We start from the raw sequence: 144179 nt of genomic DNA on the forward strand, positions 1-144179 counted from the left end.
AGAACACCAATTGCAAGTTCCGAAACAAACACATTTCCCTCACATACACCCAATGGGTGTCAGTGAATCTCAAAACACATATCATGAAATGCATGAAACCAATGAGATACCACACATTGAAGTTCACCAAAAATAATATGTATTAAAGGAAACATCAATAGAATTAAAAATGAAGAAACAGAAACGTGAATGTACAAAAATGAAAAGAAGCATGTCCGTCAAAAAAAGCAAAACCAAAAATAAAAATCCAAAGTAATGTCCAAAGTCAATGTCCACAAAACAAAATCCAATGTGAAATAAAAAAGAAAGCCATTGCTCCATGGTCAAAAATAGAAAAATAAATACAATCCAACTGTCAACTATGTACATGGGAACAATCCAGGGTCCATTATCCCAACAAAATAAAGGAAACCTATCTAACTACACTAACTAATAAAATAAACTATATACAAAAATGTGGCCAATGTCCGAAAGGTCCAAATAAAATAAAAACAAAAATGAAACTATGTACAAGGGCAGCGGGCTAGTTTCACGGCTCACTTGTGGATGTTCCGGGCCAGGGCATCATCGAACTCCTCCTCAATGTCCCGGAGGCGGTCCTCCTCCATGGCCCCGAGGGTCCGCAAGGCCGCCGACGTCTCCACCTCCAAACCCCTCCGGATTGCCACGAGGCACTCGGCCCGCCTCAGGGCCCTCCGCATGGAGTTCTCCGCCCTGACCATTGTGAGCCGTGCCTCTTCCGCCCGCTGCCGCTCCGCATCTATGGCGTGGCCCAACCGCTGCCACACGGAAGACACTCTCTGTCCTGGGTCCTCCTGCCCTCCGGCCGATGCCTGCCCCTCCGATGTCGAAGGCCCCGAGCCTTCATGGCTCCCACTACGTTGCTGCTGCTGCTGTCCCTCTGCCCGTGCACTGCCTCCTGCTGCCTGCACATCCTCCGCCGGCTGGGGTGCAGTTGTTGATGTGGCCACCCCTGCTGGACGTCCGACTCCCGACTGTGGCAGGGATGCCTCCTCCACCAGCCTGGCCGCACCGTCAGAGGCAGCTCCACAGGGCACCCAGGTGACTGATGGGTGGGAAGATGGCACAGAGGACGACTGGCGCGTAGGGGGTCCAGTTGAGGAGGGGGTCGGAGCAAGCCCCATCAGACGGAGGAATCCGGCCTGGGTGACCTGTCCCAGCAGGCTGACATGGTCAACGAGCCATTCAAGATGACTCGCAGTCTCTTCATGAAAAGACTGCAGGTCACCTCGCATGGCCCGTTGACGCAACGCCACACCAGCCAGGACAGGCTCAACCCGGACCTGGATAGCCACGTCCGCAGGCAGTGGAAGGCCAGTCTATGTGAGCTCATCCCCTGCCTGAAAACGGGTCTGGACGTAGGCATCCCTGCTGGTGCAAGATGATGCAGGGACAGGATCGGGGACAGGATTGCACACAGGCACCTCCGCGGCGGCCTGTGCTGCCTCCTGTCCCTGGTCCTGCACTGCACCACTAGCACCAGTGGGATCCCCATCTCCAGACCCCGTCTCTGGTGCTTGCACAGCCTCCTCCTCCACCAAACCCCCCACCAACCTGGATGACTCCGTGCCATCTTCCCCTGTTGGGCCCTGTGGGGTCCCAGCTGCCCCTTCTGCTGCCGAGGAGTCCAATTCCAACCTCCGCCTCTTGGACCTCCCCCCAGCAGCTGCGGCCTCGGACGCGGCACCGGACTCCTCACTCCCCGACGAGATGACAACCTGGGAGGGGAGCCGGGCCTTGCGTCTCCGGCTGGCGGTCGGATCCCCGCCGCTGTGCTCCACAGCACCTTCTCCGCCCTCTTCATCAGTTGACGCTGCAGACAGGGAGAAACAAAACACAGGCATCAGGGCACTGTACAATGGACACATACACACATGACAGTTGTACATGAGTGGCATTGGAAAACCTCAGACATGTCATCACAATCCCCAACACACATGTCATTACAACTCGCACACATGAGCCATACCACAGCCATATCGCAACTGCCACCACCATCCATACACATACAACAGCATGAGCAGCCAAAGGTGAGCCAGACATCACATGTAACACAGGAAGTGCACCACACATGTACACACACCACCACACTTGCATGCATGTGTACACCTCTGCCAAGTGTCGCACTGTTCAGACGGGCATCCATGTCACATCTGCCAATCAGGCTTCCACATACCGCTGTCACATGCATCCATGTTGCATCACTGTTGCACCCTTGTCAAATACACACACATGCACATGTACACAGTGCTGATACATGCAGCCGAAAACAACATACATGCGTGACATCACGGACATGTCTACTTACATACACATTCATCCAAACATGTGTGCCCACACAACTGCATTTGGCATGCAAGCCTACACACACAAGCACCATCCATGTCTCACACATTGCAGCCCTCGCATGTGTCAGCCCCACGGCCTTGTACACCCCCACCCATACTTGACCCCATACAAACAGATGTGCAACCTGCACACTACTGAATAATCACCACACGCACTGCTCACAATCAGGATGCATGTACACTCACCGCTCGACTCCAGACGGGTCTGCTTCTCAAGGACCTGGACGTGGAGCGCTGGGGATATGCGTTCCAGAACCCTCATCTGTTCTTCCGACAAGTGGCCCCGGCGCCCCTTGGCATCCGCTGCCTTCAAGAGGCGCCGGGCCTTGTTCAGGGTCCTGGACCTGAAGTCCTCCCAGCGCTTCTTGACATGTTGTAAATCGCGGACTGCCACCCCCTCCGCGTTGATGGCAGTCACGATGTCAGTCCAGATCTGAGTCCGTCCTTCCTTGTCGGCGTGGGAACTTCCGAAGAGGGCATCATACTGCCCCAGGACTTGCTCCAATAGGACACCAACTTCGGTGGCACTGAAGCTGGTGCCCCTCTGTCTCTCTGGCCGGGGGTTGTCAGTGGTCACAGATGGTGTTTGCCCCGACATGACAACCCCAGAGGCAGGAGTGGGTGGGCAACTGGGTCCTGGGGCTGGGCTGTGGAGTGATGGAATCCCAGTCGGGAGTCTTCGGTTCCAGCAGGGGTGGTCACAGCAACAGCACCCCTGGCTGATGTGCAGGCAGCAAATGGCAGGGCACGTGGGCAGCAGGCAGTCAGGCAGCAGCAGATGGCAGGTGGGAGCGTGCTCGGGGCTCTGGGGGGCAGTAGTTCGGCCTTCTGGGCAGGAGCGTGGTCTTCCGTGTGCTTACGCGTGGCCAGCTTGATACGGAGTGATTTGGCACGTGAAAAATCTGCACGTCAGCGTGTAATTCGAGGAAAGGCCCTTAGCGCGTAAGCGCGTCTGCACGCATACACATTTTCATTGGACAGAAGCCCCACAAGCGCAAGCGCCCCTGTGACGTGATGCGTACAGACGTGCATGCGCATTTCAGCGCGCGTGAAAAACTGCACGTCCGCGTGTAATACGAGGAAAGGGCCCATGCGCGTATGCACGGCAGCACGCATATGCGATTTCATTGGACCAAAGGCCCTTAGCGCGTGAGCACGTCTGTGACATGACGCGCGCAGGTGTTTCCCTCATTGCACGTGATGACAGAACACACATGGATTTCCACCAATCGCGTGTGAAAGTTCCCGGCACCCCGGAACACACGTATCCAGGCTAATCGCGTGTGGAACTTCCCGCGCACCCCGAAACACACGTACCCAGGCCAGTTGCGTGTACGCTCACTCCCCTCCGATCACACGTGATGAAACTCAGACCGTATCCGAATACGGGAAACCCGCGCACGGCAAAAGACGTGCACAGGCGTCAACGCGTCTGCCACACGAAGGCAGGCGGAAGCGTCCCCACGCACAGCATAAAAGTGCGCGCAAACAACAAACGCGTATATACAGCTACGATGAATGCCCCATTTGTCGCTGCACTGATCGTGGGACACCGCAGGAGGAGGAGATTAGCCAGGGCACGCATTTTCGCACCACGGACAAGCCTTTTTGGGATGCCTGACGACCAGGTCTATGGCAGGTATAGGTTTCCACCCCATATCATCCTAGACCTGGTCAGGGAGTGGGAAGATGACCTCACATCCCCCACCCTTTGCTCCCAAGCATTGAGCCCCTTGGAGTAGCTGCTCAATGTCCTGCATTTTTTGGCCACTGGGTCATTTCAGCGGACTACTGCCATAGTGGGGGGGGTCTCACAGGCCACGCAGTCACGCTGCCTACACCAGGTACTGGCAATCATGACAGCGCGCCCCTCAGTCCGCAGGCACATATACATGCCCAGAACACCCGCAGAAAGGCAGGCCGTTGTCCTGGATTTTTTCAGGGTGGCACACTTCCCCAAAGTGCTCGGTGCCATAGATTGCACCCATGTGGCCCTACGTCCACCTAGGGCCATTGAGCACATCTACCGAAACCGCAAGCACTGGCATTCCATCAATGTACAGGTGGTATGTGATGCAAAGGGAATCATCACCTCTGTCTATGCAAACTACCCTGGCTCCACACATGACAGTTTCATATACAGAATGTCCGCCCTGAGCCGGGCCCTGGAAGCTTTGCAGCATGGCGACACATGGCTCCTAGGTCAGTACAAATGCCCTTGCACATGCGTGCAAGTCACAGACAGACAAATATCCAAAACCTAATAATCTCAACTATTATCACCTCCCCAGGGGACAGTGCCTACCCTCTGAGCAACCACATGATGACGCCAATCCGGAACCCCACCACACCACCCCAGGTAAGATACAACGCCGCCCATATTGCAACCAGGGGCATAGTGGAGCGCACATTCGGAGTGCTCAAGTCACGTTTCCGCTCCCTTGACCGCTCTGGTGGGCAACTACTCTATGCACCACCAGTAGTGTGCAGGATCATTGTGGCAGCATGTGTCCTGCACAATGTTGCAACACGGTAGTGCGTCCCGGTGGACATGGTGGTGCCCCCACATCCCCAACCACAGGCACAGGCACTGCCCATGGGAGGGGACAGGGCACGTGGCAAGGAAGCCCGGCCCCAGCTTGTGGCCACATTTTACACCTAAACTCCCACCCCTGCGGAGTGCACACAGGCCTGGCACATACCAGGTGACAATCGATGATGACAAAGAGACAGTTAACTGTCACAACCCTACCACCCTGAGAAAGTTGCCATGGAAGTGCCACATCGTCTGCATCCCTAGCTACTTAAACACAAGCTATCCTGTGTGACCAAAAGGCACACATATGACATATGACATGATATGGGCCATACACAAGTATTCCAAGGCGCAATGAGGCAGTGAGGGGGGAACAAGGGAACACAGGGAACGGTACTACTAGGCCAGGTGTCATTGGGATCGTGCAAGTGCAGGGGTAGGGGGAATGGGAAAAGTGCAAGAGGAAGGGTGGGGGGGAGTCCAGTACAGGGGAAGTAGCCCAAAAAAATAATACATAGGTCGCCTGGTGGCAACTACAAAGGTAAGTGCAGACAAGTGCTGGGAAGGGAGGGCTGTAGGGATAGAGAGACAGTACTGCAGTGCAGGGGTTGCCAGCGAGGCAGTGCAAGTGGAGAGTGGCTGGGCCAGGGACCGAGCGCGGTGAGAGTGGGCCAGTTGCAGCTCCTGTGCAGTTCCAGTGGAGAATTCTGCAAGGGAGAGGCAGACAGTAAGCAGAAGCAAAGAGGAAGGTCTTGAGGTGCTTCCAGAACTGCAGATGATTCCCCTCAAGTTCAAGTCAGGCCGGAAGTCTGTTCCAGGGGGAGGACCCTGCTGTGGAGAGAAATCTACCCCCAGCTAGTTGCTCTGAGAAGCGGATGACACGGATATGCAAGGTGTGCATCACACACACCTGCAAAACAGGCCATGGCCATCACTGTCATGTCACTCAAACCCTCCCAAACATCAACATGACATGGCACGCAATACCCATACACCAATGCAGTAACGATAAGGTACACATTGCCATGTCCTAAATGCACAGTGGCATCGGACACTGCTGCCTGACCCGGAATCAGATGAAATGACAGACCAACAACCTCCCACCCAAAATAAGTCATTTCCAAATGCATTACAACAGTCGTAGACGTAACATCACAATGAATGCCTGTCTACATGCACATTATGCATTGCAAAATCAACACTGCAGCTCATGTGTGCAGTGTCCTACTCCTGCATCACACTGCTCAGCGCACAGCACAGTGAACAGCCATTGTGTGTGATGCACACCCTGAGCATCACATCTAAGTGACAGACCACGTCAAACAGCAAATTAGGCATGTACTGGATCCATGATTGGTCACAGAACATGTGCTGCCGGGACACAGTGGGCACCAGAAGGCAAACAGTGTACACGTGGATATGCAAGGGTGGGAGTACATGTAGTGCATCAGAGTGCAAGTGTGTGGTTCTGCAAGGACATGCACTCCACATATGCATGTGCACTCAAGTGACCATCAGTGTTCCCTACACATCACATGTGAACATCCACCATGTGTACACCCCAGCATGTCAAACCACAACTATCCCCTCGCACCTGAAAGGAAAACAGAACACATGAACAGGCATTGATCAGCAGAACACAACATGTACATAGGATACCACCATTACTATGTCAGAGTTCCCATCACACTGCAGGGCAAGGCAACTATCAACAACAACCCCCCCTCCCTCAAAAATGACCATGCCCCACTGAACAACTGCACCTGGGTCATGGAGCCACCAAACCTCAATTCCACCTGGCCACAGGATCACCTTTACCCTTCGTCACCATCTCCCACCTTGTGTGTAAAAAGATGCCTGAACCCTCAGAATCCACACTCATTTCCAAAATCACAAAATCCAAGGCATAAAAACGAACCCAAACACCCTCCAGTAGATGACTTGACGTAGCAGTACCTCACAAAGGCCAAGTACTACCACAATGATGCAACAACCAAGGTAGCACAGCAAAACAATGTCACGACAGGATGTGAGACATGTGTGGTACATGACATAGGACGATGCACCATGAATGGATGTCTACTGTCACAGGTCCCCTGTACAGGCGCGGGAGTGTCACGAAACAACCACCCCCACCATGTCCCGGGTGCCTGCAAGGTCAGACTCACACAGGCCCCTGAGACCCTGGTGGGGAAGGAGGTTCAGGGATATGCAGTCGGGACAGGTGTTGACACACTGGATGACTGGAATGAGCGGCAGGAGAGTGGAGGAGGAATGACACATGAAACTAGGGATTGCACGAAAATGTACAACCTGCATGAACACATACACGATCCAAACAGACTTGGACATCATTGTCATGGCCTTCTGTAGTCCAGGCTCAGGAGTGGTACGAACCAACCACCCCCTCTAGGGTTTTGGCGCCTGCAAGTTCGGGGCTTACACAGGCATCCGCAACCCCAGTGGGGAAAGAGGGTCAGGGAACGTTGCTTGGATAGGCACGGGAAGCAGGAACACCGGGTAGAGGGTACAGGTTTCAAAATTGCATAGGATCACGGGTGATTAGGGAGAAAAAAACATACCAAATTGAACCACACATACATCCATGCATCAGTACACTCCCCAGCAAGCCTATGCAGAGCAGTTCGTAAGAAAAACAACAAGACACTTAGCTCTGGTTTTGAGTGCTGGCCTCCTGCCTGCGCACTCTCAGGTCCGGTTACAGGAGCACTGCAATGCTGCAAAGAGAGACACAGTCAACAACCTGTACGTGCCAATTGCACAAAAACACAACACCAAACATGCCCCATAGCAACAGACTACTCTACAAACAGACAATCTGTGGTTGATGCTTCGTACCCATATATAACATCACCCCTGTGACGGGTCATACACAGTCAATGCAGTAAGGCAGCCGCTGCTGGGTGCGTGGCAAATGGAACACCAATGTGTCACAATTCACACAACATCCAATGTTCCCTGGCTAAGCAGACAGACCCATATAGCAAGCCATGACTACAGAGCAAGTTGCTTACCACCATGACCGAAACAAAGTTGGCAGTGCATTTATCATGAAGTACGTGGAAAAGACATGCACTGCACCCGAGTATGTCCCTTGCTGTATGTCCCTGTGAGCTGCCCCTTTCCATGTCTCGGAAGGCTACATGGTTGATACAAGTGCCTCAATGGACCTTGGTGTACCGGAGGGTATGTGCCACTGCCCCTGCATGTGTCCCAGACAACCCTACTATCAGCAGCCATCAGTCCACAAACACATCTGAGCTGCATTGTGTGCTTCAACACCAATATTCGTCTAAGCTCACCCTCAGTGCTGCGACTAAGCCTGTATGTGCAACTCGCCTGGTGTAAGCTTTGCTGTGTCGTGGCCCCCCTGTGATGCTCACCTTGCCTGGAGTTCCTTGGAACATGTCAGCAGTTCTAGGATGTGGGTCTGCAATCACTGTGCCTCTGCTTCTGCACACATGTGCATGTGGGCACCAACAAACGGGTCCAGAATTCCGTCGTCCAATGGGCCATGTCTGCTGGCAAAGGTGCTCTGGAGGCTCATCCCCCTGCAGAAAGGGCATGAAACACATGATTAATGCTTCAAAGTCATCTGTGTGTGTCTCATCAGGCATCTCATTACTTGACCATGTCAGAGAGTCACATCACAAATCACACCATCAGTCCGTCTTTCACCTCCAAAGTGTGGAACACTATCTACAGCATGAATTTCAACAGGCACATGTACAGGAAAGATATGAAACATACTACACAATGCATAGCAATCAATGTCCACATTAATCATGACACACCCCATCTAGCAAAAGCTGAACAGTGGACAATGACACCTAAATCATCCCCACTAGGGGTGTCAACACAAGTCACACAGCACCAGACATGCCACAGATATGACAGTCCAAGGCCCTTGTGTAAAATGCTGTAACACCGAACCATCCTTGCGAGCCCATGGATAAGGGAGGCAGGAGTGGCATATGTGAGTCAAGGAACCCAAGCAGCAAACACATACACAAGACAACCATGAAGGGCCCAGCTGGAACAGACAGTGGATGCCTTCAAAAGCCAAAAAGCACTGCACCGTCACATGAAAGCACAATAGACTAGCAATTTTAAACTAAATCAACTATTAACTAATTACACTAACTATGGAAAACCTACATTACCTATTTAAACTAACTATCAAACAGAAACTTAACTAACTAAACTAAAAGAAAAATCAAAAATGGCCACATACGACCCGGGGGGGAGGGGAGGCACCCAGGAGGGGGGAGGTACAGGGTGCTGCTCAACATCCACATGCGATGATGCTGAGCCAAAAAAAAATCCTCCATGGGCTCAACGCCTGCACAGCACGACCTATGTGGGAGATAGATGGTCGTCCGAGTCTGGCTCATCCTGGAAAGGAGGACGTGGCACAGTAGCCTGGCACGCCTAGCCGCAGCTTGCCCCTCGTCGGCAGCAAGTCTGCCGGACGGGTGAGCCTGGTTCTGTGTGGCGATGTGATGTAGGTCTGCATGCAGAACCTCCCGTGATACACGTGCTTCAAGCCTGTAGCTCAGCCGAGATGGTACGCTCAAGCTGTGCAAACCTCTCCTCTGCCTGCTGCCTCTGGGACATCATAAGGACACCCAGAGTGGATCTGAGGGAAGCATACTCCTCCCTCAGGGCATCCATGTGCGCCTCTGCATGAGCAGCAATTGCTTGACGCAGAGACGACATTTCAGCCTGGCGTGCCCTGTCTGAGGCCGCCATGCCCAGCCTGAGCGAGCGGGCCGTGGACCGTGCCGCCTGCTGCTGGAGAAGCACCTGCCTAGCAGGGGGGAGCACAGATCGGGCCACACGCTCCATGCTCTCAGCGATGTTCTCCATTGCTGCCCCCTGCCATTCGGAATTGGCAGTCATGTCTTGCTCCCACTCAGTATACAGCGGTTGCGCGCGGCGACCGCGTTGCCGGGCTTGACCCCTGCGGGACTCAAGGACCGGGGGTCCTCGCTGTGTTGGCACCGCCTGCGGCTGCACGACTACATGCCCCCGTCGACGTGATGTCCCAGGCACATCAGTGACTGGTGTGGAGGGTGACCCTGCGTCCCGATCCACCACGGGCGGAGGAACCAAGACTGTCTGATCCCTCAGTGCAGGTGTCGCAGACAGAGGAGTGTCCACATCAGAATCACTCACCCCTGACACATGGACTTGATGCTCATCCAACTCAACATGGACGTCAGAGTCGTCATCAAGGCTGGACTCATAGGCAGCCAGAGACAAGATGGACTGCAACACTTGGGGGTTTTCGTGGCCTACCACCCCACGACCCCCACTAGTGCCGGGTTGATGTGGCGTTACCAACCCTGTGTCTGGCATGACAACACCATCCTCTGCCTCCATTGCGTCATCACCTGAAAAATAGAGAGAAAAAGGTCAATACACATGTCAGAAGCACACGACACACACACACACCGACAGCAAAGGCATCCGGCAGACATGTGACACACACCATATGACCTGGCATGCATGCTGGGTCTACTTTGAATAGCTTCTGTGATCAGACCTGTTGAAAGGTGGCAGTTTCCATGGAAGTGGGTCTATGCAGTGCAGAAAATGTGTACGCCACTCACTACCTACATGTACAAGCACTACATGGTGTGTGCCAGGAAATGTGAAGGCAGTGCAATGTCAAATTCAGACATCACGTGCATTGTGCATTCAATGTGTACCATGTCTAGAAGCCAAGCACCCCTCCACCCACGTACCAAAGCAGGGATGCCTAGCATGGAATCAAAAGGCTGACCATACACCTGTGTATTGACAGGCAGTGTTGACTGGCATCAACAACTTGATGTGATTCAAATTACAACACTGCAAATGATGCTGGGACAGTGGGCAGGACACATGATGGAAACTCCGGAGGCCGCCCACGTGTGAAGAAGACACAACAAGAGTTGGACAGAGTCATTGGCCATTGAACAGGCTGAGGCCTGTGATCCACACAGATTGTCAGAGCCTAAACATGTGTGCAACGCAGGACTGAGCCACAGTTGACATGGGAAGGCTGATGAGATGGCAGGCAATGTATGTAACCAAGGACTTATATTACAGTGATCATCCAGTCAAGGACACATAGGGGCATGCGTGCAATGCACATGGAGCATGAATGGGCACTGACCCATGCACTGACCCATGCACAGTACAATTGAGATACCCTGCATCGCATACTAAGGCTGTACCACACGGCATATGTCTGGCAGATTCTACGCTGGAAGTTTGCATCTACACAGGACACATGAACAAGAAAGTACACATTGGCAAGATTGAAGCAGACCAGTGTAAAGGTGGAACTGGGGTGCAGAGTGGCGGAGGAGGGGCAAGGGTGCATGCCTACATGGAGTCCCGCATGCAGGCAGAGGAGACATGCATGTCGGTAGCATTGCATTACTTACACATCAGAACCATGTACACGTCACATGTAGCAGCAATCATGCACAACACATCCCACAAGTGAAACACACACGTCCTCAAAAAACACGCATCAACACTCACTGGACTGGGCATCAAAGTCCAGCTTCTCTCCCACTCCTTCGACCAATTCAGGTGGTATGAACTCCACAACGAGAGCCTCATGCGGAGTGAGTTCTTTCTCCTCTGGTGCAGGCCCACCGGCAGTCACCAGAGTCAAGTTGTAATTTGAGGCACGCTTGGCCTTAGTGCTGCGCTTGATGTCATTCCAACGCTTTTTGCACTCCTGCGCCGTGCGCACCTCATGGCCGAATGAACTGACATGTTCCGCAACATGCTTCCAGTGGGTGTCACGTTGGGCAGCCGTGGTCTGACTATTGGCACCCAAAAGCATGTCACGGCTGTGGCCCCGCACGTAGTCCACGAGGAAGTCCAGTTCCTGCTTACAGAAAGGCTTCTTCCTCGACGTGCAGGAGGTCGTGGCTGTGGGTGGGCTCCCAGCCTGTGCTGCAGGTGCAACCTTCCTCCTCTTGGACTGTGGCGCAGACCCTGGCTGGCTAATGCCGCCCTGACCAGTATGGCCAGTGGGTTCGGTGGATTGAGCCAAGGGAGTGGCAGGTGGAGGGATGACCAAAGGCCTGACTTGTGTCAGTGGCAGCTGGGTGCCCACTAATGGACCCTGCGCAGCAACATCAGCTGTGGCAGGGTCGTTGGCCGCAACGGTCCTGGTTGGCAGACTCACAACCGGGGTGCTGTTGGGTGCATCTGCCCCTGCACTTGCCAACACCCGGCTGTTCGGGGCAGCAGATGACATGACTGCCCCAGGGACACGTGTCTTGGTCTGAGCAGCCCGGCCTGCCCCTATGGTTTCCCCCCTGACCTGTTGGAGGTCTACCAAGGGCTCTTCAAGTGCCAACGCAGCCTGCGCTGGCAGACCCTGAGCCTGGGTGGCGGTGTCCACAGCTGCACCTACAGCTACCACTACCCTTGGGCCCGTGGCAGTCGATGGAACGGACTGCCGGGTCATATGGGTGCCAGTGCCAGATGCAGGAGCTGCATCCCCCGGAACCACAGGGGGTGGTGGCATGGCTGCACCGACACATGGCACAACATTGTGCTCAAGTGGCGCACCCCTGCCTCTTCCCCCTCTGTGGCTGCCCTGGACACCCTGGAGTCCCCCTACTCCCTGGTCACCACGGCCACGTCCCTGACCACGCCCGCCACGAGGAGTACGCCCAGCTGAGGCGCCCCTCACCTTTGGTGGCCTCCCAACCATGGCACAGATGTAGTAGTGCTGGCACAGATGGAGTGGTGCCAATGGGAGGTGTACACCACAATTGACCTGGGCAATTGGGGTGAAGGGGGTGGGAAGCAAGATGTTAACAGCCCCCCTGCACCTGCAAGGCTGTATGTGACCCCGGTGATGTGGTGACGGGTCACGCAACGCTCAGGCACCCCAAAACTGCAGTAAAACCGTGCACGCAACCCTGCAGCCTACGTGCGTGGATTCAACCTCCCGCAGTACGCGGTGGCACCCAGGAACACGAATAACGCGTACGCGTGGGACACGCAGGCTACTATGACATCGAAAATGGGTGCGATACACAGGGGCACCCGCAGTGGGAAAAAGAGCGTGTGCGACTCACCGTCTGACTAGCGCGATGCAGAAAAACACGCGTAGCCAATACCCCCGCCAAAAGAAGAGATACGTCCTTGATAGCTGTGAAGTTGTGATGGCGCGCAAAACAACAAGAAGCAGCAACACACGTCGGTCTCCACGAAAGGCACGTACAGCGAACTGCTGGGCCCGCTCACCTTTAACCCGTGCTGAGGGAAACGCACGCGCGCGTCACGTCACTTATTACACGCGGACGTGCAGTTTCCACTCGCGCTTACGCGCATGGCCCTTTCCTCATATTACACGCGGACGTGCAGTTTCCACGCGTGCTGAAATGCGCATGCACGTCTGTACGCGTCACGTCACAGGGGCGCTTGCGCTTGTGGGGCCTTCTGTCCAATGAAAATGCGTATGCGTGCAGACGCGCTTACGCGCTAAGGGCCTTTCCTCGAATTACACGCTGACGTGCAGATTTTTCACGTGCCAAATCACTCCGTATCAAGCTGGCCACGCATAAGCACACGGAAGACCACGATCCTGCCCAGAAGGCCGAACTACTGCCCCCCAGAGCCCCGAGCACGCTCCCACCTGCCATCTGCTGCTGCCTGACTGCCTGCTGCCCACGTGCCCTGCCATTTGCTGCCTGCACATCAGCCAGGGGTGCTGTTGCTGTGACCACCCCTGCTGGAACCGAAGACTCCCGACTGGGATTCCATCGCTCCACAGCCCAGCCCCAGGACCCAGTTGCCCACCCACTCCTGCCTCTAGGGTTGTCATGTCGGGGCAAACACCATCTGTGACTACTGACAACCCCCGGCCAGAGAGTCAGAGGGGCACCAGCTTCAGTGCCACCGAAGTTGGTGTCCTGGTGGAGCAAGTCCTGGGGCAGTATGATGCCCTCTTCGGAAGTTCCCGCGCTGACAAGGAAGGACGGACTCGGATCTGGACTGACATCGTGACTGCCATCAACGCGGAGGGGGTGGCAGTCCGCGACTTACAACATGTCAAGAAGCGCTGGGAGGACTTCAGGTCCAGGACCCTGAACAAGGCCCGGCGCCTCTTGAAGGCAGCGGATGCCAAGGGGCGCCGGGGCCACTTGTCGGAAGAACAGATGAGGGTCCTGGAACGCATATCCCCAGCGCTCCACGTCCAGGTCCTTGAGAAGCAGACCCGTCTGGAGTCGAGCGGTGAGTGTACATGCATCCTGATTGTGAGCAGTGCGTGTGGTGATTATTCAGTAGTGTGCAGGTTGCACATCTGTTTGTATGGGGTCGAGTATGGGTGGGGGTGTACAGGGCCGTGGGGCTCACACATGTGAGGGCTGTAATGTGTGAGACATGGATGGTGCTTGTGTGTGTAGGCTTGCATGCCAAATGCAGTTGTGTGGGCACACATGTTTGGATGAATGTGTATGTAAGTAGACATGTCCGTGATGTCACGCATGTATGTTGTTTTCGGCTGCATGTATCAGCACTGTGTACATGTGCATGGGTGTGTATTTGACAAGGGTGCAACTGTGATGCAACATGGATGCATGTGACAGCGGTATGTGGAAGCCTGATTGGCAGATGTGACATGGATGCCCGTCTGAACAGTGCGACACTTGGCAGAGGTGTACACATGCATGCAAGTGTGGTGGTGTGTGTACATGTGTGGTGCACTTCCTGTGTTGCATGTGATGTCTCGCTCACCTTTGGCTGGTCATGCTGTTGTATGTGTATGGATGGTGGTGGCAGTTGCGATATGGCTGTGGTATGGCTCATGTGTGCGAGTTGTAATGACATGTGTGTTGGGGATTGTGATGACATGTCTGAGGTTTGCCAATGCCACTCATGTACAACTGTCATGTGTGTATGTGTCCATTGTACAGTGCCCTGATGCCTGTGTTTTGTTTCTCCCTGTCTGCAGCGTCAACTGATGAAGAGGGCGGAGAAGGTGCTGTGGAGCACAGCGGCGGGGATCCGACCTCCAGCCGGAGACGCAAGGCCCGGCTCCCCTCCCAGGTTGTCATCTCGTCGGGGAGTGAGGAGTCTGGTGCCGCGTCCCAGGCCGCAGCTGCCGGGGGGAGGTCCAAGAGGCGGAGGTTGGAGTTGGACTCCTCGGCAGCAGAAGGGGCAGCTGGGACCCCACAGGGCCCAACAGGGGAAGATGGCACAGAGTCATCCAGGTTGGTGGGGGGTTTGGTGGAGGAGGAGGCCGTGCAAGCACCAGAGACGGGGTCTGGAGGTGGGGATCCCACTGGTGCTAGTGGTGCAGTGCAGGGCCAGGGACAGGAGGCAGCACAGGCCGCCGCGGAGGTGCCTGTCTGCAATCCTGTCCCCGATCCTGTCCCTGCATCATCTTGCACCAGCAGGGATGCCTACGTCCAGACCCGTTTTCAGGCAGGGGATGAGCTCACGTCAACTGGCCTTCCTCTGCCTGCGGACGTGGCTATCCAGGTCCGGGTTGAGCCTGTCCTGGCTGGTGTGGCGTTGCGTCAACGGGCCATGCGAGGTGACCTGCAGTCTTTTCATGAAGAGACTGCAAGTCATCTCGAATGGCTCGTTGACCACGTCAGCCTGCTGGGACAGGTCACCCAGGCCGGATTCCTCCGTCTGATGGGGCTTGCTCCGACCCCTTCCTCAACTGGACCCCCTACGCACCAGTCGTCCTCTGTGCCATCTTCCCACCCATCAGTCACCTGGGTGCCCTGTGGAGCTGCCTCTGATGGTGCGGCCAGGCTGGTGGAGGAGGCATCCCTGCCACAGTCGGGAGTTGGACGTCCAGCAGGGGTGGCCACATCAACAACTGCACCCCAGCCGGCGGAGGATGTGCAGGCAGCAGGAGACAGTGCACGGGCAGAGGCACAGCAGCAGCAGCAACGTGGTGGGAGCCATGAAGGCTCGGGGCCTTCGACATCGGAGGGGCAGGCATCGGCTGGAGGGCAGGAGGACCCAGGACAGACCCAGGACAGAGAGTGTCTTCCGTGTGGCAGCGGTTGGGCAACGCCATAGATGCGGAGCGGCAGCGGGCGGAAGAGGCACGGCTCACAATGGTCAGGGCGGAGAACTCCATGCGGAGGGCCCTGAGGCGGGCCGAGTGCCTCGAGGCAATCCGCAGGGGTTTGGAGGTGGAGACGTACATAGTTTCATTTTTGTTTTTATTTTATTTGGACCTTTCGGACATTGGCCACATTTTTGTATATAGTTTATTTTATTAGTTAGTGTAGTTAGATAGGTTTCCTTTATTTTGTTGGGATAATGGACCCTGGATTGTTCCCATGTACATAGTTGACAGTTGGATTGTATTTATTTTTCTATTTTTGACCATGGAGCAATGGCTTTCTTTTTTATTTCACATTGGATTTTGTTTTGTGGACATTGACTTTGGACATTACTTTGGATTTTTATTTTTGGTTTTGCTTTTTTTGACGGACATGCTTCTTTTCATTTTTGTACATTCACGTTTCTGTTTCTTCATTTTTAATTCTATTGATATTTCCTTTAATAGATATTATTTTTGGTGAACTTCAATGTGTGGTATCTCATTGGTTTCATGCATTTCATGATATGTGTTTTGAGAGTCACTGACACCCATTGGGTGTATGTGAGGGAAATGTGTTTGTTTCGGAACTTGCAATTGGTGTTCTGTGATGTAATTGCAAATTATGAGTGGGTGGATGCAATACTCGGGTGGGTGTTTTGCATTTGGAGGCTGACCATAGGGACCAGGGATCTAGATTGTGATGACATGTTGGCTGGGGAACATGAGTTGCACATGGGTGGGGGCCTGGTGGAGGCTGCCCCTGCACTGCTGGGGGTGGGGGTGATGGGAGACATGAGTTGGACATGAGTGGGGGCCTGGTGGAGGCTGCCCCTGGTGGCTGGGGGGTGGGGGTGGTGGTAGACATGGGTGGGGGCCTGGTGGAGGCTGCCCCTGCACTGCTGGGGGGTGGGGGTGGTGGTAGATATGGGTGGGGACCTGGTGGAGGCTGCCCCTGCACTGCTGGGGGTGGGGGTGATGGGAGACATGAGTTGGACATGAGTGGGGGCCTGGTGGAGGCTGCCCCTGGTGGCTGGGGGGTGGGGGTGGTGGGAGACATGGGTGGGGGCCTGGTGGAGGCTGCTCCTGCACTGCTCGGGGGCGGGGGTGGTGGTAGACATGGGTGGGGACCTGGTGGAGGCTGCCCCTGCACTCCTCGGGGGTGGCGGTGCAGGGAGACATGAGTGGGGGCCTGGTGGAGGCTGCCCCTGGTGGCTGGGGGGTGGGGGTGGTGGGAGACATGGGTGGGGACCTGGTGGAGGCTGCCCCTGCACTGCTGGGGGTGGGGGTGATGGGAGACATGAGTTGGACATGAGTGGGGGCCTGGTGGTGGCTGCCCCTGGTGGCTGGGGGATGGGGGTGCAGGGAGACATGAGTAGGGGGCCTGGTGGAGGCTGCCCCTGGTGGCTGGGGGGTGGGGGCGCAGGGAGACATGAGTGGGGGCCTGGTGGAGGCTGCCCCTGGTGGCTGGGGGGTTGGGGTGGTGGGAGACATGAGTGGGGGCCTGGTGGAGGCTGCCCCTGGTGGCTGGGGGGTGGGGGTGTAGGGAGACATGAGTGGGGGCCTGGTGGAGGCTGCCCCTGGTGGCTGGGGGGTGGGGGTGCAGGGAGACATGAGTGGGGGCCTGGTGGAGGCTGTCCCTGGTGGCTGGGGGGTGGGGGTGCAGGGAGACATGAGTGGGGGCCTGGTGGAGGCTGCCCCTGGTGGCTGGGGGGTGGGGGTGGTGGGAGACATGGGTGGGGGCCTGGTGGAGGCTACCCCTGCACTCCTCGGTGGTGGGGGTGCAGGGAGACATGAGTGGGGGCCTGGTGGAGGCTGCCCCTGGTGGCTGGGGGGTGGGGTTGGTGGGAGACTTGGGTGGGGAACTGGTGGAGGCTGCCCCTGCACTCCTCGGGGGTGGGGGTGCAGGGAGACATGAGTGGGGGCCTGGTGGAGGCTGCCCCTGGTGGCTGGGGGCTGGGGGTGGTGGGAGACATGGGTGGGGACCTGGTGGAGGCTGCCCCTGCACTGCGGGGAGGTGGTAGTGGTGGGAGACATGGGTGGGGGCCTGGTGGAGGCTGCCCCTGCACTGCTGGGGGGTGGGGGTGGTGGTAGACATGGGTGGGGACCTGGTGGAGGCTGCCCCTGCACTGCTGGGGGTGGAGGTGATGGGAGACATGGTTTGGACATTAGTGGGGGCCTGGTAGAGGCTGCCCCTGGTGGCTGGGGTGTGGGGGTGCAGGGAAACATGAGTGGGGGCCTGGTGGAGGCTGCCCCTGGTGTCTGGGGGGTGGGGGTGGTGGGAGACATGGGTGGGGGCCTTGTGGAGGCTGCCCCTGCACTGCTGGGGTGTGGGGGTGGTGGTAGACATGGGTGGGGGCCTGGTGGAGGCTGCCCCTGCACTGCTGGGGGGTGGGGGTGGTGGTGGACATGGGTGGGGACCTGGTGGAGGCTGCCCCTCCTGCACTGCTGGGGGTGGGGGTGCACGGAGACATGAGTTGGACATGAGTGGGGGCCTGGTGGAGGCTGCCCCTGCACTGCTGGGGGGTGGGGGTGCAGGGAGACATGAGTGGGGGCCTGGTGGAGGCTCCCCCTGGTGGCTGGGGGGTGGGGGTGGTGGTAGACATGGGTGGGGGCCTGGTGGAGGCTGCCCCTGGTGGCTGGGGGGTGGGGGTGGTGGGAGACATGGGAGGGGGCCTGGTGGAGGATGCCCCTGCACTCCTCGGTGGTGGGGGTGCAGGGAGACATGAGTGGGGGCCTGGTGGAGGCTGCCCCTGCACTGCTGGGTGGTGGGGGTGGTGGGAGACATGGGTGGGGGCCTGGTGGAGGCTGCCCCTGGTGGATGGGGGGTGGGGGTGGTGGGAGACATGGGTGGGGGCCTGGTGGTGGGTGCCCCTGCACTGCTGGGGGTTGGGGGTGGTGGGAGACATGGGTGGGGACCTGGTGGAGGCTGCCCCTGCACTGCTGGGGTGTGGGGGTGGTGGTAGACATGGGTGGGGGCCTGCTGGAGGCTGCCCCTGCACTGCTGGGGGGTGGGGGTGCAGGGAGACATGAGTGGGGGCCTGGTGGAGGCTGCCCCTGGTGGCTGGGGGGTGGGGTGGTGGGAGACATGGGTGGGGACCTGGTGGAGGCTGCCCCTGCACTGCTGGGGGTGGGGGTGATGGGAGACATGAGTTGGACATGAGTGGGGGCCTGGTGGAGGCTGCCCCTGTTGGCTGGGGGGTGGGGGTGGTGGGAGACATGAGTGGGGGCCTGGTGGAGGCTGCCCCTGGGGGATGGGGGTGCAGGGAGACATGAGTGAGGGCCTGGTGGAGGCTGCCCCTGGTGGCTGGGGGGTGGGGGTGGTGGGAGACATGAGTGGGGGCCTGGTGGAGGCTGCCCCTGGTGGCTGGGGGGTGGGGGTGCAGGGAGACATGAGTGGGGGCCTGGTGGAGGCTGCCCCTGGTGGCTGGGGGGTGGGGGTGCAGGGAGACATGAGTGGGGGCCTGGTGGAGGCTGCCCCTGGTGGCTGGGGGGTGGGGATGCAGGGAGACATGAGTGGGGGCCTGGTGGAGGCTGCCCCTGGTGGCTGGGGGGTGGGGGTGGTGGGAGACATGGGTGGGGGCCTGGTGGAGGCTGCCCCTGCACTCCTTGGGGGTGGGGGTGCAGGGAGACATGAGTGGGGGCCTGGTGGAGGCTGCCCCTGGTGGCTGGGGGGTGGGGGTGGTGGGAGACATGGGTGGGGACCTGGTGGAGGCTGCCCCTGCACTGCTGGGGTGTGGGGGTGATGGGAGACATGGGTGGGGGCCTGGTGGAGGCTGCCCCTGCACTCCTCGGGGGTAGGGGTGCAGGGAGACATGAGTGGGGACCTGGTGGAGGCTGCCCCTACACTGCTGGGGGGTGGGGGTGGTGGGAGACATGGGTGGGGACCTGGTGGAGGCTGCCCCTGCACTGCTGGGGTGTGGGGGTGGTGGTAGACATGGGTGGGGACCTGGTGGAGGCTGCCCCTGCACTGCTGGGGGTGGGGGTGATGGGAGACATGAGTTGTACATGAGTGGGGGCCTGGTGGAGGCTGCCCCTGCACTGCTGGGGGGTGGGGGTGCAGGGAGACATGAGTGGGGGCCTGGTGGAGGCTGCCCCTGGTGGCTGGGTGGTGGGGGTGGTGGGAGACATGGGTGGGGGCCTGGTGGAGGCTGCCCCTGCACTCCTTGGGGGTGGGGGTGCAGGGAGACATGAGTGGGGGCCTGGTGGAGGCTGCCCCTGCACTGCTGGGTGGTGGGGGTGGTGGGAGACATGGGTGGGGGCCTGGTGGAGGCTGCCCCTGGTGGCTGGGGCATGGGGGTGGTGGGAGACATGGGTGGGGGTCTGGTGGTGGGTGCGCCTGCACTGCTGGGGGGTGGGGGTGGTGGGAGACATGGGTGGGGACCTGGTGGAGGCTGCCCCTGCACTGCTGGGGTGTGGGGGTGGTGGTAGACATGGGTGGGGGCCTGCTGGAGGCTGCCCCTGCACTGCTGGGGGGTGGGGGTGCAGGGAGACATGAGTGGGGGCCTGGTGGAGGCTGCCCCTGGTGGCTGGGGGCGGGGGTGATGGGAGACATGGGTGGGGGCCTGGTGGAGGCTGCCCCTGCACTCCTCGGGGGTGGGGGTGCAGGGAGACATGAGTGGGGGCCTGGTGGAGGCTGCCCCTGCACTGCTGGGGGGTGGGGGTGATGGGAGACATGAGTGGGGACCTGGTGGAGGCTGCCCCTGGTGGCTGGGGGGTGGGAGTGCAGGGAGACATGAGTGGGGGCCTGGTGGAGGCTGCCCCTGGTGGCTGGGGGTGGGGGTGATGGGAGACATGAGTTGGACATGAGTGGGGGCCTGGTGGAGGCTGCCCCTGGTGGCTGGGGGGTGGGGGTGGTGGGAGACATGGGTGGGGGCCTGGTGGAGGGTGCCCCTGCACTGCTGGGGGGTGGTGGGAGACATGGGTGGGGGCCTGTGGAGGGTGCCCCAGGTGGCTGGGGGTGCAGGGGGACATGCGTTGGTGGGCAGTAGTGCAAGTTGACATGTGGGTTGGCTGGGGGGCATGGCCATGGTGGATGGGGTGCCTGCAGGACATGTGCAGGGTAGGCCCCTGTGGTGTGAGCCACCTGCAGGGGCCGTGGAGGGTGTAGAGGGAACACCTGGGAGGGCCAACACGTGCAATTCACTGGTGGTGCTCCCCGCGCACCCCTGAAATACACGTACCCTGCTGGAATCGCGTGTGTAACTTCCCCTGACCCTGAAATACACGTACCCTGCTGATATCGCGTGTGGAACTTCACGTGCACCCCTGAAATACACGTACCCTGCGGAAATCGCGTGTGTATCTTCCCCTGCACCCTGAAATACACGTACCCTGCTGATATCGCGTGTGGAACTTCACGCGCACCCCGAAATACACGTACCCTGATGGAATCGCGTTTGGAACGTCCCGCGCACCCCTGAGATACGCGTACCCTGCTCGCACGGGCCCAATCGCGTGTGGAAATTCCCGCGCACCCCTGAAATACACGTACCCTGCTGGAATCGCGTGTGTAACTTCCCCTGCACCCTGAAATACACGTACCCTGCTGATATCGCGTGTGGAACTTCACGTGCACCCCTGAAATACACGTACCCTTGGAAATCGCGTGTGTAACTTCCCCTGCACCCTGAAATACACGTACCCTGCTGATATCGCGTGTGGAACTTCACGCGCACCCCGAAATACACGTACCCTGATGGAATCGCGTGTGGAACTTCCCACGCACCCCTGAGATACGCGTACCCTGCTCGCACGGGCCCAATCGCGTGTGGAAATTCCCACGCACCCCTGAAATACACGTACCCTGATGGAATCGCGTGTGGAACTTCCCACGCACCCCTGAAATACGCGTAGCCTGCTCGCACGAGGCCAATCGCGTGAGGTACTTCCCGCGCACCCCAGTGATACACATAGCCCGCTTGCTGTGCTGGTACAGGGTTAGCGCAGCCCTTTGCACTGGATTGGGTATGTTGATGGCTTTTCCCTGCGCGAGAGGCGTTCTTGGGGGCGTAACTGGTGCTGCTGCAGGGTCGCTGCGCCACTGTGCGCCACGGCTGGTTTTGGTGGCTGGAATCCATGAATACGCTGTGCGCGGAAATGGATTTTGGCGCACGCGGCTGGGGCAGGGATTCGCACGCGCACACTGTGCGCCAGCCGCGTGCGCCACTTGTGCGCTGAATTCTATGAATTACCCCCTTAGTTACACAGTACAGACCAATTGTGTTTGCAAATGTTAGTCCTTCATAGAAACGCAACAAACAATCCTGACAACACGTATAGTGTTCATGAATTAAGACAAGAATTGGACTACTGTGCTGGAATGGTGAAATTCACTATAAACTCACAAGAAGATCCACAAGAATTTCTAATGTACTTACTACAAGTACTGGAAAACAAAAACATACCTATAAATGATATCTTCCAGATTTCATACGTGTGGAAACAAACATGCTCTCTCTGCAACAATGTGACACAGGAACAAATCCCTAATGAGCGCTTCATGTATGTATCCATACCTAATTGTGAATCTGTTCCATTTCAGCAACTTGTACAGAATGCAAACGTTGGTAGATTATGTACTCCCTGCAATTCAGATAATCGCTCCACCTTACTAATACAAACACATAGTAACTACGCAATACTAATGTTTCTATGTTACAATGCAGATGGTACCAAAAAAAACTGCAAGCTGACTGGATTCACACACGGTGAAGTATCACTGGGTAAGAAAACCTTCACAACAACAGGTACAATCTACCACGCAGGAGCCACAACCAATGCAGGTCACTACACTGCATATATAAAAAAGAAATGTGGATGGTTTGAATGTAATGATAGTACCATTACTCTAAAGCAGAGATTACCAGCAAATCTTACAAACGCGTATTTAATCTTCTTAAAATCAAAATGTAATAACTAATCTGTACTTAAATATTAACAAAAATTCAATTAAAAAACTATAAACTGTTAGTATATGCCAACATGTATCTAACTGCCCCAAGATTCTATAACAACCAAACAGATAAATGAATACCACTAAATAATAACAAAAAATAGACAGAATACGCCAACAGTTATCTAACTGCTCCAAAAATCTGCAACAAGCCAACAGATAGACATTAGCCAGAAACAATAAGTGAACACTGAAAACAAACAAACAAATAGACTGTAGCATAACAAAAAAGGGTTTTTTTAATCCGACATGGATTTTTTTTTCCAACAGACTCAATGATTTGAAAACAAACACAGAAATTGAGCAAATTGCACAGTACACTGTTTTGTAAACTAAATATGACGGTAAAAAAGGCTGAAATGTCTATTATGCAATGTAATACGTCTTTACAAACTATATACACTGACATGCTCTTTTCTTTTATCACAGAAATTGAAAAAGAATATGTACTCCAGTTACCAAATTCATGAAAAAAATATATCCAATCTCAACAAATCAAACAGTAAGTATATTCTAATAGAACACATAAATACTGCTGCATAACAGAACCTTTGAACAAACATCTAACCATACACCACAATACAAAATGTTCACTTCCAGGGATGTGTTATACTACAGTGCTTGTTACCAAACTCTACAATCTTAATAACATGACGTAGCCAAAACATCACATACAAACTATACAAATCAAACAGTACAGAGACTGTAGATTTCAAACATTTCATAGATATTCGATTCTACGGCCTACGGCCTTTGGCCATGCACCCAAGACTCTAGACCCTGCCCACAACCACCACAGCATATCACACCCATGATGCTTTATAACTTCACTACTTATAACCGAAGACTCTATGCCCTGGCCACAACCACCACAGCATATCACACCCATAGATCACACCCATAGAATCAAACATTTTAACTGTCTATATCGGCTCACCCATATCACACTTTCTGCAAAGTTTAGTGAGAATTCATCCAGGGAGAGGGAAGTTCTAAGCCACCCATGGTGACTTATAACTTCAGTGCATATAACTTCAGTCTTGAGTGCATGGCCTTTGCCCATGCCCCCAAGACTCTAGGCCCTGGTCACAACCACCGCAGCATATCACACCCACAACCACCACATCATATAACACCCATGCTGGCTTATAACTTCATTGCTTATAACTTCAGTCTTGGGTGCATGGCCTTTGGCCATGCACCAAGACACTAGGCCCTGCCCACAACCACCACAGCATATCACACCCATGGTGGCTTATAACTTCAAAACTTATAACTTAGGTCCTGGGTGCATGGCCGAAGGCCGAAGTTATAAGCTAGCATGGGTGTTATATGATGTGGTGGTTGTGGGTGTGATATGCTGCAGTGGTTGTGGCCATGCACCCAAGACTCTAGGCCCTGCCCACAACCACCTCATAGATATTCAATTCTATAGGTGTGATCTATGGGTGTGATATGCTGCGGTGGTCGTGGCCAGGGCCTAGAGTCTTGGGTGTATAGCCTGCGGCCTACGGCCTTTGCCCATGCACCCAAGACTCTAGGTCCTGCCACAACCACCGCAGCATATCACACCCATGATGCATTATAACTTCAGTACTTATAACCCAAGACTCTATGCCCTGGCCACAACCACTGCAGCATATCACACCCATAGATCACACCCATAGAATCAAACATTTTAACTGTCTATATGGGCCCAGCCATGTCACACTTTCTGCAAAGTTTAGTGAGAATTCATCCAGGGAGAGCGAAGTTCTAAGCCACCCATGGTGATTTATAACTTCTGTGCATATAACTTCAGTCTTGAGTGCATGGCCTTTGCCCATGCACCCCAGACTCTAGGCCCTGGCCACAACCAACGCAGCATATCACACCCACAACCACCACATCATATAACACCCATGCTGGTTTATAACTTCAATACTTACAACTCAGGTCTTGGGAGCATGGCCGAAGGCCGACGTTATAAGCACTGAAGTTATAAGCCAGCATGGGTGTTATATGATGTGGTGGTTGTGGGTGTGATATGCTGCAGTGGTTGTGGCCAGGGCCTAGAGTCTTGGGTGCATGGCCTTTGGCCATGCACCCAAGTCTCTAGGCCCTGCCCACAACCACCTCATAGATATTCAATTCTATGGGTGTGATCTATGGGTGTGATATGCTGCGGTGGTCGTGGCCAGGGCCTAGAGTCTTGGGTGTATAGCCTATGGCCTACGGCCTTTGCCCATGCACCCAAGACTCTAGGTCCTGCCACAACCACAACCACTGCACCATATCACACTCATGCTGCCTTATAACTTCAGTGCTTATAACTTCGGTTTTGGGCAAGACTCTAGGTCCTGGCCACGACCACCACAGCATATCACACACATGGTGGCTTATAACTTCAGTGCTTATAACTTCGGTTCTTGGCCAAGACTCTAGGTCATGGCCACAACCACCGCACCATATCACACCCATGCTGGTTTATAACTTCAGTGCTTATAACTTCGGTTCTTGGGCAAGACTCTAGGTCATGGCCACAACCACCGCACCATATCACACCCATGCTGGCTTATAACTTCAGTGCTTATAACTTCGGTCTTCGGTGCATGGCCTTTGGCCATGCACCCAAGACCCTAGGCCCTGCCCACAACTACCTGATAGATATTCGATTCTATGGGTGTGCTCTATGGGTGTGATATGCTGTGGTGGTTGTGGCCAGGGCCTATAGTCTTGGGTGTATAGCCTACGGCCTACAGCCTGCAGCCATGCACCCAAGACTCTAGGCCCTGGCCACAACCACTGCAGTATATCACCCCCATGGTGGTTTATAACTCAGTATCACACCCATAGAATCAAACATTTTAACTGTGGCATATACTCAATTTTAATGTCCGCTGACACCGCGCGTGTCCTTAGAACAGCTTCAACTTGCCTGCGCACAGCACGGATGGGAATACTATCCTTAGGACACCCCTCATTTTCACTAATTACGAACATCCCAGACAGCGCGGGCATGGTGAATACATCAGTAGCACCTGCCACCTAAACAAATACAGTATTTCACCCATCTCTTACTCCCTAAACCTCCCCAAGCACTCTTGCACACCAAAACAATCCCCAAAACTGCATTTCACCTCTGTTCACCGCCGCGCTGTTGGCAGATCCAAGATGGCGGTGCATCTGAACAATCTGACGCACATCACGCCTCACTCCAGCCAATCGGCGGACACGTTGCATGATGCGAGCCAATTAGCCAATCTGTGTCCTGCCCACGGAGCGAACAGGGAAGTGTCTCCACGGACATAGATATCACTAATTTTTTGAGACCTACTTTTCGAATCTTTTAAAGAAAACTACTGGATGGATTTTCACCAAATTTACAAAAACACGCCTTCGGGACCAAGCCTCTGCTGCAAATTTGGTGAAAATCCGTCTAGCGGTTTGGTCTGTAGGCGTACACAAAGTTTTTCCCCCATTCAGTCTATGGGACAAAAAGAAATGTTGGTACCCCCCTATATGTTTTCCCCCCCTGGACCAAACCTCATCAAACTTTGCAATAAAATTCAGAGTGGGCCATATGCTTATTTTGCAAAGTTTGGTGTGGATTCGTCCAGGAAGAGCGAAGTTGTAAACCCCCCAAAAAGTGCTCTTCCTATGGGAATAGCAACTTAACCATAACTACACGGCCACTACTTAGTAGTGGCCGTGTAGTTATGGTTAAGTTGCAAATTTTAGTGAGGTTTGGTTCAGGGGGGCAAAGTTATAGGGTTGTCCCAAAATTTATTTTTTCCCCATAGACATAATGGGAAAAAACTTTGCGCATGCCTACAGCTCAAACCGCTGGACGGATTTCCACCAAATTTGTGGTAGGAGCGGCGGCTTAGTCCCGAAAGCGTGCTTTTGTTAATTTGGTGTACATTTGTCCAGTGTTTTTTATAAACGGCCAAAATGTAAGGTAAAAGAATTACTGATATCTATGTCCACTCCGCGGACACACTTCCCTGTTCGCTCTGCGGACAGGACACCAATTGGCTAGTCGACTCGCGTCTTGTCCGTGGACAGGCAACGTGTTCTCTGATTGTCTGGGGTGAGGCGTGAGGTGCATCACATTGTATCGATACGCCTGCCACCTTGGATCCGCCACAGCATAGCGGTGAACAGAGGAAAAATGCAATTTTGGGGAGTGTGTTGGTGTGCAGAAGTGCTTGGGGAGGGTTGGGGAGTAAGAAATGGGTCAAATACTGTATTTCTTTAGGTGGCAGGTGCCCCTGATGTTTTCGCCATGTCCACGGTCGTAGTGGTTGTCCGCGGACATAATCAATGCACTACTGGCTATTTCACTTTAGCATGTTGTTGGTTTTGGGTGGTTACTAGAGGATTGATTGTAATTAATATCCCCTATAAGCAGCCCACATAGTACAGTCAAAATGTTTGGTATTATAGGTGTGTTATGCTGTGGTGGTTGTGGCCAGGGCCTAGAGTCTTGGGTGCATGGCCAAAGGCTCTCAAGACTGTACACCCTGGACACAACCACTACAGCATAACACACCCATAGAATCAAACAACCATCAAATATCCAGAACGCAAAAGTTTGTATACTGTTTCATTTGTAGAGTTTGTATGTGAAGTTTTGGCTAGGCGATGCAGTTAGGATTGTAGAGTTTGTAATAGGACTACGTTATAAGACACCTTTGGAAGTAAATATTTTGGATTGTGGTGTATGATTGTGTACATTTTCTTTGAGATTTAATGGTAAATAAACTACTTTGCCACAAATGCCTTTCACTAATTTAGAGGGAGGTAATTTTGCTGTTTTTGTTGAAGGCGTACTGACAGCGCAGCGGCGAACAGAGGAAAAGTGCAATTTTGAGGAGTGTGTTGGTGTGCAGAAGTGCTTGGGGAGGGTTGGGGAGTAAGAGATGGGTCAAATACTGTATTTGTTTAGGTGGCAGGTGCCACTGATGTGTTTGCCTTGTCCGCGGTCGTAGCAGTTGTCTGTGGATATAATCAATGCACTACTTGCTATTTCACTTTAGTATGATGTTGGTTTTGGGTTGTTAGTAGAGGATTGATTGTAGTTAATATCCCCTATAAAGAGCCCACATACCATAGTCAAAATCTTTGGTATTATAGGTGTGTTATGCAACACACACACATGGTTTGGTACTTCAGCGGAGGTACTTTTAAACCTTTCTTTTTTGTATGTGTTTAATAGAAGGTTGCTATTTGTACAGTAGTTGGTAGTTTGTGGTAAAGCTAATGCATTTTGTAAGTGGCTTTCACTTCCAAATGATTTTTCTGGCTATGTTCTATTTCTTCGAGTAGTTGTTTGACTGTACCATGTAGAAGATTGTTATGTAAATTGACTACTGCTAAAGCAAGACTTTTAGCATAGTATAGTTTATGGACCAGATGTGTATAGTTGCATGATGTGTTTATATCATTTCGATATGATGGAAGGTGGTTTTGCAAATAGGTCCTGAAATGCAGGCTAATGAATGTGCTTGTAGTCCTGTGTATTTGCGCACTGGACAGGTATCCATATTCTGTAGTGGTTTCATTTTGATTTCGTCTTTGCTTTTTACATACTGATTGAGGAAGTGGCATAAAGATTTGAAAGATTTTTTGGCAATGTTACACATTGATGTGCACGGCCATTTGTAGACTGGACGTTTTGGTTTATTAGAATGGAGAGGTGATACTGAGTTTTTGGGGATATTTTTGTGAGCAGTGTTTCTTGTTTCATAATGGTGTTATAATGTTTTTCATACCCTCGTCCACTGATATGTATGGAAATTGGGTTTGTTTGCTTTTGTTTATATGCTTCTTCATGAAAATATGGTTCTGTGGTCGTTGTGTGACTCCATTCACCTCCACTGATGTTTAAGGAGTTATTTTGTTGATATTCAGTTTATTGAGAAGTGTTTTTTGTAATTTAGTAGTTAGTTTTGTTAGTGGTTTCATTATGTTTAAAATAAAATAAATAATTTCCTTTTCAGAAGGATTGCACTGTTTATGAGAGCTTTTAGGATTACTTTTCTATGGTAGGTTTTAAGGGTTGTGCATGATTTCTCTCCTGTTTTTATAAGGATTTGAAGGAGTTTGTGGCGGAACATTTTTTGTAAAAAAAAACTTTGGTATGGTTAGTTGCTACTATATCAAGATTTACAGGTGCAGCGTTAGTAGTAGTGGTAAGTGAAGTCTTGTTAATCACTTTTTGTTTTGTTTTACATTTTGATAGAGGAGGGAACGTTTCTGTAGTGGAAGCTTGTTCTGTTTCACGTAATGACTGTATTAGCTGTTTTGTTTCAACTTTTTGTACAAAATCTGGTAGAGATGGATGATTATTTTGGACACTTTTATTTTGATTTGCTCTAATTCTGTGTTGCTTTCTACAGAGTTGCTTTTTGGTGGGCATTCTTTGGGGTTTGTTGCAGAATAAAAAAGTGTGGGTTGGGATGTTGTGCTGTGTATGCATGCTTTGTGCATGAGTGTCTGAGTGTGATGGTAAGGATGATTGTGGTGGTGTGTGATTTTGCAATGGGCAGCTTTATTACGTTGGGAAGGGTTTTTTGTGTTTTTGTGTTAATATACTGGGCTTGAGATGTATAAAGTATGCAACTGGTAAGGGGAAGCAGTAATAATACATCTAACGGGAAAGGGTCAATACACTTCTTTGTTCTACAACAGTAAAATGCTAGTTAGTTTGAGTAACAGTTAGAAAATTATGCAAGTATTGTATTTACCTTTTTGAATGGAAAGAGTAGGTTTCTTCAAAGTCGTTGTTCGTACTTTAGACACTGCTGCTTTTCAGGAGAGTGGTCTTCACTGCAATTCCAAAAGAAAGAAGTTCGTGAATATGTGTCTTTATAGCCCTTTTGTTAATGTAGACATTGTTTTTTTTGTTTTTGTAGGAGTAGTGTTTTCTTACAACTGAGCATAGTATGCATATGCACTTTCCTTTGTCTATGTGCATCTTGTATATTTTATTTAGAATCCGTTAGTTGAATTTGATTTAAAAATGAGTATAATAGTAAAAATATAGAGCACACTTGTTTTTTTAATGTTATGTTATTGGATGGTAAGAGGTGGAAGAAATAATGATATGCATTTTTTGCTATTTTTACAGGATAAATGGCAGAGATTGTACAGAGAAGCATGCAATGTATGCATTTGTTTAAAGATTGGTAAGGCAGGTGCTTTGTTACCAGTCATTAGCTTCTCCTCCAAACGCACGTTTTCATGACTCCATCAATCTTCAGGGAGGCTGAGTTTCTTTGTTCTTTCAGGCGGGTCTGCATTTCTTTTTCAGGTGTGGCAAGTTGATTAGCTCTGAGGATTCTGGTACTTGTATTTTTCGCACTTTAATTTACTGGCAGGTGACTGGAAACAACTCCCTCCATAGCACAAATCTTCCCCTTGATGGGGGGAGGGGGAAAGCCATGGTTGTGGCTCTCCAATGTAAGGCATGATGGCCCTGCTGCTGCTGCCTTTGCCAGGGACTACTGGAACAATGTTTAAAGATTGGTAAGGCAGGTGCTCCAGTCATTAGCTTCTCCTCCAAACGCACATTTTCATGACTCCATCAATCTTCAGGGAGGCTGAGTTTCTTTGTATTTTCAGGCGGATCGGCATTTCTTTTTCAGGTGTGGCAAGTTAATTAGCTCTGAGGATTCTGGTACTTGTATTTTTTGCACTTTGTGTTTCTGGCAGTTGACTGGAAACAACTCCCTCCATAGCACAAATCTTCCCCTTGATGGGGTGAGGGGGAAGCCATGGTTGTGGCTCTCCAATGTAAGGCATGATGGCCCTGCTGCTGCTGCCTTTGCCCGGGACTGTTGGAACAATGTTTAAAGATTGGTAAGGCAGGTGCTTTCCAAGGCTTTCCCCCTCCCCCATCAAGGGGAAGATTTGTGGTATGGAGGGAGTTGTTTCCAGTCACCTGCCAGTAAAATCAAGTGCGAAAAATACAAGTACCAGAATCCTCAGAGTTTATTAACTTGCCACACCTGAAAAAGAAATGCAGAACCGCCTGAAAAAACAAAGAAACTCAGCCTGCCTGAAGATTGATGGAGTCATGAAAACGCGCGTTTAGAGGAGAAGCTAATGACTGGTAACAGAGCGCCTGCCTTACGAATCTTTAAACAATGTATGCATTTGTGAAGGTGTGGGAAATAAAGGAGTAGGATTTCATACAGAGGCAGTGGTGTTGTTTGAGCTGGGAGTCTTTGTAATTATATTGTCTGTGTGTGTGCTTGAATGAACATACATGTACTCATCCTGGCTGCGAGTAATTTTATAACACACTGGACAGTCTTTTTCATAATTATACTGTTATTTCTCCCATCTTTTAATATGAAATACATTTTTTTAGATAGCTGGTTGAGTAAACAAACATTTGGAGAGGAGACAGGTTTGCAATTGATACTTCATCATACCAGATGGAATCAATGAAGTAAGGTCATTTTACAGTTTATACAGGGTAAGTGGAAGTTACTGTTTATATGTATTCTTAGAAGAGCTCTACATGCACTGTGTTGAAAATATTCATGTCTGTAGTCTGTGTTCATGCATGTGGATGTGTATGAATCTGCAAGTAGAACTATTGGCCAGTTTTATAGTAGTTGTTGCTGTAGGCCTGTTGCAGTGACAGGGGAATTGTACTGAGAGTGATCAATAGTACATCTAAAGTGCTGATGTGTGATGATAGAGTTAGATGAAGATTTCTTGGATGTGATTGGTGGATGATTGTGTGGCTGTTTAACAGTAGCCAATGAGGAAATGGTGCAGAGAATTAAGTGGAAAGGGTAAGAGGCCTGTCCCAGTGTAACGTGCTCCTCAAACATCATGGGTGTCTGCTGGCAGAGTGTGCTACATCTGAGGTTTCTCAGCAAATGCAGCATGTAAAGGGGACTGTAGGGATGAGCCAATCAGATGTTGAGGTTGTGGTTTGTGTTGAAAGAGGCTGTGTGTAGTGAAGATGCTAGAGATGGAGAAAATCAGGGTGTTGATGGTCAGAGATATGTTTGTGCATGGTTTGGAGTGGTATGCTAAATGTAGGAATGTGGCAAAAAATGTTGATGTTAAAAGAGTGGAGGTGATGTGGAGCACTATGCCTGGTTTTAATGTGCAGGGAATTGGTGAAGGTTGTGGAGATATGGGCAGGGTAAACATTGCACATGTATTTGTTTTGCACTGTGGTGCTTTGTATTTCGGGTACGTCAGTGCCCCTACTTTGTTGGCAGATTTTGAATATTTGGTTCAGACAGTAATGAAAATAATTCCAAATGTGAAGGTTATTTTTTCTGGTTTCGTACCTAAGGCAATATGGGACAATAGTTTTGTTTTTTGTGCTCAGCAGGTGGAAAGAAGAAAATGTAGGGTGCGGTTAATTGAGGTAGGTGGCAGAACTTCTCATTCTCTGTTTCACAGTAATGTTGGTATCATTATATTTGACCCATCCACAATTCTTTTCTATATATGCAGTGTAGTGACATGTTTTTGCTGTGGCTGGTCCATGGAAGAATATATCTAATGGTGTGAAGGTTTATTTTACAAAGTGATAGTTTACTGTTTGTAAATCTAGTTAGCTTGCAGTTGTTTTTAATACCATTTGCATTCTAACGTTAAAGCATTATTATTATTTATTTACTATGTGTCTGTATTTGTAAGGTGGTAAGACGCTGACACCATTCATTTTGCTAGTGACCGTAAGTGGGATAGAACAAACACACGTGTGCAAATTATAGGCCATTAATATATAAGTGCAGTCATTGGAGTCAGGGTCGTTGGCGTGACCAGAGGGGCTTGTAGCAGGGTTTGTTCAGACATTCTCATACAACCACTTTTTGTCAGGGCTCGAGACTTGCTCCTTTCAAAAATGTTTACGTGAATTGCCGTGTGAAGAGGAGATGCGATGAGGTGACAGGTGGTGTGGCCTAACTGTGGGAGTCGCTGGGAGAGTGCAAAGTTCTCCAGAGGAACAAAATAAATCTGTACAAATGTCCGCATTGGTGAATGGTAGCAAACAATTTATATGTTTTAAAAATATTCGTAATGCCACTGTGGTGTGAAGCGCTATCTGCTCCCATTCTGAGTGAAGGTCAGCGCTGTTGAATTATTGTTTCCTAGCTGAGCAAACCCACGCATGAGACACAGTATAAGGTTCAATCAATTTTTGACCTTGAAACAAAGGATTGCTAACGGAATGCATGATGGGAGGGATGTAAGACTTTCAAATATGATAATGTACACCATTCAAAAATTGGACAAAGGAACATGTAATTTCATTTTATGAAAATGTGTTGAAGTGAACGGAGTCTGTGTTTTACGCTGATAGAATGGAAATGCCGAATATTATGTAAGTTTTACTTTGGATGATTTTATACACAAACTAGTCAAAATATCATTCGGTGACATTATTGGTGGGGTAAATTGTATTTTTTGTTGTGTGTGGTATATTGCAATGACACACAATTACAGCTTGTGTGTGTTGTTTGTTTTGCCGAGGGAACATGGGCAGTGCAGCATCGTGATGGGTGTAGTTCAGTAGTGGGTTCCCCCAGGTTCACAAACGCGTAATTGAACGTTAATATTTAATTAAAATTCGGTGTATCTGTTCTTCTTGGTTTTATTTAGCTCTCTGATTGCAGCGTCAGCCTTAGCATCCCATTTCGGGCTGACCATACTCCGTAGCAGTATCTTGTACAGCAAAATGAAGAGTACTTTGCACGTTGTTTTGTTTGAGTTATCATTGTTTGACGTCTGTGTTTATCAATAGTTGTAACAGGGGCCCAAATTAATGGTTAAAATGGTAAACTGTAATAAGTTCAGTTACTGAGACACATTTCTGTTATCTTTTTTTAAACAGCTACATCTTGACTTTCTGTTATTGTAATGGATTCCAGATACCAACTGATGTTTTTTTTTACCTTCAGCTACAGATTAACGTGAGTGGGTGGATCACAGTGACGGTTTTTTGGGATGATCGACACAGGCCCATATGCCCGTACGCCATACCAGCTATAAGGAGCAACTTGATATTGTTTATGGTGGCAAAGTCTTGCATTTCACAGTGCGTCCAATGCGTTCTTATATCGAAAAGGAACACCGTGTGACTCACGATAAACATTTGTGGATCGAGAACGAAGAAAACAATTACCTATTTGCTTGCATATGTAAGTCTCCGGATGTTCTTGGAAGGTTTATTGTGAAATAAAAGTACTATACAAATTGTACAGTGGACGCGCTGTGTTGTGCGATGATTTATGTTGATATTCCGGGTTCTGCGTCAAGTAAAGTTATCACATAGATGATGATTGGGTGCATTTTATTATGCTCTATAGTAATGTTCTGGAGATAGGTGGAGCATATCACTAGGTTTGGTGATGTTAGCCTCAGGGCCGGGGCATATGAATTAGTGCCGCCAGGACAGTCCACCATGGGCGATGCGGGAACGGATACGATTATCACAAGATGGCCGCTCCCTGCTGCCTGATTTCGCATGTGGAAAAAAGAGGAAAATTACGATAAGGTGCATAGGAAATGTTTGTACGATCGATCAATGTATGCTTAGAAGTACATGCCCGAACACTTGGGAAAATAATATTTCTGAGTGCACTATTATTTCAATAGATCCATTTTTTGCTTCATTCATTGCAGATTATTTTCTAAGGTCTGTTTCTGTATTATTTTTAATGTCTGTATGGTGTGTTTTAAAAAAAAAAAAATGAAAGTACACATAAAGTAATGGATAATAATTTGTTTATATAGAGAAGTGTGGTGTCTTCCATTAGGAGGGCCGTTCTTACACCTGATTGTACCCCAGGCAGGAAGCATCATTGGCACCCCTCCCCGCAACAAAAAATGACAACAGCATAACTTGATGACCACAGACCCTCTTACTTTAGTATTTTGGGGGCGTGATTCAGGATGGGCTATGTTTAGAATTAATAAACTAATTACACCTGCATGAACTTCCCTGCAGAATATTCACACTATACAATGCATTATTCACCAACATAAATATGTTATCCATTCTCTTGAAAACTGGTTATAAAAAGAGCATGTTAGTATGACTTCAATTGTACAGTTCACTATACAAATGTGGTTCTTGCACTAACTAAATGTAGGGTTGGTAAGATGAAGAGAGGTAAAAGGTATGGGCAAATCATATTGCTTGGCATTACTGTGATACAAGCGTCATAGCAGGTGTTTAATGGGTCCAATGTCAACATACCTTTACAATGCGCAGGCATTTACAAAAGGAATGCCACGAGTTGTCGGTTGAGGGGTGCACACTGTGAGCCTGCTTAGCAGACTTCTGCTAAGAGGTTATATACAACTGAGTATCCTGGAATTTTCAAACACGATGAAGGAGGATTTCTGTGCTATAAAGGAAGTCGTTTCAATGCATAAATACACACATGCATCCAATTACTGTATCAGTAACTAGTCTGCTAAACATTGGTTTCAGTCCGATATGCTTCACGCTACATTTAATGGTCGTCTTCCTATACTGCTGTCCAGTCAGTGCTCTTTTGAGCCTTGCTTGCATTTCCAAACTCCCTGCCACTACTTGATGTCCAAGTGAATAGTTGCCATGTGAGCCACTAAGAGCCATTCCTGGCTTTTCTCGTTGCATGATTGGATTTGGTGTTTCATGTTTGCCTTGCTAAGTATGGGCCTACAAATTTCAGCATGTAAAGTCAAAAGCAAGAGCAGGCTCCTGTTATCGGGCATATTATGGAACCACTTGACAGCTATGCAAGTGCCCATCAAAAACTCATGCTCCCGGCAGGTTTTGCGACTGCTCTTCACACTCTGCTATGCCCAGCTGTGTGGTTTTAAATGCTCCTGTAGCAGATGTGTTACCACATGTCGGTTTTTAGGTAAACAAAAACATGTGTGCACCCTATATTTTTAAGAAGGATGTCCCTTATTTCTGAGAGCACCTCATGGTGCCCACAGTAGTGAGACGTTCAGCAAATGGTTATGTTCTTAAGTCCTACCAGTTTAATTTCAGGTTCTTAGGGTTTTCAATTCCAGTTATACATGTATGATAGTACATATTCTAGAAGGCACAGAGATCTAAGTTAAGTGCTACGAGACGAGTGACTAGGCAGGTTCAACCTGACGGGGACCGAGTCCTGCTCCCCAGACACACGGGTGGTCTGGTGCTACATCCCGTGTCTCCCCACAGCGTTTTAGTCCGAGTGTGTGTGTGTGTGTGTGTGTGTGTGTGTGTGAATGTGTGTTTGTGTGTGTGCATGTGCGTGTGCGTGTGCGTGTGTGTGCGTGTATGTGTGTGTGTGTGTGTTTGACTTGCTTCCCATTCACACCTGGTGGTGTCCCCTAGAGGCTGGCACATCAGGCAGCCGCCTGCATGGCCTGAAGTAAAGACCGGCCCTGTCCATTAGTATCAATGTTTTCACTTATTTCATCACAAGGAACATTTTCTTCCAGCCATTCTTAAGTAGTAGACATTTCTGTGTAAAAACATATATATATGCGAGGGTGGATAACGAGGTCTCTGGATCATTATCCCCCCCATTCCAGCCCCTGTGATGGGGGATGAGGCCATTAGCACCTTAGGTTCCCAAAGCGGGAACCCAAGGTTCTAAAAAGAGGGTTTTTCTCCGGCATCCCGGTGTAGGAAGGAAAATCCTTTTCCAAGATGGCCACCATGGAAAGGGAAGGAGGGGTTCCATACAGGGCCCCTCTTCGCTTTCCATGGCAGCCTGCAGAAGGCAAAAAGAGAACTCTATGACCATAGTACCACAAGCAAATTTTTCTTCCTTTTCAAATCTATCCCAATTTCGAATAACCTTATCACAAAGCCAGTCCCAGGTGGACAGCCACTTTAACCCCATTTTTTTGTCCCTCATGGTCATGGCCAGTAGCCAGATTGTCCGGATCATGACCTTATTCCATGACCCAGACAATCTAGCCACTGCCCATGGCCACAGGCTACACCTCAGTCATCAAAGGTATATCACTATGTTCTGTACCTACATTATGACACTTGTCAAAAAATAAAACACAGGCACATTTGCAAAACCATGCTTTCAGGTCCTTCTCAACGCTCCTTACACAAGTTTGCTGGAAATCCACCCATGTCTTATTTTTTCAAAAGTGTCAAATGATGCACATACAATCGTCATATAACCTAGCCCCCACTTGACAAAATCCATTCAGACTTTACAAAAACATATATATCTAGATCTATAATGTTTTTGCAAACCTTTGTGTAGATTTTTCAAATGGCACCTAATTTATAAGCCTTTACAATATTTGGGACCCCCCTCTAATTCTACCCCCTCTTGACAAAATCCCACCAAACTTTGCAAAAACATTTATATCTCTTTGCATTATCAGTTTGCCAAATTAAGTGCATATTTGTCAAATGGCACCACATTTATAAGCCTTTACATTATTTTCAGACCCCCCCTCTAATTTTGCCCCCTCCTGATAGAATCTCACCAAACCTTGCAAACTCATCGGGGATCGGGTCAGGAATATAATTGCAAAAGTGCATGCACTTCCATTAAGTGGCTCCAAAGTTATAAGCCATCAAATATCTGCTTTTCACCAAACCAGTAATGCAGAGGTGTCCGCGAACTTCCACAGGACTGTTCGCGAACATCCGGACTGTTTACAGACTTTTGCAGCGAAAAACACCCATTTATTTGCTTCTTGTAGCCATGTTCCATCCCATCCTCATCACCGCTCACCTCCCCAGAGATTATTTGATAAATTTGACAAGTGCAATGTTGTGTTTTTTAATATGTTTACCGCGATGTCCTGTGGTAGCGGCCATGTAGTTATGGTTAAGTTGCTAAATCCATAGGAAGAGCACTTCTTGGGCGGCTTATAACTTTGCTCTCCATGGACGAATCCACACAAAACTTTGCAAATATATTGCCCACTCTTAATTATTTTGCAAAGTTTTGGTTTGGTCAAGGGGGGGCAAAGTTATAGTGGGGTCCTAAAATTATTTTTTTTTTCCCATAGACTGAATGAAGAAAAAATGTTGCTCACGCCTACAGCTCAAACCACTGGACAGATTTCCAACAGATTTGTGGCAGGAGCTGCGGCTTGGTCCCGAATGCGTGCTTTTATAAATTTGGTGGAAATCGGTGCAGTAATTATTTTTAAAACACTGAAAAAGTAGATCTAAAAAAATTAGTGATATCTGTGTCGCGGACACACTTCCCTTTTCGCTCCACGGACAGGACACCGATTGGCTAATCGGCTTGTGTCATGTCTGCGGACATGCAACATGTTCTGTGATTGGTTGGGATGAGGCGTGAGGTTTGTCGCATTGTTTCGATGCACCCGCCATATTGGATCCTCAGACAGCGCAGTGTCAATTGTGCAAAAATGCAATTTTGGGGAGTGTGTTGGTGTGTAGGAGTGCTTGGGGGGGTGGGTGAGTAAGAGATAAGTCAAATGCTGTATTTGTTTAGGTGGCAGGAGCTTTTGATGTTTTTGCGGTGTCCGCCATCACCGCGGCTGTCCGTGGACATACCAAAAACTGGGCGCACTACTAGTTATTTTACTATAGTATGATGTTGATTTTGGGCTGTTAGTAGATCATTGATTGTAATTAATATCCCCTATAAGCAGTCCACATACCACAGTGAAAATGTTTGGTAGCATGGGTGTGTTATGCTGCGGTGGTTGTGGCCAGGGCCTAGACTCTTGGGTGCATGGCCAAATGCCGTAGGCCATGCACCCAAGACTCTAGGCCCTGGCCACAACCACTGCAGCATAAAACACTCATAGAATCAAACACCCATCAAATATCCGAAACCCAAAGGTTTGTGTACTGTTTCATTTATAGAAACTGTATGTAAAGTTTTGGCTATGCTATGCAGTTAAGATTGTAGAGTTTGGTAACAAGCACTGCAGCATAAGATACCCATGGAAATGAACATTTTGGATTGTGGTCCATGGTTAGATGCTTGCTTAAATGGGTGTATTATGCAGCAGTGTTTGTGAGTCTATTTATTCTATATTTATTGTTTGACTTTTTTTGGTTGTATGTAGGTTTTTCATGACATGGGTAATTGGAACAGACATTCTTTTTCAATCTCTGTGATAAAAGAAAAGATCATATGTTAGTGTAGGTAGTTCATAATGAGTTATTGCATTGCATAATAGACATTTCTGCATTTGTTTACCCTCATATTTAGTACTTTAGAAGTACTATAGTTCAAACCCGTGTACTGTGCAATTTGCTCAGTTTCTGTGTTTGTTTATTAAATCATTGGGTCCGTGGGAAAAAAAATCCATGCTGGATTAAACAAAAAAACCTTTTTATGTTGTGGTACAATATATCTCTATCATTGTTTTCAGTGTGTATTTCTTGTTTCTTGCTAGTCTTCTATCTGTTGGTTTGTTGCACATTTTTGGGGCAGTTAGATACCTGTTGGCGTATTCTAACTGTATATTTCTTGTTTGATTTTAGTGGTATTTATTTATCAGTTTGGTTGTTGCTGAATTTGGGGCAGTTAGATACCTGCTGGCGTATTCTAACCGTTTATTTCTTGTTACATTTTAGTGGTATTCATTTATCTGTTTGCTTGTTGCAGAATCTTGGGGCAGTTAGATCCCTTTTGTTGTATTGTAACTGTTTATAGTTTTGAAATTGAAGTTTTGTTAATGTTTATGCACAGATTAGCTATTAAATTTTGGTTTTAAGAATGTTAAATACACGTTAACAAGATTTGCTGGTATTCTTTGTTTTGGGGTAATGGTAGTACATTACATTTCTTTTTTATATATGCAGTGTAGTGACCTGCATTGGTTCTGGCTCCTGCATGGTAGAATATTCCTATTGTTTTAAAGATTTTCTTAGCCAGTGATACTTGACCATGTGTGAATCTAGTAAGCTTGCAGTTGTTTTTGGAACCATCTGCACTGTAACGTAAAAGCATTGATATTATGTATTTACTATGTGTCTGTATTTGTAAGGTGGAGTGATTATCTGAAATGCAGGTAGTGCATAATCTGCCATGGTTTGCATTTTGTACAAGTTTCTGAAATTGAATGGATTCACAGTAAGGTATTGATACATACACAAAACATTCATTAGGGACTTGTTCCTGTGCCACATGGCTGCAGAGAGTGCATGTATGTTTTCACAAGTATGAAATCTGGAAGATTTCATTCATAGATATGTTTCTGTTTTCCAGTACTTGTAATAAGTACATTAGAAATTCATGTGGATCTTCTTGTGAGTTTATCGTGAATTTGACCATTGCAGCACAGTAGTCCAATTCCTGCCTTATTCCAGAAACACTGTAAGTGTTGTCAGGATTGTTGGTTGCATTTCTATGAAGGACTCAAATTTGCAAACACAATTGGTCTGTACTGTGTAAGTAAATGTTGGCAATAATTGGTGGCAATATGTATTGCTACATTTGCGTAGGAATTTACACCAGTTGTATTTGAAAATTTGAATGGACCTGACAGTTCTGTGTTGAAGTCATTTGTTTGGAGTGTGTGTTGCTTCTTTGAAGAAGTAGTTGAGTTACTTTGAGCAGTAGATTGTTCTTTGGTTGTGGTACTTGAAGAAGTATTAGCTTCTTTTACTTTCTTTGGAGGAACTGCAGTGAGATCCTGTATCGTTTCAGTCTGAAGTGGCTTTCTTTTACAATGTTTTGCTTTTTGCGGAACTGGAAAGGTTTTTAGATGGGGGTTATAGAGTGAACGCAGTCTATTGTATTCCAGAATGCAAGGAATATCAGCATTTACTTTACTTGCATCAAAGTTGATTAGAAATAGTCAGTCAAGTGTACGTAAGCGTGATAGTGCTATATAGCTCATGCCTTCTTTAAAGACTGTGCTACCAATATCTATCAATGCTTTATCTAGGGTAAGACCTTGTGATTTGTGAATGGTGACTGCGTATGCTAAAGTTAGTGAAAATTGTTCTCTGCGTACATGCTTATCTTTGAAAAGACAGAAGCAGGCTGTTGAGCGTCCTATCTTTTTATTTCTGACAGTTTGTCAAAGAGAATATTGACAAACTGAATGTTGTTGTCACATGGGTATTTTTGAAAGCAAACAACTGTACCAAGTGCTCTATTAACTAGTCCTTGCTCCATGTCTAGGTTACGTTTAAGCATTACTTTACAGTTTAAAGATAATTTTAATATTTTCTCCAAACCAGCTGTGTTGGAGATAGAGTTTTCTAAGGTATTTAGTCTTGTTGTGGCTTGTTGCAAAATGGGTAGTGTCATACCATGTACGTCCAGTTTGTCTGTGGAGCAAATTTCAATTATTGGTTGCATTTCTTTTTTCAACATTTTTTTTAATAAAATTTTGAACAGCTTGCAAGAGTTGGCATCAAGGACACACGATTGACATGTTTGTGTGCTAATTGTTCCATGACATCAATGGCATATGGCCATAGAGTGCATGGATGTGCCTGGTTTTTAATATTGATTGTACATCTTTAGATAGTACACCAACTGTAATACTTTTTAAAATGTTGGCGTATGTGAGGTCTGCAGACTGGCGCATGTTTTCAGTTAATTCTCTGTATTGTAAATGTTGCCAAAGGTTGACATTTCCTATGCTGCCAAGAGTTTTATGGCACAGTTTGTTCCCTAAGGTTTTAGAAATAGGTTCCGCTTTCACTGGTGTTAATTGAAGAAGATCTCAGAGAATGTGTTTTCCTCCAAAGAGCTCTTCGTAGTCTGTTTTGAGGATCTCTTGTAATCTGAGGTGAATGAAAGCCAACATTAGGTTGGAGACCATGCTCACCTCATCTATTAATAGCATTTTCATTTGTTTGAAAACTCTGCGTAGTTCCATTGCATCTTTTAGAGAAAGTTTGTAATAGTATATAATTTGTTTTGGTGTTCTACTGGAAGGAGTAGTAATCGGTGTATAGTGACACCGCCTATGTTGTAGGCAGCTATACCTGTGGGGGCAGTTACAACAGCTGACAGTTTGTTGTTTGTCAATTGTTGGAGGAACTTTCTGATGCTTTTGATTAAGAATGTTTTGCCTGAACCATCTTGACCACTGACATATAGCAGTATAGGTTTGTAGTCTTGGCAGGTACCGTTTTTATTTTCATGTTGCACACTATGTTCAATTTATTTTGTTATTTCTTGGAAAATGCTACACTGCTCATTGTTCAGTTATGGTTTTAGTACAGTAATGTCTTCTGTAGATTGTTCATACTGACACATGGTGTTTACTATTTCTGTCATGGCCAATACACCTGATGAAATAGTTAAAGATGAAGCATGGTGTGCTAGTATCCATTCTGCCATTCTACACAAAATTGACCTCCTCCAAAAGAAAATTAAGGACCACTGCAAAGCCCTACCAACACAAACAGTGTCCAACTCTACAAATTCTACCCCCGCCTCAACCAACTCCATCAAACATGAGTTCTCCTTCAGGGACGTCACTGAACAAGAAGTTATTAATTTACTCAAAAACCTCAAACCCTCCCCCTGCAAAGGGGACATATGCCCACCCAAGCTCATAAAGGACTGCACAGACTGTCTTGCTCCGATTTTCACAGCATTCATCAATGCGTCTTTCAAAACAGGCATTATCCCAGCCAGCCTCAAAGAGGCCTGGGTCCAGCCACTCCTAAAAAAATGGACTCTCGACCCTTTACAACCAAACAACTACAGACCGATAACCACAGTGTCTTTCCTTCTGAAATTACTGGACAAAGGTGCTCATAGCCAAATCCAACACTTCCTAGAATCCCACTCCATCTTAGGGACCAGGCAATCAGGGTTCCGAAGTGTCACGGCACTGAAACAGCTCTGGTGGATCTAAAGAACCAGATCACCCAAATCATGGACAAAGGCAAGCCAGCCCTACTGCTTCTCCTAGATCTCTCAGTCGCTTTCGATCTGGTTGACCACAAGACTCTCACATCACATCTTACCCTCTTAGCTAACTTCTCAAAAGAAGCAGTGCGATGGATCACTTCCTTCCTCGAAGGAAGAGCAATGAAAGTTTTCTCAGACATAGCAAACGCTACACCCACGACAATCAACAGCGGAGTCCCTCAGGGATCCTGAACAGCTCCCACAATATACAACTTGTCCATGAAGCCTCTCTTCGACAAGCTGGACTCACTTGGTATTGCATTGACTAATTATGCTGACGACACACAAGTATTTATACCCCTCTCAGGCTCATACTACAAAGACGCCAAGGCACTCCATAAGATCTACTCCTCCACCCAGGCTTGGATGGTGGTAAATGGCCACTGTTTCAATGGAGACAAGACAGAAATCATGATACTAGGCCTAAAAAGAACACCCTAACCTAACTTGATAAATTATACGCCAACTTTACCATTGATGACTTTATTATCCCATTATTTACAGCCGTTAAAACTCTGTGAGTATACCTAGACTCCTCTTTAACCATGACCAGAAAAGTCAGTGCGAGCACGTCCTCCTCAGTGCATACCACCAAATTAATTAATGCCATAAAACCATACCTATCCAAGCCCAACTGCCTATCAATAGCTAGAGCAACCATTGGAGGCAAACTAGACTACTGCAATGCCCTCCTGGCAGGCACATCGGCAAAAAACCTAAACAGGCTACAAGTCACTCAGAACAATGCTCTCCGTGCCGCCCTAAGCATCCCTAGAAGAGAGCATATCTCCCAGGCAAGACAATCAGCTCCGTGGCTCCCGGTCAAGGAGCGTATCACCCTCAAAATACTTACCCTCACAGACAAATGCCTCACTCTCTCTCTGCACCTTCATATCTATCTGAAACTATCTCCAAATCCTCATCTTAACGCCCCACCAGGACACAATGCACAAACCAACTCCATATCCCACAGATCAACAGAGATAAAGATGGTGGCCTGGGCTTCCCTTACATTGCTGCCAAATCCTGGAAGCATTACCCTCAGACATCAGAGTGGAGATCTCACTCCCTACATTTTGTAGGAAACTAAAGATCTCATTTTGTGCACAGTAAAATGTAACTATACTCAAAACTGCTCTGTAAATATGTACTTTATCGCCTTACCTGTAACATTCCTGTATAACAATGTATATATAACTAAGATATATATGTAACAAGTGCCATGTTGCACTGTAAAATTCCTGTATAAAAATGTATATATAACTAAGATATTTATGTAACAAGCGCCACAATGCTCCTGGGTTGCTACGCGCTTTACAAATCCAAATAAATAAATAAATGGCTAATTCTGCCTCATTTGCTATTAGTGGCTGTCCAAGTGGTTCTTGGCTTCCTGTTACAGAAGATGGAATACTGTCAGGAGTGTCCACATCTAGTTGGGCCTGGAGCTCTTCTTCATGTTGCTGTTCATTGTGCAACATTGCTTTGTACCGTGTAAAGTTTACATCTGCTATAGTACTTTCATTTGCTTTGAAAGCATCTTCATAGGAGTCATAGGTATCTAGTAACTCTTCTTCTTTTCACCATGCTTTAAAACGTTGTAGCAGAGACATGTAATACAGTTCTTTATGTTGAGGAGTTTTTAATGACAATTTGATATGATTTATTAAGCTTTGTTTGGTAAGTTTCACTAAGCTGCCTTCACAATTTCCCACTCGGTGTATACCTTTATTCTCATCTTGTTTAATATTATTTTTGTATGTGAAGTTTTGGGCTGTGTGGTTTAGACACATGGTTTCCAAAGTGGTACTCCTGTTTGGGTAGCATGTGTTTAGTAAATTGTTTTTCAAAATGTCTTGCCTGTTGGGATAATTATTGGCTATTGTTTCTATATCTTCATATGATTTGAGAACTCTTTTTCTAGATTTAGCAGGACCAAGACTTAGCCATACTATGTTTTCAGATTTTCCATACAAGGCAGTACTGGTTAAACGGTCTGCATCTTCATATCAGCCACATTCTCTATGAGAGAGCATTCTATGCCTAAACTGTATAATTTCTGTGACAGTGTTTTGTCAGATGATATGTCATCCCAGAGGTTTTGAAGCTCTGTTTTCTTCTGCTTTGGTTATGTAGGCTGTGACATATCGTGCAGTTGCAGTGGAATTGTCTGCAATGTACTGCACTTCTATGTTTGCATTCCATAGGAGGGCAATGATTGCAGTGTAATCATTGCTATATTTTGATTCTTCTGTTCTTTTTATGTAATATGTGTTCTTAGGTGATTTACCTTTCACACTATGTCTAACTGAAGACATGAAGTCGTTTACTTGACCTGTTGTTGTAACTTGTCTAGGGAAACCAAAGCAACATTTGGTATAGTATTTTCCTTTGTTTTTATATTTGTGACAACAATATTTTACACATTTGTGTGTTTGAAATTGTAAAATTTGTGCATGAAGGTCACTATGTAGGAATTTCACAAGTGACATATTTTTAGATAAACTGCAAAACAGTGGTATCACTGTCCTGAGCAAATTTAGGAGCATCTTTAATCCCTAAAAGCATGTGGATGTGTGGTGCTCCTCTGGCTTGGTATTCTTTTCTCCAAAATAAGTGTTGTACTTCTCTGAGGAGATGAACAGTTCTATTACAAATAAAGTTTGGCATAGAAATGAAGCAATGATGGAAATATCTTGATACATTTACAGGATCTACAGAGCAATGTTCTCCTGGTGTTTTATATCTATGTTTGTTTTGTTTTTGTTTGCTATGCATAGGAAATCGTGTAAATCTTCCCATGAATATTCTGCACAAATTAATGTAACAAACAAAGTGGGTGGACCAAGGTTTCTTATCATACAGCGTACATCTCTGTGATTTCGGAACCAGTATTCTTTTGTACCACGCATGTTTGCTAAAAGATTTGTAATACTTGACTGTAAAACCTCATCTTTTTCTTGCACTTTTTGTAGTAATTGCGTAGCTGACATATTTTGAAAACGGGTACCTGATTTTAATGTGTGTGCAACTCTGTAGCATAGAGTTGCTAGTTCACTTTCAAAGAGAAGGTGGAATATTCATTCCACATTTTGTCTGAATCAAGGGTCATCAGAATATATTCGTAAAGAGCGATATTCGGATGCTGTTATTTGTGTGGGTCTATCATCGTACCTTCCCCCTTTTCCAGTAGGAAAGAGTAGAGGAAAGGCACGTGCTTCTATACTTTTTTCCCATATGTTGATTGGAGATCATTTGGCTTGTCGCATTTGGTGCAGTTCCAGTGCATCATCTATGGTGTCTTTAGAGTGTAATGGATGAATTGTATAATGGTCTAAATGCTGGATTCTGTAGCAGGATCTAGAAGTTTAAATTGACCAGTTTCTGGTGACTCTTGAATTATTTAAAAGGTTTCTCTCAGGTTTTCTTCAATATTCATTTCTTTGTACTATTCATTATTGTCTTTTAGGTATTGCAGTCTTGTCTAACTTTATGTAAGTCCACAAGTTGTTGCCAAATTGTTTTGTCTTTTGTAGGTACGCCATTTACTAAGATAACTAAAGATTGATCTATTGGACATTTCACTCCCAGAGTGTGTACATTTTCTTTGAGATCTAATCGTAAATAAACTACTTTGACACAAATGCCTTTCACTAATTCAGAGGGAGGTAAATTTGCTGTTTTTGGTTGAAGGCGTATTATTGCTTAAAATGGGTGCACTGTTTGAATTATGATGCTCTCGTATAAATTTAGTTGTTGCAGGGGTTTTGCTAGCGGGAATAATTACAAGTTATTTGTGATAGCATGTGAAGGTGTTTGGTTGTTGTCAAGTTTTGCAGTGCAGTAATTGCAAATTATTAAGGGGTCAGTAATTTCATATTTGTTTTCTGCTATATGGTAGAGAGCTAATTGGAACCATTTGGAATCTTCATTGTCTTCTATTTTGGATGTTATGTCTACAGTTTTGGTGCTACTTTTATAAAAAGTCCTGTGGAAAAAAACACACACACACATGCTTTGGTACTTCAGCGGATGTACTTTTAAACTTTAGTATTTCTTTTTTGTATGTGTGTAATAGAAGGTTGCTATTTGTACAGTAGTTGCTAGTTTGTTGTAAAGTTATTGTATTTTGTAAGTGGCTTTCACTTCCAAAAAATATTTTTTCTGGATATACGAGTTGTTGTTTGGCTGTACCATGTAGAAGATTGTTATTTAAATTGGCTAGTGCTAAAGCAGGACGTTTAGCATAGTAGAGTTTATGGACCAGATGACTTATAGTTGAATGATGTGTTGATATCATTTTGATGTGATCGAAGGTGCTTTTGCAAATAGGTCCTAATATGCAGGCTAATTAATTTTCTTGTCCTATTTATTTGTGTACTGGACAGGCATCCATATTTTGTAGTAGTTTCATTTTGAATTTGTCTTTGCTTTTTACATACTGATTGGTGAACTGGCATAAAGATTTGAAAGATTTTTTGGCAATGTTACACATTGATGTGCACTGCCATTTGTAGACTGGACATTTTGGTTCGGTCGAATGGAGACGTGATACTGAGTTTTCTGGGGATATTTTTGTGAGCAGAGTTTCTTGTTCCATAATGGTATTATAAACTTTTTCATACCCTCGTCCACTGCTATGTATGGCAATTCGGTTTGTTTGCTTTTGTTTGTATGCTTCTTCATTAAAATATGGTTCTGTGCTGGTGGTGTGACTCCATTTACCTACACAGATGTTTAAGAAGCTGTTTTTGTTGATATTCCGTTTATTGAGAAGTCTTTTTTGTAGTTTAGTAGATAGATTTGTTAGTGGCTTCATTCTGTTTAAAACTAAAATAAATAACTTCATTTTGAGAAGGATTGCACTGTTTATGAGAGCTTTTAGGATTAATTTTCTACGGTAGGTTTTAAGGGTTGTGTGCATGATTTCTCTCCTGTTTTTATAAGCTTCTGAAGGATCCTGTGGTGAAACATTTTTTGTAAAATAATTAGTTTTTTTGGTATGGTTACTTGCCACTATTTCAAGATTGATAGGTGCAGTGTTAACAGTAGTGGTAGCTGAAGGTTAATCACTTTCTGTTTCATTTTACATTTTGAAATAGGAGGCAACATTTCTGTACTGGAAGCTTGTTTTGTTTTACTTAATGACTGTATTAGCTGTTTTGTTTTAACTTTTTTGTAAACATTCTGCTGGAGATGATGCTTATTTTGGACACTTTTATTTTGATTTGCTCTACTTCTGCGTTGCTTTCTACAGAGTTGCTTTTTGGTAGGCATTCTTTGGGGTCTGTTGGAAAAAAAAGAACGTGTGGGTTGGGCTGTTGTGCAGGGTATGTGGGCTTTGTGCTTGAGTGTCTGAGTATGATGGTAAGGATGTATGTGGAGGTGTGTGATTGTGCAATGGGAAGCTACATCAAGTTGGGAAGGCCATTCTTGTATTTGTGTGCTACTATACTGGGGTTCAGATGACAATACAAAGTATGCAGCTGGTGAGGGGAAGCACTAATACTAAATCTAATGATACAGGGTGAATACACTTGTTTGTTCTACAATACTAGAAATCTAGTGTGTTTGTTTAACAGTTAAAACATTATGGTAGTATTGCACTTACTATTTTGTATGGAAAGAGTAGGTTTCTTCTAAATTCTTGTTCGTACTTCAGACGCTGCTGCTTTTCAGGAGAGTGTTCTTCACTGTAATTGTAAAAGAAAGAAGTTAGTAAATATGTGTGTTTATAGCACTGTTGTTAATGTAGACATTGGGCCTCATTCCGAGGTGGGCGCAAAGGGATACCGAGCACCGTTAAGGTCATCGGTGCCGGTAATTCCTTTGCGCCCTACTATGAGATCTCTTAGCGGATCACTTCCTTAACGTCTAAGGACGGGACCCGCTAAGGGAAATCAGAGCCAATAACGGTACCATAAATTGCGGTACCGTTATTACCTACTTCCCCCTTCCCATTGAGCCCTATGGGGGCTCAAATGGGAATGGGGAATGGCTTGGTGAATGGGGACCTACCGGTCCCACCAAGGTCGGACTGGACCGGTATGTCCCCATCTCACCAAACCGGAAACGGTACCGGTATGGGAGGTAGTCATGGCGCAAATAGCGCCATGACTACCTCCATACTCGGAATGAGGCCCCTTGATTTTTTTGTTGTTGCAGTATTAGTGTTTTCTGATAACTGAGCATTGTATGTACATGACCTTTCCTTTCCCTATGTGCATCCTGTATAGTTTACTTAGAATCTGTTAGTTGAACATGCTTTACAAACGAGTATAATAGTAAGTGTACAGAGCACACTTGGCTTCTTAAGGCTGTGTTATTGGATGTTAGGAGATAGAATAAATAATCATATGCTTTTTTGCTATTTTTACAGGGAAATGGCAGGAACTGTACAGAAAAGCATGCAATGCATGCATTTGTGAAGGTGTGGGCAGTAACGCAGAAGGATTTTATGTAGAGGAAGTGGTGTTGTTTCAGCTGGGAGCCTCTGTAATGATATTGTCTATCTGTGTGTTTGAGTAAAGAGGCATGCGTGTCATTTTATAATACACTACAGAGCCTTTTTCCACAATTATACTGTTATTTCTCTCATATTTTAACATGAAATGACACTTTTTTAAAAAGCTGTGTGTATAAACAAAAATTTGGAGAGCAGACAGGTTTGCAAGTGAAACTTGATCATAGCAGATGTGAGAAATGATAGTACGTTTATTTTACAGGTTATAAGGAGTATGTGGCAGTTACTATGCATTCATACAAGAGCTGTACATGTACTGTGCAGAAAATAGTCATACCTGTAGTTTGTGTTAATGCATGTGGATGTGCATGAATCTGCAAGCAGAAATCTTGGTTTTTTTTATAGTAGTTGGTGCTGTACGTCCATTGCAGTCACAGCTCAATTGTACTGAGAGTGATCAATAGTACATCTAAAGTGCTGATCTGTCATGATGGTGTTAGATGTAGAGTTCTTGCATGTGATTGGTGGATGGTTGTGTGACTGCTTAACAGTAGCCAATGAGGGAATGGTGCAGAGAGTGAAGTGGAAAGGGTAGAAGGGCAGTCGCATTGTCACGCACTCCGCGGACACTGCGGCTGTCCGCGGACAGGGCATGCCACATACAGGACTTCTCAAGATATCTGGCATGGAAATAGGACTGTAGGGATCAACCAATCAGGTGTTGAGGTTGTGGTTTATATTGAAAGAGGCTGAGTGTAGTGAAGATGGCACAGGTGGAAAAAGTCAGGGTGTTGATGCTTGGAGATATGTTTGTTGATAGTTTGGAGCAGTATTCTAATTGTAGGAATGTGGCAAAGAATTTTGATGCAAACGGAGTGGAGATGCCTGGTCTTAATTTGCAGGCAATTTTGGAAGTTTGTCAGGATATGGCTAGGTTCAATAGTCCAGATGTAGTTGTCGTGCACTGTGGTGCTGTGCATTTGGGCTATGTCAGTGCCCCTACTTTGTTGCAAGATCTGCAAAACTAGGGCAGTATGGGATAATAGTTCTGTTGTTTGTCCTCAGCAAAATGTTGCTAGGTGTTTCATTAACCAAGGCATGTTTGCTTTTATGATTAGAGTTGGGATGACCTTTTGCAATAATGACAACATTGAGCGGCCGATTCATGGAATTAATGTGCACCGAAAATCTCTGCGCTAGCTTGCGAAAGCATGCGAATCACAGCACAACTGCGAAAATCGCAGTGCAAGCATGCAAAAGCCGTGCACATCAATTCATGGAAGTCCGTGCGTGTGTAAATACTGGGATGTGCGCTAAAATTTTGCTTAGCGCACGTGGGCGCACACGTCATCAAACGGCGTGCGCTACGCGCAGAGTGAAAGCGCACATAGCGTGGTGCACACAACAAAAGTAGGCGTAACATGGAGCGTAACAAGCGGAATGGGCAACCACGCGTGAAAATGTGGGAGTTACGTGGGAAGTACAGGAGGCAAATGCACGGAACGCCCAAATGCGCGCCTACAACACATATTCTTGGAATCGAACAGGGGAAACGTGTGCACCAAAAAAGACGCACTAATCCAGAAACACGTATGCCAGCAGGAAGCAGGCGTACGCGGACCCACGCAGCATAAAAGTGCGCGCAAACAACAAACAAGCTCAGACGCTACGATGAATATACCGTTCCTCACAGCAGTTGTCGTGGGACACCGCAGGAGGAGGATAGTCAGGGGCAGAATTTTTACACCGAGGTCCAGCCTTTTTGGGATGCCTGATGACCAGGTGTATGGGAGGCACAGGTTTCCACCTCACATTATACTCGACCTGGTGAGTGAGTGGGAGAATGAACTCACATCACCCACCCTGTGCTCCCAAGCACTGAGCCCCTTGGAAAAGGTGCTCAATGTACTGCACTTCTTGGCCACTGGTTCATTTCAGCGGACAAGTGCCATAGTGGGGGGGGTGTCACAGGCCACGCAGTCACACTGCCTACACCAGGTGTTGGCCATCATGACTGCACGCCCATCAGTCCGCAGGCACATATACCTGCCCAGAACACCTGCAGAAAGGCAGGCTGCCGTCCAGGATTTTTACGAGGTGGCACACTTCCCCAAAGTGCTAGGTGCCATTGATTGCACCCATGTGGCTTTACGTCCTCCAGGGCAACTGAGCACATCTATAGAAACTGCAAGCACTGGCATTCCATCAACATGCAGGTAGTATGTGATGCCAAGGGAATCATCACCTCAGTATATGCCAACTATCCAGGGTCCACCCATGACAGTTTCATTTACAGAATGTCAAGCCTAAACCGGGACCTAGAAGCTGGGCGGCATGGCGATACATGGCTGCTTGGTGGTATAAATGCCTCTGCACATGCATGCATCTGAGCACCCACATGATGACACCAATTCGAAACCCCACCACACCACCCGAGGTAAGATACAACACAGCCCATAATCCAACCCGGGGCATAGTGGAGCGCACATTCGGAGTGCTCAAGTCACGTTTTTGCTCCCTTGACCACTCTGGTGGACAGCTGCTATACACGCCCCCAGAAGTGTGCAGGATCATAGTGGCAGCATGTGTCCTGCACAACATTGCAACCCGCCGGGGCCTGCCGGTGGACATGGTGGTGCCCCCACATCCCCAACCACATGCACGGCCGCTGCGCATGGGAGGGGAAAGGGCACGTGGTGAGGCAGCCCGTACGCTGCTGGTGGCTAATAACTTCACCTAAAATCACACCCCTGTGGAGTGCACACAGCCCTGGTACATACCAGCTGACAATCAATGATGATGACATAAGGGACAGTCAACTGTCACAACCATACCAGACTGAGATTGGCCACCTGGAAGTGTTACATTGTGTGCATCCCTACCTACCCAAAGACAACCAATGCTGTGTCAGAAGTCACAAAAAGATACACATTTATGCGGCATGAATGACTACCCCCTTGCAAAATATAACATGAAAACAGCGTCATGTCACCCAACCCCTCCCCATCTCCGCTACCCAACACACCATGGCATGTCATGCAATGGGAAAGCAAACAAAGGAATGCACAACACATGACACAAGTGTCAGAAATGGCACTGTCCCAAATGGAAACAGGCCACAGACAATATACTCCCAGTAATCAATAACAAACAGCACACATGATCAAACACTTACCAGCAACACAATACATCAACACAGGATGAAACATTGCCAAAATATGACAGTACCAAATGAAAGTAATGCAAGTTTTACAACCTGAATAAGCCAGCACATACACCCCTTCCAACTGCAGAGTGTTGACGTCAGGCAAATGTGTCAGTGTACTGCATACAACATGAACTGCATCCGCAAAGGAGACGGCCTTGTGAAGACATGAAGAACGTACCTGTGAATAAGCAGGAAGACATGGATGCACAAGCACATATCAATACACCATGCAGTGTTCAATACAACAACAATCCCGACTAGGGATGTACACATAGTTTTGACTACAGACTGTCCACACAGCTCATGGGAGCCCAATGTCACTGTGTAAGTCACTGTCACTTGGTCACACCCTTTGCAGGCCCATGGAAAGGGGAGCAGGAGAGGTGTGTGTGTCAGGAAGCCAAGCATCTAACCCAAACACAGGACAAGCCTGCACGTGCCCGGCTGGAATACACAGTGGATGCCCACGGCAGCCACACAAGGCAACACACTATAAAAACATTTATTTAAAAAAAAATGGCCATGTGGGGGTCAGGGGGGAGGCCACCCAGGAGGTTCAAGGACAGGGTGCACAACAACACCCACATGCGTGGATGTTGCGAAAAAAAATAATACCTCCATGGGCTCATGGCCTGCACGACTACGCTATTGTGGGAGAACTGCTGCTGTTGCTCTCTTCACCCTCTGCATCTGCATCAGGAGGTGGTGGTGCTATGGGAGGCAGCCCACGCAAAGCCCTGGTATGGTCCTCCATGGCAGCAAGCATGCGGGTGTTGAAGGTCTGATTCTGGAGGATGATAGTGCAGAGATCCCCATGCAGCACCTCACGGGTTGCCTGCATTTCTGCACGCATGGCCTCGCGTGATGCCCGGATCTCTTCCAGAAATGCCTGCAGCTCAGCTGAGAGCGAACGTGTGAGCTGCTCCAGCTGCTGTTCTGACCTTAAATTTCAGGAAGCCTCAAGTTCACTTAGAGTCTGCCTAAGGAACTGGAGTTCTAACCTCAGGGCTTCCCTGTGGCCCTGTGACTCCACAGAAATGGCTTCCTGCAGAGTCTCCAGTGCCACCCGTTGGTCCCTGTTGGACGCCAACATGTCTTCCCTCTGTGATTGGCAAATGGAGTATGTTGCCTGCTGTTGTTGCTCCATCTGCCTTTCAGGGCGGAGAATGGAAGTGGCCACCCATTCCATTGGCTGAGCCATCATTTCAACTGATGCTCCCTGTTGTGCTGCAATACAGTATTGCCTGGTGGCGCACGGCCACCGCGTCGGCGGGCACCACACCTGTTTGGGGCAAGGCGATCTGCACCTTGCTGTGCCGGCACTGCCTGAGGCTGCAGGACTGCATTCCCCCTCTGATCTGCTGGCCCAGGAACAGGGTCAGATGTTGTGGAGTGTGACCCTGCATCCGTAACTGCCAAAGGCGGAGTTACCAACACTGACATCCCCATAGAGGGTTCTACCCCTGGTGCAGGTGCGTTGGACAGAACAGAATCCCTGCCAGAAACACTCACCTGTGACAGCACATTAGTCTCATCATCCGATTCAGCAACTGCACCATAGACATCTGGGGAGGTGCAACCAGAGACACCCCTGGACAGTATGGTCTGCAATAAGATTGGGTTTTCACCCACCACCACACCACGTCCTCCACTGGTGCCCGGTCGTGCCTGAGATTCCTCCTGGGTCTGTACCATCTCCTCCACCTCTACAGCATCAAGTGCGTCATCACCTCAAAAACATGAAAGACAACAAATGGAAACAGGCATGAACACCATAGCACACACATAGGCCTTACAAGCCAGAGATCCAGTACATGATTTACACATGTCCCACATTGCAATAACCCTGGCATGCATGCACTGTCAATGAGTTGGAAGGGGAGGCAAAAAGCAGACACCGAGGACACCAAGATGGAAAAGCAACACATTTGCTAGCACTGGCACCACACATTAGCCTGTGAGTGGCATGTCCAATACACATACATGACACATGCCAGCACAAAGATGGCATTTAGCCTAGTCATGGTACATTTGACAAGTACAGCCATATGTCAGTGAATGACTAGTGTCACCCATCCATGTGAGATGGACATGATGAGATGAAAAATGCTAAATAGTGTGACAAAATATGCATGTGCCACACACTGCAACACATCCAGTGTACAATAATACAGTGATTGCAGGCAGATGTACACATCAATGGTTGGTCACTTCAACATGACAGGAAACAACTATCATGTTCCACATTCAAACAGGCCCCAAAAATTAATGTGAGCAGGCCAATACTCAATCCGCCTGAATGGTCTAATCATTCACATAACAAGGTAACAAATGTGGGCCAATGTGGGGTGTAATCAATGACAGAAGCATGTCACATATGTGGCATTAGGGCTGAAAAATGCGTTACAAAAATGGGAGAATTGAAACAATCAGCCTGAACGAACACTGAAAAATTCAGAACAATGTTGTTGCAAGATGACAGTTCAAGGGCAACTGCAGTAATGTGGCACCAATTGGCTACTGTGGGCAGAAGGGATACTGTCATACCCAAATCCAAGGCCGCTGAATGTTTTGGAGGAAGCACATGGGTGACCCATACCACTCAGGAGTACACATCCTCACCTGGCACTCAATCAGAACGTCACCCAAACAACATACACATGGATTACACACACATGCATGGGGACTCACCAGACAATGCATTGTAATCTGGTAGGTTTCCCTCGCCTTGGATCTGTTCCTCTGTGACGAAGGTTCCAGCAACAGACTCATGTTCAGTGAGTTGGTTGTCCTCTGTTGGAGACCCACCGCCAGTCATCAGAGTAGAGGCATGATTTGAGGCCAGCTTGTTCTTTGCTCTGTGTTTCAGGTCATTCCACCGCTGGTAGCAATCATCAGCTGTGCGCCTCACAAATCCAAGGGCACTAATGTGGTCCGTGATGGACTGCCAGTGTGCCCTACGTTGACCAGATGTGGTCTTGCACCCTGCAGTCACCACCATTTCCCGGCTATGTGCCGACACGTAGGCCACAAGTGCATCAAGTTCGGCATCATTAAAGCTAGGCTTCCTTGATGTGCCGGAGAGTGTAGCCCTGTCTGGGGTCTCAGCCTGTAGTGCCAGAGCACCCTTCTTCTTCTTCTTCTTCTTCTTTTTCAAAGTTGGTGCGGATCCTGAGTGGCTTACGCCGCTCACTTCAGTAGGGGCAGAAGCGCAGGTGGACTGGGTACTAGAAGTGTGCGCAGGCACAATGGCCATAGGTCTTGGTGCAGGCATTGGCTGCAGAGTGATGTTTGCAGGACCAACGTCGGTTTGATGGACTTGGACCGACATTGTCCCAGATGGGAGACTCAGAGCTGGGGTGGATAGAGCTGCAGCTGCCCCTGCAGCCTCCCCACCCTGCCTACTTGGGGCAGCAGATGACATTGCTGCCCCAGATCCACGTGGCCTGACACGATCCCAGCTCAGCCCTTGTTGGACCGGCCCATTTTGGCAACTTGCACCACCACACGTGGCTTAGACTTGCTGACCTGGAAGTCAGCCTGGGAGTCATCCTGTGCCAGTTCAGGTGCCAAAATGGGCCGGTCCAACAAGGACTGAGCTGGGATGGTGTCAGCTACGTTTCCCACAACCATGGGGGGGGGCATGGGTGTCCCTGATTGGTCCTCCACACACGGGGGTCTAGGGGCACCCTGCAGATCCTGGCCACGTCCCCTACCGCACCCACCACGCCCACCTTTTGGAGGTCGGCCACCTTTGCCTCCCTTATTGCTTGGTCACCTCCCAACCATGGCACTGATGTTGTTGTGCGTATGGTAGTTGCAGTAAACAATTGTCCTGGGCAATTGGGGTGAAAGGGGTAGGGTACTAGATGGAATTCGTACCCTAGTGCTCTGGCAAGGCTGTATGTGACCCCTGGGGGAAGATGACAGGTTACGCAAATGCACAGGCACCCCAAAAACAAAAGCACACGTGCACACAACCCCTGGTAGACCACGTGCATGGAAAAATAAATGCGCACTACGCTGTGGCACCCAGAAACACAAAAATAAGTGTACGCGTGTTACATGCAGCCTACAATGACCACTGAAGGGGTACGCGACACATGAGGGCAACCACAGTTGGGAAATAAGTGCGCGACTCACCATCTGCCTTGAAAAAGAATGTGAAAAAGACACGCATGTGCTTGTGGGCAACACCCCCACCAAAAGAAGAAAAGAACGCAGTCTGAGGAAACAGGGAGTACGAACTGGAAACGTTGGTAAGTAATCGCGTGTGAACCGACAAGAAGTACAAGATACACCAGCTCGCTCTCCACAAAAAGCACGTACAAGGAAATAGCGTGATACTCGTACCTTTCAAGCCAGCCCACACGTGAAACGTCACTTACGCGCTTATGCGCTAAGGCCCTTTCCTCCAATAGCACAGTGACATGCAGTTTTCTCACATGCTGATTCACTATGCACCCGTGTTGTGGACAACGCCTGCGTACGTAACGTCACTGACACTCTTACGCGCTAAGGGCCTTTCCTCGGATTACACGCTGACGTGAAATTTTTTCACATGCCAAATAACTCCGTATCAAGCTGGCCAAGCGAATACACATGGAAGGCCATGCTCCTGACCAAAAGGCCATTTTCCTGCCCCCAAGAGGCCCGAGCACGCTACCACCAGCCATCTGCTGCTATCTGCCTGCTGCCCACATGCCCTGCTATTTGGTGCCTGCATGTCAGCCATCTGCAGGGGTCCAGTTGCTGTGTCCACCCCTGCTGGAACAGAAGACTCCCGACTGGAATAACATCGCTCCACAGCCCAGCCCCAGGACCCAGTTGCCCACCCACACCTACCTCGGGGGTCGCCATGTCGGGGCAAACACCATCTGAGACCACTGGCGACCCCCAGTCAGAGAGGCAGAGGGCCACCAGCTTCAGTGAGTAGGAAGTTGGTGTCCTGGTGGGGCATGTCCTGGGGCATTATGATGCCCTCTTCGGAACATCACGCGCCAACAAGGAAGGACGGTTGAGGATCTGGGAGGGCGCAGTGGTTGCCATCAACGCAGAGGAGGTGGCAACCCGTGACATCAAGCACGTCAAGAAGCGCTGTGAGGATCTGAGGTCCAGGACCCTCTACAAGGCCTGGCACCTCGCGGAGGGGGGCCGGGCAGCATGAGTAACATCCAGATGAGGGTCCTGGAACACGTAGCCCCAGCGCTCCATGCCCAGATCCTTCAGAGGCAGACCCGTCTGGAGTTGAGCAGTAAGTGGGAAAGCATTGATGTGTGAGACAGGGCATGTTGCTGGTAGTCTGATACTATATATATATACTGTATGTGTGACATAGGCCATGTATGGATGTGTGTGTGCAGGGACATCATGGTCATGCATGTCAGACCAGTAATGTGTGAACCACATGGATGGTGCATGTGTTCAAATGCAACATGGGGAGCTGTATGCCGAATGCACACATGAATGCATGCCAGTCTCTGTTCTTGGACATGGATGGGGGGGTGAGGGATGGGTGCTGATGTCATGTACATGTATGGTGCACATGTGTGTGTGTCTGTGAAGTGTGTGTGTGTGACTTTGAAACGCCATGGTGGCAGGTCACACGAGTTGGTGGCAGATCACTCTCTTCAGCAGGGCCCTCTCTCTGAAACAGCCTTCCTGCCTCCCTGAAACTCTAGGAGAACCACCTCCAATTCCGCAAACACCTCAAAACCTTCCTCTTTGCTTCTGCTTTCTCTCCTCCCCTCCCTTGCTGAACTCCTGACTGAAATTGCACTGGTTACCTGGCCAACCCTCTGATCACTGGGCCAGGCCCTGTCACCTGCCCACCTGCACTGCCTTACTGGAACCCCTGCACTTGGGGACTGTTTCTGTATCCCTTCAGTCCCCTTCCCAGCACTTGTCCACACTTCCTGCACTTGCCTGTTTTATTTTATGTGTTTGATTTATCTTATTTTTTCCACTTCCCATGTACTGCACTCACCCCTCTCCCTTTCCCCCTCTTGCACTCTTCCTGTCCCCCACTTGCACTATCTGAATGACACCTGGCCTAGTAAGATCGTTATCTGTCCTTCCTTTGTTCCCCCCTTGCCTCGTCGCGCCTTGAAACACTTGTGTATAGGCATGTTATTAATGCCATATCATATCATATGATATCTTGACACATGTCCGTGATGATGTGTAGATTGACTCATGCAGTGCAGTCACCGTTGTATCCACTGTGTCCATCCACTGTGTCTGTGGTGTACAAGCCATGATCATCCAGGTTGGTGGTCTCCACAGAGGAGGAGTAGCCCGCTACTGAGCCGCACATGGGGCCTGGTGGGGGTAGTACCACTGGTGCAAGTGGTACAGTCCAGTGCCAGGATCAGGAGGCAGCACAGTTCACCGCAGAGGGGCCTGTGCATGTCGCTGTCCTTGACCCTCTGACTGCACCACCATGCACCAGTAGGGATGTCCCGTCCCAGGTCCGTCCGCAGGTAGGGGGAGTGCCACGTCATCTGCGGACGAGGGGTCCCATGACCGTATGGGCTCCGTCCTGGTTGGTGTCACGCTGCGCACGTGTGACATTCGTGATGACGTGCATGCTTCCTGGGTGGAGCACGAACGCCATCACGAACAGCAGCGTCACGACATGGCACTGTTGGGAGGGGCTCTGGTCGGTGAGTTCCTACATGTGTCACGCACTCTGGCGGACCTCTCCTCCTCTGTGGAGACTATGTGCCAGTCATTCTACCTGCCGTCTTCTGGCCCAGATTGCAACAGGGCCCCCTGTGGACCTGGCCTGACCAACACAGCCAGCTTGGTGGAGATCCCATCCCTGCCACAGTCGGGAGTCGGCGCTCCAGCAGGGGTGGACACCCCAACAACTGGAGTCCAGCAGATGGAGGATGTGCAGGCATCGGACAGGGTACATGGACAGCAGCAACAGCAGCAGTCTCTAGGTGGGAGCAATGATGGTTCGGGGCCATCGACATCAGAGGGGCAGGCATCGACCAGAGGGCAGGTGAACCCTGGAATGGGTGTGTCTTCCATGTGGATGCGGTTGGGCCAGCGCATAGATGCGGAGCGGCGGCGGGCGGAAAAGGCACAGCTCACCATTGTCAGGGTGGAGTTCTCCATGTGTCGGGCGTTGAAGCGTCCAGAGTGCCTCGAGGCAACTCGCAGGGTGTTGGAGCATGCCATGAGTGCATACCTGCGAGACCTTGGGGCCAAGGCAGAGGCCCGCCTCCGAGACATCGACATGGAGTTCGATGATGCCCTGGCCCGGGACATCACAGAGTGAGCCGCAGGACTTGCCCGCCGCCATTGTATATAGTTAGATAGTGTTAGGTTTCCTATTTTCTTCTTTTAATTTGGAGTTAATGGACATTGCTCCACTTCGTGTGTATATAGTTTTTTCTTCGAGGACTTTTTGTAGGTTTCCTTTTGTTTGTGGATCATGGACCATTTGGACTTACATTGTATATAGTTGCAGACTTGTACATACTTTCTTTTTCTATATTCCCATGGATGTTTTTTTTTAATTTGGATTATGTTTTTATTATGGACATTGGCAATGGACCACTTTTATATTCTACGTGATTTTTCTTTTTTTTAGCTTCATTAGATTTACAATAATTGTTTTCTACTTCGGTCATTGTGCATTGATTTTCATTTCACTATTCATCAAAGTCAGTTCTTTATGTTTTTAATACATTTTTTATTACATCAGAATTGGTGTTGTGTTCTGTAATTGGTTTTGTGCATGTCTCATTAAACATTTCCTCAGTCACGTGTTGCCACTGTGTGACTACGTTGTGCATTCCTGCATGGGCATGTTGGTTCATTTCATCTATCATGGCATGGGTAATTTGGGAGTGGGTTCTGTGGATGGTTGCATGCTTGGATTGGGGGCCAAGGGGGATTAGGGTTGGCTTTCGGGACATGGGTCTGTTTTGTTAGGACATGTGGTTTGTTGGGACATAAGTCTGGGCCTGAGGCTCACTGCTGGGGGTGGGGGTGCTGGGGGACATGAGTTGGGGCCTGCTGGCAGGTGCCCAACACTGCTGGGGGGTGGGTGTCCTGGGGGCCATGAGTCAGGGCCTGCTGGCAGGTGCCCATCACTGCTGGGGGATGGGGGTGCTGGGGGACATGAGTCGGGGCCTGCTGGCAGGTGCCCATCACTGCCGGGGGGTGGGGGTGCTGGGGGACATGAGTCGGGGCCTGCTGGCAGGTGCCCATCACTGCTGGGGGGTGGAGGTGCTGGGGGACATGAGTCGGGGCCTGCTCGCAGGTGCCCATCACTGCTGGGGGGTGGGGGTGCTGGGGGACATGAGTCGGGGCCTGCTGGCACTGCTGGTGGTGGGGGTGCTGGGGGAAATGAGTCGGGGCCTGCTGGCAGGTGCCCATCACTGCTGGGTGGTGGGGGTGCTGGGGGACATGAGTCGGGGCCTGCTGGCAGGTGCCCATCACTGCTGGAGGTGGGGGTGCTGGGGGACATGATTCGGGGCCTGCTGGCAGGTGCCCATCACTGCTGGGTGGGTGGGGGTGCTGGGGGACATGAGTCGGGGCCTGCTGGCAGGTGCCCATCACTTCTGGGGGGTGGGGGCGCTGGGGGACATGAGTTGGGGCCTGCTGGCAGGTGCCCATCACTGCTGGGGGGTGGGGGTTCTGGGGGACATGAGTCGGGGCCTGCTGGCAGGTGCCCATCACTGCTGGGGGGTGGGGGTTCTGGGGGACATGAGTCAGGGCTTGCTGGCAGGTGCCCATCACTGCTGGGGCGTGGGGGTGCTGGGGACATGGGTTGGTGATCACTAGTGGAAGGTGACATGTGGGCTGGCGGTGGGGCATGCCCATGGTGGATGAGCTGCGTGCGGGACATGACCAGGGGTTCAGGGTAGTCCCCTGTGGTGTGGGTTGCATGCAAGGGCTGTGGAGGGGGTAGAGGGCACACCTGGGAGGACCCACACTGCCAATTCACGTGTGGGACTCCCCACGCACCCCACTGGCTACACGTACCCAATCTGACAGCGAAATCGCGTGTGATACTTCCCGCGTACCCTGGAAATAGACGTACCCCGCTCGCACAGGGCCGATCGCGTGTGAAACTTCCCACACACCCCCGAAATGCACGTATCCCGCTCGCACAGCCTTATCGCGTGTGAAACTTCCCGCGCACCCCAGTAATACATGTACCCCGCTCGCACAGGGCCGATCACGTGTGAAACTTCCCGCGCACACCAGTAATACACGTACCCCGCTCGCACAGGGCCGATCGCATGTGAAACTTCCCGCACACCCCAGTAATACACGTACCCCGCTCGCACAGGCCCAACCGAGTGTGAAACTTCAAGCGAACACCCGTAATACAGGTACCCCGCACGCACAGGGCCAATCGCGTGGGAAACTTCAAGCGAACCCCCATAATACACGTACCCGCTCGCACAGGGCCAATCGCATGTGAAACTTTGCACGCACCCCAGTAATACACGTACCCCGCTCGCACAGGGTCAATCGTGTGTGAAACTTCCTGCGCACCCCCGAAATTCACGTACACTGCTCGCATAGGGCCAATCGCGTGTGAAACTTCACACGCAGTGGGGTACATGTATTCGGAGGGGTGCGCAGGGAGTTTTACAGGCATTTTCGTGGTTGGGGGCCTGTGCGCCATGTACAGAATTTGTGCGCTGTACATGGTGCACGGGGAGGGGTTTGGGGGCATAACTGGTGCTGCTGCAGGGTCGCTGCACCACTCTGCGCCACAGCTGGTAATGGATGTTGAAATCCATGAATACACTGTGCGCGGAAATGGATTTTGGTGCACGCGGCTGGCGCAGACTGTCGCACGCGCACACACTATGCGCCAGCCGCGTGCGCCACTTGTGCTCTGAATTCTATGAATTACCCCCTCAATCTGGTAATGTTGTTTACTTTAAAGCAGATGGTATTTCTTTATCTTTCATGGGAAGAGCCATGCTGTTTTGGAATATAAGGATTGCTTTGGAGAAGCTAATGTGAAGATATTTGGAGGAAAATAAGAACAAAAATAAATCAAAATAAAAGGTGTTTCTGAAGCATCTTCAAAAAAACTAAAAAAAGGTTCTTTTCAGAGCCAACCTCAAAGGGGAAATGGAGTACACTATTTAAATTTTCATTCCCCACTCTCAGATTTTTCGATTTGTCTGTGGACACTGCGGTTGTCCGCAGACAGTGTGTATTACAAAAAGGGATTTTGAGGTTGAGAGGTATGCAAATGAGACTTAGCAGAGCAAGGGATTGGTCAATAAAGTTTACTGGGTTTGATGTCAAGGGAGGGAGTTTGTCAGAAAGTCTTTTTCATGAGTGGAGAACACATAGCTATGGCTGTGTGTTTCAGAAAGCAGATTGTTTGGATTTTGGGAGATTCTTGGATACATTGGTTGGAGGTGCATACAGATCGCTGTGGAGTGGCTGCACATCTTGGATTCCCTCATGTGGAAGTGCACTGGAATAGAGTGCGTGGAATGAAGTGGCTGGATTTGATACCTCTCTGTGCTACTTTGGTGACACAGCATCATCCAGACATTATTATTATTATTCATTGTGGAGGGAACAGTTTAGGACATGTGTCTGGTATCTCTTTGCAATTTGCAAGGAAAGCAGGACTTGGCAAAGTCATGGATATGTATCTAAACTCCAGATTAATTTTTTCCTGTATTGCGCAGAGACCAATGTGGCTCCGTTCTTTTTCATTTGGTCCACAATGGAGAAAGTAAGGTGCAATGTTAACAAGGCTGTCTGTGCTTTTTTGAGAGATGTTGGTATGTCCCCTTTTCAGAATGAAAACCTTACGTTTCGTAGTCCACATATTTTTTGCAGAGATGGAGAACATTTTACTTATGCCGGTAATCTGATTTTTCTGCGAAATATGCAAAATGCATTGCAACCTTTTTTGGAATTACAGCAATCCATTTTGCTGTAGGTGTTGACCGTTTGAAGTTTTCGAAACACAAAAAACCCCACAAAAAGGCTCTTTTCAGAGCAACCACTTCCTCCTAGAGAAAAGTGCAATGGATCTGATAGGACAGCACCCCAAAAACGTTAAAAGTCTACGGACAGTCCGCTGACTTTTAAAAATGCACAGTGCTCTGCAGCATTTCATTGACAATTCTATTTTTAAACTGTGAAAGGCATCTCTAAAAAGAGCCTTTTTTTAGTTTTTTGTTGTTTTTTGTTGTTTTTTTTTTAAACATGACACACAAGGAAAGGAGGGAAAAGGAGGGTAAGGAAGGGGCACCAACCACGGGGATAGGAAAGGGCAGGTGGAGAGAGGAAAATGTAGGGTGGACCTTATTCAGGTAGGTAGCAGTCCTTTTCATGCCCTTGACTGCTGTCCCGAAAGCACTCTGCAGGTTCTCCCCCCTGCAGATTACTGTGTACATGCACAATACTTTGACCCTCGAAAGGTAAGGTTCAACAGCATCATGTATGGCCTGTGAGGCAGCTGGAGGAATGCACTGCCCCACACGAGGGCCTCTTGTGGTGGCAGGAGCGGTAAAATGAGGATGCTGAAGAGGAATTCAACCTACTAAATTTATCGCAAGGTAAAGCCTTATGAATTGCCCCACCGTTGAAAGACCTTAGGTGTCGCTTCATTGATGTAGTACCATAGCTATATGAACCAGGCTTGCCACGAATCAGCACCATCTTGCACTGAGTGTAGCGCACCTTGTTCGCACATGCTTTTGGTACTCCATCAATGGTAGCAAATAACCTCCACACCCAACATTGACGATGAGTGCTAGTAGTAAGGACTTCCACTACCTCATCCTCTTCATCCTCTTCATCACTCTCCTCTGCATCCTCAAGCCTGTTCTCCTCTGCAGGCTCTTGGGGAGGTGGTGGTGTTTGAGGGTGGGGGTGGTGCTGAGGCAGAAGCAACTGCAGCAGGAACAGCCATGGATGCCATCTTCAAATTTCTTAGGAACCAGCAAGAACTCAGGACTTGAGGAACACAAAAGAGCAATCCAGCAGTGTGGAGTAGTGTCTCTCCTGGAAATCCAAAAACAGGATGAGGAGCAGCTCTGGGGCGTGGCCTTTTATAGGGGTGCAGGTGCACGCTTCGCGCAAACCCACACTGTCCACGGACAGATTGAACACCTAGAAAGGGCTCAAAAAGTTCCAAAAAGTAGGTAGATCGCCAGGACCTTGTCTGGGACATGTGCAAGGGTGACCTTTTACCAGAAAATACCTTGTATTGCTCAAAAAAGCACTTTTTAAATGTTGAGGGGCCTGGACAGTGTTCACAAACCGGGGCCCACTCTCAGCGTGGGTGCAGTCACATGATGACATCACGGACATGTTGGCGAATGGGACGGCTGTCCGTAGGACACCAAATGCGTGGGGTCGGTTGAGCGCATGTGTGCGAGTGTTCTACGAACAGTGTTCCTGCCCCCGAACTAATTAAAAGTGTAATACACGTGCAGCGGAACGTTACGGACAGGCGCGATGCTCGTAGGACCCAAGAGTGTGACGCGCATGCGCATGGGTGTCCTACGGACAGTGTTCAGGTCCCCGAACAAAATAAAGTGCGTCACACATTTGCGGACAGGCGGACGTGCTACATGTTCTACAGACATATTCATTCTGGCTGCGGACAATGCGAACGGGAAGCATGTTCTTAGGACACCTTAATTTGCATAGTTACGGACATACAGATGGATTTAGTGTTCTGCGGACACCATCATTTTGCCCATGGACCGTGTGAATAGGTATAGTGTTCTTAGGACACCCCCATTTTAGTTAAAAGCGGATTGGCTGACCTCTTTTGTGTTCTAAGGACACCTCCATTTGGATTGCGAACAGTGAAAACAGGTGTAGTGTCTTTAAATGGATGGTTGATGTCTTACATATACAGTTCCCACTTCTTATTTATTATTGAATGTAATTTATTAATATGCTGCTCTTTGAACTTGTTCAGTGTTTCTATTGCATGATACAACAATGTAAGATACCCCCTGAGTTTTGGTTAGTGTTGATGTTGGCTGAGTCCATCACAGACATATGCATAGTCCGCGGACATCTAAAATCACTAGCGTGGGGCAGTTGGTTCAGTATCTTCTATGTTATATGTATATAAACTAAAGCAATCCTAATAAACATGTATTACATTTATATTATCTATATGTATATTCAATGAAAAACATGTGTTAATGGGGTGTTATGGTTAGGTTGCTCTACTAAAAACCTATGAAATTCAGAAAAAAAACATTGGGCCTCATTACACGTTGTGCGGTAACCATGGCGCTATTAGCTATTAGCGCCATGGTTGCCGACGGTATTTTAACGTGTCCGCCTTGGTGGATGGCGGAATTACCGGCCTACTCCAAGGTGAGCGGGCCGGTAATTCCCCATTCACCAAGGCCTTCCCCATTCCCATTTTTTCCCCCATATGGCATAATGGGAATGGGGAAGGTGGTAATTACAGTACCGCAAATTGCGGTATCGTAATTAGCACCGAGGTCCCTTTGCGGCACCCTACTTTAACGGCTGGTAAAACCAGCTGTTAAGGTCGGGTCCCGCAAAGGGAACTCGTAGTAAGGCGGTAAGGGTTTACCGGTACCGGTGCCCTTACCGGTACCGGTAAACCCTTATCGCCTACCGTGTATTGAGGCCCATTGTCGAATGGACATTATGGTTAATTTGCGCTACTAAAAACCTATGAAATTCAGTGAAAAAAACTTTGTTAAAGGGACATTATGGTTCCAAGTAAAACCGTGATGTAATCTTTGATGTCCTGGGTGTTAGTCCTAGCAGTGCACAGTGGTGGCGTAAGTTATAGTTGCTTAGCTTACGATAACTGGTGAATGTCAGGGGTTTTTCGGTTTTACTTGGAATCATAACGTCCCTTTAACAATGTTTTTTCACTGAATTTCATAGATTTTAGTAGCGCAACTTAACCATAAAGTCCCTTTAACATAGTTTTTTTTTACTGAATATATATGTATATATGCAGACAAAACAGTGCCAAGCTGATACAACTCAGATGGAAAATATATACAGCATGAGCCCCAATGATGACTCATGCACTTGAAGTGGGAGAATGGAAGAACAGGCTCCCGCCCTTCCCCTCTCGCGCTTGGCCTAGAGGATCACGGCCTAGACACCCGCCACGAGAGGAGTTTGCCTATCTACCAGACGACCAAATACCCTGGTACAGGAACATACGGATGCGCCCACCTACCTGCCCAGCAGCCCGCCCTGTCCATGCCGACACCTGCGGCATGGATCAACTCGACTAAACCTACACGTCGTTAGAGATGCCATGACGACCTAGCCAACGGTCAGCACACCTGTGCAAACATGCACACCGGACACTCCCACACCAATCCACACGAAGAACATACTCAGTGCTATGACGTAGGCGACAGACATACCCACGGACGTGCATCTTTATTATTTTCCACATAGGCTCTCAAAATGCAGAAACGCAAGACGCATAATGAACTTATCTAAAAAGGCTTGCTCACGCTTCTTCTAAGAACCATGTACCATAATGAAGAATATAACGGAGACACGATACTGAGGATAGAGCAATATGATACCGTAACCTAAAGCGCTCTGCATCAAACGGTTCCACCTATGCACCAGGCCCAAGTAGGCCGCAAGCAAAAGCTTCCATGAACATTGAATGAGCAAGAGCTCGGCTGCTGACCCTGCAGAATGAGCCCGGAGAAAGCACACCGCCAAGGACACGATGTTGCAATCTCGCACGCTGCAAGCCGACGCCAAGGTCGCACCTGCAAGATAAACCAGGCACACAGTGGGAAAAACAATATTAATTGTGCTGAATTTTGCCTCAAACACGGTCCCACCTCACGTGACAAAGCCAACCCTGACAGGATGCCAAGCCCAGGAGGAAGGAGACGCCTGAATCCCACGTTTCAAGACACAGGCAGATACAATTAAAAGACTCATTGGACATCTGAAGCAGTGGGAGTAGTCGACCTCCCAACATATGAATAAATCCTCACATTGTTTACACCTACCCATAGTAAAACATTGTTGCAAATGACAGGTGCACCGCGAGCTGGGAACAGCGATAGTCTCAGACTGGGAGGCTCGCGAGCGGACCAATCAGAACATGGGGCTCTTATCACTGACGCCATTAACATTGACCAATCCTTAGAGGTCTTCATGTAACAATTTTCATGTATCAAATTGAAGGGACAGCCCAAGTATACCACCTGACTAACCCTCAACCACTAACACCGTTCTCTATATGTATGCTATACTAACCCTACCACTCGAGTAACCAATCCAGAGTGGAAATAGGTTTTTTGCTAAACTTTCTAAGGTGACGCAAGTAGCGCGTCATACTAAGGTAAAAAGGGCCTGCGAGCCCCACGATTGTGTGTGTGTCAGGACGGACGCGTACGATCCTTGACCCATCCCTGCCGTTTTGTCTAATAAACAGCAGAGTCACCTTGCTTCTTGCGTGTGTCTCATACTCTATCTCTTTTGGGATGTATGGGAGGAGTTGGGGCCTCCCTGCCCGGAGGTCTACGGACGGCCCGGCCGACCCCGGCAGAATTTCCCCCCGACAAGTTGGAGGCACTGCTGAGATCTGTTTAAGATCTGCTTTTTTATTTTTATTTGTTTTTCCAGGTACTCCCGTTGCGAGGAGGCCCGGCGGCGCGGCCCCCTCTGCCGTTGCCCCCTTCTGAGGACTACAGGACCATCGCGGAACTGCGAGAAGACCGGACAGCGCAATCCGGATATTGGCCTTCGGGAGCCGGTTGAGAAGTATCCCGCCCGCGGTTGGCGAGTGTCCAGACGTGGTCCAGACGAGGGGAGGTGGCGAGCCGCTTGGAGGGGTGCACGCAGTCGAGCGGCCCCGCATCAAGAGAACTTGGTGAGCATGCCACGCACAACAAGCAATGTGAAATTGTGAGGGAGGGGGGAGGAATTAAATACGGGAGGTGGGAGGTGTTGCACAGGTGCGCGGCGAAGGTTTGACAATTTAGTGTAGGCAATGAAATGAATGCTAGCCGAACGAGTGCGAGAGCAGTCGGCTACGTTACGCGAGAGAGGGAGGTGGAGCACGAAAACATCACGTGCGGCCGCTCGTAGACACTGATTGGCCTAGGTCGCGACTACGTGTAAGGGTGTGTGTGTGTGGTTTCCTACGATTTGGCATTTATTGATCAATGAGTAGATGAGGATCCCTATTGTTCGAGCAAGAAACTCGATAGGTAGATGACGTTTCCCTGTAGGCGGTAGCTAGTTAGTTGCCCAATACGGAAGATAATTGGCTGGTTAAGCCCTCCTGTCGAGGGGCGTATCACACGCGAAGCGACGCAGCGTGCGCAGTCCGATTATATTATTGATTACCTTGTTCTAGGAGTGACAGGAAGACAGCTGTGAGGTTAACGGGGGTAGATTGCAAGTGTATTTTGGACTTAAAGAATATATGAAGAGCTTACCAGTAGTTCGAAGAGATCGGTGACGTCACCAGTAGGGCTTTCATAGGATATCCCGAGCACAAGGCATTTTTCTTTCTGAGAGTGGGCGGGAGAGAACTGTGGTAAGGGAGTGGAAACGGAGATAAACGGTAATGAGTTGATCGGGGAAAGGCGAAACGGGGGACGTGGCTGCGCACGGAGAACGCCGGCCACGGCAAGTGTAGAAAAAGGAGGAGGAGCAAATGAAAATAGGACGACTGTATAAGAACGTCACAAGGGGTACGCAGCCGCAGGGGGCTACGTGCGCCTCGGCCGCAGGGGGCCGTAAGGGTGTTGTGTAAAGGAAGAAAGACAGAAGAAAATATACAAATGTAAATACTATATTTTAATAATTTTCCTTAGCGGACTATCGCAAGTCCCCAAACTTACGGGGCCAGGTAAAGGTATAAGGCTGTGTATTGTAAGTGTTAGTAAGATAATAGCTACCAAATAGGGGAAGGATAACAAGTGAAGCGCTACTATGTTATACGGGACAGGATCGGGAGGGTGGGGGTACACCCTCACTACCCCACTACAACACATATGTACAACACTGTCACCCCATAGGGAGAAACCGATCAAGTATAGCATAGAATGGACACAGGGGACGGACAACAAAATGATAACACCATGGCCGCCTAATGGTAGCTTCGATCGATATACCCAACATTCACTATTAAACCATCTGCATAATACATACAAAAGGAAGAAGTTGACACACCACGTGGAGGTGTTTAACCTATGGAGGATGTTCCAAGGGTCCCGACCAGGACCAAATGGAATGTTCACTGTGGGGGAAATACCGGAAGAAAAAGAGATTAAGGAGGAAGGAGAGAATGGGAGAAAGGGGAGTGAAGACCCAAAGAACACGGGGAACAGACAAGAGGGAGGAGAAAAGAATAATAACTCAAAAGAAAATGAAATAAAAAAGGAACAGAGCAACGATATACCCTTAGCAAAGGTAGTGAAAACAGAGGGAGGGGGGTTGTACCCTTTAAGAGAATTAGGAGAAATAGAAAGAGGACAGTTAAGGGCAGCTGAGGGGTACTCGAACCCGGCATACAGCCCGCCACCATATGTGGCTCATAGGAAGATGCAAGCAGGGGAGGGGAGGACTGGAGAAGAACAAACTGTGGAAATAGGACATGATGAGTGGGTAGCTGCGCAGATACTATTAAAATTACGAGGTTCATTAACAGGAGAAGAGAAGGAGGTAGTAAGGAAAATAGACGAGGATAATACCAGGGAGAGTGGAATGAGAGGGGAAGAGCTGTTACGACAAAAGGAAGAGATTTTGGAGGAACGACTAGCAGAGTTAAGGGAGGAGCAGAATGAACTGATCAAACAGCTCGAGAGGGAGGAAAGAGAGAGAGCGAGGGAAAGGAAAGAAGGTAAGAACGAATTGGAAAAAATAAGGGAACGAACTGAGGAGCAAAGGAGAGAAGCTGAAATGGTAAAAGCAGCAGCAGAAAGGGTATCAAGAGCAGTGCTACGAGAGAGGAAAAGGGAAGAAGAAGAGAAAGAAAGAGAAATGGCAATGTGGAAGAAGAGATTACTATCAGAAACGACTAAGAAATACGAAGAAGGGAGGGTGATAGAGAGTATATTAGAAAGGGAGAGGGCGAGATGGGAAAGGAAGAAAGAGGATGAAAGGATATTGGAAAAGGTGAGTAGTGAAGTAATGGAGGAATTAAAAAGGAAAAGGGAGGAAATTGGTAGAGAGATGGAGGAGAGAAATGAAGGGGAAAGAGAAGATAGGAGAAGGGAGAGTGAAGTAAGGGGGTATGTATATAGAGACACAGAAGTAGCAACAACATCAGCGCAAAGGGGAGCGGTTGGTAAAGGAGAAAAGGGAGAACCGGACCTAATAGACTTAAAAACAGTAACAATCAAGGGAAAAAAGACAGAGTGGGGGCTGCCGTTTATGAATGACTTTTGTAGTGAGGAAGAAGAAGGAATGGAGAAGGAAGGAAGAAACAGTGAAAGGGAAAGCCTAGATAAACTATACACCACCCGGACCAATACAGACTCACCATGGATCTGTAGGAGAAAGGATGAACTGGAGAGAAGTGAGGAGGAAGAGCAAGGAATAGCGGAAAGACAGACACATGAAGCCACACCGTCACCATCACACCCTCTCCCATCCCACCCTACATGCTCAACCACCTCACGCTCATTACGTACCATCAAACATGCGCCCTTCACAAACGAACTGACACCCTATGCAGGTCGGCTTAGAGACCTCCCTAGACGCAGGCAGGAAGGACGAATACACATGCCCACATTAAATACAGGAAATGATGGAAGAAGGGGAAAAGATGGAGAAGAAAGAGTTACGAACGAAATTGACGATGTTGGAGAGAGGGAAGAAGAGGAGGGGTGTGAGGACTCGATTTTATGGAACCCAAGGGGTAAAACGAGACACAACTTAATGCCACTTCTGGAGAGGGGAGGGGTTAGACCACAGTACGTCCCTTGGAAGCATACAGACAAAGAAAATATAAAGTGCAGGCTCCCATCATTAAGTGGAGGTGCGGGTAAATGGATATATGAAATGGAAAAACACACCGCAGGACAGAAACTAGCAGTGGGAGATGTAAAGGGCCTTCTAATATCGATATTAGGGGATGCAGCGGATGACATTTGGAAGAGAGCGGGATTCCCTGGGGTAACAATAGCAAACACATCGCATGATGGGGCACCATTCGCAAACTGCAGACATGCAATATGGCAGGCACTGAGGGTACAGTACCCAGACACATCAGACATAGGAGCAATTACCTCACGCAAGATGCGTGAGAACGAAGATCCTGTTGATTATATCCAGGAAATCCAAGAGAAGTGGCACATGGAAACTAGAGAACAATGGGACAAAACACCAGCAATATTTTATTATATAATAGTACAAGGGCTCCCAGAAGGAGTTCAGAAACAACTGAAGAAAGTAGTGGGAATGGAAGCAAAAGCATGGCCAGAAATACAACTGACAATAGTGCATCATTGCAGGACATGGCAAGGAAAAATGAAACAAAAGGAAGAGGACAGGAAAACGGAAGAGGCTAAACTAGTACAGAAAAAACTTACTAAATACACAATGGAAGGGGCACTAATAACTACACCTACAACAATGACCCAAAGCCCCACACAAGTAGTGGCTGCACAAGATCCCTCCCAAATACCACCCTCACAGACTATAACACAACAGGTGCCGCCACTCCAACCATACACGACCAACATGGGAGGAGGATACTCAATGCCAGGAGCTGGGTATTATAATTACAACAGGGGAAGAGGAGGAATTATGAGAGGGAGAGGATACGGATATAACACACAACAGCAGGTGGGAGGACTTAGAAATTCCTACCCCACTGGGCAACCAGTATACCAGGACAACACAGGAAGCTTTCCATGGCAGAGTAGGGAACCACCGGTGTGTTGGAGTTGTGGATTGGTAGGGCACATGTCACGCACGTGTAGAGTAAGACCAGGAACACCATCATGGAGTGAACAGGGACAACCAAGGCCCACACAGGAACAGCAGGGCATACAACAACAGCAGACGTTGCAACAGGGAAATGAACAGCAACAACTAATAACACAACAACAGCCACAGACATATTCACTGCCACAACAACAGGTAGCAATAACACAGCAACCCCAAGCACAACAAACACGACTGGGTAGGGTGACGGTCCTGGGACACAACCCTTACACAGGAAATGGTCAATCGTTGTACCCTCAATAGGACAGCCCACAGACGGCCTTGGTGTGTCCCATCCTGTCGGTAACACCTAATAGTGCGGAGGAACCACGCATAGAGGTAACGATAGGTGACAAAAAATTATCATTCCTTGTTGACACCGGGGCGACCCGGTCTTGCATAAGGGAAGGTAAATTTAAGATGTCGGGCGAAGCCATGAACACCCAAGGATTCTCTGGGGCTAGAGGGTTGGTTCCTTTTACTGATAACATTCCCTTATCTATAGGAGATTATGACATGTCAGTCCCACTTTTATATTATAGTGCCTCACCAGTAAATATACTGGGGAGAGACATAATGAACAGGTTGAATATGACGATCTCCTTTATGGAGGACGGCATAATTTGCTCTACTCCAGGAATTAACATGCTCACAGCACGACAGATTATGCAAGCATACTTCGGACAGACAGCGATTAGGGCTGAGCCAGTAGATGGCGAACTCTTCCAGTACGGGACAGACATGGCATTTGCATGGATGCCAGGGATAGAGGGAAAGATCTGGAGGAGGCCAGCAGCCTATTTGTTCAGACCAGAAACACCAGTCAATGAACCAGAAGGAAAGGTGGTTCCAGTGGACATTGAGAGCATTATAGCAACAGCTGATTACATTGCTGTACATGCCCAAGACAGAGAAGGAAGAGCATGGAGGGCAGTGATAGCACTAGCAGAAGGATGTAGACTCACCCAGGTGTCAGATGAGGAGCTGTTCTCAGAAGAAAAGGAGGAAGGTGAAATGGTGTTTATGATGAGTGTGGAAATATGGCTAAGAGTGGCGAACAAACAAGTAGCACAGAAAATTGCAATGGCACTTGAGGCACCCACATCCACCCCAGTTCCCTTCTTTGAGGAGGATATGACAAAAGTACCCACATCATTATGGACTACTAGCCCCTATGACGTGGGGTGCATAAAAAGTATAGGGGGAGTAAGGATAAAATTGAAAAAAGGTGCAATACTCCCCAAAGTGAAACAGTACCCACTATCAAAAGAGGCAGATGAGGGCATATATGAAACCATAACGGCCCTTATAGATAATGGCATATTGGTCCCCTCAGAATCACCATGTAACACGGCTGTATACCCAGTGCGTAAGGCTAGAGGGGGGTCTTGGCGCTTCATACAGGATCTCAGGCCCTTGAACAACATAGTAGAAGCAGAATACCCCATAGCCGCAAACCCGGCCACAATATTGTGTGGCATTCCAGCAGAAGCATCACGATTTACAGTGATCGACCTTAAAAATGCTTTTTTCTCAATACCATTGCACCCAGACTCACAAGATCTGACAAGCTTCACTTACAGAAACACAAAGTGGAAACACACCAGATTGCCACAAGGGTACTGCGAATCACCCTCAATTTTCAACAGAGTAATACAGATGGATTTGGGTAACATTGAAGTGGAAAGCACAGTGTTACAGTATGTCGACGACATAATAATTTGCAGTACAAACGAAAGAACATGCAGGGAGGACTCATTAAAGATGCTGACAATATTGGCTGAAAAAGGTTACAAGGTAGACATGGAAAAGTTACAGTACTGTCAAGAACAGGTACTTTACATTGGTCAGCTCATATCCCAACATGGAAGAAAGATTGCACCACAAAGAGCACAGGCCATTTAAAAAACGCCAGTGCCACAAACATTGAGGGAACTGCAGCAGTTCCTGGGTCTGTGCAACTACTGTAGAGCATGGGTATTTGATTACAGCTCATACATAGGACCCCTGCTTGAGGCGTTAAAGGAAGCTAATAAAGGGGAGAAAAAGTTGGGGTGGACAATGGAAATAAAAGAGGCTTTTGATGAACTGAAAGATGCGATATCAACTGCTCGGGTACTGGCAACCCCAGACTATGAGCGACAATTCTTTATATTTTCACATTGCGACTCAGCAGTAATGAAAGCGGTGTTGGCTCAAAAAACAAGCATGGGCTACAAACCAGTAGCATTCTACAGCGGCCACTTAGATCCTGTGATGTTAGGTAACTTCCCTTGCAAACAAGGTCTCGCCGCAGCTGCTTTTGCGGTAGAGAAAGCATCAGCAATCACCATGGGGTGCCCAACTACACTGTTTGTGGAACATGCACTATTTGCAATATTGAATAAACCTAAGTCCACCCTAACCACGCAAAGGGCATCAGGTTATGAGATCATCTTATCCAGAGCTGAACTATCAATTGTTAGATGTAGCACGGTCAACCCTGCAAGGTTCCTAGCAGAAGTAATTGAGGAAGGAGATTATGCCCACGACTGTACGCAAATAACTGAAATGTACTCATGTACTAGAAAGATTGAAGAGAACGCACTAGAGGGAGGTAAGCTCCTGTTCATTGATGGGTCATCAACTATCGACCAAAGGGATGGTATAAGGAGGACTGGGGCAGCAGTGGTAAAAATGATGGAGGTACCGGTGTGTGTGGCAATGAAATGTGTACAACTACCACAGCATTATTCCGCTCAAGCAGCAGAATTAATTGCACTAATCTTGGCGTTGAAGGAAAGATTTGACAAACGAGTGACCATATATTCCGACAGCGCATATGTTACGTCCACTGTCCACTCAGGGCTGTCGAAATGGAGAAGAAGAGGGTTTAGGAGAGTTGATGGCACTCCAGTGCAACATGCCCTCCTATTGGCTGAACTAATTGAAGCAATAAATGACCCCCAAGAATTAGCTTTGGTCAAATTCACCGCACACACCAATGGTGAAGACCACATTTCAAAAGGGAATGCAGCAGCAGACGCACATGCAAAGTATGCTGCATATTTTGGTGAGATATGGAACCCCCAGAGTCAAAGAGAGGGAGAGGGAGGGGAATGGCTAAGGAGATGTTGATAAGAGAAGGGTACACCCATCTCCCAGCCACACAGATAATGGAGCTACAAGCGGCTGCACCAATGGCAGAAAAAGAAATATGGGTAAAAAGAGGATGCACAATGTCACCAACTGACGCACTATGGCGCCAGGGTGACACTGGGAAGATTGTAATACCACTGGCACTATTGAACACCGCCCTGAGCCAACTACACCACCCAGCCCACACAGGCAAGGAAGTAATTGCAGCACGAATTAGGGAAGACTGGTTCTGCCCCGAGTTAAATTCTCATGTGTCAAATTTTATCAGCAATTGTCTCACATGTCAACAGTTTACGGCCGGTCACACTCTGAAGGTGATAAGAGGTACTATACCCCGGCCAGAGGGACCCTTCCGACATCTCCATATTGACTATGTTGATATGATCAACGTATGTCAAGGAAATAGTTATATGATTGTAGTAGTATGCCCATTCTCGAGGTGGATTGAAGCAGGGCCCTGTTCACACCCAGATGCATTCAGAGCAGCTAAATTCCTTGTGAGGGGGGTCTTCCCCCGGTGGGGAGTGTGCGAGGTACTGCGGTCAGATAATGGCCCACATTTCGCAAACGAAATGTTCCAGCACATCACATCCTTACTGAACATCAAGCATAAATTTGCATGTGCATACCACCCACAGGCCAACGGTATATGTGAACGACTGAATGGCCTATTAAAGGAGGCAATAGCAAAAATACAGCAAACAACAAAGAAGAGTTGGTTGTATTGCCTTCCACTAGCCCTATTTGAGCTAAGGAATAGACCAGGTTCCGACCACCACCTCACCCCTCACGAGGTGGTTACCGGACGTCAAATGCGCCTTCCCCTAACGCCAACATCAAGAGCATTTACCGACCACGAGAGTACTGCAAATGTCCTGGCGATGAAATGTACCAATATGTGTCTTCTTTGATTACTAGTGTAGTGTTTGTGTCTCAACAGCTCGAGCGCACGCGGGGCGGGTCTAACAGCGATCAACAAGAAGACGCGGATAAAGAATTGGAAAAGGAAAGACTGTGTAAAGTTGCTAAAGGTGACCACGTACTACTTCGCAATTTCAACAGAAAGTGGAACAGCCCACACTTCACTGGCCCCCATCTGGTAGAGGAGGTGTCAACGAGAGCAGTAAAGCTACAGGACAAACGTGCCTGGAACCACCTACACGACGTAAAGATCTACAAACTCCAGACCCGCCCCAGCACCACCGACAGGGCCACTGGAAGAACAACAACAGCGTCACCAACAGAGGAAGAGACTTCTACCACAACTAACGGCCTAAGTGTCCCCATACCCTGCCACCCCTCAGATTCCCCAGAGACAACTACTAGAAAAGAAAGGGGTGATCCCCATACCGCCCACCCCATGGTTACATGATTAAAGAGTAAAGAGACTTCCGCCAGTTGAGCCCCAAACCCTCTGCCCATTGACCCCTTACCCACTGTAGTAATAACTGAACTGAAGGAAATTGTCTTGCACATATACACATGTAAACACCTGAATGTTCTCTTTCTTTTCTCTCGCACATGCAGGTACAGCGTATTATTGTACTACTAAGAAAGTAGATAACTAACCAATTCACTGCCCAGGAGTAGATGGTACCCTCAGACGATAATTACCTGGAAGAATTGTCACACCAATTTGTATATGAAATAAAAAGGCCAACGTACCTGAAAAGAAGGAGGGTACGTGTCTATTACACAGCATTCCTCTTGGCCATAGAACATTCAATGCCCCACCTCCAACCATACTTGCCTGCCCTAAGAGATAGATCGCTTAGATTGGCGTGGGAACAGCTCTTCGCCTGGGCACTGAATGACTACTTGATAGGGAGAGCTTAAAAAACGACAACTAACACTAATAACAAGCATATTAAGAATTTTCAGGCGGGCAACTGTAACGTCGCAAGAATAAGCTGCCGGACTGCAGCAAGGTAAGAGCAAAATGCCGGTGAAATTAGCATCTGTAATAAAATTGATAGGGATTTTAATGATCACCGGGTTCTTGGCTGCCTCTGTATGGCAGTACAGCTATGCTATCAATATTATTGCTGTACCCAAACCTAATACACCCCCACCCTCAGCTGCAACAGGTGTTACGTCAGGTGGTACTAGTAAAATCCCACACAAGGAAAATAGAGTTAAACGCAGCACATACTCAGATAATAAAGGTATTGACAACTACATACAAGATTCAGCACACATCTCAAACAACATATGGTACCAACACATGACCCACATAGGTAAGCAGACAAAAGAAGACAGCTGCTACATTTGCTCATTAATCCCATACGCCATGAGCGCTTCTCGAACATTTGTTGCCACGGAGATAGATGAAAAAATAGCACGATGTATAATATACCTGGCACTGTTCCAGACGAAAGGAAGATTTCAAGGGACAGTGGTGCAACTGGTGTGGAAAACACGAGATACATATCCATATGAAAACAACTTCCTCAAGACTTATTTGAGTTACCACAAGAGCAGTTTACATGCTGAAGCATTCAGATACATAACAAGTGGCCCTGAAAAAGGAGAAACAAAGAAAGTTACACTACAGTACCTACCATGTGATTGGTACGCCACTGAAGTTCCTGGTAAAAACGGATGTTGGGAAAGACCACTGGTGATAATAACAGGGAATGTGTACATGAACAACAAATGGGACATAGGAGTGGTTGGCAGCAACATGGTAACAAGAGAAAATATTTCAACTATTGATGGACACAACCATAGATGTTGGATGACTTGGGTCAAGTACGTACACATGCTCACGTGGATGGAGAAGGATGAAGACCCAATAACAATACTGCCGCTAACTGCGCCTAAGGTATGCTACCAACATAAAGGGGAAGTGGACGTAGGATACAACACCAACTGTGCAAGCGTGACAGAGCTACCTGAGGGGGGAGCAGGAACAGCAGTAGTAATGGACCATTACTGGGCCTGTGGAGACAAGGCATACCACACACTGCCCCCTCTGTGGAATGGTGTATGCACAATAGTACACGTTAATGTACCATCACTAGTGGTGCCCCAGAAACATGTGAATGTGGCGAACTTCCCCAAAATGGATGAAGGAAACAAGAGGAAGAAGAGATCTGCACAGCTTCAGAAGGGGCCAGAGAACCGGAACAACGGCAACAACACTGTCCTGAATAGGAAGAAAAGACAAGGAGAACCTCTGACAGGAAATTACCTGTGGGGAAGGTCGGAAACAGCACTCACTTCAATTCCGCCAGAACACAGACTATTCAGCAGAGCAGCAATGTTCTTCTCCTCAATAATACATCCGGGACTACAGGCTTACGCAAACGCAAAATGGCTCCAGATAACTAGATGGGAACTAATGATGACAATTAACTCTACAGTAAATGGATTCAACGCAATAAAAGAGGAACTGCGAGCAGTGAGGATGGTGGCACTACAGAACAGATATGTACTGGACCTCCTCACAGCCATGGAAGGAGGAGTTTGCGCTAGGATAGGACAATCATGCTGCACATTCTTCCCTGCCAACGATGCTGACAATGGTACACTGACAGAAGCAGTTTTACAATTGGCCCAGATGCACTCAAAAATGATGGATGAAAGTAAAGGTGTGAAAAAGGATGAGAGCTGGTTTTCAATATTATGGTCATGGATGCCATCTTGGCTGTCAGATGGACTGAAGATTATAGTTGGATGTACTATTTTGGCTGAAGCTACACTGATCATAATAAGATTTTGGAAGGCCCGGAAGGCACGCACCACAGACGAGATGATCGAAATGGTTGGTATGCACCTCTTGATGCCAACAGATGACGGCAAACACACAGGCACAATCATAAAAGAGAGAGAGAAGTTGCGCAACCAGATTATCACCAACCACCTGGACCCACCATCTGTGAAGCTCGAAAACCCAAGAAACCCAAGGAGCTACATAGGGAAATGGGTATACTGCACTCCTGGAGGAACCTGTGCATATATGTATTGGTCATTTGAAGACCATGTTAACCACTATGGACATTTGGGAGGAATAACTAAAATATGGAGAGTAAGAGGAGATAAAGAAAAGGATATGTTTGTGGTCGACAAGTCGACCAGAGGGGGGACTGAAGTGGGAGAATGGAAGAACAGGCTCCCGCCCTTCCCCTCTCGCACTTGGCCTAGAGGATCACGGCCTAGACACCCGCCACGAGAGGAGTTTGCCTATCTACCAGACGACCAAATACCCTGGTACAGGAACATACGGATGTGCCCACCTACCTGCCCAGCAGCCCGCCCTGTCCATGCCGACACCTGCGGCATGGATCAACTCGACTAAACCTACACGTCGTTAGAGATGCCATGACGACCTAGCCAACGGTCAGCACACCTGTGCAAACATGCACACCGGACACTCCCAATCCACATGAAGAACATACTCAGTGCTATGACGTAGGCGACAGACATACCCACGGACGTGCATCTTTATTATTTTCCACATAGGCTCTCAAAATGCAGAAATGCAAGACGCATAATGAACTTATCTAAAAAGGCTTGCTCATGCTTCTTCTAAGAACCATGTACCATAATGAAGAATATAACGGAGACACGATACTGAGGATAGAGCAATATGATACCGTAACCTAAAGCGCTCTGCATCAAACGGTTCCACCTATGCACCAGGCCCAAGTAGGCCGCAAGCAAAAGCTTCCATGAACATTGAATGAGCAAGAGCTCGGCTGCCGACCCTGCAGAATGAGCCCGGCAAAAGCACACCGCCAAGGGCACGATGTTGCAATCTCGCACGCTGCAAGCCGACGCCAAGGTCGCACCTGCAAGATAAACCAGGCACACAGTGGGAAAAACAATATTAATTGTGCTGAATTTTGCCTCAAACACGGTCCCACCTCACGTGACAAAGCCAACCCTGACAGGATGCCAAGCCCAGGAGGAAGGAGACGCCTGAATCCCACGTTTCAAGACACAGGCAGATACAATTAAAAGACTCATTGGACATCTGCAGCAGTGGGAGTAGTCGACCTCCCAACATATAAATAAATCCTCACATTGTTTAGACCTACCCATAGTAAAACATTGTTGCAAATGACAGGTGCACCGCGAGCTGGGAACAGCGATAGTCTCAGACTGGGAGGCTCGCGAGCGGACCAATCAGAACATGGGGCTCTTATCACTGACGCCATTAACATTGACCAATCCTTAGAGGTCTTCATGTAACAATTTTCATGTATCAAATTGAAGGGACAGCCCAAGTATACCACCTGACTAACCCTCAACCACTAACACCGTTCTCTATATGTATGCTATACTAACCCTACCACTCGAGTAACCAATCCAGAGTGGAAATAGGTTTTTTGCTAAACTTTCTAAGGTGACGCAAGTAGCGCGTCATACTAAGGTAAAAAGGGCCTGCGAGCCCCACGATTGTGTGTGTGTCAGGACGGACGCGTACGATCCTTGACCCATCCCTGCCGTTTTGTCTAATAAACAGCAGAGTCACCTTGCTTCTTGCGTGTGTCTCATACTCTATCTCTTTAGGGATATATGGGAGGAGTTGGGGCCTCCCTGCCCTGAGGTCTACGGACGGCCCGGCCGACCCCAGCAGAATTTCCCCCCGACACACTCATGGGGTGTGGTTACAAAACACAGCAAAACTCTGTAAATGTATTAAAGCATTAAAATAAAATCAATAGACCCAGAGTGGTAGGACTGTAATTAGGAATAATGGCAAGCGCAAAATACTACTCAAGGTAGCAAAAAATCGTCACACGTTCCACCCATGATTCGATCTTCCTCAGGCTGTCATACAGTGTTTGTTTTCATTTGCTTAATTAAGTAAAGTTATGAACATTTTGACGTCCAGTTCAATGCGAGGTCATATGATACTGATGTAAGGAAGAAGTATCAATGGTTTTAGGGGTCGGCCATTTGTGATGTTATCTTTGATATCCTGGGTGTTAGTCCTAGAATTGCACGGCGGTGGCACGAGTTATGGTTTCTTAGTGTACCATAACTGGTGAATTTCTGAGGTTTTTCGGTTTTACTTGTAACCATAACATCCCTTTAACAAAGTTTTTTCACTGAATTTCATGTGTTTTTGTTAATGCAACTTAACCCTAACGTCCTTTTAACTCAGATTTTTCAGTGAATTTCATGGGTTTTTGTTAGTGAAACTTAACCATAATGTCCCATTTCAATGTTTTTCAGTGTGATTCATTATAGTTTACTAGTGCACCCTTAATCTGCTACAAGTCCCTTCTATTGTACTCCCCCTGTCTGAATATGATAGATATGGAGTCCGCAGACTGTGCGGTAGTCTGCGGATGTTGGGTGGCATTTACAAGGCTCAGAATAATAAGGGTGACCCAAAAAGGATGTACCCACAACCAACAAACAGTTCTACATAAAATCACAACTAACGTTTACAACAATGTTTAACGGAGAAATGTAGCAGGCATAGTGCGCATAAGCCAATCCAATTATAGCCCACAAAACGATGTCAATCTGAATCACAGTCCATGATAGAAAGTAAATGTCCAAAGCTTTAATCCGTTTTCTATATCCAAATGTTTAATCAATTTCTCATTCTTCGAACCAGCCGACATGTGTTTCAACCAATAGTCTTTTTCAAGGCTGGTCAAAACAACAAGAATATGCAATATAAACGCAATATCCATGATGTAAAAATCACAGACAAATCATCAAATTCCAAAATTTAACAAACAAATAAATATGAACAAAATGATGAATCAACATACCCCATTGTTGGGCATCCAAAAGAATTTCAACATGTTGGGAGAGCGGAAATCACAATACAAAGAACAAAGAAAAAAGAAAAAGCAAATGATCAATTCTCTATATGAAAATCAAAATTGAAAAATGTTTTGAACAATTTTTTTGAAAAGTCATTTTCGCAAATGTGCAATGGTGCGAACTGGGAAACAAATGGTAATTTCCACACCTAAAAATTATGAACGGGACTTGAAAATGTACTAAGTCCTAGATTGGAATTAACATTGTTAACGGTACACACTTTTAAATCTAATTCATTGTAATGTGTATTCAGTTGTTCTCCAAAATTGCACCTTGAATGCAATTTGATAAAAATATTTAAAGTATTCTATAATGTAGAGTAATGAATAACCCAGCAAGTAGCTGCTTACCGAATGGTCAGATGTATATTTGATTTGTATTGTTGCTGCTGATTTTAATTGAATCCAAAATCACGTAATGAAAATATAGGCCAAGTTAGCTACATAAATTGATTGTATGATAGGTCCTGTCCTGCAAATAAAAGGACAGACATATGCTGGGAAGTCGGGAACACTGCACATGGCCGTTTACGGTTGGTCCGCGATGGCAGTATTAGCACCATGGCGGTAAGGTACTTTACGCCCTTCACAATGGCGTTAATTGCATGTCTGCCTGACTCGTGATGTTCCCCACTTTGCGCCATGCCGGTATTTACAGCATGGGAGGTTGCGCGCCCGCGCCCTTGGCTCTTTTAGCGGCACCGTTAATTATGGTGCCGTTAATAGCGCATTGTTCAGTTATAATCGTCCGGATCGGTAAACGATGCCGGTAATCCTTTACCGGCATCGTTTGCCACTTAACGCCAGGTTTATAATGAGGCGCATTATCAGTAAATTAATAAGTTAAATTGAATGTATTGTATCAGTTTTATTAGCCGCTTACCTACAATCCTGAACTGCATCTGTGCTTGCATCAAAGTTACATATGTGTTTAAAGTAATAGTTTCCACAGTGATTATATGACCGGCAATTGTCATTTCAGTATTTTATAACCTACAGAGAAAGTAAAGTCTACTATATTGGAACACTTTCTAACCAAATCATAATGCATCCTGTAGTGTAGAGCTTAAATCAAAAACAGACTTACAATATATTCCGGGCTAAATCCCTTCCGATTCGTATCAGCGTCCTTTGTGCGCGCGTTTCTGACTCGTTAATATATTCTAAAAGGTCTTGAGTGGCCCATATACTACGCATGTCAGAGTAGCAGCCACTCGTTTCTCGCGCATGCGCGTGGTGTGCGTGACTAGTGTTCACCTTGATGTATAGTGTGAGTATGTCGGCGTGGCAAACACTAATCACTCGCGCATGCGCGTTGTGAATATAGATTGTGTTTAACTCTATTAAAAGCTATAAAAGGATGAATAAGGATTTAATATTACCTTTCTTGATAATTAACAACTGGAAGCACATTATTTAAAAGATCTCACCAATATGAATTGGTATTGTATAGGCAATTGACTGCAAATAATAATCCGTATAAGTCTAAAATTGTCAAATATCGTTTCCATTGCACACCAATACTCGTACATTCATTAGCATAAAGATTGTAACATATAAAATCATTAGGTACTACAATCAAAAGTGTTCAATACCATATCAAGAAAACATCTCCAAATCAATTGCAAAACTAACTTCCTCTTTTATCACAGAAACACATGCATCTCTTGGTCTGTGTTAAGGCCATCTCTAGTACAGCGTAATTTGCAAATGAATAGTCTGCCAATGAATGGCTAAGGGCAGTTTAGGATCTTGACTACTCAGACTACTCAAATGTTCTTGGATCCTAAAGGGGAGTTGCCTGATAGTTGAGCCCACATATATCTTACCACAAACACATTTATTAAATTGTTGGTGTGACAATTAATGAAGTTTCTTATGAAGATTTCACGTCCCAAGAAATCTGTGAATTGTTTTGTACCAGTCAGGGCATACCGACACAACGTACAGTGGCCACACTTGTAAAATCCTATGGGTGGGCCCGGCTAAGTTAATTCTTTCACTGAAGAGTCTTGCTGTGGTTTGTAAAATGAAGGACTGATAATGTCTATTAATGGTGGCGCCCTTGTAAAGATGAATTTTGGTTTGGTTGCTATAAATGGTTTTATGTCATTATCCAATAATAGAATATGCCAATGTTTCCGTAACAGTTTGAATAAAGTGTGTGAGTCCCTTGAATATTTAGTGATTACATCTACAGTCTGATTCAATCTGGGACCCTTGTTGGAAGCTGCTAAGGTAATTGCTCTATCCATTGACTGATTTTTCCTAAGATATTTTTTTATATTTTTATTGGTATATCCCCTTTGGAAAAGTCTCTCAGATATAAGATTACATTCTATAACAAAGTCTTCATCCCTACTGAAATTATGTCGAGCTCTATAGAATTCCTAGTTCTAGTGTGGATTTTACCTTCCAAAATAAACATATTTAAATCCCAAAAATCAATTGCGTCTTGTTTACAATGTCCTGTGAAAGAAATACCAAATGCATTGTTATTGATGTATGTCAAAAATTGCAAGAAACGCTCTTAAGTACCAGACCAGATCATAAAGATATCCTCTATGAAGCGTTTCCATAGAACTATATCAGTGCAGTACTCATTGTTATTTAGAACAACCAGTTGTGCAATGAAAATATTTGCCAAGGAGGGCGCATATTTAGCATCCATGGCCACACCCTTAACTTGGGCATAGTATGTATTATTAAATAAAAAGATATTATTCTTGAGAGTAAATTCTAAGAAACTTTTCAATATATTAATATGAGCACTATGAGATGCGGATTCATTTTGGTAGGTATAATCGAGCGTAGTAACTGCTAGTTTGTGGTTGATACTAGTATATAGCGAGGTAACATCTAATGTGACCAATAAGTAGTGATATAACCATGTAACATTTGAAAGAATCTGTAGAACGTGAGTGGTATCTCTGATATAAGATGGTATTTTCAATACAAAAGGTTTTAAAGCATTATCCAAGTATTCTGAAATGCCCTCAGTAGCCCAACCAATCCCACTCATGATGGGTCTCACTTCCGGTAGTTTCTCTTAGGGCTTGTGTATTTTGGGTAGAAAATACATAGTTGGAATAATTGGCTCAGTGATGTTTAAATATAATTTCTCATTCTCTGTCAAAAAACCTTGTTCATACCATTCGTCAATTAGTGCCTGTAAGTTTATGACAATTTTCTGTGTCAGATTGGATTGCAAAACAGTGTAACAATTAGGAATTAGCAAATGTTTATTGGCCATGTCAACATAGTCTTGAGTGTCAAGTATCACCACATTTCCGCCTTTGTCAGCCTTTTTAATAGTAATTTTGTGATCCTTGGCCAATTCTTTCAATGCATGTTGCTCTTCTTTAGCCAAATTAGAATATGCCCTGTTCTTTCTGATATTAGATTTGTTGGAATCCATGTGTTGATGAATGTTTAAAATGACTGCCTCATAAAAAGTCTCTATGACGTTGTTGTTGCCCAAGTTTGGTGTGAATTTGGAATTTGGTTTAAGCTCTGGCAATTTCAACATTCTATTGCGTACACCTAGATCTTCACTAATTGACCAAAAACCTGAAGGAGTGTCATTGGATAGAGACAATTATGTACATATGTCTTCAATATCCTTCATAGTGTGAGAGCTTAAAGGGTTTTGAGGTGTTATAGTTCTATAAATCTCAACCTGTGTTGCAAAATATTTTTTATGTTTAAGCTTACGGATAAATTTGAATAGATCTATTTGAAAATCAATAAAATTAGTTGATGAAGTTGGTGCAAAAGATAATCCTTTGTTAAGGACTCACATTTCCGACTGCCTAAGAGTACGTTGTGATAAAGTTACAACTAAATTGGGTGGGTTCACCTGCCCTGTGTTTTCCTCGCACTGGCTCGTGTTAATATTCATCGAGGACCTGTGTCTTCGTCTATGTTTCCACCCAAACCTGTTACTTATGATGTGACGTTGGCTGTTGAAGTATTTATATCTGGTGGAATTCGAAAATGTACTTGTTTGAGGCTCCTTTGGGGGCCTTTCTTGTACCTTCTTATTTGATCTAAAAAAACAGTGTTAGTACTTGTGGGGTCCTCACAAGTTCTATTAGCATCTTCATCGAAATCTGGATCTGAGCTCCCAGGGGTTGAGAAAGGTGAATTTGCTTGTGATTTAGATGGAACATCGTCATATTTCGGTTGGAAAGTGTAGACCCTATTGATTCTATAGTCCTTGTCATCTCTGAAATATTTTCTACATTTTCTTAGCTTAATTTCATCCTGATATTCGGTGACTATTTCATTCATTTTTTCATAGCTTTTCTTTTTTGTGGCCTCTGGATTGCTCATTTTAGTAATTTCATCTTTAACTGCTTCAATCTTTTGGGTTACTCTGTTATGCTCTCTTTTCTCATGTATTATCAAAAGTTCTAGCATATTCATAGAGCTTGCATTGAGATTAGTTTCCCATTTATCTGCAAGATATCTATCTTCTTCAATGTCAACATTTGGGAAGATATGGATTCTTAAAACTCTGGGGATTTTCGTGTTTTCCTGGTAGTTGGTCAAAGAGGCTATCTCCCAGTACTTATTAATTTCTTTACGAGAGAGCCTTTCGAGTCTAATACATTTCTGTCTCAAACTTTCAGCTATCCCCGGAGTAGTCCGAAATGCATTGTCAGTGCTGCCTCTCTAAGCAAAGAGGGCTGCCCTGTCCTCATCTCGATTCTGCAAATAATTTGCCATTATGTAACAAAATGCTTTTAATAGAGTTAAACACGATCTATAGTCACAACGCGCATGCGCGAGTGATTAGTGTCTGCCACGCCGACATACACACACTATACACCAAGTTGAACACTAGTCACACACACCACGCGCATGCACGAGTAATGAGTGGCTGCTGCTCTGACATGCGTAGTATATGGGCTCCTCAAGACCTTTTAGAATATATTAAGGAGTCAGAAACGCGTGCGTGAAGGACGCTGATACGAAGCGGAAGTGATTTAGCCCGGAATATATTGTAAGTCTGTTTTTGATTTAAGCTCTACACTACAGGATGCATTATGATTTGGTTAGAGAGCGTTCCAATATAGTAGACTTTACTTTCTCTGTAGGTTACAACATACTGAAATGACAATTGCCGGTCATATAATCACTGTGGAAACTATTACTTTAAACACATATGTAACTTTGATGGAAGCACAGATGCAGTTCAGGATTGTAGGTAAGCGGCTAATAAAACTGATACAATACATGCAATTTAACTTATTATTAATTTACTTGTAATGAATTGAGATGGTTGTTTAGAGAATCAGCATATGTCTGTCCTTTTATTTGCAGGACAGGACCTATCACACAATACATTTATGTAGCTAACTTGGCCTATATTTTCATTACGTGGTTTTGGATTCAATTAAAATCAGCAGCAACAATACAAATTAAATGTACATCTGACCATTCGGTAAGCAGCTACTTGCTGGGTTATTCATTACTCTACATTATAGAATACTTTAAATATTTTTATCAAATTGAATTCAATGTACAATTTTGGAGCACAACTAAATACACATTATAATGAATTAGATTTAAAAGCGTGTACCGTTAACAATGTTAATTTTACATTTTCAGGTCTTTTTCATAATTTTAGGCGTGGAAATTACCATTTGTTTCCCACTTCGCACCATTGCACATTTGCAAAAATTACTTTTCAAAAACATTTTTCAATTTTGATTTTCATATAGAGAATTGATCATTTGCTTTTTCTTTTTTCTTTGTTCTTTGTATTGTGATTTCTGCTCTCCCAACATGTTGAGATTCTTTTGGATGCCCAACATTGGGGTATGTTGAATCATTATTTAATTCATATTTATTTTTTGTTAAATTTTGGAATTTGATGATTTGACTGTGATTTTTACATAATGGATATTACGTTTATATTGCATATTCTTGTTGTTGTGACCAGCCTTGAAAAAGACTATTTGTTGAAACACGTGTCGGCTGGTTCGAAGAATGAGAAATTGATTAAACATTTGGATATAGAAAACGGATTAAACATTTGGACATTTACTTTCTATCATGGACTGTGATTCAGATTGACATCGTTTTGTGGGCTATAATTGGATTGGCTTATGCGCACTATGCCTGCTACATTTCTCTATTAAACATTGTTCATTACCTATAGGAGTTTATGGGTACTCCTACTGTGTAGCAGAGGCAACACAGGATTGCCACACTAGTTTTCAGTGGGTCTAGCGCACATATTGAAGCCCTACTCCCATATTCTACTTATAGCGGTAACATTTACAACACGCAACTATACCTTTTTGTACAAATATTTATGTTAAAAAATACACATGATTTTTTTTTTTAATTTAGCACACATTACAATGGAATGCACTAATCACAAACCATAACTGTACACTTCATATAATCTTATCACTACAACACTGCATACAGATTGAGAAATACCAGGTGCTTATTGAACAACAAATTCTTACTAAACACTAAGTGCATTGTATTTATTTCTCTAGTATTTGCTTTCATTATATAAACATGTGTTATAAGAATGAAGCACTTTTTTTCTCACAGAAATGGCAAGCACACTTGAGTGGTTGGAGGAGAACTTCCCAAAAGAAGAAATGAGCAATGATAATATCTCCAATGGTATATAATATGTATTTCAATGTAAACAAATAATGTATTTCGTACACACCATGCAAAAAATAATACATTCTATTCTTCTTACAGTACATAGTTTTCATGAAGAAACACACAATTCCAAGAATCACAAACAGAAGTCCTATCCCCAACTGCAAAAATAAAATAATGTACTTGTCTGAAAAATTGGATGAAAATTTTAGGGAACTTTTACAGTATGTCACAAATCATGTAATTAAAAATGTTCCCTATGACTGTACTTCTTGCACCTGTTGCCCGTGTCCCCAGCAATCATCCCCATCAAATTCTGAACATTTTAATCAAAGACACTTTGATAAAACCTCACTCACTTCCCCCCTTATGATTATTGTAAACAAATTCCTAATTCTCCCATATGTTTCCCATTCGGATACCCCACTACTTTCTTGAATAAATATATTTTTGTACTATAAATGCTTTGTTTATTGTAGTGTGATATTTCTTATTTTTCTTAAAACTCCCATTATGAGTCTGATGACACTACAGCCGTCCAGGGTGTCCACACTCAAAATGGAGGTGCCCCTGGACAGGCACGGTGTTCAGACATGTCTGTTTTGGTGTGATGCACTTTTAATTCGTCCGCAGACAGCACACCTGTTCTAAGCACACTTAGCACATGCGCCCTGTGATTCCTAGCGATAGGTATCCAGTGACGGCCATCAGTGCCACGGACGCCCAAGGACGTCATCATGTCACTGCACCCGTGTGGTGTCTGTGAACAGTGCCCATGCTTGTAACTGTGGACAGTTTAAACGTGCTTTTCCAGTCAATCTAGGGTGTTTCAAGCAGAAATGTTACCCTTCCATGTTTCCAGACCGATTCCAGACCGATTCTTTGTTGATCTAGCAACTTTTTACAATGTTTCAAGGCTTTTTTGGTACTCGGCAGTCCGCGGACAGCACAACTGTCCATGGATGGTATCTCTAAAAGGACCGACCAATTACCTTTCCTCATTCTCAATCTGACCGTCCAGGAGAGAGCACCTGCTTCACTGCTATGCAGATTTGTTTTGCAAAAGTTGTTGTTGGAGACCATGGCATCTCTTATGGCTATTGCTTCTTCTCACCCACCTCCACCACCACCACCACCATCATTATCTGTAGGGCCTGTAGAGGGGAACAGGCCTGGTGACACAGAAGAGGAAATCAAGAGGAAGTAGAGGATGAGGTAGAGGAAGTCCCTGTCATCAGTCCTGGATGTGGCAATTTTTCACGACTGTTGGAAATGTCCCAAAGGATTGTGCAAGCAAGGTTCGATGCACTGAGTGCAAAGTTGTACTCAGTAATGGGGAACCTAGCTTTTATTCCTACGGGACTACTTCTGTGAGGCACCACACCAAATCGACCCACCCGACTGCTCTGAAAAAGACAATACCTATCTTGGGTAAGAGCAGGTAGACTTCCTCCACCCCATCATCTTCATCTGCTCCTGTCACCTCAAAGGATTCTACTTTGGGGCAGAGGATCTGAGTGGTGGCTTCAAAGGCCCTACAGAACACTGTTGACCCTTACTTTCGTGGGTCACAGTGCAATGTATATACTGTGAAGCACCGATCTGTAGGGGGAATCAGTTTTGGAGTGCTTTTGAGGCTGCGGTCAAGGAGCATGGGAAACACTGCCACCTACCTGATTAAGGTCTGCCCATCATCTTCCTCTTTTCACCTGCCCCTTCGTCCCTGTGGTTGGTGCCCCTTCCATCCTTTCCCTCCCCGACATTGCCTGTTTAGTCCACAGACAGCGCAGTAGTCCGTGGACATCTAAAAATGTCAAGGCGTGGGACAATTTAAATCATTTTAACTTCAACTTTCCCAATGCCTCCTTCATTGCAAACTGCAATGAAATTCCAGTCCCGTGCCCAAAACTGTTACCTCCACAATGAACAATAATAATGTGCAGATATTTCAATTCAAACATACAAAAATGCCTCGCACTCCATATCAGAACACTTCCAATTCAGGAAATCCAAGATTTATGGCTGTTCCACAATGCTCAGCATACACCTTCAACCAATGGACCCAGGAGCGCCCCAAAATCCAAACACTCTGCCTGCTGAAAGACATTGCCATGGCCATTTTCAATGCTCTCACAACTCCTACTAACACAACTCCTGCTACCCTCTCTTTCTGTACACCAGACCTAGGAATCTTTATTGACTGACCCCTCAATGTCTGCAGACAGCCACAACTGTTCGCAGTCTCCACAGCTTTCAATGCCAGGCATCCTCAAAAGACCTGGATGTGGGATGTTCCGTGCCTGGACTACGGTGGTGTCCGCAGACGTCACGCCCACTAAAAGGGGTAGGGGAGAAAATTAAACAGGATTTAAATTATTTAATCTTTAGTGGTGTCTCTGAACAGAACCCTTTTTTGGGGGGATTGCTAACAAGCACCTTTTTTTCCTTATTTTGCTTTTATGTACAGTGGTACTGTACACTCTACATCTTCCATTACAGTTTTTTTTACGGCAGCTTTTTCAATACATTCCTAACATTGTAAAGGAAAATTACATTTGCGACATCTGTGAAATGAACTCCATCTTCACAAAAAGAATACACACCATCAGACATATTGTAATTCCCAAAATATGACATTCTTGCAGCATTTAAAAAAGTATATACAGCTTTATTTACAAGCTGCCTTGATTCTTCAATGTGTGGACTGAAAATGTTTGTTGGACATCTCCATGTTTGTCTTTGATTTATTTCAGAAAATAATCTTACAAGCAGAAAACAGTTCCATTAGGCTTTTAAAGAAATCCTTCAGGGCATCCTGCAAAGAAACTGGAGTCACACACCCCAAACTGTCTCCTCCACAATGCACAATCACAATGTCTGGACATTTAAAGTGAGTAATACCCTCACAGAATGAAAACAACCTTGCCCAGTTTAAGCCACAAACTGCATGCCACAGAACTTCCACTTCTGCCAATCCAATATTTCTAAGGAAGCCATGTTTTTCAGCATATCCTTCAGTGACTGAATTCAAGAGTCCCCCATAATCCACACAGTCTGCCTTCTCAAACACATAGCCATAGTCATTGTCAGTGCTCTCAAAACTCCTGCAAACAATGCTCCTGCCCCATCTCTTAGTGTACACCGCACCCACCAAACCTGATTGACTAATCCCCACAGTCCCCTTTCCATGCCAGGCATCCACAAAAGACCTGGATGTGGCATGTGCCATTTTCGCACTACCTCGGTGTCTGCTAGCACAGGGGCAGCCCTTCTACCCCTTCCACATTCATGTTCTCAACACTCCCTTTTTGGCTGCTTTTAAAGAGTCACAGATCCATCCACCAATTACATCCAAAACCTCTACACCAAACTCTGTCATCTCACTTCAACATTCACAATCTACCCTTAAAAACTACCGCAGGGGACTAATCCTACAACCTCTAAAGAAAACATTGGGCCTCATTACACGGACGGCGGTAAGGGTTAACGGTCACCGTTAATGGTACCGGTGACCGTTAACCCTTACCGCGTTACTACGAGGTCCCTTTGCGGGTTGGAGACTTTAATGCCTGCTTTTTGCAGGCGTTAAAAACCAACCCGCAAAGGGACCAGGGAGCTAATTACGGTACCGCAATTTGCGGTGCTGTAATTAGCACCTTTCCCATTCTCATTATGCCCTATGGGGCAAAAATGGGAATGGGGAAGGGCAATGGGGGAAGGGGGAATTACCACCCACCAACCTCGGAATAGGGAGGTAATTCCCCTTTCCACCAAGGCGGTGCCGGTATTTTACCGGCATGGACCAAGGTGCTAATAGCACCTTGGTCCACCGCCGTGCGTGTAATGAGGCCCATTGTTTGTATTGATTTTAAACAGAATGAAATCATTAACTAAATTAATCAATGCATCACAAAAACTACTTCTAGACATGCGCTGTGTCAATATACAAACCTATTCAAACTTCTGTAATGGCGAAGGGATTGACATAAGCAGCACAGAACCATATTTCAATGAAGAAGCTTATAAAAAAGAACAAAAAAACAATTGCCATAAACAATAATGGTCGAGGGTATGAAATGGTGGAACACACCATTATGGCAAAAAAAACCCTTATTTATTTGTGTATTTAAAATACCCAACAGCCACAATGGTTTTGTATATACAAACATACAAAACAAACATATACACATAATCATGATTACAAAATGTTCAATACATTGTTGTAATAAATTGGATACAAAAAGAATGACATTAAATCAGACAGGACATTTGTCTTTCAATAAATAATAAAAACACTTAAGAAAGTTGAACCTCTAAAAATACTGTAATACAAATAAAACAAACATGTTGTCAAGTCAAAATGTTAATAATTTCCACCAGCTTCCAATAGAATAAAACCATATAAAATATGAGGTTGTTGTCACAAGCATTTAGAAACCAAGCCCAGGTGGGTGTTAATTCATCCATGTTAACATTATTGTTGTACGCTTATAGAAAAGAAAATCCTCAACAAACTGTGAACCAAATGCTCCTTTCACCCAAACAAACCACCAAGTGTACAAATGTGCATGAATCTCAATGTATAATGTACACCAACACTCCATTAAATCTTTACAACAATTCCGCAATCACTATGTGAAACTAAAAGACAAAATTAGAATGAAAACTTTACAAACCATAGACTCCTGTCCAGTGCACAGCGACACTGGTCTGCAAGGACATTCATTAGCCTGAATTCAGGGAACCAATTGCAAAAACACTTTCCACCACATCAAAATGTTAGCAAGACACCATTCTACTATACAGAATATTGTGCATCAGCTATAATCTGCAAAACGTCCTGCTCTAGAACTGCAACATTTAAATAACATTCTCCTACATGGAACAGCCATAGAACTGCTTCAAGAAATATATCGCATCCAACGTAAAAACTTTGGAACTGAAGTTGACTTAGAAAATTGTGTACCTTCAGAAAACATTACTGAAAACCTCAAACACCAACGTCGCAGAACGTTTTTATAAAAAGAGCATAACAATAGTAGATCTACCCTACAAAATAGGAGTAAATAAAGAATCCCAATGGTTCCAATTAACTTTATACCAAACAGCAGAAACTAAATACAAAATAGTTGACCCCTCATCAGTTTGCACATACTGCAACACAAAGCTTGACAACAACCAAATATCATCACATGCTACCACTAATAACTACAGAAGCTCTCCACCAACTTAACTTGTACGAGAGCATTATAATATAAACAGTGCACACATTTCAAGCAATAATACGCCTTCAACCAAAATCAGTCACATTACCTCCATCCGAGTGTCTAAAGGGCATCCGTGGAAAAGTAGTATATTTGCAATTAGATCTAAAAGAAAATGTACAAACTCTAGGAATAAAATGACCAATAGATCAATCTTTGATTATACAAGTTAATGGTGTGCCAACAAAAGACAAAATGATTTGTCAACAACTAGTCACCTTAAGCAAAGTTAGACAAGCCCTTCAATATCTAAAAGAAAACAATGAATACTACAAAGATATAAATATAGGGGACAACTTAAGAGAAACCACCCAAATTATTCAAGACTCACCAACAACTGGCCAATTTGAACATGTACATACTGTTACTGTAGTCAACAATTTAGACCAGTATACAATTCACCCACTACACTAAAAAACACCATTGACAATACATTAGAAACATATCAAATGCATCAAGTCAAAGTATCTCCAATAAGCATATGGAAAAAGTGTAGAAGCACAATCTTTTCCTCTTCTTCCTACAGGTAAAGGAGGAAGATATGATGAAAGGTCCATGCAAATTAGTGCATCAGAATATTGCTCTTTAAAAATGTAAACTTAAGACCCCAGATTCAGACAAAATGTCGAATACATTTTCCACCTCCTCTTCGAAAGCGAACTAGCAACGCTATGTTATGGAGTTGCACACACATTAAAAACAGGCTCTAACTTTTTGAACATATCCACGACACAAATGGTTAAAAAAAAAGACAAATATGAAGTTTTGCAGTTAAGTATGACAATCTCTTGTCAAACTTGCGTGGTGCAAAAGAATACTGGTTTCAACATCACGCTGATGTACGTTGTACGCTAAGGAACCTAGACCGTCCTCACATGTGTGTTACTTTAAGTTGAGAGTACGCATGGAATTACCTACACAATTTCTTCCGCACAGCAAACCAAAATAAAGATGGAATAGATATAAAAACACCAGTAGAACTTTGTTTTCTTGACCCTGTCAATGTATAAAGGTACGTTCACCATCGCTTCATTGTCATGCTGCATTTTATCTGCAATAAAACTACCCCTCCACTTAGAGAAGTGCAACACTTCCTTTGGAAAAAAGGAATATCTATACAGAGGAGCATCACACATCCACATGCTTTTGTGGATAAGAAATGCTCCTAAATGTGGCCATGATAGTGATGCCACTGTTTTATAGTTTATTGAAAAATACATTACCTGCAAAATCCCTTCAGACACCACAGATAATGATCTACAAACACAAATCTTACGCTTCCAAAATCATAAGTGTGGCAAAAACTGCCAATGTATATATAAAAACAAAGTCAAATACCATACCAAATGTCGCTTTGGCTTCCCTAGACCAGTTTGCAAAAAAGGACAAGTAAATAGCTTGATGGCTTCTGTTATACACAGCGTTAAAGGTAAGGCCCCTATAAATACATACAGCATTCAAATGGATGAAGCATCCAAGTACATCAATGATTGCAATGCAATCATTTCCCTCTTGTGTAATGCAAACATAGACATACAATACATTGCAGACAATTTCACTGCAATTGCAAGAAATGTCGCCAAAGCTGGGAATACAGAGTTAAAAGACATATGGATGACATGTCATCTGAGAACACACTATCACAAAAATTGTACAGCTTTGATATAAGCCTGCTCTCCCATAGAGAATTTGGAGGCTACAAAGCTGCAGACCGTTTAACAGTATAACCTTATATGGCAAATCTGAACACATTGGGCCGTATTACGAGGTTGGCGGTAAGGAGTTAACGGCAATGGTAAGGGGGCCGTTGCTCTTAACCCCTTACCGCTGCATTACGAGGTCCCTTAGCAGGTCCCGCTAAGGGTGCCTGGTTTTACCAGGCGCCCTTAGCGGGAGCCGCTAAGGGAGCAGGGAGCTAATAAAGGGGCCCGCTGTTAGCGGGCCCGTTATTAGCTCCATCCCCATTCCCATTGAGCCCTATGGGGTCTCCAATGGTAATGGGGAATGGTTCTCAGAATGGGTATTTACCGGGTCCTCCAAGGTTGGAATGACCCGGTAAGTCCCTATTCTGAGAACCCGGAATGGGGTAAGGGTGTAGCCATGGTGCAAATAGCACCATGGCTACCTCCAACCTCATAATGAGGCCCATTATCTCACTGAACATTGGATCAGCTCCATCCAATTTTTTTTTTTTAAATGTCTTGGCTGTTGGGATCATTTGTGGCTATGTGTTCTATCTCTTGGTAGGATTTTCATACTCTTTTTTCAAATTCCAAGGTCTAACCTTAGATCAAGCATTGATTGACATTGGCAGCACAGTCTTTAAATAAGGTAGGAGTTACATAACTCTTTCATGTCTGCGTACACTCAATGATCTATTCCTAGTTAACTTTAATGCAAACAAAGTCAGCGCTAACATTCCTTGCATCCTGCAATACAACAGGCTGCGGGCATTATATAACACCATCTAGATATGTACCCTGTACCTCAAAAAATAATTATTTCAAAAGAAAATTAATGCAAACAGAAGCTATAGCAGATCTCCCAACAATACAGCTAAAAAAACAATGGCCAACTCCTTCTGCATCAAATAGTACAACCACAAATCTGTCTAGTAAAAAGTCAACTGTACGTCCATGTGAAAAGAAAGACACAAATGTCTCTTCTCCAGAAAGATTTGTTTGCCCATCAAATGATCCACACATCCTAACTCTCTGCTCCATTTCAATTTAGAAACGCAACTGGAAAAATTGTTATGCCTATGTGACAATGAATCTTCTCATTCAATTGCCACCGATTGTTCACAACATTTAGTTAAATGGCTCGGATCAGTTGTGTTTGCAAATGCTCATCCTTCATAGAAATGCCACAAATAATCCTGACAACACTTATAGTGTCTCAGGTATAAGGCAATTCTTGGACTACTGTGCAGGAATGGTAAAACCTACCACAAACACACAGGAAGATCCACAAGAATTCCTAATGTACTTAAAATAAGTACTAGAAATCAAAAACATCCCGATAGTTGAAATTGTCTAGATCTCATACATGTGGAAACATACATGCACTCTCTACAACCATGTTTCACAACTTCACACCCCTAATGAATGATTTGTATATGTATCCATACCAAATACTGATGCCATTCCATTTGACCAGCTTCTGCAAAATGCAAATCCTGGCATATTATGCCATTTTTGCAATTCAGACAATCGTTCCACCATACAAATAAACTCACATAGCCAATATGTCACACACATGCTTCTAAGGTACAATGCCCTCACAACTGTAGGTATAGTATACCACACTGGTGCCACAACCACTTCAAAGCAGTACACTGCATATGTCAAAAAAGAAGAGGATGATTGAATGTAATGATACCTATGTTACTCCAAAACATAGGTTACCAGCAAGCTTTAAAAATGCCTACTTAATATTCCTTCAATCCAAATGTAGTCACTAAACTATAGCAACATTAACAGTTAGAATATGCCAACAGGTATCTAACTACATCCATAATACTAAAATTGTACTTTTGAAAATCAATCTAGTTAGAATACGCCAGCTGGTAACTAACTACTTGAAAAATATGCTTCATTCCAAAAAACCTCCTCATCTCAATTCTTATACGACAAAACATCTTCTAACCTCTAATGTAGTTAAAATACTTCAACAGGTATCTAACTACGTCAAGCATTCCCTTAATCACAACATACTTCAAACAAACATACTATCACCCTTAACTTACATAACTGTAATCATTATTTTAAAATCCTGTATTGATTTTTCTGAATGACCCAATGATTATTTAATTTCAAAACAACAGCAGTGTGTCATACACTAATGTTGTACTAGACATAGTACTTAGAATGTACTGTTTATGAGGGTCTAAAAAATGTATATGTAAAATTGTATACAGCTACAGCTTTTGAACAATCCTGCTTAACAAATTGTACTGTTTTTTTCCACAGAAAATAAACCACATGTTTAAGCTTCATAACTCTATAAAACAAAGTAACCATAGCAATTATAATCAAATACATATTCTATGAGCACTATCCTTAATTGTACTACAATCATTAGTACAATATACTGTTCAATTACATAATTCCTCCATATTACCAACACTTTATACTCCCGCTACTTTACATATAATTACTGTACACATGTTACTACTATGGTGATTCTAGCCATACTCCTACTACATTACCTATAATTGCTATACACATTTTACTACTGTGGTGGTTGTGGCCTGCGGACATATTCTTGGGGCCATGGCCTGTGGCAAAACTCCCCAAAAATGTGGTCAATTGCCTCTACCACCACAATACAATTTTCTATATAAGAAGTATGTACCATACACTGTCAACTAATAAAACTCATGTTGACCCCCCTGCAATCGAAATGATGTCAGCGGACACTGAAATTGATTGCAGACAGGACAGCTCCACATTACCTTCATTCCACTTCCCTACCATTTCTATGCCCTCATTCAGCCATCAAAAAACTCCAAGGGCCTCATTACGACCCTGGCTTATAACTTTGCTCCCCCTGGACGAATCCCTACTAAACTTTGCCCAAAAAGTATATGGCCCGCTCTGAATTAATGTTATTGGAAAGTTTGGTGAGGTTTCGTCAAGGGTGGACAAAATTATAGAGGGGGTCCCAAAACTTTTTTTTTTCCATAGACGCAATGGAAAATAAATGTTGCTCACCCCTAAAATGTGTGGTTGTGGCCAATGCCTAGATTACTGTGAATGAATAAGTAAGGGCAGTAAAATGTTTTCACGATAATAGTGGGTGTTATGATAATGGGGTTCAGATGAGAATACAAAAGAGTGTACCTGCTCAGGCGCAATGAGTATGAGTGAAGTAAATGTGGTTGGTTTGGAAAGAATGTTGAAGGCTTGTATACGGCCACACTCACTGTATGAGTAACAGAAAGAATACTACTACACTAAAACTTACTTTGTAGGATGTGCAGAGTACTTTGCTTGAGTTGATTGTCTTCTAGGAAAGAGGTTGTTGTCTTTCAGGAGGCTTTTCCTCACTGCAGTTGGGAAAGAAGAAAATTAGTGGGTTTGTGTGATCATTGCAAAGTAATTGTAGTACAAGGAGACATTATTTTGCACTGCAGCAGGAGTTGTTGGGAAGAAGAGTTAGTAACATTGCACGTGATTACGGATATGGCTGTAACACTGCCGTTGCTGCAGATGGGTTGCAACCAGATTCCCAATAATTGTTTGCCGGCTAGCTTCCCAGTGTCACTAGGACATTATAGGTTATGTTGGCCTGGAAAGTCAGGTGGTGGAAAATGTCTATTTCTGTGGAGTTGCATTGCATAGCATAGTACTGTATGGGAGTGGTGATATAGGAGCACCGGCAGCATTGGTAATGGGGCTAGTGGTGCCATGATAAGTATGCCCTACAGGGCTGGAGTTTTGAAAGTGTGGAAGTTGTTGTTGCACTATTCATATTAGAAATAATGTACTGCAAGTACCAGTATGCAGAGAAAGTTGAGAAGCCAAGAAGCATGTACGGATTAGAAAGGAGAATGTTGGAAAGCAAGTATGCATGTGTGGAAAGTTAATGAAATTGCAGACACTGAGTGTTATTGCAATATGTTGGATACATAATTTCCATTTTGTTTCATTTACTTATTGATGAATAGTTTTAAACACATTGGATTCTGTCATTTTTCATTCCATTAGTAACATCCATGCAGTTTTCATTTTGCGTGTGGATTGTGGGAGTTTTAGTGCAGCATTGTCAGTGGGAGAAGTGGATTTAAAAGTTACAGAATGAAAGAAGAAAATAACAGTGTGTACATTAGAACATTAGTATGGGTGATATGGGCAAGCATGCATGTTTTGGTAATATATTGGTAATATATTGAAGTTTCAGACTGGATCTGACACTTAAACATGCTTTGGTAATTTTTGAAATGTGGTTTTATTTTGTTTTACAAAAAAGACACAGAGAGTGCGGCTGAAATTGCAAATATGTGTTTTGAAACTGTTATGAAAATGCTCATTAAAAGATAACCTTCCAAGCACACAGCATTGTAAGTAACTGCCACTTAATTTCAGGAGATTGGGCAAACGAAAGTATGATTATTGAGTAGGTTATCCAGGGTAAGTGGCATGCATTTGTAAAAGGGTTGGACATTCACTTTACAAAATATACTTTGGGTTGATGGATGCAGATGTGATTGAATCTGCAAATTGGAATCTTGGAGATATTTATAGTAGTTTCTGATGTAGGTGCTTTGGAATAACAGGAGACCTGTACTCTGAGTGTTCAACAGTACATCTGAAGTGCTGAGATGACAGAGTTAGATATAGAGTTATTGGATGTGATTGGTGGATGGGTGTGTGACTGCTTAATAGTAGTCAATGAGGAAGTACTGCAAAGAGTAAAGTGGAAAGAGAAGAAGGGCTGTCCTGTGTCAGGGTGTCCGCAGATACCGCGGTAGTTCGTGTGCAGGGCGTGCCACATCTGGGTCTTTTCAGGATGACTGACATGGAAAGGGGACTTTGAGGATTAGCCAATCAGGTGTTCTGGTTGTGTTTTATAGGAAGAGAGGGTATTGTTTTTTTCATTGCTATGTGTAGTGAAGATGGCTGTGTTTGGAGAGGTGGAGAGACTCAGTGTGTGGATGGTGGGATATTGTTTCATGCGTGATCTGCAGAGGTATGCAGAAATAAGTGGCATTTCTGCCAATCTTGGATTTGAAGGAGTGGAGGCTTTGTGGTTTGGTGTGCTTGCCCACAATTTAAAGGTGTGTTTGCAACTTGGAAAGATTTGGCTGTTTTTAATACTCCAGATGTCCTTGTGGTGTACTGTGGAGGACTGAATTCGGGGTACATTAGTGCAGTCAGTTTACAGAGTGCCATCAAGGAATTGCTAAAGGCACTAATGCAGCTCTTCCCATCTGAAAAGGTGATATTTTCTTATATTCTACCTAGAGCACTATGTAACTGCCCCAATGTCATCTGTCCTCAGCAAGATGCAGGAAGATATCTTGTGAACAAAGGCATAGCTTCATTTTTGTGTAGTGTTGGGATGTCATCGTTTGAGAATGACAACATTAATTCTCAGGGTGTGAATTTTTTGCTCTGGATGGCATTTACTTTTCAAATATTGGAAATGCAATGTTCCTTTGTAATATAAATAATGCTTTGAAGAGGTTCCTGTAAGCCTGTAAGGAAATAAAAAACAAGATAAAAGCATAAATAAATATTAAAAAGGTGTTTATTCAAAAGCCACTTAAAAAAAAGGCTCTTTTCAGAGCCACCACTAAAATGTAAATACCTTACCTTGGGTTTAATATCCCTCCCTACCCCCTCGAACTGGACGATCTGACCGAGGACACCGCTGTAGTCTGCGAACAGCACGTGCCACATCTGGGTCTTTTGAGGATGTCAGGCATTGAAATTGGTCTTTGGAGCCCAGGGGATTGGCCAATAATGTTTCCTGGGTGTGGTATGCAAGGAGATAGTGTGGCTGAGGTATGTTTGCTGAGAGGAGTATAGATGGCTATGGCTATGGCTGTGTCTTCTAGGAGGCAGACGGTGTGGATTTTGGGGGACTCATGGATCCATTGGTTGCAGGTGTATACAGAGCAGTGTGGAGTGACGGAACATCTTGTATTTCCTCATGTTGATGTGAAGTGGTACAGAGCGGCATGAAGTAGGTAGACGTGCTCCCATTTTGTGGCAATTTGGTAACGCTCCAACATCTGGGCATCATCTTTGTTCATTGTGGAGGGAACAGTTTAGGCCATGTAACTGGAATTTCACTGCAGTTTGCAATGAAGGAGACATTTGGGAACATGATGGACATGTTCCCGATAATTTTTTCTCACATTTCCCAAAGACAGATGTGGCTGCGCTTAATTCCTTTTGGTCCGCAACTGGATAAAGAGAGCCGCAATGTCAACAAGGCTGCTTGTGTATTTTTGAGAGATGTTGGCATGTTGTTTTTCTTGCATTTGTATTTTATTTATTTATATAGAGTGCCAGGCCCAAAGGCATCCGGGAGCATCACTTAGGTTACAACGCAGTTTAGCAAACAGAAACATTTACAAAAATATATACATACGCATATAGTACAAGACAGTTAATTACATATTTACACAAGAGTGAGCTGTAGGCTATCGCATAAGAGGTAGCTAACGAGTGGACTGAGTCAGGGACAGGTCTTGGGCGGACAGCCAGGTTTTGGCCATGTTTTTGAAGGCCTGGAAAGATGGTTTAGCTATTAGTGGGTTGGGGAGCTAGTTCCAAAGTTTCACAGCAATGACTGGGAAACTGATCCCGCCGGATCTCTGAATGTTGAAGAGGGGTATGGATAGGCAATTGGTTTGGGCATTTGTGAGGGGTCTGTTGGTGGTGTGGATGGAAAATATATTGGCCAAGTAGCTTGGCGCTTGGTCGATGAGGCATTTGTGAGTAAGAGCAAGTGTTTTCAGAGAGATTCTTTGTGTTACAGAGAGCCATTGGATGCTTCGTCTGGTATCCAAGAGGTGTTGGTTCCTAGGGATATTTAGAGCAGCTCCATTGCCATTGTTTTGGATGATCTGTAACTTACTGATATTTCAAAGGTTGATGCCAAGATAAAGGGCATTGCAATAGTCAATTTCTGACATCACCAGTGTCCTAGCTAGTGTAGTACAGTTGGCTGGAGATAGAAAAGGACGGCAGGCTGATGAGCTTACAAGTGTAAGCTGCAGCAGAGGAGACTGCGTTAGTTTGTCTGGCCAGAGATAGGGTAGAGTGAATATAGATGCCTAACATTTCAGTGTCCTTTGAAACCTTAATTTTGTTGCCATCAATATTGAAGGATTTAGACAGAGGGTCTAGCTTGTTGAGTCTTTGGTGAGAGCCTAGGATGAGAAGCGCTGTCTTTTCATCATTCAAAGTTCATGTTGCGCCATCCAGGCTTGCATGACTTGGTAGATGGAGTTAAAAGCAAGGGAGTCAGTTGTATGATCACCAGTGATGGGGATAACTATCTGGGTGTCGTCTGCATAATTAGTGTAGGTGACACCCAGATAGTCAGAAATATCGAATAGTGGCTTCATAAACGCGTTGTATAAAGTAGGGGAAACATACGATCCTTGTGGTACCCCACAAGTGACTGGTGCAGGTTTTGCAGTCGCAGAGGGGAACCCTCATGGATCTGTTATCCAGAAAGGAACTGATCCAGGCCGTTGCTTTGTCAGAGAAGTGGGCAGCTAGTTTGAGGTCTTGACAGAGTATTTGGTGATTTACAATGTCAAATGCCGCAGATAGATCTAGTAAAAGTAGTAGGGTGAGTTTGCCCTTATTTTTTAGGTCTTCAATCTGGGTTTTAAGCTCAATAAGGGTAGTTTCAGTACCGTGCCACGGACAGAACCCTGATTGCCTCAGTCCCAGAAGTTTGTTAGATTCCAGGTAATCTTGGATCTGCAAGTAAGCAACTCGATCAAGAATTTTTAGCAAAAATGGCACCGTAGTGATGGGCCTGTAGCTTGTTGTTATATTAGCATCCAGTGATGTTTTTTTTAAGGAGCAGGATGACCCAAGCATCCTTCAAGTTGACAGGGACAATCCCAGAGCTAAATGAGGAGTTTATGAGAGTAGTAATGAAAGAAGCTAGAGCATGAGAGGCCTCCTTAATAATAGGAACAGGGCATAGGCCACCCTGGCAGTTAGAGGGTTTGAGGCTGTTAATAATATTTTCAACTTCAGTGATGGATAGGGGTGAGAAACTGAATGGTTCCAGCGAATCGAGATTAGAGTTGTTTTTGACCATAGGGATATTAAGTTGCGATTTACTCTGCAGACTGTTTTTTTGTCATTGATTTTGGTTTGGAGAGAGGCTATTTTCCCAGGGAGTGCATTTTGAATATTGCCGCAGCAGGTGCTGTCTTTGGTGCAGGTGTCAGGTGCGCTGACAGGGGATTCCAACTCTTTTAGTATTCTGAACAGCTCTTTAGTATTGGAATTAGCTTGTTCAATGTGCTTGTTGTAGGTGTCTTTTTTCGCCTGATGTATGGCTTCTTTGTTTTGTAGTACAGCGTGGCTAGAGTAATGCTAGCTTTATTTATTTCAGTGGGATTACTTCTCCAGGACACTTCAAGGTTCTGTTTTTCTTTGCGTAAAGTTCTCAACTGAGATGTAAACCAGGAGTTAAGGTGAGCTCGGGGTTTAGGCTTTCTAGATTTAGTGGGGGCAATGTGGTCATGGGCTTTCAGCATAGTCTGATTGAACGTGTCGACCAGGACAGTTGGATCGGTGCATGAGGGTGTGTGTTCGTTGAGAACTGGGAGAATTAGAGGTAGTAGTTTTTCACAAGTTATGTCACGTTTATTTCTTGTGGAGATCGCCGGTGCAACGTCTAGGGTGGTATTGATAATTCTAGCAGGGATATTAAAGGTGAATAGGTGGTGGTCTGTCCAAGCACATGGTTGGTTAGAGACCACGTTAATTTCGCAATTTAGGTCAGCTATCCAATCGAGGATTCTTCCCTTGGAATGTGTACGCTCGTTGATATGTTGCGTGAAGCCTGAATTGGAGAGCAGATTATTAATATCATGAACAGCAGTATCATTAGTGTCTAGGAGACCCAAATTAAAGTCACCTAATATGATGATATGAGATTTGGTTTTAGTGTTGTCGGCAAGAATGTAGGATAGGTCTTCAGCGAAGGTGGATAAGGGCCCAGGAGGCCTATAGATAAGATGAAATGTAATCATCTGGTTTGAGGTTAGAGCTAGTTTAGCTGTCAGTACTTCTGCTGATGATGTTTGATGCGCATGGGAAATGCGGAAGTTTGTCGAATTTCTATGTATGATGGCAATGTCATCTCCTTTGGATTGACTGGTTTTACGATCGCATCAGATGATAGTGTAGCCTGAAGGAATAGCTAATGAGAGTAATGGCCCTGATGCAGCGTGGAGCCATGTTTCTGTGATGGAGATGAAGTCAAGATCATGTGTTATTATAAGATCAGCCATATCCAATACATGAGCCGTGAGGGATCTGGCATTAATTAATGCCCCCTTGATTATGTTTTTGGGAGCGGGTGGGGTGCTCTCATCGAGGTTCTTGACTGTGGTAGGTGTAAGTGGGGTGGTGGTATCAGCCATTGCAATTGTCGGTAAGTGGTAATTGTGTCAAATAGAATTCGAGTGGTGGTGGGAGGCGTGAGTGAGTCTAGAGCAGTCTGGAATTCTTCACTGAAACCATGCGTGGTTGGTTAGGTGTAGGTCTGGTAGCTAAGTGTTGGATCCAGAGGGAAGGGGAGTTAAGGTATGGGTTGGTAGAATGAGTAAGGGTGGCCATAACTGAAGTAGTGTGATAATGTGGGTTGGTCAGTGGAGCAGTGCTAAGGTTGTGAGCATGTGATGTGGGCGGTGAGAGATGTAGAAAAGATACCTCAGTAAATACCAATAACTTGAAGAGGATTGGCAGAGTGGAGTGATTGGCCATTGAGGAAGGACTTAGCCTGTGCATAATGACTATGCCCTCCGATGAGTCTGCAGGTGGGTTGGGATGAAGTGCAGAGTGCTAGGGTCTAAATGAAGCACTATTAACAATAATTAGCCAGGATTATTAATGTGCCTGGGGAGCTACATGGCAAGCATATCAAAGATTGTAGGGTAAAGGCAAGTTAGCTGGCACAACTGTGTCACGTGGAGTGGTACATCAAGGAAGTGTGACATTCAGGTAGGCAGTAATACGCTTATTGAGTGAGTTGATGAGATGCTATTCTAAGCTAGGTAGCACTGGTCAAATAAAATGCATTTTAACTAGGTAGCACTGATCAGATAAAATGCAATTTAAACTAGGTAGCACTGGTCAGATAAAATGCAATTTTAAGCTAGGTAGCCCTGGTCAGATAAAATGCAATTTTATGCTAGGTAGCACTGGTCAGATAAAATGCAATTTAAGCTAGGCAGGTAGTGTATACTGGCAGCTGGCAATATGTCAGTGCATTTGGAATGCAGTGTTGAAGAGGGTGGGGCTATCTGTCAGGCTGTACTCGAGGGCTTAGTGTTGCAGAGATGTTTATCAGGAGGGGAAAAGGGCATGAGGCCGTTGCGGGGGTAACTTGTGCAGGCTGGTACTAATGATCAGTCAATTAAGAGATTAGGCATGTATGAAACAAACATTTAGACAATGGATTCATGGGCAAGTTAGCGCATAACGTGGAAAATTTGTAACAATGACACACATGTGAGGCAATAGGGAGTGCGCAAGAGGCGACTTGATAAAGTGTCATGTCATTAGGTGATGTACACAGAACAGTGGTACAAGGCGGACATGTTGTTGTGTGGGTGTATCAAAGTCTCACTGTGTATGCCTTGGAGGGCCAGGTGTCCGGGCTGACAGATTTGCAGGCTGGAAAGAATACATAAGGAAGAACAAGCAAGCAGAGCTTAGGGACCTGGAGCAGCACGCAGCACGCCATCTCGGCCAGCTCAGTCAGAAGCCTTTTTCCTAGGCCTTCTTCTGTGGGCTGGCAATCGCCTGCCGGCGAGTAGTGATTGGCTATAAAGGTGCAGCAAATCCACATGGATCTATGCTTGTTGACTCAGGGTGGTCGCATACAGCAGGGCGGCCATCTTGGAGAGGGGTGCACCTCGTGTGGTGAAATGGCGAATGCGCTCACATAGCGCAAATGGGCACAAAACTTCAATAATCAGTGGAAGTAGATGATCCTGATGCTTGTCGGCGGTCATAGTACCAATATGTTTCGCAGAGATGGAGTACATCTTACTGATGCTGGCAATCAGCTTTTTCTGCACAATACTCAAAATGCTTTAAAGCACGTTTTGTAAGAAAGCATTTTCCAGTAGGTGAAACAAAAAATGCATGGAAGGATAGTGAAAACAAAATGCCTATTGTTGTGCAAGTTGCACAGACAAGTTTAGTTCAGTAGAATGTTGTTCAGTTTACTTAAAAACTTTAGAAAACTTTACAGAAACAAAAAATACAAAAAAGGCTCTTATCAGAGCCATCACCTCCTCGCGCAGAATATGCTTTTGATGCCACCCCACCACTTTTTATAGTTGTCCCCGGACTATGCAGGGCGCGTAGTGGCCTGCACCTTTTTTTGGTATTTCTATTTTTGAACCATCAAGGGTGGTTCTGAAAAGAACCTTTATTTTGATTTTTTTTGTTTTATAATGTTTTTGGCTTTTTATCACAGGACACACAAGGGAGGGGAGGGAACGGAAGAGAGGGTGGGGAAGGCGCACCAAACACAGGGACGAAGGGGCAGCTACAAACCTCCGAACTGTTGCCTTGTGATTTCACCTTATGTGTCACCACATGGAGGTGGTTCCATATCTTTACAGGCTTTCCGCGACTGAGTACAGCATTGCACTCAGTGCATTTGACCTTGTCTGCATGAGCCTTAGGTATCACCTTAAATGGTGGTGAAGAGCTTCCACACCCAAGATTCCTGCTTGCAGCAGGTGAGAGGGATTTTCACTACCTCATCCTCTAATTCCTCTTGATCCCCCTCTGCATCACCATGTCTAGTCCCCTCTCCAGGTCCTCCTGTTGGTGGTGATGGCGCTGGTGGGGCAGCTTCAGCAGCCATGGATGCCATTCTGTACAGAAGCACAAAACCAGAAACAGCAATCTGCAGCAGGTGCTCAGTCCTGCAAGGCCAGAAACGCAATAAGGAGCAGCAGTGGGTGTGTCCCTTTATAGGGGTGCTGTCCGCGGACCGTGTGACGGTCCGCGAACACTTTGAGCCACAGGTAGGGCTAAAAAATTTACAAAAAGTCACTAGATCAACCAGGACATCGTCTGTGACCTCTGCAAGGGTGAAGTTTTAGCTTAAAACACCATGGATCTGCCAAAAATGCACTTTTTAACTGTCAGCAGACACGAACAGTGTCTGCGATCCGCCCGACGTGCAGCGCTGGTGCGGTCAGATGATGATGTCTCGGACATCCGCGTTTAGGACGGCTATCTGCAGGACATCTATTGCATGGGATGCGGTGTGCGCATGCGCCCAGGTGTCTGCAGGACAGGGGTGGGGTCCCCGAAATAATTAAAAGGGCAACACATGCAGGGAGACAATTTCAGGGCAGGAACCGTGTTTGGGGAGACAGGAGATAAAATGTGCATGCGCCTAGGTGTCCGTAGAACACGGTTGCGGCCCACAAACTAATTAAAAGTGCATCATGACTTTCCAGACATCTCCAGACAGGCGCGTTTTTTGGGGGCACTCAAGAGCAGATGCACATGCGCCCAGGTGTCTGCAACAGGGGTGTGGGCCCCAAACTAATTAAAAGTGCATCACATCTTTCCGGACATCTCCGGACAGGCGCAGTATTTGGGGACACAGGAGATCAAATGCGCAAGCGCCCAGGTGTCCGCAGGACAGGGGTAGGGTCCCCGAACTATATAAAAGTGTGTCATGACTTTGCAGACATCTCCAGACAGGTGCGCTGTTCGGGGGCACCTCCATTTTGGTTGCTTACATCCCGGACAATCATGCTGTCCGCAGACTACAAACGGTGCTTTTAAAACACACATACACACACACCAACAGTACACACATAGATATTTATTAGGACACCAAAATACACTCAATTAGGAAAGGCAAGGGGTAGCAGAATGGGAAACATATATGGCAGAATTGGCGTTTTCTACAGACTGTTCATGAGGGGAGGAAGGGATTGAGGTCTCATAGTAGCGTCTTTGATTGAAGGAATTTGATGGGGATGATTGGCTCAGACAGGGGGACGGGCCACAGGTACAATTGGGGCAGTGGAATCAAATAGTGGGCCTCATTACGGGTCAGACAGTCCGGAATTAACAGTGGCGGTAAACCCGCCGCCACTGTTAATTCCCGACCACCGGACGCCGAGTCCTGCAGGCGGGAGGTGATCTTCCCGCCAGGTCTGACCTGCCGGGTTGAACACCTACCTCCTGCAGGCGGATGTGGAAACACCAGCACCATCACGAGATAGTGCCGGTGTTTCCACTTCCCCATTCCCATTGAGTCCTATGGGACTCAATGGGAATGGGGATAAACACCATTCCGCCTCCGTGACTCCGGGACACCGGGGCTGTAATGCCCTGGTAATTCCAGGAGTTATGGAGGCGGAATGGTAATACGAGTCCGGCGGTAACCAGGCGGTTTTACCGCCGCGGTTACCACCGGACTTGTAATGAGGCCCATTGTCTTTAATATGACTTTTGACAAATGTCCTTAACTACAAAATTAGTGTTTAATTCATCCATTTTTGCCGACAGATTTACAAGTTCATTTTCTGCATTTTGAATTATGGGTTGTCTGTGTCCATCTTCTTGGTCATTTAATGGTAATTCAGGGCCACTTCCTTCATTTTCACTATGTACTGTTGAAAAGAAAACCATGTTTTGGTGACTAGTGAAACAATTTACATCACTTTTTCTACTTAAAAAAAGGTATTCTGTGCCATTAGAGTTATTTCCTTCATTTCGTCATGGGGAAAATGTTCTTCTAACCACTCCAGGGTGCTTGCCAATTCTGTTTAAAGAAAACAATACTGCTATTTCATACAACTCATGTACATACAAAAAACTCTAATGTTACCGGAAGTAATATAGCGTACTTACTACTGTTTGTAAGGGTTTCTTCTGAGTAGCTTGGAGTTGCTTCTGAGTGTGTATGCAAGGTTGCACTGAGGTAATACTGTTAGATGTACAGTTCATTTTTGTTCTTGGTGCATTCCTTTATGTTGTGCAACCTATGAAATTGTACTTCTGGTTTCATAAGTACATAATTTGTATATATATTTCCAGGGTAATTCATGGAATATATGTGCACTGAAAAGGGGAGCACAAGCGTGAAAATCGCAGTGCACGCGTGCTAAAGCCGCGCACGCAGCTGTTCATCGATTCATGGAATGCGCTGCGCTTGTAAAACCTGGGATGTGCACCAAATCCTTGGGTGGCGCAAGCGAGCGCACATGTCACTAAATGGTGTGCGTGACGTGCACAGGGAAAGCACACATCGTGTAGCACACACAAGAACAATGGGCGTAACACGGGGCGTAACACGCGAAATGGGGAACAACGCGTGAAAATGTGGGCATTACGGGGGAAGTACAGGAGGTAAATGCTTGCAACGCCCACACGCGCGCGCACAACACTTATTCATGGAATCGAACTGGGGAAAGCCGTGCGCCAAAAAAGACACACTAATCCGGAAACACGTACGCCAGCAGGAAGCAGGCATAAGCAGCCCCACGTAGCATAAAAGTGCACGCAAACAACAAACAAGCTCATCCTCAACAATGAATATACCGTATCTCGCAGCAGTGGTCATGGGACAACGCAGGAGGAAGAGGATAGCCAGGCCCTGCATTTTTTTACCTAGGACCAGCCTTGTATGGGAGGTACAGGTTTCAGGTACAGGTTTCCACCATACATAATCCTAGAACTGGTCAGGGAGTGGGAGGATGACCTCACATTACCCACCCTGTGCTCCCAAGCACTGAGCTCCTTGGAAAAGGTGCTCAATGTAATGCACTTCTTGGCTTCTGGGTCATTTCAGCGCACAAGTGCCATAGTCGGGGTGTCTCACAGGCCACGCAGTCACGCTGCCTACACCAGGTGTTGGCCATCATGACTGCACGCCCCTCAGTCCGCAGGCACATTTACATGCCCAGAACACCTGCAGAAAGGCAGGCTGTCATCCAGGACTTTTACGGGGTGGGACACTTCCCCAAAGTGCTAGGTGCCATTGATTGCACCCATGTGGCTCTACGTTCTCCCAGGGCCACTGAGCACATTTATCGAAACCGCAAGCACTGGCATTCCATCAATGTGCAGGTTGTATGCGATGCCAAGGGAATCATCACCTCAGTATATGCCAACTATCCAGGGTCCAGCCATGATAGTTTCATATTCAGAATGTCACCCCTAAATCGGGACCTGGAATCTGGGCAGCATGGCGACACATGGCTAATTGGTGAGTATAAATGCCTCTGCACATGCACGCATGTCAGAGACTGAGAAATGTAAAAACCCCACTAATGACAACCATTATCACCTCCTCAGGGGACACTGCCTACCCTCTGAGCACCTACATGATGACGCCAATTCGGAACCCCACCACACCACTCAAGGTAAGATACAACACAGCCCATATTGTAACCCAGGGCATAGTGGAGCACACATTCAGAGTGCTCAAGTCACGCTTTCGCTCCCTTGACCGCTCTGGTGGGCAGCTGCTATATGCACCCCCAGTAGCGTGCAGGATCATAGTGGCAGCATGTGTCCTGCACAACGTTGCAACCCTTCGGGGCGTGCCGGTGGACATGGTGGTGCCCCGACATCCCCAACCACATGCACGGCCGCTGCACATAGGAGGTGAAAGGGCATGTGGTGAGGCAGCCTGTACCCAGCTTGTGGCAAATTACTTCACCTAAAATCCCACCCCTGCGGAGTGCACACAGGCCTGGCACATACCAGCTGACAATCAATGATGATGACAAAAGGGACAGTCAACTGTCACAACCATACCAGCCTGAGATTGTTCACCTGGAAGTGCTAAATTGTGTGCATCCCTAGCTACTTAAAGACACCTTATGCTGTGTCAGAAAAAGCCACATATTCATGCAGCATGAAGGACTACCCCCTTGCAAAATACCACATCAAAATAGTGGCATGTCACCCAACCCCTCGCCATCTCAGCTACCCAACACACCATGGCATGGCATGCAATGTGAAAGCAACCAAATGAATGCACAACACATGACACAAGTGTCACAAAGTGCACTGTCCCAAATGGAAACAGGCCACAGACGATTTGCTCTCAGTAATGAATAAAAAACAACACACATTAACAAATACTTACCAGCAAGACAAAACATCAGTACAGGATCAAACAGTGGCAATATATGACAGTAAAAAATTCAACTAGTGCAAGTGTCACAACCTGACTAAGGCAGCACATACACCCCTTCCAACTGCAAAGTGTTGCTGGTAGACAAATGTGTCAGTGTACTGCATACAACAGGAACTGCAACTGCAAAGGAGACAGGCTTGTTAAGACATGAAGAAGGTACATGTATATAAGGAAAAAGTATGGATGTATAACCATATATAAATCCACCATGCAATGGAGAATTGAACAACAAACCCGATTAGGGATGTATACACAGTTTTGACTACAGACTGCCCACACAACTTATGGGAGCCCAATGTCACTGTGTAAGTTACTGTCACTTGGACACACCATTTGCGAGCCCATGGAAAGGATAAGCAGGAGGGGTGTGTGTGTCAGGAACCCAAGTGTCTAACCCAAAGACAAGACAGGCTTGCATGTGCCCAGCTGGAATACACAGTGGATGCCTACGGGAGCCACACAAAGCAACACACTGTAAAATAAAAATAAAACAAATAAATAAAACAAGGCCATGTGTGGACCAGAGCGGGGGGGCACCCAGGAGGGATGAGGTACAGGGTGCACCCCAACACCCACATGCGTGAATATTGAGAAAAAAAAAAAAACTCCATGGGCTCATGGCCTGCACGGCTACGCTACAGTGGGAGAACTGCTGTCGCTGTCATCACCCTCTGATGCTGCATCAGAAGGTGGGCGTGATATGGAAGGCAGACCACGCAAAGCCCTGGCATGCTCCTCCATGGCAGCAAGCATGCGGGTGTGAAACGTTTGGTTCTGCAGGATGATGGTACGGAGATCCCCATGCAGCACCTCATGGGTAGCACGCATTTCTGCCTGCATGGCCTCGCGTGATGCCCGGATCTACTGACGGGTTGCCTCGAGCTCAGCTGAGAGTGTGCGTGTCAGCTGCTCCAGCTGCTGTTCTAACCTTGTACTCCGGGACACCTCAAGTTCACACAGAGTATCTCTGAGGGAGATGTGTTCTAACCTCAGGGCTTCCCTGTGGGCCTGTGACTCTGCAGATATGGCTGTGTGCAGAGTCTCCAGTCCAGCCCGTCGGTCCCTGTCGGACGCCAACATGTCCTCCCTGTGTGAGTGGCAAATGGACTCTGTTGCCTGGTGCTGGAGCTCCACCTGCCTTTCAGGGGGGAGAATGGAAGTGGCCACCCTATCCATGGCCTGAGCCACCATTTCACACGATGCCCCCTGTTGTGCTGCTATAGTGTAGATGGTGTTCTCCAACACAGTATTGCCTGGTGGTGCACGGGCACTGTGTTGGCGGGCACCACACCTGTTTGGGGCAAGGTGATGTGCACCTTGCTGTTCTGGCACTGCCTGAGGCTGCAGGAATGCATTCCTCCTTTGATCTGCTGGCCCAGGAACAGGAGCAAATATTGTGGAGTGTGACCCTGCATCTGTAACCACCACAGGCAGACTTTCCAACACGGAATGCCCCATAGAGGTGTCTAACCCCAGTGCAGGTGGATTGGACAGAACAACATCCCTGCCAGAAACATTCACCTGCGACGGGATATATGTCTCAATGTCCGATTCAGCACCTGATTCATAGAGGTCTCCGGAGGTGTACCCAGAGACACCCGTGGACACTATGGTCTGCATGAGTAATGGGTTTTCACCCACCACCACCTCACAACCTTCTACTGGTGGCTGGTTGTGGCTGTGAGTACTCCTGCTCTGCACCATCACCTCCTCAACAGCATCAAGTGCCTCATCACCTGCAAAAACATGAACGAAAAGTAATGAAAACAGGCATGAGCACCATAGCACACACACACATATGCATGACGAGGCAGACATCCAGTACATAAATGACACATGTCATATATGACAATAACTCTGGCATGCATGTACTGTCAATGAGTTGGAAGGGGAGGCAAAGAGCAGACACTAAGGACTCCAAGATGGAAAAGCAACACATGTGCTGCATGCTGGATAGCACTGGCATCACACATTAGCCTGTGAGTGGCATGGACAATCCACATACATGACACATGCCAGCACACAGATGGCACGTAGCATAGCTATGGCAGATTTGACAAGGACACCCAGATGGTAGCAAATAAGTACTGTCACCCATCCATGTGAGATGGACATCATGAAATAAAACATGCAAAATAGTGTGACAAAACACGCATGTGCCACACGCTGCAACAAAGCCAGTGTTGACTGATGCAGTGATGGCAGGCACATGGATACATCAATGGCTGGTCACTTCGACATGACAGAAGACAATTGTCATGTTCAACATTCAAACAGGGCCCCAAAATGATTGTGTGCAGGCCATGTCTAGGAGCACATTACTCAATCAGCCTGATTGGTCAAATCATTCCCATAATAAGGTAAGCAATGTGGGCCATTGTGGGGTGTACTCTATGACTGAAGTATGTCACAATTGGGGCAGTACGGCACAAAAATGTGTGGTAAAAATGCTAATGATTTCATCAATAAGGCAGAATGAACAGGAAAACAATGTTGTGGCAAGATGACAGTTGAAGGGCAAGTGCAGCATTCGGGTGCAAATTGTCAACTGCGGTCAGACGGTATACTGTGAAACCGAAAACCAAGGCCGGGGAATGGTTTGGAGGGACCACATGGGTGACCCATAGCTTTCATGACTAAACAGCCTCACCTGGCACTCAATCTGAACACATCACCCAAGCAACATACACATGGATTGCACACACATGCATGGGCACTCACCGGACATTGCTTAAAGATCTGGTAGGTCTCCCACGCCTTGGATCTGATCCTCTGTGATGAAGGCTCCAGCGATAGACTCATGTTCAGTGAGTTGTTCCTCCTCTGATGGAGACCCACCGCCAGTCACCAGAGTAGAGGCATGATTGGAAGCCAGCTTGTTATTTGCTCTGCGTTTCAGGTCATTCCACCGCTTAGAGCAATCATCAGCTGTGCGCCTCACAAATCCAAGGGAACTAATGTGTTCCGCGTTGGTCTGCCAGTGGGCCCTACTTTGAGCAGTCGTAGTCTTGCACCCTGCAGTCACCACCATTTCGCGGCCATGGGCCGACACATAGCCCACAAGTGCATCTAGTTCTGCATCATTGAAACTATGCTTCCTTGACGTGTCGGAGTGCATAGCCGTGTCTGTTGTCCCAGCCTGTACCGCAAGAGCACCCTTCTTCCTCTTGGAAGGTGGTGCGGCCCCTAAGTGGCATACGCCGCTCTGGTTGGTAGGGGCTGAAGCGCAGGTGGACTGGGCACTGGAAGTAGCCAAAGGCACGATGACCAAAGGTCTCACTGCAGGCATTGGCTGCTGGATGATGTTGGCAGGACCAACCTCGGTGTGATGGACTTGGACGAACACTGTCCCAGCTGGGAGACTCGGAGCTGGGGTGGATTGAGCTGCAGCTGCCCCTGCAGCCTCCGCACCCTAGCTACTTGGGGCAGAAGATGACATTGCTGCCTCAGATACACGTGGCCTGGTGACAGCAAATTTCACTGCCACACGTGTCTTTGACTTGGTGACACTGAAGTCAGCCTGGGAGTCATCCTGTGCCAGTTGGGTTGACAATATGGGCATGGTTAACACGGCCTTAGCTGGGATGGTGTCAGCTACATCTCCCCGACCCATTGGGGGTGGCATAGGTGTCCCTGATTGGTCCTCCACACACTTGCCTCTTAGGCAACCCTGCATATCCTGGCCACGTCCCCTACCGCGCCCACCTCTTGGAGGTCGGCCACCTTTGCCTCCCTTACTGCTTGGTCGCCTCCCATCCATGGCACTGATGTTGTTGTGTGAATGGGAGGTGCAGTAAACAATTGTCCTGGGCAATTGGGGTGAAAGGGGTAGGGTACTAGATGGAATACGTACCCTAGTGCTCTAGCAAGGCTGTCTGTGACCCCTGGGGGAAGATGACCGGTCACGCAACGCTCAGGCACGCATCCCCTGGTTGACCACATGCGTGGAATAAAGAACCTGCACTACACTGTGGCACGCAGAAACACAAAAATAAGTGTATGCGTGGTACACGCAGGCTACAATGACTTCTGAATGGGTACGCTGCACACGGGGGCAACCACAGTTGAAAAATATGTACGCGACTCACCATCTGCCTGGAAAAAGAATGTGAAAAAGACATACGTGTGCGAGTTGGCAATACCCCTGCCAAAAGAAGAATTGAACGTATATGATTATACAGGGAGTACAAACTGGAACCGTTGTGAAGTAATCACGTGTGAACCGACAAGGAGTACAAGAATTACCCGCTCGCTCTCCACGAAAAGCACGTACAAGAAAATGGCGTCCTACGCATACATTTTAACCCAGCCCACATGTGCAACGTCACTTACGCGTACACGCGCTAAGGGCCTTTCCTCCAGTTACACGCAGTGACACCCGGACATGGAGTTTTTGCTCATGTACAATCAACATGCACCCGTGTTGAGGGAAATGCCCTTGCGCGTCACGTCACAGATGCGCTTACACGCGAAGGGCCTTTCCTCGAATTACACGCTGACGTGCATTTTTTCACGTGCCAAATCACTCCCTATCAAGCTGGGCACGCATCAACACACTGAAGACCACGCTCCTGCCCAGAAGGCCATTTTCCTGCCCCCCAGAGCCCTGAGCACGCTCCCACCTGCCATCTGCTGCTGCCTGCCTGCCTGCTGGCCACGTACCCTGCTGTTTGGTGCCTGCACGTCAGCCATCTGCAGGGGCCAGTTGCGGTGACCACCCCTGCTGGAACAGAAGACTCCCGACTGGGATCCCATCGCTCTACAGACCAGCCCCAGGACCCAGTTGCCCACCCACACCTGCCTCGGGGGTTGCCATGTCGGACACAACACCATCTGCCACCAGTGGCAACCCCCCAGCAGAGAGGCAGAGGGATACCAGCTTTAGTGCCAATGAAGTTGGCATCCTGGTCGAGCGAGTCCTGGGGCAGTATGATTCCCTCTTTGGAAGTTTGTGTGCCAACAATGAAGTACGGAAGAGGATCTGGATGGACATTGTGGCTGCCATCAATGTAGAGGGGGTGGCAGTCAGCGACATTCAACACGTCCGGAAGCGCTGGAAGGACTTCAGGTCCAGGACCCTCAACAAGTCCTGGTGCCTCTTGAAGGCAGCGGATGCTAAGGGGTGCCGGGTCCGCCTAACCAACAACCAGATGAGGGTCCTGGAACGTATACACCCAGCGCTCCACCTCCAGGTCCTTAAGATGCAGACCCGTCCGGAGTCGAGCGGAAAGTGTACACGCGTACTGATTGGACGCTGTGCATGTTGAGGTGTGCCAGGAGTATGCAGGTTGCACATTTGTCTTTGTAGGCCCATGTATGGATGTGTATGTACAAGGACATGAGCCTGCCACATGTGAGTCCTGTCATGTCTGAGACACATCAATGGTGTATGTGTTGGAATGCATGCTGGCCAAATGCATGTATGGGTGCACACATGTTTACATTTCTGTGTATGTACTGTGGCATGGTTGTGGTGTCACCCATGGATGCTGGTTCCACCTGCATATATCTCCACTATCAACATGTGCATGTGTGTGTATTTGACAAGTGTGCAACTGTGATACACCATGGATGCATGTGACACTGACATGTAGGAGGCTGATTGGCAGATGTGACATGGATGACTATGATATCACTGTGACAGGTGGTGGAGATGTACAGATACATGTATGTCTGGTGACGTGTGTGCATGTGTTCTGCACTCCCCGTGTTGCATGTGACGTCAGGCTAACCTTCAGCTGCTCATGCTGTTGTATGTGTATGGATGGTGCTGCCTAGTGCAACATTCCTGTTGATTTGCTCATGTGTGTGAGTTGAAATGATATGTGTGTTGAGGAGTGTGATGCCATGTGTGAAGTTTGACACTGCCACTTATGTGCAACTGTCATGTGTGTATCAGACCATTGTACAGTGCCCTGATGCCTGTGTTCTATCTCTCCCTGTCTGTAGCGTCAACTGATGAAGAGGGCGGAGACGATGCTGTGGGGCAAAGCAGCAGGGATTGCACCACCAGCCGGAGACGCAAGGCCCGGCTCCCTCCCATGTTCTCATCTCGTCGGGGAGTGAGGAGTCTGGTGCCGCATCCATGGCCGCAGCTGCCGAGGGTAGGTCCAAGAGACAGAGGTCAGAGGTGGACTCCTCGGCAGCAGAAGGGGCAGCTGAGACCCCACAGGGTCCGATGGGGGAAGATGGCACAGAGTCATTCAGGTCGGTGGGGGGGTTTGGTTGAGTAGGAGGCTGTGGAAGGGACACACACGGGGTGTGGAGGGGACATTCCACTGGTGCTAGTGGTGCAGTCCAGGGGCAAGGACAGGAGGCAGCACAGCCCTCCGTGGAGTTGCCTGTGTGTAATCCTGTCCCCGATCCTGTGACTGCATCACTTCGTCAAGACCCGTTTCAGGGAGGGGATGAGTGCACAACAACTGGCCTTCCTCTCCCTGCGGACGTGGCAATCCGGGACCGTGTTGAGCCTGTCCTGGTTGGGATGGCGGTGCGTCAACGGGGCATGCAAGATGACCTGCAGGGTTTTCGTGAATACTCTGCATGTTATCTCAGATGCCTCTTTGACCGCGTCGACCTACTAGGACGGGTCATCAGTGCTGGATTCCTCCGTGTGCTGGACCTTGTACCGACCCCCTCCTCAACTGAACTCCCTATGCGCCAGTCTTCCTCCGTGCCATCTTCCGGCCCAAGTATCACCTGGGTACCCTGTGGAGCTGCCTCTGACCCAGCGGCCAGGCTGGTGGAGGACACATCCCTGCCACAGTCGGGAGTCGGAGGTCCAGCAGGGGTGGTCACCCCAACAACTGGACCCCAGCAGGAGGAGGATGTGCAGGCATCAACAGGCAGGGCACATGCATGGCAGCAGCAGGCTCAAGGTGGGAGCGATGATGGCTCTGGGCCATCAACATCAAAGGGGCAGGCATCGGCCGGAGGGCAGGAGGATCCTGGATTGGGAGTGTCTTCCGTTTGGCAGCGGTTGGGCCAGCAAATAGATGCGGAGGGGCGGCTGGCGGAAGAGGCACGGCTCACTATGGTCAGGGCAGAGAACTCCATGTGAAGGGCGCTGAGGTGGGCTGAGTGCCTCGAGGCAATTCACAGGGAGTTGGAAGTGGACATGGCTTTATCCCTGCGAAACCTCTGGGCCATGGAGTAGGCCCGCCTCCAGAACGTAGAGCGGGTGTCCGATGATGCCCTGGCCCGGGAAATCAACAAGTGAGCTGTAGGATTTGCCCACCGCCATTTTATTTAGTTAATTAGTGTTAGGTTTCCTTTCTGTTTTTCTTTCATTTGGGGTACTTGGACAATGCCCCAACTTTTTGGATATAGTTGTTCATTAGGTAGGGTTTTTTGTAGGTTTCCTTTCAATAGTTGGGCTCATGGACCCTGCATTTGTACTTTGTATATAGTTGAACACTGGATTTCACTTCATTATTTTTTTTATTTTACCATAGATCAATGGATTTGTCTTATTTTTTACCTTTGGATTTGGTTTGAGGGACGGACACTTTGGACCCATGTTCATTCGGATTAATTTGGATTCTTCTTTCACACATTTTTTTTCTATTATTTTGGACATGCAGCATTTTGTTTATTATTTCCATTATTGTGTGATTTCATTTCATTCGCTTGATTTTGTGTTTAATACATTTTTATTTCATACTTCAATGTGTGGTATTCTCTCATTGGTTTCATGCATGTCATGATGTGGGTTTTCTCATTCACTTGCACCCATTGTGTGTGTGTGACGGACATGTATTTATGTGCATACTTGCCATTTGGATTGTATCATGTGATGGGGATTTCAATGTGGGGTGGATGTAATACTTCGTTGTGTGTTTGGACTGGGGTGGCGTGGGGTGGGATTTGGTTGGCCATAAGGGCCATGATTGTGGATTGTGATGACGTGTTGGGGGGACATGAGTCGGGGCCTGCTGGCAGGTGCCTGTCACTGCTGGGTGGGTGGGGGTGCAGGGGGACATGATTTGGGGCCTGCTGGCAGGTGCCTGTCACTGCTGGGTGGGTGGGGGTGCAGGGGGACATGATTTGGGGCCTGCTGGCAGGTGCCTGTCACTGCTGGGTGGGTGGGGGTGTAGGGGGACATGATTCGGGGCCTGCTGGCAGGTGCCTGTCACTGCTGGGTGGGTATGCAGAGGGACATGATTTGGGGCCTGCTGGCAGGTGCCCGTCACTGCTGGGTGGGTGGGGGTGCAGGGGGACCTGAGTCAGGGCCTGCTGGCAGGTGCCTGTCACTGCTGGGTGGGTGAGTAGATGGGGGGACATGAGTCGGGGCCTGCTGGCAGGTGCCTGTCACTGCTGGGTCTGTAGGGATGCAGGGGGACATGAGTCGGGGCCTGCTGACAGGTTCCTGTCACTGCTGGGTTGGTGGGGGTGCAGGGGAACATGAGTCGGGGCCTGCTGGCAGGTGCCTGTCACTACTGGGTGGGTGGGGGTGCAGGTGGACATGAGTGGGGGCCTGCTTGCAGGTGCCTGTCACTGCAGGGTGGGTGGGGGTGCAGGGGGACATGAGTCGGGGGCTGCTGGCAGGTGCCTGTCACTGCTGGGTGGGTGGGGGTGCAGGGTGACATGAGTTGGGGCCTGCTGGCAGGTGCCTGTCACTGCTGGGTGGGTGGGGGTGTAGGGGGACATGAGTCGGGGCCTGCTGGCAGGTGCCAGTCACTGCTGGGTGGGTGGGGGTGCAGGGGGACGAGTCAGGCCTGCTGGCAGGGGCCTGTCAATGGTGGGTGGGTGAGTGGGTGGGGGGACATGAGTCAGGGCCTGCTGGCAGGTGCCTGTCAATGCTGGGTGGGTGGGGGTGCAGGGGGACATGATTTGGGGCCTGCTGGCAGGTGCCTGTCACTGCTGGGTGGGTGGGGGTGCAGGGGGACATGATTTGGGGCCTGCTGGCAGGTGCCTGTCACTGCTGGGTGGGTGGGGGTGCAGGGGGACATGATTCGGGGCCTGCTGGCAGGTGCCTGTCACTGCTGGGTGGGTATGCAGAGGGACATGATTTGGGGCCTGCTGGCAGGTGCCTGTCACTACTGGGTGGGTGGGGGTGCAGGGGGACCTGAGTCAGGGCCTGCTGGCAGGTGCCTGTCACTGCTGGGTGGGTGAGTAGATGGGGGGACATGAGTCGGGGCCTGCTGGCAGGTGCCTGTCACTGCTGGGTGGGTGGGGGTGCAGGGGGACATGAGTGGGGGCCTGCTGGCAGGTGCCTGTCACTGCAGGGTGGGTGGGGGTGCAGGGGGACATGAGTCGGGGGCTGCTGGCAGGTGCCTGTCACTGCTGGGTGGGTGGGGGTGCAGGGTGACATGAGTTGGGGCCTGCTGGCAGGTGCCTGTCACTGCTGGGTGGGTGGGGGTGTAGGGGGACATGAGTCGGGGCCTGCTGGCAGGTGCCAGTCACTGCTGGGTGGGTGGGGGTGCAGGGGGACGAGTCGGGCCTGCTGGCAGGGGCCCGTCAATGGTGGGTGGGTGGGGTACATGTGTGAAGTCTCACAGGTGCATGATGCCATGTGGCCTGCCTGCGGGGCATGCCCAGGAGTGATGGGCTGCCCGTGGGGCATGGGGAGGGGGCTAGGGACACACCAGGGAGGGACCACACTGCCAAATCGCATGTGTAACACCCTGCGCACCACTCAGAATACACGTACCCCTCTTGCAATAGCGAAAAACGCATGTAAAACTTCCCGTGCACCTCTGAAATACACATACCCCGCTTGCACAAGCCCTAACGCGTGTGATACTTCCTTTGCACCCCCGAAATACAAGTACCCCGCTCACACAAGGCCTATCGTGTGTGAAACTTCCTGTGCACCCCCAGAATACACGTACCCTGCTCGCACAAGCCCTAACACGTGTAAAACTTCCCGCACACCCCCGAAATACATGTACCTCGCTCGCACAAGGCCTATCACATGTAAAACTTCCCGCGCAACCCCAAAATACACGTACCCCACTCACACAAGCCCTATTGCGTGTAAAACTTCCCGCGCACCCCCAAAATACACGTACCCTGCTCGCACAAGGCCTATCACGTGTGAAACTTCCCACACACCCCCAGAATACACGTACCCCACTCGCACAAACGCTATCGCATGTGAAACTTCCTGCGCACCCCCGAAGTACACTGTACCGGCCCTGTGAACTGGTGCAGGGTTAGCACGTCCCTTTGCACTGCATTGGGGATTTCAATGCCTTTTCCTTGCACAAGGGGCGTTCTTGGGGGAGTAACTGCTGCTGCGGGATGTTCTCTGCACCAGCGCTCAAAATGGCTTTGAAATTCCATGAATACGCAGTGCGCCAGAATGCTGTGCAGCGCACACGGCTGGCGCACGCTGGCGCACGCTCCCTCTCAGCGCTGCTCGTGTGCGCTGCCTCTCCGCTGAAATCTATGAAGTACCTCTTTAATTTTTAAATGTGCTGCATATATCTGTTGGACTTTAAAAACATGTCTTTGTTCACTGTAGGATATAATATTGTAAGGTAACCCCTCTGCTTTTGGGCAGTGTGAGTGCTGTCTGAAGTCTGTGGATAGTCGCACAGTCCGTGAACTCTGTGGCTACCATGCTGGGGGCAATATGATGTAACGGGAAAAATTAAGGGTATTCTCGTAAAAAACCCATGAAATTCAGTCAAAAAACGTTGTTAAAGGGATGTTATGGTTAAGTTGCACGAATAAAAACAAACAAATTCAGTGAACAAACTTTGTTAAAGTAAAGGGATGTTATGGTTAATGTTCACTAATAAAAACCTAACAAATTCAATGGGAAAACTTTGTTAAAGGGATAGTATGGTTACAAATAAAATCGAAAAAACCCAGAAATTCGCAAGTTATGGTAAGCTAAGCAACCATAACTCACACCACCACTGTGCACTGTAAGACTAGCACCCAGGACATCAAAGATGACATCACCACTGGGCTTGTAATGAAGCCCATCATATACACATGACTTGCATCATGGAAAGATCGGGAGTTGGTAAAACAGGAGTCTGTGCAGTTGACACCATTGCTGAAGTTGAAGCTTCATTTGCAGTTTGTAATGTTGTTGCACTGGTGAATGGAAGTGCTGGAAGTTGTGCTGATGTCTGACTATGCAAAGAATGGAACCCATGCATTTTTCTTGTATAATGTTTGTGCGCTTTCCAATTTTCATTAACAACGTTATCCCAGTGGACTCACACTACATGATTAATCATAATAGACATTTCCAGCATTTCAGATGGAACATTGGAAGGCCCAAAGCATAGAGTTTGTTGCAGAATGTGCAAAGTACTTCCTCTGCATCTTTTCTAATCAGTCTAGTCATCAGTTATTTCCATCCCAGTTGCCTTCTTCCTTGGTGGCGATAGATTCGGAACCCAAATGATAACATCATCATGCTGTTACTCTTGTGGTCGGACATATTGGAAATGTCCAACTAGGAAGGAATATGTAAAACAATAAAAATCAAAACATGAAAAAGACAATGCATAAAAACATAAAAAAAGGAATATTAGAAGGGATACATCTTACTATTTTCTTGCACAATGTTAGACAAATTCAAATGTCCAACTGGAGACGAAAATCTAAAATAATTAAAATTACAATTCAAAAAAGACAATGGGCCTCATTACGACCCAGGCGGTCCGGAAATAACGGTGGCGGTAAACCCGCCGCTACCGTTGTTTCCGGACCGCCTGAGTCCGACCCCTGCAGGCGGGAGGTGATGTTCCCGCCAGGTCTGACCTGGCGGGTTTAACACCGCCCGCCTGCAGGCGGACGAGGAAACACCGGCAGCATTACGAGATGCTGCCGGTGTTTCCATCATCCCCATTCCCATCGAGTCCTATAGGACTCGATGGGAATGGGGATTAAACCATTCCGCCTCCGTAATTCCCGGAAAACCGGGGTTGTAATGCCCTGGTAATTCCGGGAATCACGGAGGCGGAATGGTAATACGAGTCCGGCGGTAACCTGGTGGTTTTTCCGCCGCGGTTATTGCCGGACTCGTAATGAGGCCCAATGTCACAAAAAATGAAGCTGCCTCTCTGAACCTCTCTACCATTTCTAATAACTCTAATAGAGTTCTCCAGATGAAAAAGCAAAGAAAAACAAGTGAGTAAAAACAATAACCAATTTTAGGGCTATAATAACAGAAGTGCTTGCAGTTACTAAAAATATTCTCATTCCCAAGTGCAGAAAGCAATGATAAATCTAAACTTATTTTTTTGTGGTTGTGGTGATTATTCGTATCTACAGACTTCGGCACCCGCAGATTGGGCGGTTTTGTATGCACAGATGTCATGATATGGTTGTGTCGAAAGATCCCAACATTTGATTGCACTGTCCATCCACACAGCTGTGCAATGCCACAAAAAATGAAGCCGTCTCTATGGACCTCTCTAACATTTCTAATAACTCTCCAGTGCTATGAGTGTTTAAAAACTGTAGCTGTTGCTCACAGCACCTTTAATGGGTGGAGGTTGATTAGGCACAACCACCACTCACAGCAACAGCAAAGATATGAGGCACATACAAACCAAAAAACACTGCAGCCCAATATGGTCCAGACCATCTCATGCAATTTCCAATACACATCATCCACATTATTCCAAGAGTTTCGCAACAAATCATTTATCATAATTAATGTCCCCTACCATTCTGACAGAACATTACAAGAACCATGTCTTAGTGTTTTATTGCACAATGTAAGACATATTCAAATGTCCAACTGGTGACAAAAATATAAAATACCAAAAATTACAACTCTAAAAATACAATGTCAAAAAAAATGAAACCTCCTCTTTGAACCTCTCCAGCATGTCTAATGACTCTTAAAATAGAGTGTGCCAGTGCTACCAGTGAAAACTTTGGCTTTTGCTAGAAACACCATAATTGTTAAGTCTGAAAAGTATAGGGCACCAAGACGTCATATTAATTCATTGTGGAGTCAATGATTTTGGGAATTTACGAGGGGGTGCCCCTTACTTTAATGATGAAACAAAACATGGAAAAACGAATGAAACTATTTCCTCATACCATCTTCCTCTTTTCTAATCTAACTCAGAGGCCAAAATGGAGATGGACTACCAGATTTAATAGTCAAATTGAGAAATACCAGAGAAATGTTAACAAAGCGGTTTCAGCGTTCATGAGAGACCACATCCAATTATGGATTTCGAACAACAACATGCAGTCCTACATGGCCAATTTCTACAGGCATGATCGAGTACACCGAACCGATGAGGGAAATGCAGTGTTCCTTGATAACATAAAAACAGTACTCCTGATGTGCTAAAGTTCTACACTCAGTGTTCCCCCAAACAGTCCTTTTAAGGACTACTTATCATATATAAATAAACAAATACATAAAAATATAACAGGAACATTTTTTTTAATATACCCACGGCTACAGGTCATTGACTTTTATCATAGCGCCGGTTACAAAAGGTTAGTTGAGAAGTGGACTAACTTTAACTTTTATACTAATATACAACTTAAATAATCAGCAGAGAAGAACAATGCGCATGTACTTATATGATAAACAGAAAAATAATACAAATATGTAAAAATAAACTAGGTAGGCTAACATTCCACAGCAACACAATATAAAACCATTTTTGAAAATACACAAATACATTATATTGTACATCTAAAACTACACTACAATTCCTCGTGTTCATATTAATTTTGTAAAACTTCTTTCTTCTTTATCTCTCCAAAGTCTCACATGAAAGTCTGAAAACACACATCCAAAATAAAATAAAAACTCTCTAATACCTACCAAGGCTCTGACCATGCCCTTTGGCCATGGCCAGGGATATTTCACCCCCAATTAAATTATTCCTAAACAAAGAACTTTAAAAAAATATAAACCACTGACATCCCAAAGTATATAGCTGCGCATACCGAACTACACATACCCGCGGCTATCTGTAGTCTTTTGAAGCCTCCAATATAACTGTGAATATTGTCAGAACGGCAGTAAAAAAAGCTTCCGTGCCCACTCAGGGCCTCACCAATGGCCCTCTTCATCTGTGCCAACTCCCCCCACTCCCCAGACGGCCTCCTCGCCTCCTCTGCCCTCTCCCATTCATCCCAGAACACACGCTTTGACTCGAGATGTCGGCTATTTGCGGCTATAGCTGAGGCAACAGAATGCTTTGTGCTGTGAACTCAGTCCCTACGTCCTCTCCTACTCCCAAATTTCACACAGCACTTTTTGGGTGGCTTATAACTCTGCTCCCCCTGGACGAATCCTTACCAAACTTTGCAAAGTTTGGTGAGGTTTGGTCCGGGGGGGGGGAATGTTATAGGAGGGGTCCCAAAACTTCTTTTTTTCCCATAGACTGAATGGGGAAAAACTTTGCGCACGACTACAGCCGAAACCGCTGGACGGATTTTCACCGAATTTGCAGCTGGGGCTTGGTCCCGAAAGCATGCTTTTGTAAATTTGGTGAAAATCCGTCAAGTAGTTTTCTTCAAAACAATCAAAAAGTAGGTCTCAAAAAATTAGTGATATCTATGTCTGCTCCGCAGAGACACTTCCCTGTTCGCTCCGCGGGCAGGACACCGATTGGCTAATGGCCTCGCATCATATCCACGAACACACAATGTGTCCATCGATTGGCTGGAGTGAGGCGTGATGTGCGTCAGATTGTTCCGATGCGCCCGCCATCTTGGATCCGCCGACAATGCGGCGCAAAACAGCGGCGAAATGCAGTTTTGGGGAGTGTTTTGGTGTGCAAGAGTGCAAGAGTGCTTGGGGAGATTTAGGGAGGAAGAGATGGGTGAAATACTGTATTATTTTAGGTGGCAGGTGCTACTGATGTATTAGCCATGCCCGCGCTGTCCAGGATGTTCGTAATTACTGAAAATGAGGGGTGCCCTAAGGATAGTAATCCCGTCCGTGCTGTGTGCAGGCAAGTTGAAACTGTTCTAAGGACACGCATGGTGTCAGCAGTCTTTAAAAATGAGTATGTGCCGCAGTTAAAATTTTTCAATCTATGGGTGTCATAATGAGTTATAAGTCACAATGGTTGTGATATGCTGTGGTGGTTGTGGCCAGGGCCTAGAGTCATGGGTGTATGGCCGTAGGCCGTAGGCCATACACCCAAGACTCTAGGCCCTGGCAACAACCACCACAGCATATCACACCCATAGATCACACCCATAGAATTGAATATCTATTAGGTGGTTGTGGGCAGGGACTAGAGTCTTGGGTGCAAATTGAGTATATGCCGCAGTTAAAATGTTTGATTCTATGGGTGTGATAATGAGTTATGAGCCACCATGGGTGTGATATGCTGCAGTGGTTGTGGCTAGGATCTAAAGTCTTGGGTGCTTGGCCAAAGACCATGCACCCAAGACCGACGTTATACGTACTGAAGTTATAAGGTAGCATGGGTGTGATATGGTGCAGTGGTTGTGGTTGTGATATGCTGCAGTGGTTGTGGCCAGGGCTTAGAGTCTTGGGTGCATGGCCACAGGCCGTAGGCTGTAGGCTATACATTCAAGACTCTAGGCCCTGGCCACAACCACCGCACCGTATCGCAGCCATAGATCACACCTATAGATTTGAATATCTATCACATGTTTGAAATTATACTTACTGTTTGATGTTTTGAGATTCAATATATTTTTACATGAATTTGGTACCTGGAGGAAATATTATTTTTCAATTTCTGTGATAAAAGAAAATAGCATGTTAGTGTATGTATTCTATAAAGACTTATTACATTGCATAATAGACATTTCAGCTTTTTTTTGGACCCTCATATTTGGTTTACAAACCAGTGTACTGTGCATTTTGCTCAGTTTCTGTGTTTGTATTTCAAATCATTGGGTCTGTCGAAAAAAAAAAATCCTTGTCAGATTAAAAAAAAACTTTTTTTGTTATGCTACAGTCTGTTTGTTTCCTTTCAGTATTCACTTGTTGTTTCTGGTTAATGTTCTATCTGTTGGCTTGTTGCAGATTTCTGAAGCAGTTAGATACCTGTTGGCATATTCTAACTGTCTATTTTTTGTTACAATTTAGTGATATTCATTTATCTGTTTGATTGTTATAGAATCTTGGGCAAGTTAGATACCTGTTGGCGTATTCTAACTGCTTATAGTTTTTTAATTGAATTTTTGTTAATGTCGAAGTACAGATTAGTTATTAAATTTTGGTTTTAAGAAGATTAAATAAGCGTATGTAATATTTTCTGTTAATCGGTGCTTTCGAGTAATGGTACTATCATTACATTCAAACCTTCCACATTTGTTTTTAATATGTGCAGTGTAGTGACCTTCATTGGTTGTGGCTCTTGCCTGGTAGATTATACCAATTGTTGTGAAGGTTTTCTTACCAAGTGATACTTGACGTGTGTGAATCCAGTCAGCTTGCAGTTGTTTTTGGTGCCATCTGCATTGTAACATAGAAGCATTAGTATTACGTAGTTACTATGGGCATCATTACGAGGCGGGCGGTAAGGGATTACCAGCACCGGTAAGGGTACCGGTGCCGGTAATCCCTTACCACCCTACTACGAGTCCTCTTTGCGGGTCCTCCCTTAACGCCTGGTTTTTCCAGACATTAAGGACGGGACCCGCAAAGGAACTCTGGAGCTAATAACGCTACCGCAATTTGCGGTACCGTTATTAGCGCCTTTCCCATTCCCATTGAGCCCTATGGGGGCACAAATGGGAATGGAGAAATGCCCTGGTGAATGGGGAATTACCGGTCCCGGCAACCTTGGAATGGACCGGTAATTGCTCCATTCACCAGGGCGGAGTCGGAAGGGTACCTCCAACCTCTTAATGAGGCCCTATGTGTTTATATTAATAAGGTGGAGCCATTATCTGAATTGCAGGTAGTACATAATCTGCCATGGTTTGCATTTTGTACAAAATGCTGAAATGGAATGGATTCACAATTAGGTATGGATACATACACAAAGCGCTCAATAGGGATTTGTTCCTGTGTCACATTGTTGCAGAGAGTGCATGTATGTTTCCACATGTATGAAATCTGGAAGATTTTATTTATAGGTATGTTTTTGTTTTCCAGTACTTGTAGTAAGTACATTAGAAATTCTTGTGTATCTTCTTGTGAGTTTATAGTGAATTTCAACATTTCAGCATGGTAGTCCAATTCTTGTCTTATTCCGTGAACACTATACGTGTTGTCAGGATTGTTTGTTGCGTTTCTATGAAGGACTAACATTTGCAAGCACAATTGGTCTGTACTGTGTAAGTAAATGTTGTCAAACATTTGGTGGCAATTGAAATAGAACATTCATTGCTACATTTGCGTAGCAACTTACACCAGAAACATTTGAACATTTGAATGGACCAGATAGTTCTGTGTCCAAGTCATTTTTAGTGTGTGTTGCTTCTTTGAAGAAGTACCTGAGTTACTTTGAGTAATAGGTTCTTCTTTGGTTGTGGTAATTGATGAAGTGTTAGCTTCTTTTACTCTCTTTGGAGGATTTGCAGTCAGATCCTGTTGCATTTTAGTTTGAATTAGTTTTCTTTTACAACGTTTTCCTTTTTGTGGAAGAGGGTATGATTTTAGGTGGGGGTGTATAGTGAACGTAGTGTATTGTATTCTAAAATGCAAGGAATATCAGCATTTACTTTACTTGCATCAAAGTTGATTAGAAATAGACTGTCAAGTGTATGTAAGCGTGATAGTGCTACGTAGCTCATGCCTTCTTTAAGTTACCAATATCTATCAATGCGTTGTGTAGGGTAAGACCTTGGGATTTATGAATGGTGACTGCATATGCAAGAGTTAGAGAAAATTGTTCTCTGCGTACATACATGTCTTTGAAGAGAAGGAATCGAGCTGTTGAGCACCCTATCCTTTTTACTTCTGAAAGTTTGTCAAAGAGAATACTGACAAACTGAATGTTGTTGTCACGTGGGTATGTTTGAAAGCCAACAACTGTACCCAGTGCTCTATTAACTAGTCCTTGCTCCACATCAAGGTTACGTTTAAGCATTACTCTACAGTTTAAGGATAATTTTAATATTTTCAGAATTTTCTAAAGATTTAGTCTTGTTGTGGCTTGTTGACACATGGGTAGTGTCATACAATGTACGTCCAGTTTGTCTGTGGAGCAAATTTCAATTATTGGTTGCATTTCTTTTTTCAACATTGTTTCATTGAATTTGAAACAGCTTGCAAGAGTTGGCATTAAGGCCATACAATTGAAATTTGTGTGCGCTAATTGTTCCATAACATCAGTAGCACATGAGTTATCGCCATAAAGTGCATGGATGTGCCAGGTTTTTAATATTGCTTGTGCATCTTGAGATAGGACACCAACTTTAATACTTTGCAAAATGCTGGCATAGGTGAGGTCCGCAGATTGGTGCATGTTTTCTGTTAATTCTCTGTATTGGAAATGTTGTCAAAGGTTTACATTTCCTATGCTGCCAACAGTTTTACGGCAGAGTTTATGTCCTAAGGTTTTAAAAATAGGTTTTTCACTGGTGTCAATTGAAGAAGATCCCCGAAAACAATAATGTGTTATCCTCCAAAGAGTTTTCCGTAGTTTGTTTTAAGTACTTCTTGCAATCTGCGGTGAATCAAAGCCAACATTAGGTTGGAGACCATGCTCACTTCATCTATTAGTAGCATTTTCATTTGTTTTAATACTCTGCGTAGTTCCATTGCAGCTTCTTTAGAAAGTTTGTAATAGACTAATTTGTTTTGGTGTTCTACTGGAAGGAGTATTAATCTGTGTAAAGTGACACCGCCTATGTTGTAGGCAGCTAAACCTGTGGGGGCAGTTACAACTGCTGACAGTTTGTTATTGTCAATTGTTGAAGTAACTTGCTGATGAATTTGATTAAGAATGTTTTGCCTGAACCAGCTTCACCACTGATGTATAGCAGTATCGGTTTGTAATTTTGGCGGGTACATTCTTTATTTCCGTGTTGTACACCATGTGCAATTTCTTTTGTTACTGCTTCAAAAATGGTGTGCTGGTCTTTGTTAAGTTTTGATTGTATTACAGTTAAGTCTTCTGTATCTTCATCATAGTGACACATGGTGTTTTCTACTTCTTTCATAGCTAATTCTGCCTCATTTGTTATTAGTGGCTGTCCCAGTGGTTCTTGACTTCCTGTTACAGAAGGTTGACTACTGTCGGAAGTGTCCTTATCTAGTTTGGCCTGGAGTTCTTCTTCGTGTTGCTGTTCATTGTGCAACATTGTTTTGTACTGTGTAAAGTTCACATTGGTGATAGTGCTTTCATTTTCTTTCAAAGTGTCTTCAAAGCAGTCATAGTTATCTAGTATCTCTTCTTCTTTTCTCCATGGTTTAAACATTTGTAGCAGGGACATGTAATATAGTTCTTTCTGTTGAGGAGTTTTTAATGACAATTTGATATGATTAATTAAGCTTTGTTTGGTAAGTTTCACTAAGCTGCCTTCACAATCTGTCACTCTATATCTATCTTTGTTTTCATCAGGTTTTATATTACTTTTGTATGCAAAGTTTTGGGTTATGTGCTATAGACACAGTGTTTCCAAAGTGGTACTCCTGTTCGGGTAGGATGTGTCTAGTAAATTGTTTTTCAAAATGTCTTGGCTGTTGGGTCATTTTTGGCTATTGTTTCTATGTCCTCATATGATTTGAAAACTCTTTTTCTAGATTTAGCAGGATCAAGACTTAGCCATACTATATTTTCAGATTTTCCACACAATGCAGAAGCTTTGTAGGTGCCACATTCTCTATGAGAGAGCATTTTTATGCCTAAGCTGTACAATTTCTGAGATACTGTTTTGTCTGATGATAGGTCATTCCAGAGGTCCTGAAGCCCTGTTTTTTCTGCTTTTGTTAAGTAGGCTGTAACATATCGTGCAACTGCAGTGGAATAGTCTGCAATGTACTGCACATCTATGTTTGCATTCCATAAGATGGCAATGATTGCATTGTAATCATTGATATATTTTGATTCTTCTGTTCTTTTTATGTAATACGTGTTCTTAGCTGATTTACCTTTAACACTATGGGCCTCATTACGAGTCCGGCGGTAACCTGCCGGTTTTTCCGGCTCGGTTACCGCCGGACTCGTATTACCATTCCGCCTCTGTGATTCCCGGAATTACGGGAGCATTACAACCCCGGTGACCAGGGAATTCCGGAGGCGGAATTCGGTAAATCCTCATTCCCATTAAGTCCCATAGGACTCAATGGGAATGGGGACCATGGAAACACCGGCACCATCTTCTGATGGTGCCGATGTTTCCACGTCCGCTTGCAGGCAGGCGGTGTTAAACCTGCCAGGTCAGACCTGGCGGGAATGACACCTCCGCCTGTAGGACTCGAGATCACCCGGTATGGAACCAACGGTGGCAGCGTGTTTACCGCCAACGTTATTTCCATACCGGGTGACTCGTAATGAGGCCCTATTTCGAACTGAAGACGTGAAGTGGTTCACTTCACCTGTTTCTGTAACTGGCCTAGGGAAACCAAAGCGGCATTTGGTGTAGTATTTCCCTTTGTTTTTGAATTTGCGACGACAATATTTGCCACATTTGTATCCTTGAAATTGTACAATTTGTGCATGAAGGTCATTATGTCTCGGTTGTGAAGGGATTTCACAAGTGACATATTTTTGGATGAACTGAAAAACAGTGGCACCGGAGTGAAGTTGAGCAGAAGTGGTCTGGCGTGGCTTACTGGCAGGAGTCTCTCTACAGTGGACATTGTGGTAGGAGGAGCTCCACAACATTACAAAACATCAATCGCGGTGCGGAGTGAAGTGGAGCAGAAGTGATCTGGCGTGGCTTACTGGCAGGAGTCTCTCTACAGTGGACATTGTGGTAGGAGGAGCTGCACAACATTACAAAACATCACTTGCGGCACGGAGCGCTCAGAGTGAAGTGGAGCAGAAGTGGTCTGGCATGGCTTACTGGCAGGAGTCTCTCTACAGTGGACATTGTGATAGGAGGAGCTGCACAACATTACAAAACATCACTCACGGCGGAGAGCGCGCACGCGGAGTGAAGTGGAGCAGAAGTGGTCTGGTGTGGTCCGGCGGCGAGCCAAGGAACGAGGAAACCGCAGAACCCACTCATAGCAATCGGCAATAAGGCACGGTAAAATTTTAATCTGCATACGACACTCAACTTCACCAAAATAACCAAACAAGCACACTAGTGGTGTCTTTTCAGTCGTAACACCTTACCACCTTATCCCACCCCTTGCCGCACCTCATACTTCCTAGACTTGTCATCACATGGAAGGAGAAGACAGCCGCTGTCTTCGCAGCTCATAGAAGGGAGGCGGGGCTGACGTGCATGAATCATCAGAAACAACAAAGGGCCGTGCACATCATATGCAAACTTTCAATATGTTCAACACGCGAGCTGACAATAGTTATAATCGCGACAGACCTAATGCTAAATTACTTAAAACTCCCAGCGTACCTAGCTCACCAAATGTCACAGAAGTGGCGGTGCTGAAAGTGCAGGTGCCAATGACGAAAGGATCCAATAAAAGAGCCCAGACACAGAACGCTTCCCTAAACAGCACTGCTATGCTGCTATCGCCGCCGCTCCCGGAGGGGAGGCAGGGCGTGTCAGCGCTGATGCTAATGAGGAAATCATAACGGCGTGCGCTGAAGACCCCGAGGTTGGCTGCAGAGCAAGGCAGACGAATACGCCGGCTGCAGTACACCGAACATTTGCAGGAAGCCCGGAGGAGGTGGGCCGGGCTTGCGGATGTAAGCAGGATACTCCGAAGGCCATCATGGGCTCTGAGGCATGCGCGCACAAGGAAAATCAAGTCGACACACAGTCGAGGAGTGCAACAGTAGCACCAGGTGCCCTGACTATCAGGGCACAGGTACATGTAGACAGCAAAAATGTGGAGGCACAAAATACAGTAAGATCCACAGACATAGACAACACTACAACTGGGGAGGAACCCATGGAGAATCACTTATCAACAGATGAAAATCATAAAAAGAGACCCAGGGAGTCAAAGGAAAAAACAACGTGGAAATCAACCTCTCAAAACAACACAAAACAGCACATAAAAAAAAACAGACATTTACGAACAAAAACAATTGCAAACCACAAGAACATTCGACAAAGCAATAAAGATGGCTCAAACAAAAACACATGCACCTTAGCAGCAAGAAAATTAAGCTCAATAAGAATGCTATGAGACTTTTTCGAAATTCAGCTGCTAACCAAATCCAAAAGATTCAGTGATCTTTCCGACGCGGAAATACTTGCGGCTGTAAGTGACACCATGCCACAAGCACAACAGTGCAAAAGGAACCACACGACTGGAACGGGGATGGATCCTGAAACAGTTATAGAAACACAAACCTCATTTGCAGCGGACGAACCAGCACCAAACAAATGCAACCCAGACATGGCACATGCAGACAACAACGACAAGACTGTCACAAGCGAATTGCTAAAAGAGAAAGCCCTAAGTGGCACACAAAACGAAGCAGAAGAAGCTGCAATGGCACACAAGGAAATGACGCCATCTGTGCCAAACTACGTACCAAATATGAACGACGAACAGGGTGTACTACAAGAAGCACCCAAGGAGCCACTAGTTGTGAAAAAGCGGACAACTACAACAAAGCTGCCATAAGGGAAACTCCAAAAAAGAAAGCGCAAAGTGGCACACAAATGGAAGCTGAAGATGCCTTCATGGCACACAAGGAAATGACGCCACCTGTGCCAAATAATGAATCAACAGCTAATGCCAGACAGGGTGTACAACAAGAACCACATAAGGAAGTAGAGGTTGAGATTAAGACGTCACATGCTGAAAAGGAAGCAACTGTCAAATCCAAATCACAAAGACAATTTGCAACATCTCAGTCCCCAAAAACAGGGAGAAGCGAGAAAGGGACATACAACAACCCTGCGCAAAAAGAAGCATCAGCAAGTTCACACCCAAGAACCATACCGACTTTAAGTGAGCAGCAGAACTCCTAAGGACAAAACAAACAAGCGATGCAGCAAAAACATGGGACCTACCAACCAGATTCAGAAGACTATGGGCCTCATAACAACCCTGGCGTTAAGGGGTTAACGGCGCCGCAAAAGGTGGCGGCGCCGTTAACCCCTTAACGCGTGATTACGAGGTCCCTTTGCGGGTTGGCGATTTTAACGCCTGCTTTTTGCAGGCAATTTGCAATTTGCGGCACCGTACTTAGCGGCTTCCCCATTCCCATTGAGTCCTATGGGGCAAAAATGGGAATGGGGAAAGGCCCATGGTGAATGGGGAATTACCACCCGCCAACCTTGGAATGGGGCGGTAATTCCGCCATTCACCATGGCGGACACCGGCATGGACCATAATGGGTCCATGCCGGGGTCGTAATGAGGCCCTATGTCTCACCATTGAAAATACAGAAAGCCAGTAGCTGGCCGCAAACGCCAAGAAGAAGACACAGTGACTTTCCCCACGTACATGGCAGAAACACCACTCCTCTAACACCCAGAACATCCCAAGATCATATGTCAAAGAAAGCTGACCTATTAAGCACCATGTCAGCCATCACAATTGCACTAAATCCCTTTTGCAAACTTTACAAGGCAATAAATGACACAGCAAAGGAGCAACAAGTCATCTTATCAATGGTGCTGACAAAAGTCCTGCATTTAGAAGGGTATATAACAGTAAACAAAAACAATCATGACAACAAGGAATACATTCATCAAATAACTGACAAGTTGACGAACAAAATCATAGCTGCAGGCATCGGGCCAGTGCAGCCAGAAGAGAAAGTCAAGCGATATAACACAAAAGAAGCTGGAATACAGACCAAAACAGTTATTGATATAACGATGGAACAAAAAACAGTAACAAGTGTGGAAGTTCAAACACAAACAGAAGAAAAAAGTGAAAAAAGCAGCAGACTTGACAAACAGCCCAAGAGCACGACAAAACACATGCCATCGGTGGTCCTGGTACTAAACAAAGCACCTGTGAACAACGAACGAAACAACGACGTCGCAGACTCAACATACAAAATTTTCGAGACAATAAACCCAAAAGGCAAAGTTAATACTGGTAGTGTAAGAATCACAGAACAAAACTGCAGCAGCCGCTAACACAAATTTACCAACCAACAAGCACAACAATTCGCCGGTGGACATAGCTGCGAGGATGAGCACTCTACAGGCAGCAACGGCACTAACAAACGTCAAGGGAGTGCAAAGCAATCCCCAGAGGCAGATGGTGGATAAAGAAAACAGGAAAAGGCACAAAAACTGGGCAGAAAGTTAAGAGGTGACAACGAACCAAGTAGAGACATCAGATCCCGACGACACACTAATGAATCTCAGTGTGTACGCAGATGACGTTGACAATCCATCCATGACGCCAACACACTCAAAGAAACCGATAGATAAGAGTCAACGATCAGTTTATGAGTCTTCCCCAGACATGGAAAGAGACAACATCAAAGCAGTCAAAGATCGAGATTTTGAAACCCTCAAAGAGAAACGAAATCGTTTAATTTACCACCTACAATCCGGTGAGGTGCAAAAATGGAATATGGGAAAGAACAGCCCCTCGAGAAACATCAACATAAAATCAGAATCTCGTAGCCAATCCAAAAGCACCAACGGTGAAGCACATAAACATACTAAGCAGACTCGGACAAAGAGCATGAGCATAGAAGGAAATTCGAGATCTAAGCAAATACAAGATAAACCCCAGCGACAGTTTACCGATAACAAAGGACGGCAACAGAGAGATCTACCAGAGAGGCAAGTATTAATGAAATCAAAAAGTCGCCATGATAAAGAAAACAATAACTCCTCAGACAGGAAAATATCAACAGCACAAAAAATAAGTTATCGTAACACAAGCTCCGTGAGAAGAACACACGAGAGTGCTGAGAAAGTCAAAGCAAACAGTAAGAAGGTGTTCAGGTGGACAATCAAAATGACACAAAGGAGCAGCAATAAAGAAGACGTCATTTTAAACAGAAGAACTATCTTGGCCATATTACATCAAACGACCAATTTGCAAAGGCTAAAATCAGAAGACATACAAATCGTGGAACCCTGGCACAGCAAATACTGGGCAGTAGCACTGCTACACCTTAACTCCAACACGGCGAACAAAATGATTCAAAAACATCAAGAGGACATCTACAATCATGGATATCACACAGAAGAAATGACAGAAAGCAAACATCAACCAAACACAGAAACGCTTGAAAGAAAATCTGAAATCCAACTTGATGATAGGGAAATCAAGTCAAACGACAAGACGTCAGTCAACAAGCAAAAAGAGGTCAACTCACAAAAAGAACACATAAGAAAACAAACCCACGAAGTGACACAGAATCGACACAGAGTAGATAAAAGAACCCCGATCGGAGAGTGTGACTCAAATAAACACAGTCCAATGCAAGACAGAACAGGAGAGAAAAAGCGAACGACAAATGAACAAATGAGTCATCCAATTGAGAAGGCGATAATAAGAACAGTGACACAAAGAGTAGACAACAGCACGATCACACAGAAAAAAGAAGTGCCACAAAACACTAAAACGGGGCTATGGGCTTGGCTACCAAAGGCACTGTCGTTGCAACGTAACAAATAGCAATCCTGGCAAGCCAAAACGGCGACAAGTGACCAGCCTGATGAGCGGGCCAAAACAATAAAGCTATGCCCATGGAACACACGAGGGCATATACATCTGACCACATCAGGGGAACCCAATCTTGGAGAATTTAACATCATATGTCTCCAAGAGACATGGCTGCAACAAACGCCAACGATGGAAGGCTATCAGATCATCTTAGCACCAGCGGACAGAGGATGCAAAGGACGTCCAACATCGGGCTGATGACGGCATGCCGAAACGGATGTGGAGCATCAATTGGCAAAACACTAACCACCGATTAATCAATTTTGGCTGTACTAATCATCTGGCAAGACGAAAGCAAACAAAAAGTGGGAAACAAAAAATCAACACATATTGGAATCCAGCAACAATAAGTACAAAAATATTTATTGCAATGTGCGAGGACGCAATTGAGATAGCCATGACTGAGCATCAAGCAACAACAATACTCATGTGCGGAGACTTAAACAAATTTGCAAAACAATAAAAAAAGCAGGTATGACCATAGCACAGAAAGCCACAGAACAACAGGGCAAAGAATGGCTCAAGTTTTGCACCGCACGTGGACTGCACAACTTAGACGATGCCCTTCCGGCTGCAAACAGAATACCAACATGGGAGCGTCTCCCATCAGCATCCACGATTGATTACATCTCCGTTTCTCAGTCATTACTATATAACATCCAAAAGTTTAAGGTGCGTCGCACTGTAATGAGTGATCAAAATCTGCTGGAAACATCATGGCTTGTAGAAACGAATAACATCACTCAAAACTTGAGAGTTGGGCCCAACGCCCAAGGAACGGAATAAAAATAAGTGCAAAGGACATTATCAAAGTAACAGCAAAATACGAAGAAGTTTCACCGGCGACAACATTTGATACCATCGATTACCAACCCTTGCTAATCCCGCGCACGCGTCTAAACAAAAGAAGTGGTCAAACAACAAAAAAGGATACACAACACGCATATAACAAAGAACTCATCGAAAAAAGACGCGAGTACAGGAAAACGCTGCGCATGGCACGCAAGCATTTCACAACCGAAGCACCAGCAGTAATTATTGGCATCAAGTCAAAATACAAAACATGGGTAAGAGGCCACAGGCATAAACTTTATCAAGCGGATGCAGAACAAATCACCAAAGCACTCATCACGAAAAACAGCAGGAATTTCTGGATGCTTCTAAGAGATATAGACCACCCTTAGAAAAACAAATTCTAAACAACATAAGTCAACATGTGTGGGAGAAACACTTTGAAACCGTCTTCAAAGCAGAAACAACTGAAATTAGCAGTGAGCAACAACCTGAAGCAGTAAACTGGGTCAATGTAGACAATAAGGAAGACATTCTGGACACAATAAAGAAATTGAAAAATTCCAGGGCGCCTGGCCCAGACGGCATTACCAACGCCAAACTGAAGACACACCGAAATGAATGGGCTAGCTTCATTGGTGCCATATTTCATCGCTGCACAGAACTAAAGTCGATACCCAAATAATGGACCAAAGCCATAATTGTTCCAATATACAAAAAAGGGAACTTAACAGATCCCACAAATTTCTGTCCCATCGCTTTATTGGACGTCATAGGCAAGGTATGCGCAACGCTATTAGAGTGTGTCTCAGTCAGGAAGGAGACTTGTCAGGCGAAGTCAAAAGCACACATGGAGTGAAGCAGGGCTGTCCACTGGCCTCTGCGCTATTCATCACCTACATCGGTGACATCCAAGAAATCCAAAAAACAATAAGAGTCTTTCTGCCAAAAATTGGAGCCACAGAAATTGGTCACCTGCTGTACGCAGACGATCTCACCATCTTCGACCAAACAGAAATATGGCTACAACGCAAACTAACTGCCCTACAGCAATACGCGACGAGTAATCATCTGGAAATCAACATAAACAAAACAAAAGTAATGATCTTCCAAAATTGCGACAAAAAAGCCAGCAACTTCAGATGGCAACTAGGCCAAATTGAAAATGAGGCTGTCAACTCATTCAAATACCTCAGAGTATTCCTGGGCAGCTCGCGTCTGGAAAGCACAATGCAAAAGGAACTGTTTGAAAAGATAAACAAATTAGCGGCACAAGCAAAAATCATCGACAACAGTAAACTTCTTCAAAATGAAGGTTGTGCCTACAGTCAGTTACGGGATGGAAGCAATGCCCACGATTCCAAAGCAAATATGGGCAAAACTGGAGGCCCGGTTTTGGCAAAAGGTACTGAGATTACCTCAATTTACATCAGGAGCAGCCATCCAGCGGGAACTCAGTCTCCAATCACTACAATGTACAGTGGTGTGCAACACCATGATGCTTTTTAGAAAAGTCAGAATGGACACCAGTAACAGGATCTTCAACATGATCAAATGCGAAATGGACTGCAAAAACAGTGATCTGTTAACAGCATGGCAAGAAGAAAACCAAAAAGTACTATGTGATATAGCATCTGACGAACAAGAACTGATTCAAAATCCATGCAAAGTTCTAAGGAAAATCAAAGATGCGGATTGGGCAAAGACGATAGACATCACAGTCATTTTACAACTTACTTCTCACTTACCATGCAACACAATGAAAAGAAATCAGTTACAGAGTTTTATAAATCAATTTCCAAACAGACAGGCGAGAAACTTAATTTGCGAGCACGACTGAACTTAATGAAAACCAACGAGATATTATACATCAGGGGACAAGCACCAACAAATGGCTGCCGATTATGCAGCAACACAACACACCCTGTCAAAGAGACAATAAGACATCTTCTCATGACATGTCCAGCAACAGCTGCCAACAGACAGCAGTATCTGTCCCATATGGCCGGCTTTGATATTGCAAATGAAGAAAACACATGGTGGTGTAGACTCATTGGAGGTGACAAAACCACGTGGAAAATTGCAGCAGCTAAAATGCTGGAATATATTGAGCAACATCTACTTAACAGCAAAGTGTGTTAGTAAACATCAAATCAGTCTAGACATTTGACAACGAAACCACGACACCATGAAGTGTACACAGACAGTGAGAAACTTGCCAGGGAAACAGATGTTACGAATTGACAAGCATGTTTGAAATTGTAAAAATCTTATTTGATTAAACAATAAAAAATAAAAAAAACAGTGCCATCACTGTCCTGACCAAATTTAGGAGCATCTTAAATCCATGAAAGCATGTGGATATGTGGTGCACCTCTGGCTTGGAATTATTTTCTCCAAAAGAAGTGTTGAACTTCTCTGAGGGGGAGGAACAGTTTTATTACAAATAAAGTGTAGCACAGCAATGAAATGATGGTGGAAATATCTTGAAACATTAACAGGATCTAGAGAGCAAAGTTCTCCAGGTGTTAGTATATCTATGTTTGTTTTGTTTTTGTTTGATATGCGTAGGAAATCATATAAATCTTCCCATGCATATTGTGCACAAAAAATAATGTAACAAACTAAGTGGGTGGTCCAAGGTTTCTGATCATACAACGTACATCTCCATGACGTCGGAACCAGTATTCTTTCGTACCACGCATGTTTGCAAACAGATTTGCAATGCTTGATTGTAAAACCTCATCTTTTTCTTGCACTTTTTGTATTAATTGCGTAGCTGACATATTTTGAAAGTGGATTCCCGGTTTCAATATGTGTGCAACTCCGTAACATAGAGTTGCTAGTTCACTTTCAAAGAGTAGGTGGAATATGTATTCCACATTTTGTCTAAATCTGAGATCTTCAGAATACATTCGTAATGAGCGGTATTCTGATGCTGTTATCTGAGTGGGTCTATCATTGTACCTTCCTCCTTTGCCAGTCGGAAATAGTAGAGGAAAAGCATTGCTCATTGGTGAGCCTTTGGTTTGTCGCATTTGGTACGTTTCTAGTGCATCATCTATGCTGTCATTAGAGTGCAATGGATGAATTGTATAATGGTCTAAAATATTGGATACTGCAGCAGGATCCAGAAGTTCAAATTGACCAGTTCTGGTGACTCTTGAATAATTTCAGTTGTTTCCCTTAGTTTTCTTCAATATTTATTTCTTTGTAGTATTCATTATTGTCTTTTAGATATTGCAAGGCTTGTCTAACTTTATGTAAGTCCACGAGTTGTTGCCTAATTATTTTGTCTTTTGTTGGTACACCATTTACTAAGACAATTAAAGATTGTTATATTGGACGTTGCACTCCTAGAGTGTGCACATTTTCTGTCAGATATAATGGTAAATAAACTACTTTGCAACAAATGCCTTTTACCAATTCAGAGGGAGGTAATTTTGTGGTTTTTGGTTGAAGATGTATTATTGCTTGAAATGGGTCTACTGTTTGAATTATGGTGCTCTCATATAAATTGAGTTGTTGCAGGGGTTTTGGTGGTGGGAATAATTTCAGGTTATTTGTGATATCACGTGAAGGAGTTTGGTTGTTGTCAAGTTTTGTAGTGCAGTAACTGCAAAGTATTCAGGGTCACTTATTTTGTATTTGTTTTCTGCTAAAAGGTAGAGAGCTAATTCAAACAATTTGGAATCTTCATTGTCTTCTATTGTGCATGTTACGTCTATAATTTTTGTGTTACTTTTGTAAAAAGTTCTGTGGCAACATACACACACTTGGTTTGGTACTTCAGCGGATGTACTTTTACATTTTAGTGTTTATTTTTTGTATTTCTCTATTAGAAGGTTGCCATGTGCAGAATTGTTGCTAGTCTTTTCTAAAGCTATTGCAGTTTGAAAGTGGCTTTCACTTCCAAAATATTTTCTCTGGATAGGGTTGATTTTTTCTTGTAGGTCTTTGGGTGTACCATGTAGAAGAGTGTTGTTTAAACTGGCTCGTTCTAAAGCAGGACTTTTAGCATAGTACAGTTTATAGACTAGATTTCTTACAGTTGAATGATGTGTTGATATCATTTTGATATCATGGAAGGTGCTTTTGCAATTAGGTCCTGAAATGCAGGCTAATGAATGTCCTTGCAGTTCTCTGTATTTGCGCACTGGACAGGTATCCATATTTTGCAGCACTTTCATTTTGATTTTGTCTTTACCTTTCACATACTGATTGAGGAACTGGAGTAAAGATTTGAAAGATTTGTTGGGATGTTACACATTGACGTGCACGGCCATTTGTATACTGGAGTTTTTTGGGGATATTTTTGTAAGCAGTTTTTCTTGTTCCATGTTGGTATCATACATTTTTTCATAACCTCGTCCACTGCTATGGATGGTAATTGTGTTTGTTTAGTTTTGTTTGTACGCTTCTTCATTAAAGTATGGATCTGTGCTCGTAGTGTGATTCCATTCACCTCCGCAGATACTTAAGAAGTTCTTTCTGTTGACATTTCATTTATTGAGAAGTCTTTTTTGTAATTTAGTTATTAGTTTTGTTAGTGGTTTCATTTTGTTTAACACTAAAATAAATAACTTTCTTTTGAGAAGAATTGCACTGTCTATCAACACTTCTAAGATTAATTTCCTACGATAGGTTTTAAGCATTGAACCTGATTTCTCTCCTGTTTTTATAAGATTTTGAAGGACTTTGTGATGGTACATTTTGGCTAAAATACTTTTCTAAGGTATGCTTACTTTGCACTATATCTACATTTAAAGAACCAGTTTTATCTGTAGTGATAGCTGATTTTCTGTTAATTGTTTTTTGGTTTGTTTTACATTTTGATAGAGGGGGCAACGTTTTTGTACTTGAAACTTCTTGTGTTTCACTAAATGACTGTATTAGCTGTTTGTTTTGTTTCAACCTTTTTTAGAAATTCTGCTAGAGATGGATGCTTATGTTGGACACTTTTATTTTCATTTGCTCTACTTCTGCGTTGCTTTCTACGGACTTGACTTTTGGTAGGCATTCTTTAGGGTCTGTTGAAAAAAATAAAGAAGGTATGGGTTGGGGTGTTCTGCAATGTATGTGTGCTGTGTGCATGAGTGTTTGAGTAAGATGATAAAGATGTATGTAATGGTGTGTGATTGTGCATTGAGAACTACAACTAATAGGGATGGGTATTCTTGAATTTATATGCTACTAAACTGGGGTTCAGATGACAGAAAAAAGTAAGCTAGTGGTGTGTAGAAGTACAAATAGTAAATCTAATGTATACAATCAATTAAAACAGTTGTTTGTTCGATAATATCAAAATTCTAGCGGTTGAGTTGGGTAATTTGTGTGTCCAAAAATAGGAATTTGTGGGCCATTCTGGCTGTAAATCGCTGTTTGAGACATAGGGATTTTTGGACAGAATGGTGCACAATCTCTATTTTTAGGCACAGAAATAGCATGAATTAACTTTACAGTGTGTTTGAGTAATAATACAAATATTGTGGTGATATTCTACTTACTTTTTTTCTAAAATGAACAGGTTACTTCTTAGTTCTTCTTTGTTCTTCAAATTCAGCTGCTTCTTTTCAGGAAAATGGT

Source organism: Ambystoma mexicanum, chromosome 6q (genome assembly GCF_040938575.1).
Source record: "Ambystoma mexicanum isolate Mex_15411 chromosome 6q, UKY_AmexF1_1, whole genome shotgun sequence".
In the NCBI taxonomy this organism is placed as follows: domain Eukaryota; kingdom Metazoa; phylum Chordata; class Amphibia; order Caudata; family Ambystomatidae; genus Ambystoma; species Ambystoma mexicanum.